General features: G+C 45.4%; 5 protein-coding genes, 2 long non-coding RNA genes and 1 other non-coding gene across 17 annotated transcripts; 3 read left to right on the top strand and 5 right to left on the bottom strand.

The window, feature by feature from the left end:
- The first annotated feature begins 529 nt into the window (after window positions 1–529).
- Window positions 530–6,922, top strand: MSTO1 (misato mitochondrial distribution and morphology regulator 1). 2 transcript variants are annotated; one of them, XM_077901025.1, is made up of 14 exons: window positions 530–676; window positions 757–892; window positions 1,071–1,140; window positions 1,230–1,308; window positions 1,561–1,615; window positions 1,697–1,835; window positions 1,994–2,111; window positions 2,186–2,320; window positions 2,430–2,582; window positions 2,857–2,988; window positions 3,061–3,245; window positions 3,475–3,579; window positions 3,661–3,777; window positions 4,020–6,922. In XM_077901025.1, the coding sequence occupies exons 1-14, from the start codon at window positions 593–595 to the stop codon at window positions 4,390–4,392; spliced, it is 1,881 nt and encodes a 626-aa protein (XP_077757151.1). In that variant the 5' UTR covers window positions 530–592; the 3' UTR covers window positions 4,393–6,922. The 2 variants fall into 2 exon arrangements, with proteins under 2 accessions (XP_077757151.1, XP_077757150.1); XM_077901024.1 differs by having other exon boundaries at window positions 3,661–3,773; window positions 4,044–4,343.
- GON4L (gon-4 like) lies at window positions 3,837–79,160 on the bottom strand. Of its 8 annotated transcripts, none has more exons than XM_077901017.1 (32): window positions 79,048–79,160; window positions 73,390–73,991; window positions 67,595–67,786; window positions 52,638–52,831; window positions 51,954–52,028; window positions 51,719–51,769; window positions 47,997–48,047; window positions 47,578–47,673; window positions 46,497–46,616; window positions 45,533–45,703; window positions 41,723–41,915; window positions 35,155–35,256; window positions 28,671–28,711; window positions 27,979–28,082; window positions 25,481–25,679; window positions 24,892–24,978; window positions 23,590–23,764; window positions 22,135–22,279; window positions 20,342–20,492; window positions 14,908–15,024; window positions 12,852–14,501; window positions 12,172–12,427; window positions 11,418–11,602; window positions 10,299–10,496; window positions 9,078–9,221; window positions 8,394–8,537; window positions 8,183–8,302; window positions 7,055–7,168; window positions 6,430–6,640; window positions 5,371–5,998; window positions 5,180–5,282; window positions 3,837–4,809 (listed from the first exon to the last, which is right to left on the bottom strand). In XM_077901017.1, the coding sequence occupies exons 2-32, from the start codon at window positions 73,901–73,903 to the stop codon at window positions 4,660–4,662; spliced, it is 6,681 nt and encodes a 2,226-aa protein (XP_077757143.1). In that variant the 5' UTR covers window positions 73,904–73,991; window positions 79,048–79,160; the 3' UTR covers window positions 3,837–4,659. The 8 variants fall into 8 exon arrangements, with proteins under 8 accessions (XP_077757143.1, XP_077757144.1, XP_077757140.1 ...); XM_077901018.1 differs by lacking the exon at window positions 79,048–79,160 and adding an exon at window positions 76,238–76,385 and having other exon boundaries at window positions 22,135–22,276; XM_077901014.1 differs by lacking the exon at window positions 79,048–79,160 and adding an exon at window positions 76,238–76,385.
- Window positions 61,205–65,908, bottom strand: LOC144315840 (uncharacterized). The gene is made up of 2 exons (XR_013381587.1): window positions 65,515–65,908; window positions 61,205–61,444 (listed from the first exon to the last, which is right to left on the bottom strand). It is a non-coding gene; the product is annotated as an uncharacterized LOC144315840 (long non-coding RNA).
- Window positions 78,049–96,737, top strand: SYT11 (synaptotagmin 11). Of its 2 annotated transcripts, none has more exons than XM_077901027.1 (4): window positions 78,049–78,355; window positions 84,394–85,220; window positions 92,995–93,115; window positions 93,605–96,737. In XM_077901027.1, exons 1-4 carry the CDS (start codon window positions 78,322–78,324, stop codon window positions 93,913–93,915), a joined length of 1,293 nt encoding a protein of 430 aa, XP_077757153.1. In that variant the 5' UTR covers window positions 78,049–78,321; the 3' UTR covers window positions 93,916–96,737. The 2 variants fall into 2 exon arrangements, with proteins under 2 accessions (XP_077757153.1, XP_077757152.1); XM_077901026.1 differs by having other exon boundaries at window positions 78,051–78,355; window positions 92,995–93,118.
- Window positions 96,738–103,380: 6,643 nt separating this feature from the next.
- On the bottom strand, window positions 103,381–112,087 carry RIT1 (Ras like without CAAX 1). Its single transcript, XM_077901028.1, has 7 exons — window positions 111,982–112,087; window positions 111,747–111,797; window positions 111,393–111,517; window positions 111,174–111,230; window positions 108,129–108,202; window positions 107,706–107,897; window positions 103,381–106,145 (listed from the first exon to the last, which is right to left on the bottom strand). Exons 3-7 carry the CDS (start codon window positions 111,496–111,498, stop codon window positions 105,915–105,917), a joined length of 660 nt encoding a protein of 219 aa, XP_077757154.1. The 5' UTR covers window positions 111,499–111,517; window positions 111,747–111,797; window positions 111,982–112,087; the 3' UTR covers window positions 103,381–105,914.
- Window positions 112,088–113,220: 1,133 nt separating this feature from the next.
- Window positions 113,221–131,567, bottom strand: KHDC4 (KH domain containing 4, pre-mRNA splicing factor). Its single transcript, XM_077901023.1, has 14 exons — window positions 131,446–131,567; window positions 130,753–130,969; window positions 126,850–126,978; window positions 126,422–126,501; window positions 125,201–125,253; window positions 124,765–124,928; window positions 123,510–123,721; window positions 122,267–122,327; window positions 119,799–119,856; window positions 119,322–119,575; window positions 117,392–117,571; window positions 116,413–116,525; window positions 115,551–115,642; window positions 113,221–114,493 (listed from the first exon to the last, which is right to left on the bottom strand). Exons 1-14 carry the CDS (start codon window positions 131,481–131,483, stop codon window positions 114,294–114,296), a joined length of 1,851 nt encoding a protein of 616 aa, XP_077757149.1. The 5' UTR covers window positions 131,484–131,567; the 3' UTR covers window positions 113,221–114,293.
- Window positions 115,712–116,562, top strand: LOC144315839 (uncharacterized). Its single transcript, XR_013381586.1, has 2 exons — window positions 115,712–116,045; window positions 116,183–116,562. It is a non-coding gene; the product is annotated as an uncharacterized LOC144315839 (long non-coding RNA).
- Window positions 124,031–124,159, bottom strand: LOC144316612 (small Cajal body-specific RNA 4). The gene has a single exon (XR_013382554.1).
- Window positions 131,568–141,719: the final 10,152 nt, after the last annotated feature.

Below are 141,719 nucleotides of genomic sequence, written 5' to 3' on the forward strand. Positions count from 1 at the left end.
GGACGTAGGCGCAGGTGCAGGAGCAGGAGCACGGGAAGGCTCGGGGAAGCACGCCGAAGCGACCCCGGCCCCCCATCAGCGGAGGCTTTGTCGGCGGGGCCCCAGCACAGCGAGGCCCCTGAAGAGGCTGGGGGTACGCGCTGGCCTGAGGAAGAGTTTCTCCGACAACCCAGCCAGGCCCGCCTACGACGCCTCGTTCCCGTACGGTGCCGGCCAGCCAGGCGGGCCCGCAGGTCGGGGCCAGGAGGGCTGTGACCCGCGTGGAACAGGGGCGCCTACTCTTCGGGCCAGGGGTGCGTCTCCGGAGGCGCGGTCGGCCAGCGGCAGCAGGTAGGGAGGAAGGAAACCGCGGCCACAAGCGGGGCAGCAACCGGGAGCGGAGAACTGCCTCTGCAGAGCCGCAGACCGCACCCACCCCCGACGCCCCGCCCCGCCCCGCCCCGCCCCCGACGCCCCGCCCCGCCCCCGACGCCCCGCCCCGCCCCGCCCCGCGACTTCCGACCCTCAGTCCCCGCCCACGCGGCTACGAGCCAATCGGCGCCGAGCGGCGAGCGCGCCGGCCGCGTCCGTGCGACCCAGCGGAGCGAGCGGCATGGCGGGCGGGGCGCGGGAGGTGCTCACGCTGCAGTTGGGCCACTTCGCAGGCTTCGTGGGAGCGCACTGGTGGAACCAGCAGGTGAGGCCTCCGGGCGGCCGCTCCCGCGGGCCCGAGCCCGCGAACTCGGCTAAGGCCAGCCTTGCCCTGTGCCACTCCAGGATGCGGCGCTGTGCGCTCCGACCGACGCCAAAGAGCCGCCGGGGGAGCTGAGTCCCGACGTCCTGTACCGGGCCGGCCGGACGCCGCACGGCCAGGAGACCTACACGCCCAGACTCATCCTCATGGATCTAAAGGGTAGGCAGAGCCACACTGGAGGCGGCGCGGCCAGGCCCTCCAGGCTGAGCGGGGCACCGAAGGCCGGCGCCCAGGGTTTCCTCCGCCTCCTGCTCAGTCGAGAACGCTTGGAAGAGCCCAGTGCCCGAGGAGGGTGCGGCCAGGCCCGACCTAACCCTGCCTGCCCCGTGTTGTGCAGGTAGTCTGAGCTCCCTCAAACAAGAAGGCGGCCTATACAGCGACAGACAGCTGGACGCGGCGATAGCATGGTATGTGCTGTTCAGGGGAGGGCGAGGTTCACAGGACGCCGCAGAATCGGGGACACAGTCGCTGTCAACCAACCCTCATTCTCTTTCAGGCAGGGAAAGCTCACCACACACAAAGAGGAACTCTGTCCCAAAAACCCCTACTACCTCCAGGACCTTCAGAGTGCAGAGGTGAGGGCCTCTGCCCTAAACTTCTGAACCCAGTGCTGTAACTAGAGTGCCCCACGGGGGCAGAGGAAAAAGGGGATTTTGATAATCTTAAAGAGCTTAGAATGGCATTTTGTGAAAATGCACTTTTTTCCTAAAATAGTGTGAGTACATGAACAAAAGGAAGTTGTACAGTGTGGCCAGCAAAATGAGGGAAATTAACATTTGCTTCTGGACTGGCTGCAACTAAATGCAGATTTTTCTCATCCCTCCCAGGGAGTGCTGAGTAGTGATGGTATCTGGAGGGTCAAATCCATTCCCAATGTCAAAGGTGAGACTTCACTAGGTGTCATGGGATGGGGAGCTGGACAGAACTAGCCCAGGAAGATACTTTCCTTTGCTTTTCCCTCAGGTGCCCCACCATTCACCACAGCTACAGCCCCCAAACCACATGTCCCCACAGAGGGAAGCATCAAAGTCTGGTCAGATTTCCTCAGCGTCCACCTTCATCCCCGGAGCATCTGTATGATTCAGAAATACAACCATGATGGGTATGGGAGCCCCAGAGGCTGTGAAGCAGGAAACTGGGTCCCTAGGGGTGTAGGATGAGGCTCTTGAGGCCATCTTCCCTGCACTCCCTGAAAATGGGATGGGGAAGGGGGGTGAGGGCAGGGTTCCCTCAAGTCTAGGTTGTGTTCATGCTTGGCAGGGAAGCAGGTCGCCTAGAGGCTTTTGGCCAAGGCGAGAGTATCCTGAAGGAACCCAGGTACTTGGAAGAGCTGGAAGACAGACTGCATTTTTACCTGGAGGAATGTGACTACCTGCAGGTAAGCAGTAGGCACAGTGGACACAGGCAGAAACCTCTTGCTGTCCTGTCCTCCATCACTCGTCTCCTTTTCAGGGCTTCCAGATCCTGTGTGACCTACACAATGGCTTCTCTGGGGTTGGCGCCAAGGCCACAGAGCTGCTACAAGACGAGTATTCGGGGCGGGGAATAATCACCTGGGGCCTGCTCCCTGGTCCGTACAGTCTTGGAGTGAGTAGAACCTGGGGGAAGGGCCGTCTCCAGGGGCAGGGAGGAACAAAAGAGAATGACAGCCCAGGGACAAAGTTCCTGAAAACAAATTAACCCTTCTCTTTCTCAGGAGCCCCAGAAAAACATCTATCGTCTGTTGAACACAGCCTTCGGCCTGGTGCACATGTCTGCTCACAGCTCTCTGGTCTGCCCCCTGTCCTTGGGTGGGAGCCTGGGGCTCCGGCCTGAACCACCTGTCACTTTTCCTCACCTACGTTATGATGTAAGGCTCGAGGCTCTTGTTCACACCGCAGGTAGAGACAGCACCCTCCCTGACCCCCGACCGGCCACTGCACCAGTTAGCAGCCCTAGTCTCAAGGCCTCAGTTTGGACTCCTCCACAATGCAGCACACTGTCCTCTGCATGTCCGGCCTCAGGCCAAACATAGCCTCGCTTTGTCCCAGGGCATCTGGACCTCTCTGCCGTGTTCATTCTGCTTCCACACTCTGCTTACCAGACCCGAAAGCTAAGTACCCTTGCTGGTATCTTCTTTATAGGCTGCTCTGCCCTTCCACTGTGGTGCCATCCTGGCTACAGCCCTGGACACACTCACGGTTCCTTACCGCCTACGGTCCTCACCAGTTTCCATGGTTCATCTGGCTGATACGCTAAACTTCTCTGGGAAAAAGGTGTGGAGCTTTGGGAAGGCCGGGCTGGAGTTGAGAAAGAGCTCAGTTACTTGATCTCTCCTTTACCTTTAGGTGGTGACAGCAGCAGCAACCATCCCCTTCCCCTTGGTCCCAGGCCAGTCCCTTCCTGATGCCCTGGTGCAGCTTGGAGGAGCTGCAGCATGGACCCCACTGTCTGCATGTGGGGATCCTTCTGGAACCTGCTGCTTTGCCCAGTCAGTGGTGCTGAGGGGTGTAGACAGAGCATACCACACCAGGTGAGGATGGGCGTTCTTAGGAGCCCTTGTCAGACTTGTGACTCAGATCCTTTCCCTCCTCACACCCCGGGACATCCTAGTAGCACTGCCTCTTCCTCGCTTTGCCCAACATTAAAAGAAAAAAGAGACCCTCAGCATCCCACTTGGGCTGACAGCCTGAGAAGGGAAGAACCCAATTCCATGTCCACACTGCCATGGACTTAAAGGCAGTTTTGGCTTTGTTCTGCAGTCAGCTCGTCCCGGGAACACCTCTGCCTTCGCCACTCCATGCCTGCACCGCCGGGGAGGATGTCCTGGCTCAGTATTTACAGCAGCAGCAGCCTCGGGTCAGGAGGTCAGTGTGATGCTGGCTCTCCCTGCCCACACCTTAGACTTTCCTCAACTTCTCACTCAGCTGCTACCCTCATCCCCACAGCTCTGCCCACCTGCTGCTGGCGCCCTGCCAGGTGACTCCTCCATACCCCTGCCTTTTCTCCCCAAGCCTCAGCCGGCACGGTTTGGTTCTGGATGGCCCACCATCTGGGGCAGGTAGGTGGGCGAAGGGAACAGACAGGTTTCACTCAGTGCCTGCTAGAAGAAAGCACTGAAATGCACAGGTAAACATCCCTTTATTCACCCGGTTGGCTCCTGAAGGTAGTGGCCCTCCTCCAGAGCACCAGCCTGCCAAGGGGCCAGCACAGAGTGTGCACTGAGCTCACACCCCAGCCAGGCCTGCGGTTTGCCCAGACCTCCCCTTCTGCACAGCAGAGCCTGAGTGAGGAAAACCACTGGCAGGCTCCCCTTTTTCTCCCTTCACAGCTGTGGAGAGCATCCCAGTACTTGGGGCCCTCTGTTCGTCATCCACCTTGAGTCGGACCCTGGGAGATTTGGCTCGAGACCTTGGCAAACTGGACGTGCGGCGCTGGGCCAGCTTCATGGATGCCGGACTCGAGCAGGGGGACCTGGAGGAGGCGCTGCAGGAGCTGGGCAATCTGGCCCAGTGCTACCAGGGTGCAGACAGCCTCGCAAACTAAGATATTCCCAGCAGAGGAAAGACCTGGTTTATAATAAACACTGTGGCTGCAGGAGCTCAGTGTTCTGGGCCCAGTTACACCAGCATGGGTGTGTGCTCCTTTACAAACACTGTGACCAGGTCACAGAACAATAAATATGCGCCATGGGACCAAGGGGAAAATGGTAGAAAAGGAGACAAGCCCTACTCTCCCCACTGCTGTGCACACGCAGCTTCTGGAGACCTGGAGCCACGTGTAAGCCCATGCTGCCATCCAGCCCCGGTCTGCCCGTGTCCTTGTCCTCAGCCCCTGCTCCTCCAGCTCTGCGTCCTGAGCTCAAGGGTGTCCCAGCAAAATACAAGTGCCCTCTTTTGGGGGGCCGGTGAGGGTAGTGAGTGCAAATGACACCCCTGTGCTCCCAGTCACCCATCCAACTCCTCCTCAGACAGAAGGTCTCCACGGTCAGACAGCTGGTCTGTGTTGCTCGTACTGGTGGCATCATCCTCCTCCTCGGAGCTGGCCTCGCAGGCCGTGTGGAAGAGCTGCATAAGTTCTCGGAAACGGTGAGAAACCTAGCACAACAACAGGACATTTTCACATGTATTAAGCGCTGCAGGCTGACACGAATACAGTCACATGTTCCACACAGTGAGGCGGTGAGGGCTGCATCCTCCTCCCAGATAAGGGAATTCAAGGCAAGAGGCTTAATGTTTGGCCCCAAATTATACCACTCCTAAAAACAAAACCAGAATGGAATCTGTTGGACATCTACCTCAAAATCCAATGCCCTTTCTCTTCTAGAAGCGCTACTAACCCTGAGGAGTCAAGCCCCTCTTCAGGGCCTCCGGGGCATGTCTCCTAGTTGGCCACCCTGTCCTCCATGCCAGGCCCTGTCCTAGATCCCCCTGGGGCTTGGAGCTCTAGCAGGGCTCTACCACTTACCTCAGTAGGGGTCTTATTTCCCAGCTGCTGGGAGATGCTGCTGAAAGTCTGTGGCTGTGCTCCTTTCTCCTGGCACATAGTGAGAATCACGCGGTCAGCTTCCCTGGAACCCATGTACCATGATTAGTCCCAGATAAGGAACAGGGATGTGTTCCACACAGTTTATACACATGTCATCCCTCCCCACCTACCTTGTCCACAGGACCACCTTTTCCCCAGTGGAGCTGACCTTGCTGTTGTTGGCACACACTGTAGCTTCTGTGGCCTTCAGGGGCTGTTCTCCCACAGGGCCCTTGCCCTGGATCTCACCATCTTTAGCCGAGCTTCCCCTAGAGGCTTTGCAAGAAGTCGCTGAAGTGTCAATTCCTGATGAAGATTCACAAACAGGGGCCCTCCTGTTCGCTGTCCTCACCCCAGCTCTGCCCAACAGCAAGCAACTCTCTGGAGCATCTGAGATCTCAGGCACCAGGCTTCTCCCTGAGTCTCTGGTCCTTGAAGAAACGGGGCTCAGGAAGGGAGCACAGGGCTCTGCAGTGCTGGGCCATCTCTCGGTTTCCGAGGCATCCCATGTTGGCATGGAAGCCTGTGGCTCGCCCAGTGCCTCCTGTTCCTTCCCTTCATTCTGAAGTCTGGGGGATGCCTGAGGGCAGGAGAGGACCTCAGGACCGGCCTGGTTTCGCCTAACGGTGCAGAGCACGCTTTCAGTACTGGAGGAGAGCTTAACACTCCCTGGTGAGCAGGGCAGTGGGCCAGCCAGGGCGGGCTGGGCTGTAGAAGTCACTTCTTGAGGGGACAGTGAAGTGCTCCCCATTGCCAATCCTGCTTGGGAAGAAAATAAAGATCTAAGGGTATGGACAGGGTCAAAACGTACCTAGGACTGCGAGTTACCACAGGGTTGTGCAAGGGTGCTGCAGTGACGAAGCCCTGGCCTCAAATCAAAGACTGAGGTGAGGGCAGGGGCTAAAGTCACTGATATAAGAGACACAAGGCCAGGTGGGCAGTGGGCAGGGTGCAGGTCCAGGGGGTCTGGAGGGCAGGGGGGAGAGCACATTTATCATGCTGGCACTGTAGCACTGCTAGTTCTGCCAGAGGACATTCAAGAGGATTCCCTATTGCTTGTTAGTAAAGGAAAGGGCAGTCCATCAACCAAAGACTTATTTATCCTGGCTCAGCGACATTCCTGCTGGAAGCATGTAAGAACAAGGCATAAATAGATGGACGGAGGCAAGGCTGGCAGGCAGCGCACTCACCTGGAACAGGTGTCTCTCCCTGTCCAGCACCTCTGCCAGGCCTGTCCTGGGACGTCTCCTTGCCTTCTCGATCCTCGGGGGTTTCCCCCTCCAGCAGATCCTTGCCTTGCCCAACTTCCTTAGCACCAGGCCCAGGGCTGGCCTCCCGGTGGGGACTGCTGCCCACCAGCTCATGGGGCTCCTTGCTCTTGTAGGATTTGCTGTCACAGACCTGCAGAGATGGCCTTCTTGGTAAAGGGTGTCCTGACTGCCTTTTTCTTAGGAGGCTGGCTGAGCAAAGGCAGAAGCCCTGCCATGATGTTTTGCAAGTCAACCAACAATGTTAAAGGGGTTTCCTTCTACACTCCTCTACCAAGGACTGTATTTTTGCTGCCAAACAAACCTACCCTAGAGAACCGGCATTACTTTAAGGGTGTTTTCTTGAAACAAGTTTATTTCATGAGAAAGAAATGAGAAAAAAAAATCTGAGAAATAAATATTTGAAGTCGTTTTTTTCCCATTTCAAAAACCTAACCCACAGGATTATCTTCAAAAAACAAAACCCATTACATACTTTTTAAAGATTCTATTTGTCCTGCATATGCGAATGCGCACGTGTGTACTGCCGATTACCACCCCTGCTCACCCTGCTGCCACAGTGGCTACAGCTTCTTCTCTTGCTCTTCTTCAGCCTGGAATCAGGGCCTCCTTCATGACAGGAACAGGCACAGTCCTTGGCACTGTCTGGCCACTCAGCCTCCTAGGAGATATCTGGGCTTGGTTAGCTGCCGAGCGTGTTTGGTACCAATAGAGGGAGCTGAGCTGCAGGCTGGCCCAGGCAGCCTGCACTGACCGTCACCCTTTCTCCTTCATGACACTCAGCGCTTCATATGGCTGGGGGAAACTCAATCACAGCCTGTTAGAAATCCCTGAAACAATGCTTCAACGACTCAAAGGACTGACCTATCCCAGTTGCCAAGATGTTTCAAGAAATACTGACATCAAATACAATCTAAGGCAGAGTCTTGGAGAGCTCCAGCACAGGCGTGCTCTCCTGACTCGCTGCCTTTGCTCCCGCGTCCCTGCACCTGGAGCTCTACCCCTCTGCCGACCCCCTTGTACATGTGGAGGCTTCCCCAGGACCTCTCTGTCAGTGACCCTAGACGCTGGTACGGTTATTACCCCGCTGACGATGACGAGGCTGAGACAGAGACTCAGTAAGTCACCAAGGTCATCCAGCTGCTAAGAAGCAGTTTTCCCCAAGGAAGAGGAAAGGACACACATTCTTAGCAGCAGAGGTTCTAGTTCGAACCCTAGCATTGCCACTTAAATATGAGACACTGGCAACAACTTCGCCTTGCACTTCCCTCTCCTCTCCTATAAAAGCCAAACACAAGCAATCTCTTCGTGGGCCTGCCATGAGAACTGAGGGAATGATCCAAGTTCAATACCTCCAAGAGGTACAGGCACCTGGTACCTGTTACCAGTACTGTTCAAGTGTGGACGCTTGGTTCTGTTATTTCTTCACATGAACGGAAGGGAAGGAGCCAAGACTCAAGGACAAGAGAAACAGTTCTGTGCTAGAGAGCAGAGGGGGACACCTCCTCCTCACAGGGTGGCCCCCTCCTCGCTCCCCCAACCCCCGTGGGCTTTGCAGCCTGACCCCTGGTCCCTGCTTCACCTCTGCCTCGGAGCCCAGAGGCCGCATACCACTTCCACTCAGGAACTCAAGGCCTGGTTCAAGACAAACAGAAAATGCTAAACAACCTGGTACCTTGTCATGATTTTGGACCCCAATCTCTTTACGTCTTTTGCTCTTTGAGGCCGTGGGTATCTTGGGGGGCTCCTCTTCCTCTTCCACATCGGGCAGTGCCACTTCTTCAAAGCCATCAAACTGGGGAGGAGTATCACTCAGCACAGACCCTGGACAGGCCTACACGTGGCCTTCCTGCTCCCCAGCCCCACTGCAGCCTCGAGGCCTGTACCTCATACTCCTTCTCCTCAGTCCAATTGATCTCTTCAAAGTCACCCATCCGGCTGGCTGCTGGGCGCAGATGATCAAAGAAGACAGAGAATTCATCCTGCAAGTGATCGTGGCCCTTGAGAAGCTGCCACATCTGTGTCTTGAGCTGGGGAGAGTGATCAGAGGAAAGATGAGGTCTCCAGGGCCTCTCCAGGCTGCCATCCCAAACCAATCCCAGACCCTTCCATGGTCTGCTCTCCTAGTCAACTGAGGGATGCAAAGAAGCCTCTCTGACAGATAAGAAATTTGTCGACTTTCCCTCTCCGCTCATGTGCCTACACCGGAGGGGCACTGAGAATAGGTTTGATCCCTGATGAGGACACCCTCTGTACCCTGCCCTCCTGAGCTCCAGCTCAGGCAGGAACCTGAGCAGAGTGAGGAGCCAAGTCCCTCCCAGGCCCCATCAAGTCCTCCCCTGAACTACCCAACCTGGGCACTAATGGCCTTTCTGAGCTGTGAAGATCAGTCAGTCTCTGCTTTCAGGGCACAAGCACAACCCGTTCCAGGGGTTGATGCTTCAGGAAAGCCTCAAAAATCCTCGCCTTCTCCATCCCTTCCACCCCATAAGCAAGAGAACATGGGGTCAGTCAGGGGTGTGCCTAAGGCATTGGTGCCAACTGAAAGGCAGCAGGATGGGAAGCAGCACCTCTGTGATCTCCTGGGGCAGGCAGTCCGCACAGCTCTGGAGGACCTTGATGATCTTCTGGTGGTGTGAGGGGTTCTCTGCAAAGCAAATCTCCAGCTGCCGAAGAAACTTGCGACTCTTCTCAAAAGCCTGCTGCTCCTCAAACTACCGCAGTGGAAAGAAGGCAAGAGGGTCATGTGCACAGCTAGAGGAACCTGGAGGGCTCATGCACAGGAGACAAGGGTGTTGGGCTGGGAAGGAAACTGACAGGGCTCAAGTTTATAACCATCAGACTATGTTTAGGACTCGGGCATCTATGCCCTCAGGCTGTAGGGACTACCAACCCATAACACCTAGGATGGGAACGACAGATTCCAGAGATGGGAGTATCTCATGGACTATGAAGTCAGACACTCCAAGCTTGTGGGACACTTCATAGTCAATAAAGAATGTTCACATGTATGCTGCTCCTCATGAGGAGAGAGCACCGCCAGGGTGTATGTCACCACCCCAGGACTGACCACATCACTGCCTCAAGACTAGCAAAATAATCCCCCCCTGCATTCCTGTGTCTGTCAATCATGACAAGAAACTCAGAACTATTGAGGTCTCCCTCACATGTAGACACTCTCTCAACGCTTCAAGTGTTACCATATATAGCGGCCATCCCAGACAACCACATAGAAAATAAAACTGCCAAGCCCCACCCCTGACCCATTCCACCTGCAGCTCTCTACTCTTTCATCATGTATTTTTCTAGAAAGCATCACCACTCAAAAGCATGATACATGTTTTACTTGTCATATCTACTATATAATCCTTACATACATTTATATATTTTACTGTTTATCACCTGACTTTCCCCAAGAGGATGGAAACTCCATGAAGGCAAGGATGTTGTACTTCTGTAATTACTGTATTCCTAGGACAGAGAATGCTACCTGACTCACACTAAGCACACAGTAAGTATCTGTGGGAATGAACACCTGCTCTACAACAGGGAGGAGCACAGGGCACAACATTTACCTACCGTCTTCACTGGCAACCAAAGGTACCACAGCCTTGTACATATAACGAAAAGGGAAGAGGAGGGGGTGGGAAGATCACCCCTTGAAAACAAGGGGGCTCTTATGACCCTGGGCTGGCACAGGGACAGACAGGGACAGCGATGGTCAATACTACTCTGTCCCATCTCCTGCCCCAGCAATGCCCCCAGGGTGCCATGTTCACGCATCCACTTACTAATCCACAGGCCAGAGCCTGCTCAGGCAACAGGAAAGCCGCGAAGTCCTTCAGCAGCTGAGGCCAGTCCTGGAGCAGGACCTGCAGGCTTTTGTAGAGATCCACAGCTGTCTGCCTCTGAGTACTGGACTCAAATTCATAGATGACCTGAAGGAAGTCCTCGTACTTCCCAGGGATGTGTTGCAGGGCTTCCCGTACCTACGCAGGAAGATGGCCTAGCATCAGTACTCCATCTGTGGGCCCCAACAAGAAAACAGCAGTACTAACCGAGAAGGAGTCACCATGCAGAGCTCCAAGAATCATCCTTCAGGGGCTACTCCTCTGGCAGCTCCTACAGTCCATTCATGGAAGACACAGAGCAATGAGCAAGGCACAGCTCCGTTTCCAGTGGTGGGCATCTGAAAAGCCTTGATTCTCCAGGGACCAGGGCCCTCCCCACAAAACCAAGCAAAACCAACCAAGCTTTTCTATAGCTCACAGCCCTAAACTAACCTCTCCATCCTGACTTCACCACACTTGAAGCAGACAAGGAGTGCTCTGTACATATAGCTCCACATGGTATCACGAGGGTAAACAATGCGTACATTAGGAATATTAGCAAAATGTCAGCAGATAAGAAAAAGGTATGACTATCACTGCAGATAGCCCACCTGGATGGAGAGGAACAGAGGAACCAGATGGTTCCATTCAAAAGAATAAGGCAGTGGCCCAAGACAACTGCCTAGCAAGGATGGGGTCACGTCTCTGAAGACCAAGGTGGTTCCCTGAGGTCCACTCTGGCCAGTGCACCAACATTCTCTCTTCTTAAGCTGAGGGCTTGGGAAAGGCCCTCATTAGCTAACCCACTGATGTCACCCCTCTCACTGACGATGGTGGAGTCCCAGTTTCCCACTTTCTGAACAATGGAGGGGTAATGCTCAGGGATTAACAAGCCGCGTACGGCTAAGCCTGTGTCCTGGAAGCACTCTCACGCAGATCTGATGGTAATTCCAGGAAGCAAAGGCAGAGGCCGAAGCTGCACAGCCCGAAAATCATACTTTGTTTTAAAAACTGGTCCCTGGAAGGAGAAGCAGCAGCATTTGGACTGACGGGCAGCAGGAGGAAGCAGCACCTGCCTACCCTGGTCAGATAAGCCTGAGCAAAGGCCAAATCCTTCTGCTCCCTGAGTGGGTCCCGCTCGAGAATGTCCTCGTCATATAACAGCAGCAGCTTGGATGTGTCCTTGCTGGCACGGGCCCGACTTCCCCGCTTGCCACGCGCTCGCTGACTGCCCCGGCCCTTCCCAGCAGCTCTGCCACTCTCTCCTGGGAAAACATGGGAAAAAGATTGTGGCTCTTGCCCCATAACCCCACTCCTCCCGCCTGCAACACACACCCACCCCACCAAAATACCACTCGTTGTCTCAGACTGCCTTACAAGAAAGGCTAGTGGGAACATGATACAAAGGCACGACTGCGTGTCAGGCCAGCCTGTGCAGAGCTGGCATAGCCACATTCCCCGGGACAGTAAGGGGCTCTCTGCTACCGCGTACGGAAAAAGGGGGTCTTGAGAGTGAGTCTGGTCTTATGCTGGGCTCTCAAGGGACTAGGCTGTGGTGAGAACAGTGAAAAAACGTAGCTCTTAGCCTCCCGAGTGACGGATGGAGGAGCAGCATACACACTTGAACAAACCTATACAAACCTAGCAGCTGCTAAGAGTTGTATCTGCAACCTCTGAGCATGCTTCTCTGAAAAGGCTCCAGACAAACATGCTCGGGGGAGGTCCAGAGGATGGCCTCTAATAACTCACACGTGGTTTTCAACGAGCCACTCGGCACAACATATGGAAAGGGGGCCAGCTGGGCCCCGGCCCTCACATCAGGCTTGCCACTCACCTGGCGGGGTACTGCTGGCCTCGGCTTCTGGAGCGGTCCTGGGCGAGGCGAAGGGGGCTGGCGGCTTCTCAGTGGGATCCCCAATGGCTTCATCTGCCATTTCGTCCTCCTTCTGCAGGCTTTCCATTCCCTCTGCCTCTTCTTCCTCTTCTTCCTCAGGCTCAGAGTTCTCTTCCTGAGAATTCTCCTCCTCAGACTCGCCCTCCTGGCCTGCACGCCTCTCAGAGGCCAACCAGGTCAGCTTCTCCATGGTTTCCTGCAAAGCCCAGGAGAGTGTCCCCAGGGTAGCACTGGCTCGCCGAGGCCACAGGTGCGGCCACCAGGGCCCAACACGGAGTCGAGACACAGGGAGAGCCGGACTGGCGGCCCAGTAGCAGGTAGGGGTTGGGAGATGCCTTTTGAAAGGTCACCTTCTACCCTGAAGATGGGTTCCTTGGCCCACATAGGATCTATGTGTTCAGGAATTTAAACTGTGCACGGTGATGCAATCTAACCTTTAAATGACTGAGTCAGACATAACACCTCAGTAAAAGCTTACCTGCTACCTCTTCTCACCTCAACCTCCCATCAAACTATGTCCCACAAACATACTCAGAAGCTAAACACACATGACAGGAGGACTATATGAGGCAAAGCGTGAGCAGCTTGCCATAGCGTTTGAGAAGGTTGGCAGCGCTCACCTGGAGCTCCGGGACAGACAGCACGGACTCCTCAGAGGCGGATGACAGCTCCTCCTCCTCATCTGCGGTAAGGTCATCAAAGTCCTCCTCCTCCTCCTCCTCCGGGCCAGCTGGGGTCTCCACCACCTGGCCGTCAGTGCTGCCACAAGCCTCAGACTGCCCTAGGGGGCTGCCGCATGTTACCTCATGGTCAGCACAGGAGGAAGCCATCTCCAGAGACCCTTTGCTCATGTCCCCTGAGTCTCCCTCATCCCGAGGCTCCCGGGCAGCTGAAGAAGCTCCAGCTGGCTCACTCCTCTCTTCCTCCTGCTGGACAGCCGGCTGTCCCCTCCGCTCCCTAGGACTGCTCAGCTCCTCACCTGGGAAGCCAGCATCCAAGCCCACAGCACATTCCTCTCTGATGTCCTCACAGCCGTCCTGCCCCGGGGACCCACTGGCATCATCCTCCCCAGGGTCCTTAGGTTCCATCTTGACCATTTCCTCCACGTCCCCCGGGGGCAGCGGTTGCAGAGCCTGCCTCTCGTCCTCTGCCTTCACAAGAGTCCAGCCACAGGCACTGTTCTCTGGTAGCTCTTCCTGGCACACACAATCTGCTGCCAGTGGCCCTGGGCTGTGCTCCTCTTTGGGGAAGACAGGAGCACAGAGAGGAGAGAATTCCTGGGGCTCTAATTTGGGTTCTAGGCCTTGAAAGGCATTTTTCCCTTCAGCCAGAGGGCCACCAATGTCTGCATTCACTTGGGCCTTATCTTCAGGGGTGGATGGGACAGGAAGACTCACGGAGTTGCTGGAAACAATGAATGGTGGGAGAGAGGAGGCCACAAGGGGCTGGTTCAACGGGCAGGGGAAGGACGTAGGGTTAACCAAGAGGGTGGTGATGGGAATGGTCTGAGAACTTGGGGCCACAGCTGCGTTGACAGGCTGGATCACATTGCAGCCACTGCCAAAGCTCACGACCTTGACTGTGGTGGCGGGTACGGTGAAGATGACGGGAACTGGGTGGATGAGGGAGGTTGGCTCCAGACAGAGGGAGGCCTTGGCCCCCTTCCTCTTTGAGGCTCTCGGCTTTACACATGGCCTTCGAAACTTAGAGGGTGCAAGTGAGGGCAGCATTACCTTGGGCACAGGGGCAGGGGTGAGCAGAGGCTGGGGCTCAGACAGAGGGAAGCTGGTCCTGGCCTCGTGGGGCGTGGGAGGTAGTGTTGCTGGAGACTCAAAACCATCCCCCGCAGGGGCCCCCAGGGGAGGGACACCTGGCACCGTCTGTAGGACAGTGGCTGGCTGGATCATGGGAGGAATCCGGACCACCATCTTGCTAGGGGGCGCTTCTGACTGGGCTGACCTTGTGGGAGCTTTCCCAGAGGTGGAGGAGCTGGGCTGGAGAGAGGGGCTGGGTCTAATTAGCAGGGGCTTCAGGACTGCCGGCCGCTTCTGTCTCCAGGCCTTCCTGGAAAAACAGTTGGCAACTGGCTTCAGTTTCAGGACCACACCCTTGGGCAACAGCAGTGGATACGGAGTGTCACTCCCCAATTCCGAGCGGCCTTTCCCCAGGCAGGGCTCTGAGCTGACCTCAGCGGCTCCAGTCACATTTCCTACCCCTCTGGCGCCGCCAGCTATGCGCCAAAGTTCCTCCTGGATGGATGGCAGACTGGCCTATTGAGAATAAGAACACACTGATCCAGCACATGTCAGCATCTGGCAGAAAGAACAAGGCTTCCTGGGTTTTTAGGGACCTTTCTAGGACAGTCTCAAAAAAATCTTTTCAAGAAGGATTTTTCTGCAGGATATCAAATTTCACCAAGACTACATTCCAATTATACACTCTAGAAACTCTTGTCTGAGTTTCCTTTAGGAAACTATCATTTTACTATTTTTTCTTTTCAAAGGCTACAGAGTCACCTGGGGGGAGGGCAAAGCAGGAGAGGAGGGGTGAATGAGGCAGCTCTCCTGAGACCCTGTCCTACAACTACATAGTGTAGGCAGAAAACAGTCCTTGACATCTCTGGCAGGGTTTCAGGGACATTCTGTGGCCTACACATGTCAAGGAGGAAGCCTGTACCTGTAACCAGAACGGAAGCCGGTGTTCTTCCCTCTCCACAGGTGGTTTCCACTGATGTGGTTGGATCTCTTCACAGCATTTCATCAGGACAGGCAGCTGCTTGGTCTTCTTATAAAACTGAGCAGGAAGAAATGACACACAATTCACATTCCCTCCAGAAACACTGCCCTCTGTCAGGCTGGGGAGTGAAGTGTGCAGAGATTTGAGACACCTCCCATACATACAAATACATGCTTAATGCTCTACATTTCAAATTATACTTAAAAAAAAACAAAAACAAATTACATTAATCTCAATTATTTTTTTCAAGATTACTTATTTATTTATTTGAGAGAGAAAGAGAGAGAATGAGCACGAGCAGGGGGTAGGGCAGAGGGAGGAGCAGACTCCTCACTAAGCAGGGAGCCCAATGCAGGACTTGATCCCAGAACCCTGGGACCATGACATGAGCCGAAGGCAGATGCTTTACTGAGGGAGCCACCCAGGAGCCCCAATCTCTAAATTCTTTTTTTTTTTTTTAAACAAACCTCCAAGGGCTTATTTTTTTAAGATTTTATTTATTTATTTATGAGAGACACAGAGAGAGAAACAGAGACATAGGCAGAGGGAGAAGCAGGCTCCCTGTGGGGAGCCCAATGTGGAATTTGATCCCAGGATTCTGGGATCACAACCTAAGCAAAAGGCAGACATGCTCAACCACTGAGCCACCCAGGTGCCTCCAACCTCTAAATTCTTTTTTTTTTTTTTAAGATTTTATTTATTTATTCATGAGAGACACAGAGAGAGGCAGAGACACAGGCAGAGGGAGAAGCAGGCTCCATACAGGGAGCCTGATGTGGGACTCGATCCCGGGACTCCAGGATCACGCCTTCAGCCGAAGGCAGGCACTAAACCACTGAGCCATTCAGGGATCCCCCAACCTCTAAATTCTAATGAAGATTTTGCAACACTCCATATCATCAGACATGGTTTCACAAAGAAAAGGAAGCAGATGGTCAGAGTGATTCTACGTCAACAAATCTGCTCCCACTCAAAAGCAGCCACCATCACACCTTAACCCTCATCCAGGACTCACAGAAGTTTCCTAGTAAGGAAGTAATGGTGCAAAGGACATCACAGGGGAAGGGAAAAAGAGAAGGGAGATTGACACAATTCTGTTTTAAGAGTAAATTAACAGGAGTCTAAACAGTGACAAGCATTCATCCAATCCACATTTGCTAAGCACCCGTTAGAGGCCGAGTAGACAAATAAAAGAAGACATTCCTGTTCCCAAGGAGCTTACAGACAAGGAGAAAGAGTCAAAAATTATATTCTCTGTACAAAAGTACAAAGATGCACATAAAAATGATAAAACTTGAACAATAAAAACATCTCTGGAGCAGCTGCAACTACAGATGACTCTTGACGGCACAGAGTTTGAGGAGGCAGGCAGGGGCAGAGCACACTTCTTGTTCTGAAACATGAGCATGTTTAAGGAACCACAAAGAGACTGGTCTGGCTACAACAAAGGAATGTGAAGAGACTTCTGGAGACAAGTCGGAGGCAAGGCAGGCTGGGCCTTCGTTGCCACATCGGCAGTGTGAACTCTACCCCGAAGTATTATCTAGAGGTGGCCACAGCAGCAACGTGAAGGAGCCAGAATTAGAGATACCAGTTAGAAAAGCAGGCCACAAATCCAGGCATAACAAAGGACAGCAGTAAGGCCACCGCATTAGCTGGGTAAAATGGAGGGTGTGGGACAGACCCACCTATGGCAGTGCTCAAGTTGGGAGACTAATGGTACCAGCCGGACAACGATGTCCCCCAGACACAGATGACAGCAGGGTAAGCTGGGGGAGGGGGGGGTGCTGGTAAGGGCGGCTGGTGGCAACAACTGGAAGGTGCAGAGGAAAACAGTTCAGACTGAGGAGTCAATGAGTCAACCCGGGTAAGAATGTCTGCCAACAATTGGCTACACAAAGCTGGCACTCGGGAGAAAAAGCCAGACCAAAGACACAGATGTGAAGACCACAAGGAGACAGAAAGAACATGCCAACACGCATGAATGTGGAAGAACCCACATGCTGCAAGTCTCCTGTGGAACACAGACATGCGGGTAGAGCAGGGCAAGGGGAACTCGTGCAGGAGCCACTGAGCTGGGAGCAGGAGATGGGAGTCAAGGACAGCACCAGCCGGACAATTACACAGGATAACAGCAGGAAAGCAGCCACTGGATTGCCAAGGGGGAAATAATTTGAGATCTCGGCAGGGATATATCCATGCTTTCAGAGATTAAAGAGTTAACTTATCGTTAAAAACAGATTAAACACATCCATTTGGCTTTGTTCCCTCTTAAAACCCCATGAAAACAGAAGGGAATTGTTTTAAGGTAAAAGCCTATAAGGAAAGAGAATGAAAGAAAAGGTAAAAGCAGTAAAAATTTCAAAACTAAAAATCAGATGGATGAGTGGAGACACACAGGGGAATGAAGAAAGCCAAATATCACATGGGGAGAAGTTAAGGACCAATATGACAATGTCGGAGACTGGCCACAGGGTGAGAGAGCAGAAACCTCTGGAGGTGGCGGTACAGCTAGAAGTGGAAATAGGAAAAGATGAGGACAGGCAGAAGCCGTTGAAGAGACACTGAGGCCCCTATCCCACCCTGTCGGCTGTAGCGGGGGAGGAGCTGGCCTGAGGCTGCTAGGCGACCTGTGTGATGGGTCACAGGAGACAAGCCCAGCCTTTGTCCTCTCCTGCTTCCCACACTCCCCCTGCCGTTTGCAATCAAAGAATAATCAACAGATATAAAAGAGCTATTGGAAATTAAAAATATAACTGGAGGGGTCCCTGGGGGGCTCAGTCAGTGAAGCATCTGCCTTCAGCTCAGGTCATGATCTCAGGGTCCTGGGAGCGAGTGCCAAATCAGGCTCCCTGTTCAGCGGGGAGTCTGCCTCTCCCTCTCCCTCTCCCTCTGCTGTGCTCTGTGTCAAATAAATAAATAAGTAAGTAAGTAAGTAAATAAATAAATAAATAAATAAATAAATAAATAAAATCTTTTTTTTTAAAAATCTATGTATCTATCTCTGGAGAAATGAAGAGCTAACTCAGCAGAAAGGCAGAAGAAGCTAAAGTAACAGACGAGAAGACAGAACAAAAGATCAAGTGTTGGGAAAAGAGAAAATCACTGGGAGGCCTAGAGGTACCAACGGGGAGAGCACATGGGGATGGGGGGTGCCGCCCAGGGCAGAGCATGGGGGGGTACCACCCAGGAGAGATGCCCAGTCTCTGCAAAATCAATGACACTGGACCCATGCTGAGGCATCCACAGTACCATAAAATCCCAAAACACTGGAGAAAAGGAAAAATCCTATATGCTGCTGGCACCACAGGAAGCACAGGCGTCACACAGGTTCAAGAGGCAAAATGGCATCAAATCTCTAAAGCGATAGCACAGCAACTAGAAGAAACTGGAACAAGGCCCTTAAAGCTTTCTAACACAAATGATTTCCAACCTCCCAATCCAGGCCCACTGAAAGTGGAAAGTAGAAAAAGGATATATTTTTAAACTTTTTAAAAAACTTTTTGTTTTAAATAAAGAGATTCCTAAGTTGCAAAAAGACAGAAAGGTCTTCCCCTCCTGTGGTATGACCTTGTGTCACATAGTAACAATGGTCACACACACGCAAACTAGCTTGCGGCATCTGGTGGAATCCACGCACTGTGAATACTGTGACTATGGCCAGTTTCAATCTAAATGCCTGTTTCTCAAGCCCTCCCCCAGAATGCCATGAGGATGTGCTCCACTAAAATAAGAAGGTAAAAGCAAGAAAGGTGCGGGTTCGGGGACTAGGAGGATGCACACATGTAAGAGGCAAAACTAGCCCCCCAAGATGACAGGGGAGAAAATCCCCAAGAAGCTGTTCATGCAGAAAGCCACGAGAGTAACATGTTTAGAGGGAGTACCATCAGAGGAGTTGGGGCAAGGCATCCTCAGGATGTTGAAAATGACAGAATATCGACATTGCTGACCAGAGACTCCATATACCGTGGTAAACTCCAGTGTTGAACAGGGACACACCTCACAAAACCAAGCCCCACCCCACCCACCCCCAAATGCAATTATCAACTCCACAAAACAGCATATGGGCAGAAAAGGCAAAGAAATCATGCTAGGCCACAGAGCTCAGCTGTGAGGGCAAAGACAAGCATGTCCCATGCTTACACTGTGAGCCCTGAACCCGATCTCTCCAAAACCATGACCCCGTGGGAGAATCAGGGGACAGAAGACACCTGTGATGATGGGAAAGCCTCTGTCACCATGTTACGCTTTAAAAAATGAGGCTTCAGGGATGCCTGGGTGGCTCAGCAGTTTGGGAAGCTGCCTTTGGCTCAAGTCGTGATCCCGGGATCTGGTATTGAGTCTTGCATCGGGCTCCTGGAAGGAGCCTGCTTCTCCCTCTGCCTGTGTCTCTACCTCTCTCTCTCTCTCTCTCTCTCTCTCTCTCTCTCTTTGTGTGTGTCTTTCATGAATAAATAAATAAATCTTTATAATAGTAATAATAATAATAATAATAATAATAATAATAATAATAAAAAAATGAGGCTTCGATCCAAAGCACCAAGGGGGGCAATAACAAGCAAGCCTCCCAGATACAGCCACAGACACGCCACTCCTCAAAAACCTAGTGGGAAACAGGGAGAAAAGTATTTTCATAATAAACCTCATGGAACTATCTGACTCTTTAAATCACTTAAACTCTTTACCTTTTATAAAGTATATACGTTTACCTTCGACAGACATACCTACAGGAAACAAGTAAAGAAAAAGATACAGGGATGCCTGGGTGGCTCAGTGGTTGAGTATCTGCCTTTGACTCAGGGCATGATTCCAGAGTTCCAAGATCAAGTCCCACATCAGGCTCCCTGAATGGAACCTGCTTCTCCTCCCTCTCCCCATGTCTCTGCCTCTCTCTCTGTGTCTCTCATGAATAAACTCTTAAAAAAAAAAAAAAAAAAAAGAGGACACAGCGGATTATTGTCTACTCTTCCAGAAGGCCAGCAGAAAAGAGAATGGGTGGCTCGAGAGAAAATCCCACTTTCAGAGCTGGGATAATTCTGGGGCACCTCAGAGGCTTGGTGGGCTAAGTGTCTGCCTTCAGCTCAGGTCCTGAGCCCCATGTTGGGGAGTCTGCTTCTCCCTGCCCCTGCCCCCCATACATGTTCTCTAGCTCTCTCTCAAATACATAAATAAATAATTTTTAAAAAAGAGTTGGAATAATTTTATTTTTAGGAGAAATACCTGTAGCAAACCAAGAAGATGATACTATAGAAGAAAATAAGGGTCAATGTCCCTGGAAAGGCCATAGAGGGCCCAATCTAACTAGGGTGGGAGGAGCTGGGGCCCCTCTGCTGAGGTTGAGACCAATGAGGCCAAGCATGCAGGAAGCACTTACTTTGATGATGTTGTCAGGTGCTCTGTTCATGTTGAGGTTCTTGATCCTCACTGTCAGTTGGTGGGCAGTCTTGCAGGTTAGGAGATACTTGCTGATCAGCAGCTTAGGAAACTTGGTCCCTTCAAAGTGCTTTAGCCCTAAAGCCAACAAACTGAGAAAGGGGTCATGACCTAAATCTCACCTCATTCTGTTCTACAGAACATTCTCTCTCCAGAGGAGCACACTGTGTACGACCGACCCACTCTTGCACACCTCATTCCTGTGCAAGCCAATGGCTGCCCAGCAGAGAACTGCAGGTGTGAATTGAGAGCTAGAAAGCACAACAACAAAGACACCACCAGGAGTTCCCACTCAAGTGGGAAGAGGAAAACTGGGTTTGAATCACTAATAAATGTCAGATCATGATGTGCTTCACACTAACGATACAAACAAAATTCAAATATGGAATGAGTAATGTGCACTGTGTGAGACGTATTAAATCAGAACCAACACCACCTCCCAACATAACCGTGCAAGTGTGGTTACCTACACAACTGCTGATGGCTGGGGGCCAACACACATCAAGAACCATGAAAATGTTCACGACCTTTACCAAATAATCTCACGCTTGGGAATTTACCCAAAGGGATAAACTCAAAAGACTTTCCTGCTCTATGCACAAAGATGCTTGTTGAAGCCCTACTAACAGCAGCAAAAAAAGAGAGGAGAAAAAATGAAACAGGCAGATAAAAGGGCTGCCCTATGGCTGCGGAACATCACCTGAGAAGACAAAACAGAAACAACGGGAAGGATCAAGTTCCAGCAGAAGCACAGAAAAACAATTTCAAGGTGTTAAGTCAAAAAAATAAAAAATATATATTTATATGAATAATCATTGGAGGCACTGGACTGGCTCAGTGGGTAGAGTGTATGACTCTTGATCGCAGGGTCATGAGTTCGAGCCACATGTTGGACACAGAGCTTACCCCCCCCCAAAAAAAAAGAAAGAAAGAAAGAAAGAAAAGGAAGGGAAAGGGGATCCCTGGGTGGCTCAGCTGTTTAGCACCTGCCTTTGACCCAGGGCATGGTCCTGGAGTCCTGGGATTAAGTCCTACATCAGGCTCCCTTCGTGGAGCCTGCTTCTCCCTCTGCCTGTGTCTCTGTCTCTGCCTCTCTCTCTCTATCTCTCTCTCCCTCTGCCTGTGTCTCTGCCTCTCTCTCTCCCTGTCTCTCATGAACAAATAAAATCTTTTTAAAATAAAAGGAAAGAAGTCATTATCATGGGTAGTTAAGATTATGGATAAAAATTATTTTCCTGGGGATCCCTGGGTGGCTCAGCGATTTAGCGCCTGCCATTGGCTCAGGTCCTGATCCTGGAGTCCCTGGGTCGAGTCCCACATTGGGCTCCCTGCATGGAGCCTGCTTCTCCCTCTGCCTGTGTCTCTGCCTCTCTGTCTGTGTCTCTCATGAATAAATAAATAAAATCTAAAAAAAAAAATTTTTTTTTAATTATTTTCCTTTCAAAAATTTTGTCTAACAGTACCATGAGATTGGTTTCTACAACAAATAAAAACAAAAAAACAAGTTAAATTGTTTAAAAAAAAAAAAAACATTGTTCTGCCAAAACAGCACCATCTGGCACTACTGGAGCAGACACACACCACAGAGCTGTGCCCAGCAATATGGCTTTGCTTCTGATCATGTGTCCATGTCCGGTGACAGGTGCCTTGTTTCCCCTAAGTGCCTCAAGAAAAAGAACTAAGTCTTTTCCTCAGGGCACTTGGTGCCTTTGCTCCCCCACAGTAAACCCTTACTTGTCCTCAGCCTTGGTGAAGAAAATCTTATCCTGGGGGTTCTTCGCCTTCAGAGAACACACTGGAAGTAGCTCTGGATACATGAAAACCTTGCTGGTGGCCAGGATCCAAGCCACTTGCTTTGGCAAACAGGGAAATTCATCTGCTGTGAGGAAAACTTTCTGTGGTAAATGAAATTCTAGAACAAAAGAGAGCTTCTGAATGCACATCTGCATTTAGGTAGAGCTGCCCCTACCTGGAGGTGTCCCCCAGCCCCTTCCCCGAGAAGATCCTAGCATCTTCCTCAGGCCAGCACATGGGTATGTACAAGGAGGTCCATTCGGCGCCACTGAACACACCGGCCCTGGCACTCCCTCTGGCCTCGGTGGAGTGCCCAGCACCTCAGCGGTGCACACTCCTGCCTCCTGCCAGCAATTCTGTCCCTCAGACTGTTAACTCCCACCCCCCTTCAGTCCTTCAAAGGGAACCTTCAACAATGCTTGTTTTCTTCTAGGATAAGATGCCAACTTCCTTCATCTCCCTCACAAATCTGGGATCCCTTATTTTATTTATTTGATTCTAACTTAACTTTCATTAAGTCCTCCCCAGATTCCTCCTGGAGTTGCGAACAAAAACCGTAAAAGGAACAAGACAACTCAGTCTCACTCATTTCTGCCTTGCTGCCTACGCCTCTCAATTCCAGGCACGTCTGCCTTTCTAGACATGGAAAGCTCGACTATATCCATAGTTCTTCCATAAATGGTATTTTTATATCTCCCGAAGAAAAACACAGGACACTGTGTCATTTATTACCATGGCAAGATGTTAAGTTTTCATTACCATCACAAGCTAAGAAAGTTGTTTGAGATCAGTGTCTAAGACATAAGGCACTTAAACTCAACTATATTCAATTTAATGGTTAGAATCAGGGATTTAAAAAAGAAATCCAAAGACAAACGCACATCCAGTGCAAACCACAACTCCTCTGCTAAACCAGGAAACTAATCAGAAGCAATTATTCAGTTTAAGGGAACAGCAAATGTTTTCTCAAAAAGTACTAAAAAAATGTAAGGTAGAAACCAAACCTGCACCAAACCTGCACAAGTCTTTAAAACACTGAACATGGCAAATGTACAACATCTCTAATTTGTGCCTAGTTCCCAAATCAACATTTCATTCAAAGTGGAGACCCAACTGCAACCATTAAGGGAAATAAAAGTATCTTAATGAGGCAGAGTAAAACCCTAAGCACGGGCCAACTTAAAACCACTTGACTTTTACCTTCAGCAGATCCCTTGGACCTCTCTCCTGGCACTTCCCACCCTCACATCTAGCTCTCTGCCCCCGCAGCGCCCTGTCTGGCGGCCAAGCCCTCATGGACGCCGAAACACTACCACGTCCTCAGAAGGAAGGTATGGGGTAAGACCCCCACCTCTCCATGCAAGGAAAAAGCAGAAGCAGGCGTGTGTCCCCTACCTGTCTTCTTGACGGTTTTACGAGGACTCCAGTCAATGACGCTGATGTGCGTGTTGAAGTCTTCGACGAGCTGCATCGCCCCCAGTAGGTTGCAAGGCTGGAACAAGGTCTGAAAGCCGGGGCTGGACTGATGATGGAGCGCCACAGAGCTCTGAGCGAAGGTGCCCAGCTCCTTCTGGGGAGACAGAGCACAAAGGGGACCTCAGCCCCAGACACTAAATACCAGCAGCCCCCACTTGCCTCTGAGGGAGAATCTGTCCTTCCTGCTAGAGGACAGAAACAGGTAACAATCATCAGAAAGTCCTTCATGGGCAGCCCGGGTGGCTTAGCGGTTTAGCGCCTGCCTTCGGTCCAGGGTATGGTCCTGGAGACCCGGGATCAAGTCCCATGTCAGGCTCCCTGCATGGAGCCTGCTTCTCCCTCTGCCTGTGTCTCTGCCTCTCTCTCTGTGTCTCTCATGAATAAACAAATGAAAGGTCTTTGAGGAAAAAAAAAAAGTCCCTCGTAATTAACATTATTCCATTAAGACTACTGTCTTGTTAACTCCTCAGATATTCAAGGATTGTGTTTATGAAACACTCATCTGCTCTTGCTTTATTCTTCAATTTTCAGATGGATGGTCTAGCTCCCCAGCTAGAATTAAGGTTTTGGAAAGTGAGAATTAAAATTTCTTGTCTTTTGGTTTCTTTGAATAACACTAGAAAATTTCAAAATTGAAAGCCCTTCCTCCAAAATACTTAAAAACTTCATAACCAAAATTAATTTTATACGTAAAATACTAACAGCCTACTGAATGGATAATGAATTCAATAAAAAGAATAGAAGTATCAAAAACCTAAGAAATCAGGGTAGACGTAGAGGAGGAAGAGGAGGGGTGCCTAGGGGGATCAGTTGGTGAAGCATCTGCCTTTGGCTCACGTCATAAACTCAGGGTCCTAGGATGGAGCCCTGTATCAGCTCCCTGCTCAGTGGGGAGTCTGCTTCTCTCTCTCTTGCTCTGCCTCTCCTCCCTGCTTGTGTGCTCTAATAAATAAAATCTTTAAAAAAAAAAAAAAAAAAGGATGAGGAAGAGGACCAATAAAAAAGTCAGAGGAATAGACTTAAGGAAACTGGATACACTTTTTGGTCTTGTACAGGGTCAGAGGCTGTTCTCTCAGCAAATGTAGGAAGCCATAGGAATAGCTGCCAGAACACACAGTAGAGAAATGTGGATGGTGCTGGGTGACCATCTAGGTAAAGTGACCCCCCCCCCAAGCTAATAGATACCAAAGTTTATAGAGTGAATGATACTTGGAAGCTTACAAGAAATATCCTGGTGGTACTGGCCTCTGAACTGAGGTTAGGGTTGGAGGAGGCAAGAAGGTGAATTTGCGTCAAGAGCTGAACGTGCTGGGGAGGGAAAGAAAATAACACGGTGACAGGTTACGATGTTGTCATTTCCCAGAAGACCTTACCAAGATGTCTGCAACGTTACCACACATTTTGCTTTCCAGAGAGACTATGAGATTGGCACTATATCTTGGTGTGAATTTCTCAGATCTGTTCCCCTTAAGCAAAAAGACAGAATTAGAGGAAGTTCAACATCAAACCAGAGGGACTGAATTTAGAACTCCAGCAAGTGAGGCCGTTACATTCAGAACACATCACAGAGGACTCTGCAATCTGTAACTTTGGAATATGAGGGTCATACATGCATTTGCATTCCTGCCTGAACCATAAGGATACCAACGTGATGCCCTTTCAAGGTCCTAAGTGATGTGAAGATCTCATGGTCCTATGACTTCAGTGGGCATCAAGATGCCTGTTTCTGATGTTTAGAGAACTGCTAGCTTCTGGTGTCCGTGTCAGGCTCAGGCCCAACCAGCACCGATGTTGCCAGGAGGAGACTCACCTGCTGCATCTGCTGCTGGAGGCGTCCCCTCTGTGCTGGGTCTAGAGTCAGCGTCTGATGGACTTTCTCACTCTGGGGCTTCACCTTCTCGACCTCCTGCTGTTGTCTGCCCGAAGACTTCTTCATCTTCAGTTGCTCGAGCTGTTCCTTCACTGTGCGGTGTTGCTCATTCAGCAAGTTGGCCAGTGGTTCCTCAAACCTATCCCAGGAGGGAAAGGAGTGTATGTGAGCATTTCCCTAGGCTTACAACACACTCAGCTCCTCCTAACAGTGGGCTGAGAGTCTGAATATTTCCACCTTCTATGAACCCCCCACACCCCATTTTTGTCAAATTAAACAAAACTCTAGGGGCAGAGAAATGTCTGGATAACAACAAAGCAGTCAAAGAGCCAACAAGAAGAACTCACCATCCTGGAGTCCTACTGACCCCCACATTAACCTGGGACATGTTCCCAACAGTCACACAGAATCTTCTCTATGTCCAGCATTTGTCCCCTAATGGACCCATGACCCCAGCCTCAGGTCCAGCTTCTGCCCTCCTGCCACTCCAATCCACTTAGGCTGCCCTGCCTTCCTGTCCTAAAAACTCAAAGACTTGGTGTGAAGCAGGAATAGGATACACTAGACCACAGGATAGCTGGGAAGGGCAGTGAGAAACTGTTTCAAGTGTTACCCCATTCCCACTATGAATACATAATCTTGTAACCCTCGCATGCCTCCTCTCACTTCTCTAACCCACCTGCCCACCCTTGTGTCCAGAGAGAGCCCAGCCAGGGCTGAAGTAAGCATCTACATACCCAGCTCGCAGGCTAGTTCTGGGATAGAGTGGGACACTCAAGGAGCTCAGCATGAGCTGATGGCTTATGCAATCAGGATGGGGCCACCTCAAGTAGGTACAACCAGCAGGATAACCTATTTCATGAAATCCTCTATACTGTAACAATAGTTAAATGATAACCTTTCTACAGCCTCCAGAGATAAAGATTCTATGTCCTTTTAACAGTATTTACTGCGAGTGTGGGCAACCACATGGTAAAAACCTAAAGACACGGACAGTCCTCTGTATAAGATTTACTGAGAACGGAAAACTCTTCATTATCTGTGTTCCTAGCAGAGCAACACAGGAACAGAAAAACAGACAAAGCAGAAGTAGCTTGCCCCTGGTTTTATGAAGTTTTATTTACTTGGTTGATAAGAGGGACACAGATGGCTCACTTTCCCCCATGATATCTTATTTAGTAAGAAACTAAACCAAGTTTGCATTTCCAGCTGCATGGGAAGCAGCAGCAGCCCAAGCAGATCAAGTGGGCAAGCGCCAGAGGCAGCTGATGCTAAACCAGGACTTTAAAGTAGTACTATAAATCCCAAATTCAAAGACTTCAGACTTCATTGACAGAGTTGATTAGTGGAACCAAAGTATGTTTATAGATCAAAGTAAGTGGGTCAAATAAAGATTCAGAAATCTTGAAAGTGTTTCCCCCAAAAAAAGTAAATACATGAGGTGACAGAGTATTAACTAACTCAATGGCGGGACCCTTTCACGATGTATACTTGCATCAAGTCACCATATAACACACTTTTGATATCTCACAACTTTGTCAATTATATCTCAAAAAAGCTTAAACAAAATAGAAAAAAGGTGAGGTTGAATCCTGAAATTCTATCGTTGTTACATTATGGTATTTATTATAATGGAATATGAACGATATTCCCAGCTTTTACGCAATGTTTGGAATACCTCATCTTTTCTACTTAATTGCATGTTCCTGGAAGGCCAGACTTTCAGGTGGCTCCCAAGCTCTCCAGTTCAGTCAGGCTATGAAAATACAGGACTAATGGAGGCTGTGGGTCTCTCAGCTTTGCTCTGCTCCACCCACAGCACCAAGCACACCCTGACTACTAGCTAGCCCATCACCTGACCATGTATGCTGCTATGCAGAATAGATAACAGTTCATTAAATTATACACACTTACCACACAAATAAGGAAAGAATTAAAGACCCCTCTTTCTGGGTGGAGCAACAAGTGCCAACTTTGTGAGAAGAGGGCGGTATTTCTATTTCAGACTACAGGGCATTACTGCAGATGTTTCATGGTCTGCTCAATTACTGCTAAGGGGACTAATAAACTTTTGTTAACATTGACTAGATGGTTAATGGCCAACAAAGAAAACAAAAGGGACATACAGGTTATTATGATAGGGGCTGTTTCTGTGGCTGGTCACAGAGTCCTCATGCCTCTCCAGCACCACTCACCTGGAGAAGCTGCTATGGATGCCAGCTACTGTTTTCTCTCCCTTCCCAAACAGACGCAGCCTGGTCTGTCGCTGCACTGCCCCACAACGAGGAGACTTATTCACAGGAGACCTATCAGCCCCACAGGGCTACGTATCCCTCCATCAGTAACAGCAAGTAGTCAGTGATGGGCCACTGTGAACAGAAGTGTCTGGACACACACTTTTATCCCATTCTGCATCTCAACGTCTTTGTCTAGCCTACCGTAGGGCTTGAGGGGTGTTGAAGCTAGGCCGGGGCTCAGCCACACGCTCCTCCTCCTCTGGGCCATCATCTTCCACGTTGGAGAGTCCCATCTCATCTTGGAACTGAGGGCACAAGGGAAGGAAGGTGTTCCTGGGGAAGAAGCGTGTGGAAGTGACCCCGCAGGGAGAAGGGAAAGCAAAGACTTCAGTCTACAGGCCGCTAGTACTGCTGGCGCACAGAAAGAGCTCCCTGACGACCTTTCTCACTTTGGGGTGCCTGCAGTCCTGCATATGGCTGACGATTATCCCAGGAACAAAGTCTCTCAATCAGCCACTTGCAATGGTAAAGACAGAGCACAGATAAGGATCAGAAATATTTTTCAAGAGACAAGTTTATGAGAAAGATAACTATATGTGCCCAGAATAATCCAAAAACTAATTTGCAATCTTTACGGATGCATGGAATGATGGCTGGGGAGGCCATCCAAAGTTTGAAAGGAAATTTTACTAAGAATAACCTACAAATGGACAATCAAAGTATATTAGTGAGCAAAATTCTCCTCCCACCACATTCACTCCCGAGGGGACTGAAAGGTAAAGTGGCATGGCCAAACCAGCCTTGTGGAGGGAAGGGCTTAGGACCCAAGGACAGAGCATGCTGGAGAATCCACCACCACCATCCCGAGCTCCCACTCCAGCAACCTTACTCACAGTTTCAAACAGCTCTTCCATCAGTTCATTCACCTCCTTCTCTGAAAAGAAGTGAAACAGTGTTGTTGGCACAGGTTAGTCTCATGTTCCAATAGGAGGGAATTCCAAAGAGACACTGTGTCTTGCTTTCAGCAAGACATTTGACAAAACTCCCATATCTGTCATTTGTTTGTTCAAACACATTTACTGACTCCCAGCTGTGCTTCAAGCCCTGTTCTAGATGCTAGGGGGCACATGACAGAAATAAGTCTCACAGAGCCCATGGGTGGCTCAGTCAAGCATCAGACTCTTAATTTCAGCTCAGGTCATGATCTCAGGGTTGTGAGACCGAGCCCCGCATTGTACTCCACAATGGCGTGGAATCTACTTGAGATTCTCTCTTTCCCTCTCCCTTTGGTCCTCTGCCTTCTTCCCTTCAGCAGAATCCCCACCATCCCCATCTCTACGGGGGAAAAAAAAAAAAAAAGAACAGTCTCACTCTCAAGAAGCTAAAGTTCCAATGGGAAGACATGTGGAAATGTGAGCAATTTCACAATAAGGGAAATTCACAGTTTGCTGACCTAGTCTACTGAACGGAACCACGAGAAAAGTCTCCAGGACCCTGTCTTTGGACTCGAACCGTAAAGCAATTCCATCAATGACCCAGAAGACTAAAAAGACACACTTACCAAGTCTGTAAATCATATAAAGTTGAAAGGGATTGCTAGACCAACTGATGACATTCAAAATTCCATGTTTTCTTAAAATTAATTGGATGAAACTTAATGGGACAAATTTAAAGTCTTACCCTTAGGATTCTTAAAAATCAGTTTCTTAAGTGCACAAAAATGTAAAATGGCTCCAAAAAATCTGAACAAGATCTGAATATTCTGGGCAGCCCACGTGGCTCAGCAGTTTAGCACTGCCTTCAGCCCAGGGCGTGATCCTGGAGAACCAGGATCGAGTCTCACATCAGACTCTCTGCATGGAGCCTACTTCTCCCTTTGCCACTGTCGCTGCTTCTCTGTGTGTCTCTCATGAATAAATAAAATCTTAAAAAAAAAAAGAAAAAGAAAAAGAAAAAAGATCTGAATATTCCAGCTGACCTCAAGTTCAGTATGACACAGCTACTCCAAAACAGCCAGGTATCCAGGAAAGCTAGCCTCTCATGGAATTAGTGCAGTTACAGACCACATCTAGAGGACCTAGACGTATCTGTGATCTTTCCTGCCAAAACCCTTCTTATGAGGGCATTATTTTTTTTTTAATTTTATTTATTTATGATAGTCACATAGAGAGAGAGAGAGAGAGAGGCAGAGACATAGGCAGAGGGAGAAGCAGGCTCCATGCACCGGGAGCCTGACGTGGGATTCGATCCGGGGTTTCCAGGATCGCGCGCTGGGCCAAAGGCAGGCGCCAAACCGCTGCGCCACCCAGGGATCCCTTATGAGGGCATTATAAAGCTAAAATCAAGGGATGCCTGGGTGGCTCAGTGGTTGAGCATCTGCCTTTGGTTCAGGGTATGATTCCGGGTCTAGGGATCGAGTCCCACATCGGGCTCCTATGGGGAGCCTACTTCTCCATCTGCCTATGTCTCTGCCTCTCTCTCTCTGTCTCTCATGAATAAATAAAATCTATGGGAAAAAAAGCTAAAATCAAAATGCTGGTCAATATGTGGAGCAAATGAAAGCATAACAAGAAGGTAAAATGGAAATCCACTTAGGAAAAAGGGTTGGCAATTTTTTTTTTTTTTTAAGATTTTTTTATTCATGAGACACACAGAGGGAGAGGCAGAGACACAGGCAGAGGGAGAAGCAGACTCCATGCAGGGAGCCCAATGTGGGACTCGATCCTCAGACCCAGGATCACTACCTGAGCCGAAGGCAGATGCTCAACCACTGAGCTACGCAGGCGTCCCAGTCTGGATAGCTGACCCAAGAAAAATGAAACATTTGTCTGGGAGAGGTTTGCACAAGTTGAGAGCAGCTTCATTTAAGATAGCCAAAATTTTAGACAAACTCAGGTGTCCATCATTATCTGGGAATATATTTTAAAAAGATGAAAAAACTGGTAAAGTCATACAATGGAATCCTATTCAGCAATGAAAGGGGAAAAAGTAGTGACACATGCAATACAGATGCATCTCAAAAACTTGATGCTGAAAGAAGCTTTACACAAGAGAGCACACCTTATATAATTTCTTTTACATGAAATGCTAAAACAGGCAAATCTAATGTTATAGAAAAAAAACGGGGCAGCCCCAGTGGCTCAGTGGTTTAGCGCCGCCTTCAGTCCGGGGCCTGATCCTGGAGACCCAGGATCGGATCCCACGTCGGGCACCCTGCATGGAGCCTGCTTCTTCTCCCTCTGCCTGTCTCTGCCTGCCTCTCTCTCTCTCTCTCTGTGTGTGTGTGTGTGTGTGTGTGTGTGTGTGTCTCTCATGAATAAATAAATAAAAATCTTTAAAACAAAAAAAGAAAAAAAGAAAGAAAAAAACAAAACAACGGTTGCCTCAGGGAGGATGGTGGGGAAAACGATCTGGAAGAAACCTAAGAGAGCTTTGTTGGGTGACAGTTCCCTTTTCCCATAGGGGTTTGGTCACACAGGTGTCAGGAAGTCAAAAGTCACTGAATGGTACACTGAAGACTTGTGTAATACACTGTGAACACATTTACCTAAAAAAGAAACTAGATAAATACTGAGCCCAAATGAATGATATGCATGCTGAAATGTTTAGGAGTGAAGTATGCTGGTTATCTACAACCCACTCTGAAATGCATGAGGAAAACCCACGTGGATTCACAGATGGGACACAGATGGACAGAGATTCACAGCTGCAGAATAAAGCAAATACATTAAAAGTCAATTACAGAAACTAGGTGGTAGATATATGGGTGTTCAATGTACAATTTTTTCAACTTTTCTATGTATTTTAGAGGTTTCATAAGAAATTGTAATGGGGGAAGCCCGGGTGGCTCAGCGGTTTAGCACCTGCCTTCAGCCCAGGGCATGATCCTGGAGACCCGGGATCGAGTCCCACATCGGGCTCCCTGCATGGAGCCTGCTTCTCCCTCTGCCTGTGTCTCTGCCTCTCTCTCTCTCTCTCTCTCTCTCTCTCTCTCTGTCTCTTATGAATAAATAAATAAAATCTTAAAAAAAAAAAAAAGAAATTGTAATGGGACTTCTTACAAAATAAGAAAATAAAGGCCAGGTGCACCTGGATGTCTCAGTCGGTTAGGTGAACAGCTCTTGATCTCAGCTCAGGTCTTAATCTCAGGCTTGTGAGTTCAAGCCTCACATTGGGTTCCATGCTGAGCGTGAAGCCTACCTAAAAATATATTTTTTTAAAATATATTTTTTAATAAAAAAAATAAATGCCAGAATCCAGAAGAGTGGCTTCGGTAGTGAAACATCTGGGAAGCACCGCATTTTGAGAACTGCAGAAACTTGGTATGTTTGGCACAACAGAGAAAAAAATTAGGAAAAGGAACATCTTTTACTATGCACACTCAGAAGTAAAATACATTATCTAGCAACAAAGGGCAAACAGGAATAGATCAGGTACACTTAGATTCAGTAAGGAAAATGTTAGTTGAGGGGATACTGAAGATAGAGACAAGCTGCCTTCAGAACTGATGAGCCCCCAACTCTGGAGGTTGCCCAGGCACAGACTAAAAGGCCACGTGAGAGAAGTTATAAACAAATTCTCAAGTGGGAGGAAAACCACCACAGGAACCAACCAAACTCTACGACTCTACATTTTTTTTTTTTGTTTTTAAAGATTTTATTTATTTATGAGAGGCACAGAGAGAGAGGCAGAGACATGGGCAGAGGGAGAAGCAGGCTCCCTGAGGGGAGCCCAATGTGGGACTTGATCCTGGGATCTCAGGATCACACCTTGAGCTGAAGGCAGACACTCAAGCACTGAGCCACCCAGGTGCCACGCGACTCCACGTTTTGATTTTTTAAGTTTTTGTCATCCATGTAAGGATAAGCTCTCTCATAGCGTTTGTAACATGATAATATCAGACGCAAGAGGACAAGGGGTAGGAACAAAACTGGAATTCCACCCCAGTTTTTTTTTTTAATTTATTTATTCATGAGAGACACACAGAGAGAGATAGAGACACAATCAGAGGGAGAAGCAGGTTCCCTGCAGGGAGCCTGATGTGGGACTCGATCCCGAGACTAGGATCATGCCATGAGCTGAAGGCAGACACTCAACCACTGAGCCACTCAGGCTTCCCTCCATCCCAGTTTTGTTTTGATTTTTCTTTTTTAAGATTTTATTTATTCATTCATGAGAGACACACAGAGAGAGAGAGGCAGAGACACAGGCAGAGGGAGAAGCAGGCTCCATTCAGGGAGCTCGACGTGGGACTCAATCCCTGGACCCCAGGATCACGCCCCGGGGTGAAGGCAGGTGCTAAACCGCTGAGCCACCCAGGGATTCCCTCCATCCCAGTTTTAATGTACAATCACAGAACCCTATGACAAGAAAGGATGGCTCGTCATTAGGGCATCCCAGAGAAGTCCACTATTTGATTGGCAAAATCCTGGCTTGAGGACTGAGAACAGCACAAACTCCCGGAGAAGTTCACGGGCTAGGGTAGAAGACGGATAGGACCTGAGCAACCACAAGAGAGGCAGTCACTAAAAAACACATGAACTGTGGTAGAATGTGAAGCAAGAAATTTGCTAACTGGGGAGGATCTTCCTGAGAAGTGATCTGTAAAGTGAAGAAAATGACTGACAAAAAAGAAAGGCAAGTGTACACCAGGCTAAGAGCCACGCAGAAATGAGATCTACTTCGCTGATCCGGCAGAGATGTCTCATTACCAACATACATGGATTAGATGCTTCTTCAAAGAACCTTCTCCTGGTTTCTGATACTAGACTTTCTTGGTTTTCCTCCTACTTTTCTAGACCTTCCTTCACAGTTTTCTCAAAGCCTTTTCGTCCTACACTCTGATTCCTTTTAACAGTTACTCTAAACTTAATTGTCCTAATATAGCAAGTAAGGGAATATCTTCATAAAGGAAATGGCATCCTAATGCCAAAAACAAGATGAAAAAGGAAATGAAGCAACAAACTAGAATATAAGTCTTAAAGGATCATGTTTACATAATTCTCTCTGCACAGAAAACAACACTATTTAAATTATAATAATTGTGTTTGAATGCTTGTAAAGCTTTCTCCATAACCTGATCAAGAGCTAACATCTCACTTACACCATGTTGTGCATGCTATTCCAAGTCAGGGTCACGTACACACTGCATAAAAATCAATACTTTCTGACATGTATGTTTTCTATCATTGGCAACATAACCAGTGAAGTAACTTTTTAAACAAATGACTCAAGCCAAGTCATTGAACTGTTTTCCATGCTTCCAATCTTGTTCTCTTTACCCATCATATTAATATATTAAATTGGTGTTAAATCAATTTTGTATTTCTAAAATCCACATCAGTGCCAATGGATTTTCGTCCTGAAACTCTGAGCTCTCTTTTTTGACACATCAAAACTCAAATTCAAGGTTCTCCAGGATTGGAACACTGCTTATGTTTTCTATACCACTCACTTACACCTCCATACCAAACTACTTACCATTTTCCAAATGCATTAGTGTTCTTTCACAAGTCCATGGTTTGTGGGTAGTCTTCTACCTATTTCCAATATCCATCCATCCCGATTCACCCACAATTTCTTTCTTTTTTAAAGATTTTATTTTTAAGTAAGCTCTACACTCAACGTGGGGCTCAAACCCACAGCCCCAAGGTCAGGAGTCACACAGTCTACCAACTAAGCCAGCCAGACACCCCTCACCTCAAAATCTTATTCCTCCTTCAAAACTGAAATAAAACATCTCATCATGTGAGTCCTCCCCCAGCCCACCTACCCTCCTAGGCACCATCCACTAGGAGATTACATTCTCTTTTAGGCCGCTAGGAACCTTATCTACAACCCCTCAGAGCACCTATCACTTTGTATTCTAACTTTTTCTGTTCGTATCCCCTACTTGAGTTGAGGTCTTATAGGATGGAAGCCATGCCTTACTCATTTTGGTATAGTAGGTACAACCCCAGCCGGGGGCAGCCCTGGTGGCTTAGCGGTTTAGTGTCGCTGTCAGCCCGGGATGTGATCCTGGAGACCTGGGATCGAGTCTCACATCGGGCTCCCTGCATAGAGCCTGCTTCTCCCTCTGCCTGTGTCTCTGCCTCTCTGGGTCTCTCATGAAAAAATAAAATCTGGGAAAAAAAAAAAAAAAAAAACCCAACCCAAGCCGGATACTGGACTCTGGGCAGGAATGTGGAATGTACCACTGAATGACTGACAGACTTCCTAAATACATATGTAAATTTAAAGAATTACAGAGATAAATGGGTAGAACAACTCAAATGTCTCCACTTGAAAAGGCTGCAAACTTCACCCTCAAATATCTGCAAAGTAAACAGAGGTGGCTGTGGCACAGTCCCAAGGAATACTCCTAGTAAACAGACTCACTGGTGATTCTCACTGCCCGGTCAGTGCGGAAGTCCTCTGTGTCTGGTTCATCAAGGTCTTCCAGGAAGTTATATTCTGGATCGTCATCATCATCAGCCTCATCTGGGAAAAAAATATTTCGGACACTTATTCTACACTCTAAAATCTTACATTTTCACTAGTGATTATACAAATCTGTTCCAATAATGCACATTTATTCTTAAGTTTTAAATAACTTCTCCCCCCATGTATTTGCACAGCTCCTTTCTGATAGCCGACACATCCCACCTAGTCTCTCCAATAAGCCAAGTTCTTTCCTTCCTTCTAAAAAGACTTAAATCTGCCAAAATGCAGCAAAAAGCCAGAAAACTGAACATATAACTTATTTCAGTAACCCCACTATGACTAGTGCATAAAAATAACACTTTTGTCAAACTATATACATAAAAGCACTGACAGTGGAAAAAAAAGGACCCTAATTCCCAACAATTAGGGAAAAACTATTATCTTGATGCCTTAGTATAAAACAGTACATATGTGTAAACATTCATGAACGTCCAATACATGCATGACAAAGTACAACACAATATAACACACAATAATCCTCAGTATGAAAAGTTACATCCCTACAATAAGACTCAGAAATAACTAAAAATATACAAAATAAACATTCATTATGTTAGGGCACAGAAGAAATAGGGATGTTCCTCTAAGGTTGATGCTATGATTCCTAGATTAAAAACTGAAGAAGTCCCTGAATTACAGAATCGTTACATAATAAGGTGATTTATATTATAAAGTTCCAGGAAAACTTTAGGTAAGTGATGTCTGGAAGAACATTCAGTGCTGATGGAAATGTCCTGCGCATGCCTGGCACAGTAACAGTGGCTCCTGGCAATAGGCGACACCTGAGAACTTGAAATGTCCCTAGTACAAGAGGGATGCCTGGGTGGTTCAGTCAGTGAAGCGTCTGCCTTCAGCTCAGGTCATGATCTCAGTGTCCTGGGACTAGGCCCCACAATGGGCTCCCCTGCTCATGCTCTCTCTCAAATAAAATCTTTTAAAAAAAAGAAAAAAAGTCTGCCAAACAGGAGTAACTCAATTCTTTACTACTATGTAGCCATTAAACGGGAAAAGTAGTCTCTGTGTATTACAATGGAAAACTGTCTGATTTATATTGTTGCTGTTGTTGTTGTTTTAAAGATTTTATTTATTTATTCATGAGAGACAGAGAGAAAGAGAGAGAGGCAGAGACACAGGCAGAGGGAGAAGCAGGCCCCATGCAGGGAGCCCAATACAGGACTCGATCCCAGGTCCCCAGGACCACGCCCTGGGCTGAAGGCAGGCGCTAAACCTCTGAGCCACCCAGGTTGAATTATATTGTTAAGTGAAAGAAGCAAGTTGCAGATGCAAAGTAATATGTATACTATGATTCCTTTCATGGAAAAAAATTGTTGAGGTGAATATGTGCTTGACTGAATACACAGCAAATAACCAGAAAGCATTAAGATGAATATTCCCCTCTATGTACCCTTCCACCACAGTATTTTCATTTTTTTGTAATAAATGAGTATCTTTCATTAAAAATAAAAATATATACAATTTTGATTCATAATCACTGGGAAATCCACACCGATTAGCCTCAACCTAACCTGAAGTTTTTCACTCCACATTTATACTCATGTCATAATATATTAATTTGCATTATTTATAATATACCTAATTTTTTAAAAAGATTTTACTTACTTATTCATGAGAGACATAAAGGAAAGAGGCAGAGACACAGGCAGAGGGAGAAGCAGGCTCCCTGCGGGGAGCCCAATGCAGGACTCAATCCTAGGACCACAGGATCACACCCTGAGCCAAAGGCAGATGCTCAACTGCTGAGCCACCCAGGCATCCCTATAATGTATCTATTTAAATGTCAAGTCTTTGTGATCCATTTGTGTGTTAATGTTCCCAATAAAAATTCTTTAAATCCTTACGAATGGAATCCTGTCTTCCCAATCTCTATAGTCCTTTCTATGGAATCCTGTCTTCCCAATCTCTATAGTCCTTTCTACGTAAGCATCTTCAAGGCAGGCTCTATACAAACATGCCAAACAATGAAAGCCCTGGGAAGAACTCTGACATGTGGGTTGTGCACACAGGTGTGGAAAGCCCTATCTGTGTGCATGCAAGGACTGAGACAGATGGCTTCTGCCCACAGCACGCCAGTGGGCCAGCCCATATTCTCAGAACACCCGTTTGCCACACACATTGGAAAGTCATTAGCAAAGTTTCCTCTGAGTTCTTAGCTTTTAGCTCCTTAGTTGTGGAACCTGCCCTCTTATTCTTGACTGACTGATGAAGTCAACATCCACCTAGCTGATGCCGATTTGCTGTGCCCCTCCAGTGTAGCCTCTCAATTACTTCTGACAAATGAGATTCTCATTTTTAATACTACGCAAATCAGATGGCAGTAGGAATAGGCAAGAATAGCCACGCAATGTTAAAAACAGAGCAGCGTACAGCTGGAGTGTGGTTCTGGGATCTGTCCAGCACCAGTCCTATTTGTCAGCACTCTAAGTTAAGCCAGTGGATCAGTATCTCCCAGACTAGCAGTTTCCAATCCTTTATGATGTATAAGAATTAGATCCCAAGGCCACATCCTCTGGAGATTTGGACTCAGTCAGTAAGAGGTGAGGCCCTGGAATCTCTATCGTTAACTAACACAAGCCAGCACACACACCAGTCCTTTCGGGTTCTGGGATGAAACCAGGAGCAGCACTGCCCTGGGCTCCCAAACACTTGATACCTGAGACCCTGCCTGGCCTTTCTTCCTGGACAGCCACCGTCTCAGCTCTTGCAGCCATGCTGATGGAAATCAGGGAAAATCAGGGCACAAGTTGCCAACAAAGATAAAGCCACAAGGACCTGCCTTAGTTCCTGTCAATATTTTGTCTTAGCCTAGGCCTAAAGACAAAAAGAGGCAGAGCTTGTTTATTTATTATTTAACAAATGCTTTTTATCCCTGAGACTTCCTTCACTGGGATACATTCCTAGAACATTAAAGCAGGCTCAAATTCTAGCAGCATAACAAACTGATTCTTATAATAAAGCTAAGTTTTTTAAAAGATTTTACTTATTTATTTATGAGAAACATAGAGGAGAGAGGTAGAAACACAGGCAGAGGGAGAAACAGGCTCCCCACAGGGAGCCCAGTGCAAGACTCGATCCTAGGACTACAGGATCATGCCCTGAGCCAAAGGCAGATGCTCAACTGCTGAGCCACCCAGGCATCCCTATTTTGTTGCCACAACAAAATTCTCAGAGAGATCTGTGAAATGGATAGAACTACATTTGTCCCTGTTCATGCCCTTCTGCAGAGATTCTGAGCCTTGGTATCATGGAACTTGAGATGGGTTGGTAGAAAAAGGTAGTGTCGGGCAGCCCGGGTGGCTCAGCGGTTTAGCACTGCCTTCAGCCCAGGGCCTGATCCTGGAGACCCGGGATCGAGTCCCTCATCGGGCTCCCTGCATAGAGCCTGCTTCTCCCTCTGCCTGTGTCTCTGCCTCTCTGCCTGCCTGCCTCTCTGTGTGTGTGTGTCTCTCATGAATAAATAAAATCTTAAAAAAAAAAAGAAAATATTTGAAAAAGGTAGTGTCAATGAATAAACATCAAGAGATTTATAGATCCCAAAAAACTTTCCTTTTTTTTTTTTTCCCAAAAAAATTCCCATACAAAAAATCTGTGATCCCTCTGGATCATGAAACTGTCATTGTGGGTAGGAGCTTTCATAATTATCTTTATACAATATTTGATTTCTTCCCCCCAAGCCTGTATTGTTTCTATAGTTACAATGCAGAGACTAGATGGCTTGTAGGAGGACATGTCCCAAAACATCCGTAATATACATAATCACCTATCACCTCCCTCATCTACCTCCTCTCCTCGCTGGTGCTGGCATTATTGTCAAACACCGGGATCCCTGGGTGGCTCAGCGGTTTAGTGCCTGCCTTTGGCCCAGGGTGTGGTCCTGGAGTCCTGGGATCGAGCCCCACATCGGGCTCCCTACATGGAGCCTGCTTCTCCCTCTACCTGTGTCTCTGCCTCTCTCTGTGTATCTCATGAATAAATAAATAAAATATTTTAAAAAAAATTATTGTCAAACACCCTTCAAAGGCCCAGCTCAATTAACCTCTCTTTCATGGAGCTGTCTCTGAGCTATCCTAAATAAGAATGCTTTCTCCCTCTTAGAAAACCTTGGAAGAGCATTTATGCCACTTTTATGACATAGCTAAGTTTATTCAAGTTCATTCATCCGAAATGTACTGTGCATCTAACAATGGACTTCCTGCACATTTTAATCTTTAATGTAATGATTATGCCCCCCCTCCTTTTTTTAAGGCTTTATTTATTTATTCAACAGATAGAGAGCACACACATGCAGAAGCAGGAGGAGCAGCAGGCAGAGGGAGAGAGAGAAGCAGACTCCCCGCTGAGCAGGGAGCCCGCCACAGGACTAGTCCCAGGACCCTGGGATCACAATCTAAGCCAAAGGCAGATGCTTCACCAACTGAACCATCCAAGGGCCCCAGGATTACACTCCTTTCTCTCTCATGATTCTAGCACAATGTCTCATAAAAGGAGAACACTTGACAAATATTTACCAAGTGATGTATCACATAATTAATAGCTCCATAAGGTCTATTCAAGGACTTACTCTCTTTCATTCACTTATGCTGACTTACTCCTAGCCTTACCTACACAAATATTTATTCAATCTATCTCCATCAAAACTATATGTTCTCTTATTTATCTTAATGCATTACTCTTGGGATGCCTGGGTGGCTCAGCAGTTTGGCGCCTGCCTTTGGCCCAGGGTGTGATCCTGGAATCCCAGGATCGAGTCCCACGTAGGGCTCCCTGCATGGAGCCTGCTACTCCTCTGCCTATGTCTCTGCCTCTCTCTCTCTCTCTGTGTCTCTCATGAATAAATAAAATCTTTAAAATATATATTTTTTAAAAAAATTACTCTTTTCAACATGCAAATCCTATGTAACTGTTTGTAGAAAACAGAGAAAAGAATAAAGATGTTCTCTGTAGGTTGTCTGTAATTAGACTTTTTTAAAAAATGTGAATCTTCCACAGCACAACTAGAGAATATTCTGGTCACTCTCTACTGAAAAGTCAAAAAAGAAACAAGAAGAACAAAATTTCCCTGGTTTTACCAAAAGAATGTGCCAACATCTGGAATCACTATAAACTAAGACAATCTCTAACATCTTCTAAATCTACCAAAGTTTTATTGCACAAAACGTGAACAATGATGCCCGATTTCCACTACAGTACAAAAAAATCCCCAAAGACAATTTCTATAACATTTCTTTCACTAGATTAAAGTAGTTTCAGTTATTTTTTTTTTTAAGATTTTATTTATTCATGAGAGACACAGAGAGAGAGGCAAGCATATAGGCAGAGAGAGAAGCAGGCTCCTCACAGGGAATCCCATGCAGGACTCGATCCCGGACTGGGATCATGCCCTGAGCCGAAGGCTGACACTCAACTGGTGAGCGACCCAGGCATCCCATCAGTTACATTCTAAAACAAACAAAGGATTGCAGTAGGGATTCTTACACCACGGATGACTGTAGTCAATACTGTTTTTGTCCAAGAAATGCTCCTTCCCCACTTCCGGAAATACTATCACATCTTCTGGACAACTGCCTGCTCCAAGCACTCTATTCCCATGGGTGCTGCCAATCACAGGACTCCATGCTGAGTCCCCTATCAATACCATGCTGCACCAAGAGTGGGCCTGTGACCACACCAAGCCAATCTGAGTTGTTCCTCTGGAGTTTTCAAACTGGAGCCCATAGGGAAGAGTCCTTCCAATGTGAAGACAAAGCAAGACGTAAACGGTGTGCTCATGACCACAGGAAAAAAAGGTCTGAGAATGGACCTGAGGGACAAAAAGGGGCAGAAACACCAGCTCCAGGGATGGAAGGAGGCCCTGTGACGGTAGGTTTTCCCGCCCTCCTCAAAGGCCAGGTCATTCGACTTTAGTTCAGTATGGTGGCAGCTAATGCTCCTTCACATGCATTATGAGGATCCCTAACTAACATGGGTCTTTGAGTGAGTCAGTGCACTCTCATGAAATCGTGTATGAAATTATGTCTGAAAAAAATAAAAAAATAAAAAAAAAAAAAAGAAATTATGTCTGCACTTATGTTTCAGGGATGACTCTTCGCATTCAAAAGATTCCCCAAAGGATTTATAACCAGCACACTGTAACACAGTGAATGGTACCGTGATAGCGCTGTATGCTGAAGATGGTAGCTACACTTGTGGTGAGCACAGCATCACATGTAGTCTTGATAAGTCACTACGTTGTGCACCAGAAACTAATGGAACGTGTGTAACCCATACTCAAAGATTCTTAGCTCAAAAAAGAAGGGGACTTAACTACCAATTTAAAGCAAATTCTGAGTTAAATACAATTAAACTCAGTTAAACCAAAACATCCCCTTCCTTTAAGCTTCTAATGAAAATTCTACCACAGAGATAGTGGACAGAGTAGGTAAAAAAGGCAAACAAACTCACTTACCCTCATTTCCCACATCATCGTTCATGAGTCCTCCCAGCCAAACCTTCCAGTCCTCATCATCTGCTGTATTGGGGTCATACATGTCTGGAGTGATGTCTGGAGCCCGGAGCTCTGCCTCTAGCTGCCCTAGGGGAACATCTTTCAGAGGCATCTTAGAGCGGGTTCGGAATGCGATGAGGCTATCATCCATGGGCTTGCAAACAAAGAAGGGATAACACATGTCACTCAAGGCTTGGTGCTTCCTAATTCTCCAAACCTCCTCAGACTTCTTGTACCTGCACACTTCTCTTCTTGGCTTAAATCACAAGGTCTCTTCTCTAAACAATTTGGGTCTCTTATACTCTGAGAAACTTTAAGTGGTATCAGTTTTAAAAACCAACATTTCAAAAACATTTATAATAGCTTTACTAATATAAAATTCATCCTTTTGAAATGTGTAACAGTGCCTTTTATCATATTCACAGAGCTGTGGGCCTTCATCAGTAACTAATTTCAGAACATTTTCTTCACCTCTAGCAGAAGTCTCAATCCTACTAGCAGTCGCTTCCCAGTCCCTGACAACCACTAATCTACTATCTCTACGGATTTGCTTATGCTGGACATGTTATATGAATGGAACCCTACAGTACGTGGCCTTTTGTCTCTGGCTTTGTACTCACCATGATGTTTTCAAAGTTCATCCATGTCGTAGTGTGTGTCAGTAACTCACTCCTTCTCACTGAATAAAATCCCATCTACACTTTGGCGTGTCCATTTATCAGGTGATGGAAATCTACGTTGTTTTCACTTCAGGAAACTTTATTTTAAGTAATGCCACAATGACCATTTGTGTACTCTTTTCTACTAGGATATATGTGTTAAATTCTTCTGGAGTAGACTTTTCTGAGCCACAGGGTAACTATGTTTAATTTTTGAGGAACCACTAAACCATTTTCCAAAGTGGCTACACCATTTCACATTCCCACCAGCACTGTGTGAGGGTTCTATATTACCACATTTCCCTGCCAACACTTGTTATTTTCCATCCTTTTTATTATAGCCAGCCTAGTGGGTCTGAAATGGTATCTTGTACTTTTCATTTGCAATTTCCTAACAACTAATGATGTTGAGCATCTTTTCACATGCTTACTAGCCATGTGTGTCTTCTTCAGAAAACTATTCATATCCTTTACCCATTTTTGACCTCGGTTGTCATTTCATTGTTGAGTTATAGGAGTTCATTATATATTATGGATACAAGGCCCATTATGCCTATGTTTTCCTCTATTACTTTTATAATTTTAGCTCTCATATTTAGGTCAGTGACTTACTTTGCATTAAGTTTTGTATTTGGTATGAGGTAAGGGTACTTTACCTTTACCAAAAGTACTTTATATACTTTTGGATCTGGAGCTCCAGTGGTCCCAGCACCATCTGCTCAAAAGACTACTCTGGCACCATTACTGGTTTTGGCATACTTGTCAAAAATCAGTTGACCATAAATGTAAGGATTTCTGGGCTCTCGATTCAGTTCCACTGATCCACAGAACTATTTTTATGCCAGTACCAACCTGCATTGATTAATTTCATATGATTACTTTAACTTTGTAATAAACTGTGAAATCAGGAAGTGCAGACCTCCAACTTGTTTTTTGAAGATCGGTTTATTTATTTTGGATCCCCTGCATTTCCATGTGAATTTCAGGATAAGTCTATCAACTTCTGCCAAAAAAATTAAAAAGCAGCTGGGTTTTGGATAGGGATGGTACTGACGCTGTAGGTCACTTCAGGAAGTCCTCCCTGGATGACTGCACCCATGTACTGACAGACTTCTCGGTTTCCTCCCTTGCTCTCCTACAGACTGTTGCCCACACCTTAACCAAAGGGAAATGTTTAACATGAATCAGAAAATATCACACAAAGCTCTTCAAATGTGAAAATAAAATCTAAACTCCTTATCATGTTCCCAAGACCCCCCCAATACTTAGCTCTTGCCCAGCTGTCTCACCTCACCCCTACTTTTCTCTTTCATCATCCACAGGCTTCAGCTTGTTTCTGTCCCTTATACACATCAAAGCGCTGAATGTGCAGTTTCCTCTGCCCAGGACACTTTTCCCCAGATCTTTTAGATGCATGGCTCCTTATAATTCAGATCTCAATTCAAATGTCACCTCCTCAAGGAGACCTTTTTTTTTTTTTTTAAGATTTTATTAAAAAAAAAAAAAAAAAGATTTTATTTTTAAATAATCTCTACATCCAACATGGGGCCTGAACTCACAACCCCAAGATCAAGAGTCAGGTGCTCCACTGACTGAGCCAACCAGATGCCCAAAGAGGTCCCTTCTGGTCATCCTGTGGAAGCACTCTGATAGGCATTACCTGATTTCTCTGCTTTTATTAAGTTTATAGCACCTACCACAACTTGAAATCAACTGTTTATGGTATCTCTCTGTCAAATAATCTATAACCTCCAAGAGGAAAGAACTTTCTGTCTTGTACACTGTTATTCCCCAACTTCCATCATTTGGGACTTGTATGAATAAATGGTTACACAAAATACTATCACCCCCCCAACACTATTTACTCACCCCAAAGCAGAGTGATTAGACTAAATGACCCTTGGATGGGGTCATTGGAAGGGTGTTCTATTCGATGTTCTCTTTTTAAAGTTTTGGACATATTTTTCATTAACCTACAAGACTAGTGGAAAAAAATAGAAACATTCAAAAGAACTGACTAAATGGTGAAATTTAGAAAGTCATCAATGGACAGTGACCAGTGTCACGACTGTTTCCAGCAAGAATAAGCAATGGATGCTAGAATTAGTGGCCAAAAAGATGGCTGGCCTCAAAGCATATCCCCTAAGATATGTATAAATTAATTTAACAATGAAAAAATAACTTTATAATAAGGAAATAAAGCAGACATCACCATAACCATGGGATCCCTAGTCACCCAAGAGATGTCACAAGCCTTCTGATGTGACACACTGGGGAGAGCAAATCGATTCTGTGGTATTTGGGCCAAAAGTGCATGACCTGAATCTAATTATGAGAAAATATCAGAAAAATCTGAATCGAGGAACATTCTATAAAACTAATAGTCTATACAGGTCAAAAATGTCAAGGTTATGAATAACAAATACTGAGAAACTGTTCCAGATTAAAGGATGCTACAAGGGACACCCAGCTAGCTCACTCAGTAGAGCATGGGATTCTTGATCTTGGGGTTGTGAGTTTGAGCCCCACGTTGGGTGCAGAGAGTACTTTAACAAAAAATAAACATGCTAGGAGATAAGACACTACATGTGGTCCTGGACTGGGTCTGGCATCAGGGGGAAATGTTTCTTTTTCTAGAAAGGGCCCTATTAAGACAACTGGTAAAATCTAAAAAAGAATTTTTCCAATATTACTTCTCTTCGTAACTGAATGTCTTCAGTTTTAGAAATAAACATGACTGTGTTTAAGGGTAAATGAGCAGCATCACGACTGCAACATACTATAAAGTGGTTCAGGTAAACAAGTATGTGTACAGAGCGAAAAAGCAGGCGGGAACATGAAGCAATTCTGCTAAAGATTACAATCTGGGTAATGCGCTGGAAAGCTGTTCCCGTGTTCTACCTTTTAAAATGCTCTCCATGACATACCTTAGTCCTTCCCCAGGAGCTGCAATTCTCAAAACAAAACATGAACCAAACAGACTATCAAAGACCTGCATTTTCATGACTCTTACTCAGTCACCAGAATTTCTGTCTTCCTGTCTCCCTCCCTAACCTGAGCGGCAACATTACTCCATTTGACTTCGTCAATGATTCAGAGTTAGGCTGTTTACCTGGAAAGAGTCCATGCATATGGGACTGGAGGCCAGCTCCTCATCTACTGCATGCAACTTCTCCATGAAAGTACTGTCCCTGGTCTGCTTGGGCTTCGGGGGGGGCGGGGGCCCCATGGGCACGACCTCAGCACTGATGTGCCTGACGGCAGGGGCGGGGACCTTCTCTGCCTGATTAAAAGAGACAACTGTGTTAAAAAATGAAAAGGAGGGAGGGAGGAGAGGAGAAAAAGAAGGAAGAAGAAGAAAGAATAAAAAAGGAGCAGGGGGAGGGGGTACATCTTGCCCATACTGGTGCTACTCCTCTTCCCATCCAGAAAGAACTCCATAAAAACAAAAGCACTGTCATATATTAATATAATTAGGTTCCATTGTATTTCCAATGTAGCCAACAGGATGCTACTTAGTTTACCAAAAGTGGGAAATCTAATAAAAATGGCTTCAGGACAGTATTAGAAAGAAGACAAAGGTGGAAAAGAAACTGCTCATCACTTACATTTGGCCCTCAATGAAAACTCAGAAAAGCGCTCTCCGAGTTCCAGTTTCCCTCTCAACTGTTCACTGACTTAAAGGACTTTGTTTTGTTTTCACGTTTGGTTGGTTGGTTGATTTATTGAGAGAGAACATGAGCGAGCACACAGACAAGCAGGGGGATGGAGAGAGAGAGAGAATCTCAAGCAGATCAGTGCTGAGCACAGAACCTGACACCACCTCAATCTCACAACCCTGAGTCACAACCTGAGCTGAAACCAAGAGTCAGATGCTTTACCGTCTGTGCCACCCAGGCACCCCAACTTAAAAGACTCTGAAACCTGAAAACTTCTAATCAGACAAAAGGATGAGGAAGGAAATGACACAAATAGTGATCTTGAAGCACTTTGGTAAAGGTGACAGCTTGGCATCATCGCCTACGGCCAGTTTTCTGCAGTCCCCTTTCCCTCATCTCTTCATGACGCAGACTCACCTCTGACAGCATGCTCCCCTCCTCATCGGTCTCAGTCATCTCAGAAGATTGCCTCAACCTGGACTTCTTTGCCCCCCGTGGAGACGAAGCGGTACTCTCAACATCACTTTCCAACAAACTCTAAAAAACAAATCCGGTTCACATCTCTATTTCTGCCCCTGCCTCATCCCACTGAGTCTGAAGTATCTCAAGAAAATGAACCAGTTTAGTCAAAGTAAGAGAAAATAAGGCTTAAACAGAAGTTTAATATTCTGAAGGTAGGCACACATATCGGACTGCGATCCTCATCCGAAGTATAAGACAATGGCTTAAAATTCCTTTACAAACAAGTCAAATACACTAAGAAACAGAATATCACCCAGAATGAAATGAACACAGTGCAGCCGTAAGCAACAGTATTGACGAACCAGAAAGGATTAATAATGGAATAAAGAAAACAAAAGCCAGACACTATGGGATGTCTGGGTGGCTCAGCAGTTAAGCATCTGCCTTCAGCTCAGGGCGTGATCCTGGAGTCCCAGGATCGAGTACCATGTCGGGCTCCCTACATGGAACCTGCTTCTCCCTCTGCCTATGTCCCTGCCTTTCTCTCTCTGTGTCTCTCATGAATAAATAAATAAAATCTTAAAAAAAAAAAAAAAGCCAGACACTAGAACACATACACAGTCCACAATATAAGGTTCAGAAACAGTACAAAACAGGACTAGAGTGTGTCATGTGCATACATAGGAGAGAAAACTATAAAGAAAAGAGCACAAGGAGTGCATTGGCAATGCTAGATTTAAGGACTTTGGAGAATGCTTCATGACCTCTGGCCTTATAATTATTTAAGCTGTATTTTTAAGTTTTTATTCTGTGTACATTTTATATGTTACGTATGTGTTCTATTTCATAATATAAAACATGAAAACATGAAGGGAGTAAAGAAAACAGCTCACAGTCCTGGATTTATGCAAAGAAATTAGCAGAAAGAAGAACTGTGTCTCCATAGTCTCTACAGAACAGGTAACAATATTCAGGAAGCTTTACTGAGCCCAACTGTTTCTACATTAGCAACTACCACTCACAAGGGAGCACTGACCTCTTCAGCCGTCTCATCTTCCTCTTCATCATCTGGCTGGTACTCTTCATCTGAGGAGTCATCTTCTTCAAGGTGGATATCCACAAATTGAGGAGGCTATGTAAGTACAATCACAGAAAGAAATGAATAGGAAACACAAATCATATGTATTTGGAAAGTAAGAGGAAAAAAGCAGAGCAGGAAAAAATAAATCCTAAAGAGCACAATGAGCAGCTAAAGCAAATAACAAGAGGCAGGGGTTAAAGAGATCTCTAGCATGAGAACCAAACCTAAGAGGAATAGGAAGGAATAAAACAAAGATCAATTTAAAACAAGAAGATAGAGCCCACTAAAATTAACAAATAAGAAAGAAGTACTTAGGCTTCAAAACTGATGAAGGCTTTCTAGAAAAGAATAAGAATTACCTCTTCCAAGTTTACCTTAATTTCATTGGCCTTCTTAATTGGTGAAATATTCCATGTTGGAATTACCTACCAATAAAGAATATAAATTATGTTCTCTTAACTGAAATAGATGAGTTTTCATTTTTACTTCCTCTTCATCATCATAAACAGCCACATACCTAAAATGCATCTGCAGTGATGGAGGGGTATTATCTCTGAGGGTACACTCTCAAATATTTGACAGACTTGCCAGAAGAGGAAAGAAGAATCTATTTCCGTCATTAGCATTTCTGTCTTTTTTTTTTTTTTATAAGAAATCTTGTCTTTTTTTTTTTTTTTAATTTTTATTTATTTATTTATGATAGTCACAGAGAGAGAAAGAGAGAGAGGCAGAGACATAGGCAGAAGAAGCAGACTCCATGCACCGGAAGCCCGATGTGGGATTCGAACCTGGGTCTCCAGGATCGCGCCCTGGGCCAAAGGCAGGTGCCAAACCGCTGCGCCACCCAGGGATCCCAGCATTTCTGTCTTAAAGCTAGTTAAGACTCTAGATACTAGAGAAAGTTCTCTGTCTTTCCTATCTTTTTTAAATAAACTCTACTCCCAACATGGAGCTCAAACTCACAATCCCAAGATCAAGAGTCACATGCTCTACCGATTGAGCCAGCCAGGCTATCTTGCCTACTTTATATTACAACTTGCGTTCACATGGAACAATGAATTTGAAAACTATTCGTAGGGACACCTGGGAGGCTCAGAGGTTGAGCGTCTGCCTTTGGCTCAGGACGTTGATCCTGGAGTTCCCAGATTGAGTCCCGTATGGGGCTCCCTGTGTGGAGCCTGCTTCGCCTCCCTCTGCCTATGTCTCTGCCTCTCTCTGTGTATCTTATGAATAAATAAAATCTTTAAAAAAAATTATTTGTAAACTATAATAGTACACATACGTAAGATATCATAGGTAATAGTAACTTTTGGGCGTCAATATTTTTTAATTACACAAATCCACTGTGAGTATGCATCCTGACAGCCAACCATGACCAGTTTTTATGGAAGGACAACTTATTTTCAAACAGTATCGGAAAAAAAACAAGAGACAGATATACAGATAAAAAGAAAATATGGCAAAATTTTATAGTTGTTAAATCTAGATGGAATATTGATTCACTATAAAATTATGTCAACTTCGGATGCCTGGGTGGCTCAGCGGTTTAGCGCCTGCCTTTGGCCCAGGGCATGATCCTGGAGTCCCGGGATCGAGTAACGTGTCGGCCTCCTGGCATGGGGCCTGTTTCTCCCTCTGCCTGTGTCTCTGCCTCTCTCTCTATCATGAATAAATAAATAAAATCTTTAAAAAAAAAATTATGTCCACTTCTTATATGTTTTAAAATAACAGAGTTGGGGGTGCTAGAGGGCTCAGTTGGCAAAGGGTCTGCTTTTGGCTCAGGTCATGATCTCAGGGTCCTGATTGAGCCCTACATCAGGCCCCCTGCTCAGGGAGAAGTCTGCTTCTCCCTCTGCCCCTGCCCCTCCACTCTACTCATGTGTGTTCTCTCTCTTCTCTCTCTCTGAAATAAATATTTTAAAAATAAAAGATAAAATAAAATAAAATAAAATAAAATAAAATAAAATAAAATAAAATAAAATAAAATAAAATAAAATAAAATAAAATAAATAAAATAAAATAGTCACAGGGAAAAGTTTTTTAGAGAATTTTTTTAAGGCTCTTGCATGCTGCGGACAAAAAAATGTCCCTGGAATATGTAATTTCTTAACCATTTAATGTGACCCAATGAATCACGTTATGAATAAAATCCGACAGGCCACTGGGTTCCAGCTCTACAAGGAGTCTTAGACTCTTCACATGTCCTTGGCCCTGCCATGTTCTAGCCACTCATATCACTCTGTTGAGCCAGGCCCAATACAGGGTAAAGGGAATGATGTGATACAGGTTCACACCCTTCCCATATTTGTGTCTGAACCAATTACGCCTCCTACTGTCAAATCCACGAGGAAAGTGAAGAGCATGGGGAAGTGTGCTAAAGTCACCATATTGAGTATTAATCTTGGAATTTGTTTTTTAAAGATTTTATTCATGAGAGACACAGAGAGGCAGAGACACAGGCAGAAGGAAAAGCAGGCTCCATGCAGGGAGCCTGACGTGGGACTCGATCCTGGGACTCCAAGATCATGCCCTGGGCCAAAGGCAGATGCCCAACTGCTGAGCCACCCAGGCATCCCTGACCTCGGAATTTAATCCCTGCTCTACCCCATAAACTATAGTCTTGGGTTGTCCAAATTCTCTGCATTTATTCATGGTTGGTAAACACAATCCAGAGCCTGATTTGGATCTCTTTGTTTCCAAATCAAATATGGAACTAATGTTAATTATACTCTGTATGTCAGGTAGACTTCATAGAACTTCCAACTCATTGATGGCTGCTTTCATCATAGCTAGCATATATGTTCACTTGTGATCATTATTTCCTGGAGAAATGAAATTTCACTTTATGCAACCAGGGTTAGCCCATTAGACAAAATAATATGAAGGGCTGTCAAAAAAAAAAAAAAAAAAGCCAGTGCAATTCTAGGCTGCAATGAAAGAAATATGGTATCTGGAACACTGAAGGGATAAGGTAACTTTAATCCATATAGTTAGACCACATCTAGAGTAGGAGTTCCACACAAGGTATATTTCTAAAATGATATGGACTAACCAGGCACATTCAGAAAAGGATCAGACTAGTGAAGTCTTGTCACATGAAACTGATAAAAAACTGGGGGACATTTAGCAACAAAAGAATATTACAAAAAGACATACTAGTTTTCTTCTATTAGAGGAAAGGTCATGTGGAAGAGGAACAGACTTATTTCTTCTACAGAGCTACAAAGAATAGAACTGGGGATCCCTGGGTGGCGCAGTGGTTTGGCACCTGCCTTTGGCCCAGGGCACGATCCTGGAGACCCGGGATCGAATCCCACGTCAGGCTCCCAGTGCATGGAGCCTGCTTCTCCCTCTGCCTGTGTCTCTGCCTCTCTCTCTCTCTCTCTCTGTGTGACTATCATAAATAAATAAAAATTAAAAAAAAAAAAAAAAGAATAGAACTGGACAAAAGGACAAAAACACAATATGCACTTTGGATCCATTAGGCAAATCTTCCTCACCGTCAGATAAAATGGACTACCTCAGGACTGCTGCCTGCCTGTTACAGAGGATGAGCACAAACTAGACAAATGGGTCTTTGCATCTGTGCCAGAAAACTCCAGAAGCCTTCTAGCAGCTTCCTTCAGTGAGTGCAAAACAACCAAATGCTGTTTCTAATAATGCATATTCCCAGGCCCTATTCCAGGTCTGAGGTAAACTATGGAACACACATTCTCAATAAGCACTCTTGAGGGACTCCACTCAGGGTGATCTGATACAAGTGCTCCCTAGAACACAGGTTGAAAAATACTACTCTAAACCCTTTGCTGCATATAACCTGAATAGAAAAGCTGACTTTGCTTAGTACTTTCGACCATTCTAAATGGTTATCTACCTAGTACTTCCAAAAGAGCAATACTTCCACATCAACTAAAATAAACTATGATCATGATTCTGTATGTTGTCTCTATTTATCTTTTACAGATATGTCTCTGAAGGAGGCAAATCCAGACCATGATAAATCTTTCCTATATTAGTTTCCCTGCAAATAACCTAGAATTAGACCATATTTACCTAACTAAAAAAAAAAAAACAAAAAAAAAAACAGAACACCCACCACTCCTTTTTCCACCACTTCTTTCAGTTTAGAGCGTGTCATTTTGGGCTCCTGAGGCAGGGAAAATGAGAAGAAAACAGTCAATAAAAATCATCATGTGAATCCTGGGTTTTGAGATGCTAACTCTATCCCCAATATCCAGCTATTTACAAACTCCCAAGTGACCTCCTGCACTTAGCCCATTTACGGATAGCTCTGCTCTAACAGCATTAAAAAGTAACAATCAACTACTCACAAACATTGGCATATCTTCCGTCTCACTGATGGCTGCTTTCATCATAGCTACCACATGCTCATTTGTGATTACTTCCTGGAAAGATGAAATTTCACTTTATGCAATGAAGACATGTTACCTAGATAACACCCACTTCTCTGTAAGTCTGCCAGATGTGCAGTGGAGAGACAGGTGCTTCTGGTTGAGATAAGCCTGCTCTGGACAGAAGCACACAGTTTCAAAGGGTCACAGAGCAGGAACGCATCATCCCACAGCTACCAGGAACAGGAAAGAGTCTGAGTAAGTGACTCTAGCTTCTGAGAAACAGTAACAAGCAAGGAAGTTTTTATAAACGGCTGTGTTGACACAGCACCAGCACACATGCAGCGTACACTGCCACCGGGCATCTTTTCACACCTATCAGCCCACAGGTAAGTCCACTGCAAGCATTATCTTCAAATCTGCTAAACAAGACGTAAAGATATCAAGTCAGTGGAGGAAGAAAGGAATAGTTCACCTCCCCAGTTATTTCTCAATGTGTGTTCAGATTTCAAACGTGTGCTGAGTGCAGGGGGAAAGCCGCCTTGAAATGTAAAATGCTGCAGCAGGTGCAACTCACAAAGTCAAGAATCCCCATTCTACCAACCCAGATTTCCCCAGCGTGTGAGCTTTCTAGCCACACAACCAGGCCACTGCCCTACTCACGTGGAGGATGTTGCGCACATTGACAGCGGTCAGGTTGTGCTGCTTGGCGCCATCCTCAAGCGTGCGGTCCAGCGCGTCATCCAGCTTCAGGTCACAGGTGCACGTGCCTCCCTCAGGTCCCCGTGCGTCTCGCTTCCTCTTGCTGCCCTTTCTCTTCCTTCGCCTTCTCTCACTTTCTTCGCCGCTTTGTTCTTCTGCAAATAAACGGAGAACATCACCAGAATCTCCAAAACCACTACTCCCAGAACTTACCCCAATGGGCCAACAGTAAAGAGGAGAAGAGGCTGCCAGCAGGCTGGTCTTGGAAATCAGAGCAGCCACACGGTGGCCACAGTGTGGGTGCTTGGTGCCAAAAACCCCACACCCGCTGCACACTGGTACAGGTCAGCCAGTCCTCTACACTGATGCATACTTACTCCTAACAACCCAAAGAGGCAGGGACTATTACTTTTCTCATTGCAGATGGAGAAACTTAGGAAGAGAGATTAAGAAACTTTCCCAAGACCCTTGTTCTCTAGCCCTGGCATCCACAGTCCTAATCACTACTCCATATTGCCCAGATAATACACCAGAAATCCTGGGTCTGTGCTTCGGTTCTGGGTGACCTCAGCAAGAGGCTCATTTCTTTCTTTTGCAAATACAAGTATCTGCCTATCAGGTATGCCATGTAGATGAAGTGAAATAACATACACCAAATGTGCTTTATGCCAATAAAACATTATACAATGTAATTCGGCATTATTATTCTATTCAGTCTAGAAAAGAGAAAAACAAGGAGCAATGGATAAAAAATTCACTCTGAACCATATCAAAAAAGGGGAGGGGGAACAAAGTTATCTCTACTCTACCAGAAGAGAGTATATATATAATCAGACAAAGGGAAAAACTTCTTGATTCTTCGAATCTGTTAAGTCTTGAAATAGATTATCATGTGATACCAAAATGAGGTTCTCATCCCTCTGATGCTTTCTGCCTGCTACCCTCTGAAAACAAGGATTAGAGAGGATTATCATGATGACCTTCTCTCTGTCTAAAAAGATTTTGTGACCTTCAAGCCATATTGTGGCAATATCTACACAGTGAAAAGTTATTAGTGACTTTATAAACAATTGCTTCTGCACTTGTGAACACACATGAAGAATTTGATAAATGTACGACTTTCAAGCCAATAACTATTCTTAAAAAATTAGACGTGCAGAGACAAATAATCACATTACTCATGTCAACATTAATTATTTTTGCAAAAAGATGGAAAACTCCTAAGTGTCCAGTATTACAGGAATGGTAAAAATGAACACCAGATTATTCATACACTGAGCCATTAAATTAGAAATGGTCTTTTCAGGGGGATCTGGCCAGTTCAATCATAAAGCATGTGACTCTTCATCTCAGGGCTGTGAGTTCAAGCTCCATATCAGGTGAAGAAATTACTTAAATAAACTTTTACTTTATAAACTTTTTTTTTTAACTTTATAAATAGTCTTTTTACACAGTGGTGGAAAGAGTAAGTGTCTACCAAGAGCTCTTAATGATACGGAAAACTTTCTGATAATGACCTTGAAGAAGAAAAGGAAAAGACAGAATTCAAATATGCGCATCTTAGAACCCTGTCCCCTAAATCAGATGCACTGCTTCAAAGTGCACCCCACAAGATACCTGCAAAAAAAAAAAAAAAAAAAAAAAAAAACTCCCCAAAGTACCTAAAGAATGATAAAGCTCTTTACTACTTTTTTGGTTATTTTTTGAGAAAGCAGCAGAAGGGGAATTACACAGAATATACAACAAAACCCACCTAAAGACGCTTGTATATATATCTTTTCCCTAAGTCTCTCTTCTCATCTCAATGGTTCTCTATAAATTCTCAAATAGCTCTCTCCCCACACTCTTCCTGGAGTGAAGAACAAGCCCCTCTCTCTTTGCTCCTCCCTTCCCTCTTGCATCCTCTTTCAAGCACACCAATCCAGCCAGGGCTTGGCTTCTGTCATACACCCTTCCCTCCTCATCTTCCCTGAGCTGCACAGAAAAAATGCTCTGGTGGTGGCAGAAGAAGGATTTCTGAAACCAGAGAAGATTTTTTTTTTTTTTTTTAAGATTTTATTTATTTATTCATGAGAGACACACAGGGGCGGGGTGCACAGACACAGGCAGAGGGAAAAGCAGGGGACTTGATCCCGGGTCTCCAGGATGACGCCCTGGGCCGAAGGCGGTGCTAAACCGCTGAGCCACCTGGGCTGCCCGAGAGGTTTTAATTCAGCTTTATACCTATATCGTAGCATGTTATTAGTAACACTGTCAACTGTAAAACTAATCTAGGGGGGAAAGTTTTAAAGAGATGATGGAAGTTCAAACTGTTAATACTGTATCAGAAACAATAAAGTTTGTTAACTAAGACGTGACCAAAAAATTAAATATTCTTTATAAAATTTAGATTTATAAAGTGTAACCAAAATTCACAGAAAAGAAGGCCAAAGAAGGATGTGTACAAAAAAAGCAGCTAAACTTCCTAAAATTTTACACAGTTATTTGATGAGGAATCAAACTATTCTTTCAAACAGAGTATCTTGGGAATACCTGGGTGGTTCAGCAGTTGAGCGTCTACCCTCAGCTCAGGGCACGATCCCGGAAAGGAATTTCGGGATGGAGTCCCACAATGGGACTCCTGCTTCTCCCTCTGCCGGTGTCTCTGCCTCTCTCTGTGTATCTCATGAATAAATAAATTCTTTAAAATAAATAAATAAATAAAACAGAGCTTCTAAAACTGACTTTGACAAAGAGCCAGTTTGCTTTTGACCAATCCACTGCAGACAAATATTTTTATAAAATAAAATAAAGAATGTAGCCATCAGGGCAGCCCGGGTGGCTCAGCAGTTTATCACTGCCTTCAGCCCAGGGTGTGATCCTGGAGACCTGGGAACAAGTCCCACGTCAGGCTCCCTGCATGGAGCCTGCTTCTCCCTCTGCCTGTGTCTCTGCCTCTTTCTCTTCTGGCTCTCATGAATAAATAAATAAAATCTTAAAAAAAAAAGAATGTAGCCATCAGGGATGCCAGCGGTTGAGTGTCTGCCTCCGGCTCAGGGTGTGATCCCGGAGTTCTGGGATCGAGTCCCACATCGGACTCCCTGCAGTGAGCCCAGGTTTCTGCCTCTCTGTGTCTCTCATGAATAAATAAATCTTAAAAAAAAAAAAAAAAAAAAAGAATGTAGCCATCATATCAAAAGTTATAAAATTTCTAAGCTTTTACTCTCGGTTTCCTTAACTTATTTTGTTTCAAACCAGTTCTCAAACTGGCACTGGTTCTCAGACCACACTTTCAGTAGCAAGACTGAAAAACACTTAGCCCCACTAAAAGTACTATAAAAGATGAAATATAGGGATGCTTGGGTGGCTCAGCAGTTTAGCGTCTGACTTTGACTCAGGTCGTGGTCCTGGAGTCCCCAGATCAAGTCCCGCATCTGGCTCCTGCATGGAGCCTGCTTCTCCCTCTGCCTGCGTCTCTGCCTGTCTGTGTCTTTCATGAACAAATAAAATCTTTAAAAAAAAAAAAAAGATGAAATATAAAAATTATTTAAGTGACTTATGAAAAAAGCTTATCATAACTTTTTTTTAAAGATTTCATTTATTCATGGGACAAAGAGAGAGAGGCAGAGACACAAGCAGAGGGAGAAGCAGGCTCTCTGCAGTAGGGAGCCTGATGCAGAACTTGATCCCAAGACCCCAGGATCATGACCTGAGCCAAAGGCAGATGCTCAACCACTGCGCCACCCAGGTGCCCCCAGCTTATCATAAAATTTAAACATAAATATTTTCCGTGAAAAAACCATTACAGTTAGCATAATTCCATTTAGAATACTTATAAACATGCAAAGTGGGGTTAAACCATCCCAGTGTCTAAATTACATCACACCTATTTCTCCTCTGATTTTTTTTAAAGATTTTTTACTTATTTATTTATTCATAGAGACACACACAGAGAGAGATAGAAGAGTTAGAGACACAGGCAGAGGGAGAAGCAGGCTCCATGCAGGGAGCCTGACGTGGGACTCGATCCCAGGTTGCCAGGATCACACCCCGGGCTGCAGGCGGCGCTAAACTGCTGCACCACCAGGGCTGCCCCGATTTCTGATTTTATTTATTTTATTTTATTTTTTTATTTATTTATTCATAGAGACAGAGAGAGAGAGGCAGAAGCAGGCACCATGCAGAGAGCCCGACGCAGGACCCAATCCAGGGTCTCCAGGATCATGCCCTAGGCCGCACGCAGCACTAAACCACTGCGCCACTGGGGCTCCCCCATTTCTGGTTTTAATGCTAAATTTTTATTAGGGAATATATGTCTGAAAGAAAATCTAATAAATTCAAATTCCAACACATTACACAAACAATCCAAAAAAGAACTGATAATTCAACTACTTGTTATACTGTTTTAGAACTAATCCTTTATCTTTTAAAATACTGGGATACCACCAACTCTATGAATTGTAAACAGCTGAAATTTAGACGTTAATAAAAGGAAGCCACTCTATAAAGATCAGGCCAGAAAAGATACAGAAGAAAATCTAATTTTCCTTTCATGCAAAAGATAGAAGGTGGCTAAAAACGACATATTCCCTGAAAAGCAGATTTAATGATGTAACCAATTAACTAAAAATATAATGCACCGTAAATTTACTGTAAAGTGGATAAAGTAAGTAAAAACAGTGGGTTCTACAATATCTGAATCACCAATGTTGCTCTGATATATGAAAACAGTTGCTTAATAGCCCTTCAAAAACACACCTAGGAAAAAAACAAAAAAACAAAAAAACAAAAAAACACACCTAGGATCTCTGGTTCTGGTCACGACAATGTATTTAACAGATGAAACCTTCCTACCAAAAACAACTGTAAAACTATATACACTTGGACAACATAGGTTTGAACTGTGCAGATCCACTTATTTGTGGATTTTTTTTTTTTTTTTTCAATAAATACACTACAGGGCAGCCCGGGTAGCTCAGAGGTTTAGCGCCACCTTCAGCCCATGGTGTGATCCTGGAGACCTGGGAACAAGTCCCACATTGGGCTCCCTGCATGGAGCCTGCTTCTCCCTCTGCCTGTGTCTGTGCCTCTCTCTCTCTGTCTCTCATAAATAAATAAATAAATAAATAAATAAATAAATAAATAAATAAATAAATAAAGTACAGTTCTGTAAATGTGTTTTCTCTTCCATGATTTTCATAACATTTTCTTTTTTTCCAGCTTACTTTACAGTAAGGATACAGCATATACTATATATAATATACAAAATATGTGTTCACCAACTATTTATGTCATTGGTAAAGCTTCTGGTCAACAGTAGGCTATGTTTTAGGTGAGTCAAAAGTCATATGTGGATGTTCTTCAATTGTATGTGGGTACAAGAACCCAATCCCCACACTGCTCAAGGGTCAACTGTACATAAAAGTGGAATAAAATATATACAGCAGTCTGAAGATGCTGAAGAACCCTCATGAAAAGGATTGAAATAGTTGCAATCATTTAGAGAAGGGAAGCACAGAAGGAGGACCCAAGCTGAAAACAGTGGTCATGCTAGGTTAAGAAGCCAGAAATGTGGGGCTGCCAAAGCAGCTGAGATCGAAGGAAAACACTCTACAGAGGAGGAGTGCCTGGGTAGCTCAGTAGGTTAGGCAACCAACTCTTGATTTCAGCTCAGGTCATGATCTCTGGGTTGTGGGATCAAGCCCCCCAGCTGGCTCCATGCTTGGCGAGGAGTCTTCTTGAGATTCTCTCCCTCTGCCACTTCCCCTGCCCCCACTCATATTCAAGAGCACACACTCTCACTTCTAAATAAATAAATAAATCTTTAAAAAAGAAAAACTCAACAGAGGAAAACAAAGGAAAACTGAGCCCCCCAAAAAAGTTTCTCTTCAATTTCCTCTGAAGACCCTAGTGGACCCATAGGCTATGCATGCACAGGATGGACCCCAAGAAACACAGCAGGAGACAGGCTAGGAGGCAAAAGAACAAAGGTAGAAGTTTCTCACTCCTTAGCCCTGGAGAGAAAGGTTGTAGTTCAAACTGTGAAAAGGAGTCTTCAGAAATGCTTCAGCTTTCTTAGTACTGTTGAAATCTCAGAAGAGCCACCCACCAGGGATACAGACCACAATCTAAGAGGAAGTAGTAAGTGGAAACATACTAGACTTAATGCAGCATAAAACTAACTCCTGGAAGAATTTAGGTGACCCTCCAAAATTATCTACCTGCCAGAATATAAAATAACCCTCCTTGGAGGAAGATAACAATACCAAAGCCCCCAGAATTTTCTATCCACAATGTCCAACAGACAATCAAAAATTAAACAATGCTTGGGCAACCTGAGTGGCTCAGCTGTTTAAGTGCCTGCCTTCCGCCCAGGGCGTAATCCTGGAGACCCAGGATCGAGTCCCACATCAGACTCCCTGCATAGAGCCTGTTCCTCCCTCTGCATGTGTCTCTGCCTCTCTGTGTGCGTGTCTGTCATGAATAAATAATTAATTAAACAATGCTAAAAACAGAACCAAAATACGACAGGGAAGTGGCAGGAGAGGACAATAAAAAGAAATCTACAGTTAAATCAGATACTTTTTTTTTTTTTTTTTTTTTTTTATGATAGTCACAGACAGAGAGAGAGAGGCAGAGACACAGGCAGAGGGAGAAGCAGGCTCCATGCACCAGGAGCCCGATGTGGGATTTGATCCCGGGTCTCCAGGATCGCGCCCTGGGCCAAAGGCAGGCGCCAAACCGCTGCGCCACCCAGGGATCCCTAAATCAGATACTTAAAAACGGTTCTAAAATAATTATGACCAGGGTCCCTGGGTGGCGCAGCGGTTTGGCGCCTGCCTTTGGCCCAGGGCGCGATCCTGGAGACCCGGGATCAAATCCCACATCGGGCTCCTGGTGCATGGAGCCTGCTTCTCCCTCTGCCTGTGTCTCTGCCTCTCTCTCTCTGTCTGTGACTATCATAAATAAATAAAAATTAAAAAATAAAAATAAAAATAAAATAATTATGATCAATATATTCAAGACAATAAAGGAGGGATGCCTGGATGGCTCAATGGTTGAGTGTGTCTGCCTTTGGCTCAGGTCATGATCCTGAGATCCTAGAATCGAGTCCCACATCAGGCCCCCTGCAGGGAACCTGCTTTTCCCTCTACCTATGTTTCTGCCTCACTCTGTGTGTCTCTCATGAATAAATAAAATCTTAAAAAAAAAAAAAGGAAAAGGAAAAGATACAGAATTTCATCAAAGACATGGAATCCATGCTGCTAAACTGTCATTAAAAATTTAACAAGGAAAAAAAAAATTAACAGGGGCACCTGGGTGGCTCAGTCAGTATAGCATGTAACTCTTGATTTTGGGGTTGTGATTTCAAACCCCACACTAGGTACAGAGCTCACTTAAAAAAAAAAAAAGTTTTAAAAAATAAACAAGAATATATCAAGTCCTAGACTGCTTAAAAGCAAAACAAAACAAAGTTTCACATTGCTAATCTATATGGCAACATGTAAAAAAAAAAAAAAAATAACTAAAGAGTAATAGAAAAGAAAAATAGGGATCCCTGGGTGGCGCAGCGGTTTGGCGCCTGCCTTTGGCCCAGGGCGCGATCCTGGAGACCGGGGATCGAATCCCACGTCGGGCTCCCGGTGCATGGAGCCTGCTTCTCCCTCTGCCTATGTCTCTGCCTCTCTCTCTCTCTGTGACTATCATAAATAAATAAAAATTAAAAAAAAAAAGGAAAGAAAAGAAAAATAAAAGTACCTAATCAAAAGAAAGAAAGGAAAAACAAAACAAAACAAAAAAACAAGAAAATAAAAAAACTCAATTATATCAGAAATTGCATTAAATAAAAATAAAAAACTGAGGTGCCTGGGTGGCTCAGTCAGTTAAGCACCTGACTTTGGCTCAGGTCATAATCTTGGGGTCCTGAGACAGAGCCCTTCATCAGGCTCCCTGATCAGTGGGGAGATTGCTCCCCCCCTCCCTTTCTCACTCTGTCTCACTCAAATAAATAAATAAAATATTTTAAAATAAGTAAATAAATATTAATGAAATAGATGTTCTAATTAAAAGACAAAGATGTGGGGCACCTGGGTGGCTCAGTCAGATTAAGTGTTTGCCTTTGGCTCAGGTAATGATCTCGGCGTCCTGAGATTGAGCCCCACATCGGGCTCTGTGCTCAGTGGGAAGTCTGTTTCTCCCTCTCCCTCTGCCCCCTGCTCATGCTCTCTGCCACTCTATCTCAAATAAATAAAATCTTAAAAAAAAAAAAAAAGGCAAATACGTTCAGAGTAGTTTTTTTTTTTAAAGTATGCTATTATATAAGAAACTCTTTATTCACTTTATTATTTTTTCAAAGATTTATTTATTCATGAGAGACACAGAGAGAAGCAAACACATAGGCAGAGGGAGAAGCAGGCTTCCCCCAGGAAGTCTGATACAGGATTCGATCCCAGGACCCTGGGATCACACCCTGAGCCAAAGGCAGATGCTAATCACTAAGCCACCCAAACGTCCCATAAAAGAAACATTTTAAAAACAAACAAAAAAAGTTGAAAGCAAAAGAATATAAATATTTATAACATGTATACACAAATATCTGTTACAAAGTAAACCTTAGGCCAGAATATAAAGATAAAAAGAAACATTTCATACTAAGTGAATCAATTCAAAAGGAAAATAGGGGCTTCTGGGTGGCTTAGTTAAGCATCCAACTCTTCATTTCAGCCCAGGTCTTGATCTCAGGGTCATAAGTTCAAGCCTTGCACTGGGCTCCATGCTGGGCATGGAGTCTACCAAAAAAAGGAAAAAAAAAAAAAAGTTAAATATATAAATAAATAAGAAAACAATTCTAAATCTGTATACATCTGATAATAGACTTAAATATACAAAAGCTGACAGGAAAATAAAAAAATAAAAAAAAAAAAGGATACAGCCAAAGTCAAATCTGGATATTTCAACAAATGTCAGTAACAAATGTAACAGTAGATCAAGAAATCAATACAGACATAAAAGATCTTAACAACATAATTAACAAACTTGACCTTACAAACATATAAAGAACATCGGGATCCCTGGGTGGCGCAGCGGTTTGGCGCCTGCCTTTGGCCCAGGGCGCGATCCTGGAGACCCGGGATCGAATCCCACATCGGGCTCCCAGTGCATGGAGCCTGCTTCTCCCTCTGCCTGTGTCTCTCTGCCTCTCTCTCTCTCTGTAACTATCATGAATAAATAAATAAAATCTTTAAAAAAAAAAAAAAAAAAAAAGAACATTATACTTGATCTAAATGGCATATTTAGGGCAGCCCGGGTGGCTCAGCGGTTTAATGCCGCCTTCGGCCCAGGGCGTGATCCTGAAGACCCGGGATCAAGTTCCACGTTGGGCTCCCAGCATAGAGCCTGCTTCTCCCTCTGCCTGTGTCTCTGCCTCTCTCTCTCTCTCATGAATAAATAAAATATTTAAAAGTAAATAAATGGGGATCCCTGGGTGGTGCAGCGGTTTGGCGCCTGCCTTTGGCCCAGGGCGCGATCCTGGAGACCCGGGATCGAATCCCACATCGGGCTCCCGGTGCATGGAGCCTGCTTCTTCCTCTGCCTGTGTCTCTGCCTCTCTCTCTCTCTCTCTCTGTGACTATCATAAATAAATAAATTTTAAAAAAAAGTAAATAAATGAATGAATGAATGAATGACACATTTAGAACACCTACAAAATACATTATTTTTTAAGGGCACATGAAACAGACCATATGCTAACCAAGTCACAATTTGTAAAGGTCAGGAATCAAACAGAATATACTCTCTGACCATAGTGGAATTTTTTAAGATTTTATTTACTTATTCATAGAGATGCGGAGAGAGAGAGAGAGAGAGGCAGAGACACAGGAGAAGCAGGCTTCATGCAGGGAGCCTGACGTGGGACTCGATCCAGGGTCTCCAGGATCACGCCCTGGGCTGCAGGCGGCGCTAAACCGCTGCGCCACTGGGGCTGCCCGACCACAGTGGAATTAAACTAGAAATAAATAGGGGGGCAGCCAGGGTGGCTTAGCGGTTTGGTGCCACCTTCAGCCCAGGGCCTGATCCTGGGGACCCGGGATGAAGTCCCACGTCAGACTCCCTGCATGGAGCCTGCTTCTCCCTCGGCCTATGTCTCTGCCTGCCTCTCTCTCTCTGTCTCTCATGAATAAATAAAATCTTAAAAAAAAAATTTAAATTAAAATTAAAAAAAAAAAAAGAAAAGAAAGAAATAGGGGCCTGGCTCAGGTCATGATCTCAGGGTCATTCTTCTCTCCTTCTCCCTCTGCTCCTCCCCTGCTCTCCCTCTTAAAAAAAAAAAACAATAGGGATGCCTGGGTGGCTCATTGCTTGAGCTTCTGCCTTTGGCTCAGGTCATGATTTCAGGAACCTGGGATTGAGTCCAGCATCAGGTACCTGCAGGGAGCCTGCTTCTCCCTCTGCCTATGTCTCTGCCTCTCTCTCTCTCTCTCTCTGTCTCTCATGAATAAATAAATTATTTTAAGAAAAATTTAATTTTAAAAAAGGACAAAGGCAAAGACTCAGACTAGTTGATTTTTTTTTAAGATTTTATTTATTTATTCATGAAAGACACAGAAAGTAAGGCTGAGCCACCCAGGGGTCCCTAGACTATCTGATCTTGACACTTACTGTGAAGCTGGATTAAAGGATTAAACCTGCCTGGTATCTGCAAAAGTTCAGACACAGATCAATGGACAGAACCGACTCCAGAAAAGACCCACACTAATATGGCCAGCGAGTTTTTCACACTGGTACAAAGGTAATTTAATGGAGAAAGGAATCTTTTCCAAAAAAAGGGCTGAAAAAAACATCCACATGCAAAAAAGAATCTCAAATATGTCTCACACAGGATACAAAAAACTAAATCAAAATGGAGGGCAGCCCAGGTGGCTCAGCGGTTTAGCACCACCTTCAGCCCAGGGTGTGATCCTGGAGACCTGGGATCCAGTCCCATGTCAGGCTCCCCGCATGGAGCCTGCTTCTCCCTCTGCCTGTGTCTCTGCACCCCGTCATGAATAAATAAAATATTTTAAAAATAAATAAATCAATCAAAATGGATCATATATCTAAATGGAATATGTAACTTGCACAAAAGAAACTTTGTGACCAGGGACTCCTGTGTGGCTCAGAGGTTGAGCGTCTGCCTTCAGCTCAGGATGTGATCCCGGAGTTCCGGGATTGAGTCCCACATGGGGCTCTGCGTAGAGCCTGCTTCTCCTCCCTCTGCCTATGTCTCTGCCCCTCTCTGTGTCTCTCATGAATAAAAAAATAAAAATCTTAAAAAAAAAAGAAAGAAACTTTGTGACCTTGGATTGGGCAGAGTTTCTTTTTTTTTTTTCAAAAGTAAACTCGACACCCAACGTGGGGCTCATAACCCCAAGTCATAACCCCAAGATCAAGAGTCACAGGCTCCACCAAATGAGCCAGCCAAGCAACTCAGGATTAGGCAGTGTTCCTTGAAATGATACCAAAACCATACTCCATAAAAGTGAAACTTGAAGTATCTTCCCACAGCCAACACTAAAACATTCTGAGCAAAATATAACAATATCACATTGTAACTCAAATAGTAAATATCCATGAGTCCATACTCACATAAAAATGAATAAATAAATAAAAGGAGGGAAAAGGGACAGCTCTTCTTTATAGAAAATCCCAATTAGGGCGCCTGGGTGGCTCAGCAGTTGAGCGTCTGCCTTTGGCTCAGGACTTGATCGAGTCCCACATCGTGCTCCCCACCGGGAGCCTACTTCTCCCTCTACCTATGTCTGTGCCTCTCTCTGTGTGTCTCTCATGAATCAATAAAATCTGAAAGAAGCAAGAAAAGAAAGAAAAAAGAAGAAAAGAAAAGAAAAGAAAAGAAAAGAAAAGAAAAGAAAAGAAAAGAAAAGAAAAGAAAAGAAAAAAGAAAAGAATTACCATATGAACAACACAGTAATAATTGTTACAGGCAATCTACCAATGGATGCTAAAATTAGTGGGCAAAAAAAAGTAAAATAAAATAAGTGAGCAAAAGTTTGAGGAGAAACAGGATATATGCCTAGTTTTAAAGTATCTTCTGCAAGGAGTGCCTGGATGTCCCAGTTGGTTAAGCATCTGATTCTTGATTTTAGGGGTCTTGGGAAAGAGGGTCTTGGGATAGTGCCCTGCATCTGGCTCTGTGCTCAGCTGGGCGTATGCCTGGGATTCTTTCTCTCTCCCTCTCTAAAATAAATAAATAAAATCTTAAAAAAAAAAAAAAAAAAAAAAAAGTATCTCTTGCAAGACATGTACCAATTACAAAAGGAATAAATGCATACAACAGAACAATGAACAAACATTTCATCAAAAAAGATCTATAAACGGCCAATAAACACATGAAAATATGCTCTACATAATTATTCCTTAGGGAAAGCAAGTTAAAACCACAAGGAAATACACCTCCTAGAATGGATACAATTTAAAAGTCTGATAGATCCTGGCAAGAATGTAGCTCATTTGTAAATCTCACACGTGGTGGGAGTGTAAAATGATACAGCCACTTTGGAAAATAGGTCAGCAATTTCTTATAAAGTTAAACATATATAATACCATAGGCCCCAGAAACATTACTTCTAGTGATTTACCCAAGAAAAATAAAAACTTATGTCTATCAAAGACCTATATCTGAATGTTTATAGCAGCTTCAGGCAAAAGCTGGGAACCACCCAAATGTCCATCAACTAGTGAACAAATTAATTGTGGTACATCTATGGGATAGAATACTACTCAGCAATGAAAAGAACAAACATGAACGAATCTCAGAAGCATTGTACTAGGCAGAAGATACCAGATGTGACAGGATCCATACCACAGAAGCATAATACTGCAGGAAACACAGAACTGCAAGGATACAAGCGGGCAGCTAAGACTGGGCTGAGAATGAAGGCCTGCAACAGGGATGAGAGAGCTTTCAGAGTTAGGGAAATGCCCCACATGCTGATGGTGTTGGCAGTTACATAATTATGCACATGTTTCAAACTCATTGGATAAATTTTATTGTATGCAAATTATATCTCAATAAATCCAACAGTAAGAATCAACATTAATCTCCACATTAATAGAATAAAGAAGAAGGGGATCCCTGGGTGGCTCAGGGGTTTAGTGCCTGCCTTTGGCCCAGGGCCCGATCCTGGAGTCCCGGGATCGAGTCCCGCGTCGGGCTCCTGGCATGGAGCCTGCTTCTCCCTCCTCCTGTGTCTCTGCCTCTCTCTCTCTCTATGTCTATCATAAATAAATAAATAAATCTTTTTTTTTTTTTTTTTTTTTTTTTTTATGATAGTCACACAGAGAGAGAGAGAGAGGCAGAGACACAGGCAGAGGGAGAAGCAGGCTCCATGCACCAGGACCCTGACGTGGGATTCGATCCCGGGTCTCCAGGATCGCGCCCTGGGCCAAAGGCAGGCGCCAAACCGCTGTGCCACCCGGGGATCCCATAAATAAATAAATCTTAAAGAAAAAAAAAAAAGAATAAAGAAGAAAAACCGTATGATCATCTTAATACAGAAAAGCACTGACACAATTCAATATGATAAAACTCTCATAAAATTAGGAAAAGAATCTCCCTAATCAGATACAATATATCTATAAAAAGTCAGTGTGCCTGGGTGGCTCAGTCAGTTAAGCATCTACCTTCAGCTGAGGTCATGATCGAGTCCCATGCTGAGCAGGGAGCCTGCATCTCCCTCTCTCTGTCCCCTGCTCTCTTTCTGTCAAACAAATAAATGAAAATTTTAAAAAATTTAAAAAAAAAAAATACTGTATCCACAAGAAGTCTACAACTCTCTCATGCATAAATGAGGAATACGGGGACACCCGGCTGGCTCAGTTAAGCGTCCAACTCTTGATTTTAGCTCAGGTTGTGATCTCAGGGTCATAAGACTGAGTTCTGCGTAGGATCTGTGCTCAACAGGGAGTGTGCTTGAGGTCCTCCCACTCCCTCTGCCCCTCCCCACTTCTAAAAACAAAACAAAGCCCCCAAACAGGAATATGGACTACCTTCCCCCAAATAAGGTAGGGTGCGATGTTCACGATCATCATTAGTATTTGCAATAAGAAAAAGAATTCACAAGGGGCACCTGGGTGGCTCAGTTGGTTAAGCATTTGCCTTGAGCTCAGCTCATGGCCCTGGGATCCTACCATTAAGCCCCATGTTGGACTCCCTGCTCGGGAGGGAGTCTGCTTCTCCCGTGGCCCCACACCTCACTCATGCACACTATCTCTCTTCCCACTATAAAATAAATAATATTTAAAAAACAAGAAAAGAAATCACAGGTGCTCACTATAAAACTGTTAAGCTGAATAAAGTCCTTATTCACTTGTCTATATGTGTTATAATTCACAAAAAATACAGTATTTCAAAAAAATTTCAGAGGCCTAATCCTGTGACCCAGCAATTCCACCCAACAAAAATCAAATGGAGATGTTCACACAAAGATCTGTAGTAGAATGTTTACAACAGCACCATTCAGAGTAGCCTGCAACCAGAAACTATCCTAACGCCCATTAAGAGTTGAATGGATACAGAAAATCTAGAATACTCAAACAATACTACACAGCAATGAAAATGAACAATCTACAAGTACATGCAACAACATGGGCCAAAATGCACTCATAAAAACATAGGATTCTACTCATAGTACAAAACAGGTGAACCAAATTGTTCTGCCAGAAGTCAGAATTAACAGTCCCCAACAGGTGAGATGCTGGTAATAACTGAAAGGGTACAGGTAATGCTCTGTTGATATGGTTCCTGGCTGCATGAGTTATTTGTCTCCAAAAATTCAGGATATCTTACGATACATGGAGCTTTCTGCATATTATACTTTATATTATGCTTCAATAAAGACTTTTTTGGAGTTTAATTACAAAAGAAGAAAAAGAAAGCCTACCCATCGGAATGAAGAGTCCACCATCCTCTGTCTCATCCTCAGCTTGCGAAGCCAGAGTCCCAAGTGGCTTTTCTTGAGGACAGGCACATACATCTGGCTGAGGGGACTTCCCAGGCTGGGCTCCTGGTTTTGCAGAGTGGCTGCCTAATGGCAGCAAAGGCATCGCCCCTCCAGAATGCAACTGAGGTTTTCCTGGAAAAATCACAAGTATTGCTCTATACTTTGCCCATTATCCATCATACTAAGTTGTAGAAATCAGCATTTTGTTGTAAAGTCATTTATAGCTGGGTAACTTCACTAATGATACATACACTATATAGGCATTCTCCTCTCCCTTTTAAAGATAGGGTCCTAAGAAATAAAAGCTCAGATCCAAGCTCACCTGTTATGTCAGGGAGGTGAACCACATAATGACTACAACATATTTCTTTTATTTTTTTTTCCTTTTAATTTTAAGTAGGCTCCAAGCTCATCGTGGGGCTTGAACTCATGACCCTGAGATTAGGAGTTACAGCCAGCCAGGCACCCCAAGGTCTTTCTACTTAAAATATGCTTTGAGTTATACATTTCTTTTTCCTTTGGAGAAATCAAAACCATAATTGTAGGGTGGGGGCTGTTATATTCCTGATGACAAAGGTACATTTTATAAGGATAATCATTAACACCACATTTAATCCATTATCAATGTCCTGAACTTTCTGACTCTAAATTATGCAGAAATTGGAGTAAAAGTCACCATAAAATTATCAATGACAACCTTCCCCTTGGGATGCCTGGGTGGCTCAGCGGTTGAGCGGCTGCCTTAGACTCAGGTTGTGATCCTGGGGTCTGGGATCAAGTCCCCCATGGGGCTCCTATGGAGAGCCTGCTTCTCCCTCTGCCTATGTCTCTCTCTCTCTCTCTCTCTCTCTCTCTCTCGGTCTCTCATGAATAAATTAATAAATCTTAAAAAAAAAAAAAAAAAAGACAACCTTCTCCTTTACCTCAACTCCTCATGAGTGCTACCTTTCTTCTGGGGAAGACGGAATATTTACAAAGCAAATAAGCACTCGTGCTGTAGCAAAAGTAAACAATAAACATGACAGGTTGTCATGCAGACAGAACAGCCACAGAAGACACACAGGGAGTGCTAACCAGTGACTACTTACTCCCAGATAAGAACCTGGGGGAAGGGGACAGAGGGAAAGGGCACCTAACTTTTCACTGTGGACTGTCAGCATTTATGAATTGTTTCCATGTTTGTGTATTACACATTCAGAACATTTTCAAAAAGAGATCAAGTTATCACTGAGCTCCACACAAAGCAGCCTTCATCCTGTGACCTGATATCTCATCGACGTTGGCACTTCCAAGTGGTGTAAACATGGTTTTATTTTTTGTTTTGTTTTGTTTTTGGCGACTCCGCCAGGTCTCGGTAAACATGGTTTTAAATTGGACCATCCAGGGCAGCCCAGGTGGCTCAGTGGTTTAGCGCCACCTTCAGCCCAGGGCATCATCCTGGAGACCCCGGATCAGAGACCCGGGATCAAGTCCCATGTCAGGCTCCCTGCATGGAGCCTGCTTCTCCCTCTGCCTGTGTGTGTGTGTCTCTGTCTCTCATAAATAAATAAATAAAATCTAAATAAATAAATAAATAAATAAATAGACCATCCTCTCCTCCAACAAAGAAAAAGAAAAGCTTTAATTTTAAATAAAGCATGAATTAATCCTTAATTGCATTTACTCTCAATCTTCTATCCTTCACTTCCAGAACCCATGATCACTCCATAATGTCAAAACATCCCAGGGCTTTGGCTTTCATAGGGACTAGACAAAGAGTCCAATACCAAATCCATCAAATCCAAGGTTGCTCTCAGCCAAATGTCTTAGAAAAGAGAACTTCAATAAACAGCACGGTGTTCTCTTTTAATCAACAATCTTGAGCAAGTTTTAGAATTAACAATGCTGACATTTTCACAATTGAACCAACATAAAAGACTTTTTAATCAAACATATCAGAAGTTCACTTTATAATGTAGTTCCCATCAATGATACTTCTACCACCTAAAACGCATTTGGAATTCCTCTAACACTGTCCCTACAGCTTACCAGCCATAGAGAAAATGTCCTTTTTTTTTTTTTAAGTTTTATATATTTAAGTAATCTCTACACCCAATGTGGGGCTCAAACTCACAACTCTGAGATCAAGAGTCACATCCTCTTCTGACTGAACCAGCCAGGTGCCCCAAAAATGTTCCCTTTTCTATGACCACATCATATTGCTTCTCAATTTCCCGTCTCAGAGAACCCTGCAGGAACCCCACTCTTCTTTTCCTCTATCTCTGTGCTAGATGCTCAAAGCCCCTAGAAAGGGAAGCTGAGAAGGGTAAGAGGGACAGAAAAGGGAAAGCCTTACACAGCGCACATCTATAACTTGTTTACTGCCAGCTTAAAAACTGTGAATTAATAATATGAAAATAATCAGCTGAGAACTGTACAAGTCAACTAATTATAAGCCAAAATCTGCCTAAGTTAATCATTTTAGAAGGTAAAGAAAAAAAAAGTATAAGTAGGAATTAGGGTATGTGAATCAATCTCAAAGAACAATTAAAATTCTGGAAAAAAAAAAAAAGAGGGAAGGGGGAAATACACACCAACACAAGGAAGGTTTAATTACCAGCACCTGGGGCACCTGGGTGGTTCAGTCGGTGAAGCATCTGCCTTCCGCTTGCATCATGATCCCAGAGTTCTGGGATCAAGTTCCGTGTTGGGCTCCCTGCTTAGCAAGGAGTCTGCTTCTCCCTCTGCCCTTCCCCTCCCTATCTATTCTTTCTCTCTCTCTCTCTCTCATAAATAAAATCTTTAAAAAATATAATAATCACTAGCACCTGCAGTCTAGAAACATGATCTCACAATATACCAACTATAACAAAATGCTGATATAGTAGCCCTCTGCTTACCCTCGGGACATATGTTCCAAAAGTCCCAGTGTTGCCTGAAACCTCCTATAGAACTGAACCCTATAATACTGTATTTTTTTCCTATACATATTTATGATAGTTTAATTTATAAGTTAAGCAGTAAGATTAACAAATAATAAAACAGAACAATCATAATAATACTCTAACAAGAGTTATACAAACGTGGTCTCTTTTTCTCTAAATAGCTTACTATCCTGTACTCACCCTCCTTCCTGTGAGGATGTGAGATGATGGAATGCCTATGTGGGGAAGTGAAGTGAGGGGAGTGATAAAGGCATAGTGACACAGTGTTAGGCTACTACTATCCTTATAATGAGAAGTCTGGAGGATCACCCACTTCCAGACCACGGCTGACCTCAGATAATTAAAACCACGGATATGGGGAAACTACTACATTTCAAAATAACTCAGATTTTTGGGGGGTCTTTTCTACATAATCATAATACTACATGTTACTTAAAAGAAAGCAAAACAACCAAAAAAATACACTTTTTTTCTTTTTTTTTTTTTTTTTTTTTTTAAGATTTCCCTTTTAGGGGCACCTGAGTGGCTCAGTGGTTGAGTGTCTGTCTGCCTTTGGCTCAAGTCATGATCCCGGAGTCCTGGGATGGCATCCCACATTGGGCTCCCGGTAGGGAGCCTGCTTCTCCCTCCTCCTGTGTCTCTGCCCCTCTCTCTCTCTCTCTGTCTATCATAAATAAATAAATAAATAAATCTTAAAAAAAAAAAAAAGGAAGTGGCCAGGGAGACAGCTGGCTCACCGAAATGTCCTCTCCAAGCTCCTTGTGTTTGACGTGGAGGTGGGGGACCTGCAGGGGACACGGATTCCAGTGCTAGCAGGGCAGGAATGGGTGATTCACTAGGGGTTCAGGGTCACTCATCTGTTGGGGAGTGCAGCCTAGAGCTGTTGCTCTAGGGAGCCTGACATGGGACTTGATCCCAGGACTCCAGGATTGCGCCCTGGGCCAAAGGCAGGCGCTAAACCACTGAGCCACCCAGGGATCCCCTCCCTGGCCACTTCCATTCTCCCGCTGCCATCATCCTTGCTCCTAAGGGCCACAATCTGATCTCCTTGTCCCCCCTCATGCACCTCCAACCTGCAAGCCCATCAGGCCCCACCATCCTTCTCACTCCTTTGGCACAAACATTTTTTTTTAAATTTTTTATTTCAATTCAATTTGCCAACATGGCATGAACTTTTAAGGGATGTGCCTTGTTTTCATAGCTCTCCTCCTTTGACCTCTCCTGTCACCTCTTCTGTTTTCCCCTCCCTATCTCTTCCTCAGCCTCAGGCCATCCACTTTTTCCATGTTCCTTTCTACAAAGAAGCAGCACAATGCACACTCTGACCGTCTCTACTCCTACCTCTACCAAACTTCGATCTCAGACTTCGATTTTACTGTGAAGGCCCCCACTTCACACCTCACACCCTTTTCAACCCCTCCAAGGCCTGCGCTACGAATGCATGCTTTACCATTCCTAGGCCAGGTATCTGACATGGCATCAGTCTCCAAGCAAGATTAGTCCTTCCCTCGGAATGTCTCTAAGATACACCCTCTTTTCTCTCCTTGCTGCCAACATCCCAGTCAAGGTTGTTGACTGTCAGGTCTCAGGGGCAGCACGGCCAGGACCCATGTGGTATGCACCTGCACTCACCCCGGGAAGCCCTGCTGCTTGCCCATGTGTTTCCAGAATGTGCCACCCCACTTCTACTCCTTCCCCAGTCTATGGAATCCTACCAATCCATCAAACCCCAATTTCAAAATTCCTAATTCCCTGTACCACAAACTCCCGCACTTACATATCACCTCCAACTGCTCCAAATGAACTATGTGTTTATGTCTTGTCTTCCCAACTAGACTACAAGCTTGCTGAGGTGAGATCTATGCCTTTTGCTTCTTTTATTTATTAGTTGGTTATCACCTATGGGAAAAGCTCAAACACTTGACCATGAAAAACAAAGCCCTTTGCAATCTAAACATAACTTACCACTCTGAAGTCATCTCTCACTTCCTCCAACCTGTCACTATCCTCTTCTGCCTCTGTGCCTGCTCCTCTTGGCCTCCCATACCCAAGTGTCAAACTACCACCCAGCCCTCCAGTCCTAAGGGTTATGGTGTCTCTGTAGAGTCCCACCCAATGTCCCAGGCAGCAGTCTGTCCCTCTACACTGCTGCCCCTCCTCCACAAGCCCCATTTCATGGATCCCCACCAAATCACAAAACGCCATAGAGTTCCCCTCCTGACATGAAGGGAGGAGAGAAAAGGATACAGAAGAGAATCTCAAGAATGGGAGGGAGAAGTCTCCACTCAATTGTAAAGTCCTAAGGGTCAGAACTGCATTTTTTTAAGATTTTATTTGTTCATGAAAGACAAAGACAGAGAGAAAGGCAGAGACATAGGCAGAGAGAGAAGCAGGCTCCATGCAGGGAGCTCCATGTGGGACTCAATCCTGGGACCCCAGGATCACGCCCTGGGCTAAAGGCAGGAGCTCAACCACTGAGTCACATGGATGTCCCTGCATTTCTGATTCCATACTGAATCAGTATCCCCCTTTCAGAGATACTGCTTTGTAAAAGAACTGCAGAGGGGACACCTGGGTGGCTCAGCAGTTCAGTGCGTGATTCCAGGGTCCTGGAATCGAGTCCCACATGGGGCTCCCTGTAGGAGCCTGCTTCTCCCCCTGCCTATGTCTCTGCTTCTCTCTTTCATGAATAAATAAGATCTTTGAATGAATGAATGAATGAATGAATAAATAAATAAAGGAACTGCAAAGAGTGCAGTGGCAAACTGATACACCAAGGAAAACATGGCCTAACAACCCTTTGTATCATACCTCCTTCTTCCTTGACTTCTTCACCAGGCTCTCCTGAAAAAGGCTCCTTTGTAATAGGATGATCACCTCTGTCTTCTTGAGAAACAGGTCCAGGCCTCAGCATAATCTTCTTCCCTCTCCTTGCACCAGGGGCCTGGACTTTCCCTTTACCGACGTGTGCATGAAGGAGCTGGGAAGATTCCAAGGAAGGGAGGGTGATTCCCTGAGAGATGGCCGCATCAACAGCTTCTAGAACTGGTGCACTCGTGTCCTGGGTGAGTATCCTAGAGCTTAAAGAGCTCAAAGAAGGATCCTCCACACAAAGCTGATTGCTGGCATCCTGTAATGACTCAACCTGGAGGCCAGCCACTCTGCCATGGCTTGGACCCCCAGAGAGTGATGCTGACCCCAAGTCCTTCACCTGGTCAGACGATGGCTTAATAGCTGACTCCAGGTCAAGGTCCTCTTCCTCCTGGTTGCCCTGGTCCTGTGAGGACTCTGTCACTGTGGTCCTCCTCTTCTTACAGGGCAACATTGTACAAGTCCCACTCTTGGGACGCCTGGTGGCTCAATGGTTGAGCATCTGCCTTTCGCTTGCATACAAGTCCCACTCCTGTTCCATCCTGAAGGGAGAAAAGCAAGTTCTCATCACCCTCATGTTCATTCAGATTAACAGCATTTCTTCAAGTATCTTTCCACTTACTCATGTTCAGTCATGGGCACAGTACTTTACACCAAATACACAACCTCCCATCTCCCATTAGGTGGGAGGTGAGAGAAAGTGGTTAGTGTCACACCCAAACCCTAAGTCCACTATCTGGTTGGTACAGTATCTTGGCTGAGTGGCTTAACCTCTCTGATCTTGAGTTTCCTCCACTTGAAAGGATACTAACTGTGCTTACCTCATAAAGAGTTGTTATAAGAATTAAATATGATTGGTAAATGTTAGTTATCATTACTACCAACAGGGAAGTAGAAAAGCATGATGCCAACAGTAAACTGTGGAGTCAAACTTTCTGATTCGTTTCCCAAGTTAGCTTCTCTCCAGCTTTGTGACCCTGCGTAAGTTACGTACCCTGAACTTCACTTTTCTCAGCTACAAAATGAAATAGGGGGGGCGTCCGGGTGGCTCAGTCAGTCAAGTGTCTGCCTTCAGCTCGGGTCATAATCCCAGGGTCCTGCTCAGGGGGAAGTCTGTTTCTCCCTCTGCTTCTGCCCCTCCCCTGGCTTATATTCTCTAGAGCACGAGCACTCTATCAAATAAATACTATCTATTTTAAATTGTTTTTAAAAATAAGATAAAAATAGCATCAATGTCATTAGATAGCAATTTATTAGATCAATAATATTTGCTACTGTTTCCATAAACAGGTAGCTCAGTTAACAAAAGCAATCCAAAAGGAAAGTGTGGTTGTTTAAAAAGGTTAAGCTACATTAACAAAAAATTTGTGTTGAAAATAAGAGATTCTTACTATACTCTATGTTGTTACTTCTTGACTCTTGGCTTCAATTCCAGCTATCATAATTTATTTTTTTAAGATTTTATTTATTTATTAATGAGAGACACAGAGAGGCAGACATAGGCAGAGGGAGAAGCTTCCTGTGGAGAGCACAATGCAGGATTCAATCCCAGGACCCCAGAATCACAATCTGAGCCCAAGGCGGACGCTCAACCACTGAGCCACCCAGGTGCCCCTCAGCTATCACAATTTAAGGGCAACACTAACTTAAGCTGAAGGATATCTTTTATGTTCTTATAGATCCTGTTAGCAAACCTCTTTTACAGTATTTATTGCTTTTCTCACACCCTTGTCTATCTCCTTCCCCCAAAACTATGTGCTTTCTGTGGGAAAGGACTTTTCCAACCAGCACCCCTAGTACTTGGCAAGATCTGCCTATGCTATACTCAATGAATGCTCCTGAAGAAACGCATACGTGAGAGAGGGCATGAACTTCCCACTCCACGCTTAATCTATGGAGCATTTGGGCCATGAGTTAGGCATCGTATGGAAACTGATTGCATCTTTCTGCCCAAAAAACTTCACTCTCAATAAAATAGGTCCAAGAATAAAATAAACTGCTTTGTTTAACACTGAGTTCTTCCTCACTGACGATGCCCATCTAAAGCTGGGTCCAGACGACTAAGATAGTTCCTTCTGGGAGACCTTTAAACCTAATTCAGGGCACCGAGCTGGTTCTAGTCACAAGAGCGCAGGTACAACTCCTGATCTCGGAGCTGTGAGCTCCAGGCCCACGGTGGGGGCAGCGATAGACAGATTAGATTAGACAGATATATAGATAGATAATTTTTAAAGATTCTTAAAATAAAGCTCCCTAATTCAGTTTCTCCAAGCAGCAGGGGAGAACTCCGCCCAGCCCCCCATATCAGCCTGCGTCCAGATCTCAGTTGTTAAAGCTCAATACACACGTGAAGGTTCTGCCGATCCCGGTGAGGGAGGGTGGGAGAGGGGAGAGGTGGGGAGCGAGCAGCTTGAACGGGTCCTACGTTTCATAGATGAATGACAGATTCAGAAAAGAAAAAAGAAGGACAGGAGGCAGCAGCGTGCAGAGAAGGGTTCCCGGCACTTCAGACGCAGCAGCCCTCCTAAGGCCCCCGCCCTGGGAGCTGGAGTCCCACCAGCTGGGGGATGAATGCGACCCCGGGCAGCTCCAGCGCGGGCCCCTCCCGGGCACAGGTTCCAAGAGCGGGTCCTCACTGCGCTTCCCACCGCGGCTCCGAGCAGCGGCCCAGGTCCCCACGCCCAGCCCGGCACCGTCACACACCCCATGCTGACCCGACCCCTCTGCCCGGAAGCCCAGTTCCCACCTGCCTCTTCCCGCCCCACCGCACGCGCCCTGCCACCCTCACCAGCCGGCCAGCTCCCGCGGAAATCCAGCTCCGCCAGCGCCGGAAGTCGGCCAACGGCAGCGCCGGACGTGCGCGCCCCCGAGCGGCGGTGCGCGGCGCCAAGCCGCCAGGGAGCATGCGCCAAGCCCCCAGGCCCATGTTAGGTGAGGGCGGACTGAAGCCGGCGCGTCCGACGTTTGCGAAAGACTTTAAAAGCGAGATTCCTTCTCGCTTTCTCTGTACGCGCAGCGATCCTACTCAAAATAAGGCTGGACTTTGCGACTCGGTGGTGTGCTTTGACAACTCTTCGTTCCCGCCGCGAAATACCTGGAACGCGGAACCGAGGAAGTGGCGAATTCATAAAATTGCAGGAAAAAGACCCCCGGGCTTGTACCAATAGTGCGGGTTCCCCAATAAAATGGGGGCAGGCTTGGACTCAGCCCGCAGTGATCGCTCCGGTCTGCATAATGCTCTTAATTCCATAAAATGCTTTCAAGTAAGTTATCTTAGGTGACCTGATCCTCGCAGTAGCCCCGGGGGATAGTGGCTATTACACCCTCCCCCGCGTACGGAACACACTCCTGGCTCGGCGGGGTAGGTGATTGCACACATGCAGCTGTGGAGGGACCTCAGGTGCCCTAACACGGCTCAGCTGGTCAGGTTCTTAAACACACACAGCTGTCCAAGGACCTCAGGTGTCCTAACTCTGGCTCGGCTGGGTAGGTGGTTCCACGCACACAGTTGTCGAGGGACCTCAGGTGTCCTAACTCCGGCTTGGCTGGGCAGGTGATTGCATACACACACCTGTTGAGGGACCGCAGGTGCCCTAACTCCAGCTCCTGACATGCCAGGTCCAGCGCTTGGAAAGGCGCCCGGGATGGAGTGCTGTTTATTAATCCAACACACGGGGTTTGAATGAATGCATGATTCCTAGACCCACGTTCTCTCCACTTTTCTGGAAGGACAGAATGTCGAAGCTGAAACAATACACCCAACCATCTCCGTTTGCAGGTACACCACCAACAGCTACTCATGCGTTTAAATAATTTGACCTGATCCTGTCTGTAAACAGGATGAAAGCGTCCATAGCCAAAGAGAAGAGGGAAATTGCGGTAATCGTGCAGACGACTGCCAGGAGTCTACAACCTGAATCACCCTGCCTCTCCCAATGCCAAGGAAGTCTCTAGAAGCTTGGAGTTTCCTCTGTATCCTGCTCTTCAACCTGCAGGATATACAGTTCTGTCGGTTTCCTTGCTGGCTCTGCCCTTGTGTCTCCTTCTCTGACCCCCTATAAGCCCTTGGAAGTTTTTGTAAGAGGAATACCCAACACGGGTTAACTCTGACACACCTCATTAGTCTTTTTTAAAAAACAGCTTTCATTTACACCACAAAATCCATCCGTAGATGGATTGCAGAATTGTTCTACAAGTATCCCCAGTAAGTTTCCAGAGTTGTGCAACCATCACCTGGTTTAGTCTTTAATCAGAGCTTCTGAAGTTTAAGAAAGTTTCCATAATAACATTTAGTAGTTTCAGAAATGCACAATAATGGCAAATGATACTGAAATGCAGACAGTATACAATTTTCTTTTTCCAAAATACTAGGTTCCGTCACCCTGAACATTCTGCTGCTGTATTAAGCCCCGGGAACCGGAACCACAGGATCTATAGAACTGCATAGGGAAAGACACCTACAGCTCTCAGACCACCCCACCCATCCGCGGTCCGCCGGTGGGCGGGGTCTCCCTCTCCAGAAATCTCGGCGGTCCCCTCGCCGGGAACTTCCGGAGCGGGGCCTGGCTCCCGGAACTCTTCGGGCGGAGGCGGAGTCTCCTGCCGAGGGCCGCTCGGAAGAGGGCGGGGCCTACCCGCATCAGGACCAGTCTGGCTGCACCTGCATCCTTCCGCTCAGAGCATCCCCGGAGCATCTTAGGAGGCGGCCGCAGCTGGCAGTCAGGGGCCCGACCGTCGCAGGAGGTGTCCGCCAGACACCTTCCCCCTCCCCTGAGCTGGCCCTCTACAGCGGCGGCCTCGGTGCTGACCGGGCGCCCCCAGACTCGTCTGATCCCTGAAAAAGCATACATAGCAATAGCCTCTGATTACGACATGGCTGAGATCACCAATATCCGACCTAGCTTTGGTAAGTAGAGTGCGGACAACTAAAGCCTGGGGCCGTGGGCACCGCCGCACAGCCAGGGGCGCCCAGTGCCGGGAGGGAGCGAAGCCCACCCCAGGGCCTTCAGGGTCGGACCCGCTAGGATTGGGCCTGCGACGGCGAGCGGCGCCAGAACTTGAGCTGCGGGTGCAGGGGCCAGCCAATCCGGGGGTCCCCGGGGGTCGCCGGGGGTCGCGGGTCGCGCGGAAACCTGTGTGGCCCGAGTCGGCGCTCTGCAGGGGAGGAAGGGAGGAGGATGAGGACCTCTCCCCCTCGGGGCGCTCAGGGCGGTGCCCCCTGCTCCCCCTCCCATTCCTCGGGCTGCGGGGGAGGGCAGCGGCGGGGGATGGGCGCCAAGATGGCATCTGGGGGGCTGGGGGGCCGGGGGCCAGCGGCCCGCTGCGGGGAGCCGAGGCTGCGGGGGCGCCAGGAGCTGCTGCCCAGCGGGCGGGCGGGGCGCGGGGCGCGGGGCGCGGGGCTGGCGGCCGCCCAGAGCCCCCAAGTGCGGTTCTGCACCGTAATGGTGGGTCCGTCCGATGCTACCAAATGGCGCTTGGCGCTGCCGAGCTAGGGATGACGTGATGTCTATTCTGGGCCTCCTGGCAGCGCCCAGGCCCCTCTTCCCGGGCCTTTGTTCCCTGTTTCCCTGGCCTGGCCTTTCCGAAAGGGGGACTCACCGCGCCGGTGCTGGCGAGGGCGCGGACCAGGCCGGGGGGAGGGGCGGGAGGCCGGGCCGGAGGGAGGCCGCTTTGTGTACCCTGCAAGGCATTACGTCACCGCGGAGCGGCTGGTCCCCGACCCGGGCCTCTGGGCTGTGATCCCGGCTGTGCTCCCAGGAGCAGAGTGCCCGGTGGAAAATATGGAGGAAGACGCGAGAGAAAAGCTGAAAAAGCAAGTTTTTTCCTCTTTGGGGCTTCCTCCAAAATGTGCTAGGGTTGCAAACTTCCTGGGCTATGTTTTCCTGGTTCAAAAATAAAGGAGTTACCCTGTTTCTCCCTCCTTTTCACCTCAGCTTGGATGAGAGCCCCAGGTTCCTTCAAATCCCCTAAAAGAGCACATCCTTCAGGCAATCCAGAAGGTTTGAGCATCCAGACAACAATTTTTAGGGCGGGGCCACAATCCAACTAGGAAATGGCTTTTCTCCTTCCCCAGTAAGAGGTTGGTGGAAATGAGCAGAACCCCATGAGCTCTCCCACCTCAAAATCAGGAAGAAGATATCAGATCAGGGGAAGTATCCAAAAAACAGATCACACCCATTAGCTACTGGTTCTTACTGATTCCCCAAGGCTAAATCTTAGTGGTATCTCTTTCTTCCACTTCACCTTCTGCATCTCTACCTTTGAGTCCTACATTTCCAAAACTAATGTCCCTTTTGTGGTCACATGAGCACTCCATGATTTTCTTCCTGTTCTTTCTCTTTTGTCTTATGCCTTCTATCCAACATATTCTTTTCTCTAATTGCAGTCCCAGATTCCTTGGAAAGTTAGAAGGTGTGGAGCATGATATAGTAGTTTCCTTTAGAGGGAATATTAATGGAAAAGAGAAAAATTATTTCAGCATTTTACCTACTCCATTTTATTTAATCCTTACAATATCCTCCAGTGTAGGCATTATTATATATATTTGCCAGATGAGGAAACAGGTTCAGTGAGACAAAATAATGAATCAAGTCAAACAAACAGCAAGGGTAGCACAAAGACTTAAACCAAAGTCCAGCTTATGCCAAACTCCATTGTCATTTCACTGTGTCACTCTGGCCCACTTGACAGGAAAGGCTATAGTAGAGGGAGTGTCAATAGCAGGTCTAGTCAAAGGCTGAGAGACCTAGGCACAGCCTAGATATGTCTTACAGATCTTTAGACGTATACAGGGGTACTACATAGAGAGCTGCCATTTCTGATTTTCTCACATTTCATAGAGTACTTCATTTCAAAGGCTTTAGCTCTTTGGAGGTACACCAAGCCAACACTCAATTATCCATGACCTTGGAGGACAAAAGGAGCAAGCAGCACAGTCACTGCAATTTATGACTACTTTAAAGCACTCACTTTAGCCATCAGTTCCACTTCCTTTTCCCACCAAGCTTTTGATGAAAGCAAAATAGAGGGTTCTGAGTTTCAGCATCTCTGATTTTTCTAGTTCATTGTCTTGGGTGTGAGGGAGAGAGGCAGGGGTTAACAGATACCGAAATGAAGAAAGAGGGGGGAACCCTGGGTGGCGCAGCGGTTTGGCGCCTGCCTTTGGCCCAGGGCGCGATCCTGGAGACCCGGGATCGAGTCCCACGTCGGGCTCCCGGTGCATGGAGCCTGCTTCTCCCTCTGCCTGTGTCTCTGCCACCCCCCCCCTCTCTCTGTATGACTATCATAAATAAATAAAAATTAAAAAAAAAAAAAGGAAAGAGGGGCAAAAGTGGGAAAACAGGTGGAGGAGAGAGAGCCTGGATCGTCCACAGATGGCTTCATAGGTTTGTCTTCCTTATCTGTCCTCCTGAAACGTGAGAATCCCTCCTCTTCTTTTCCCATCCCGCCTCCATTTTCTTTTTTTCTTTTTTCTTTTTTAAAGATGTTATTTATTCATGAGAGACAGAGAGAGAGAGAGAGAGAGAGAGAGGCAGAGACACAGGCAGGGGGAGATCAGGCTCCATGCAGGGAGCCTGATGTGGGACTTGATTCTGGGTCTCCAGGATCAGGCCCTGGGTTGAAAGCGGCACTAAACCGCTGAGCCACCTGGGCTGCCCCAGACTCCATTTTCTAACAGCATGTGTGGAGGCATCCTAAACCCTAGAGTGGGCTCTCTGAAGACCACAGAATAAATCTATGATAGAGCCAAAAGGATCACTCAGATGTCTCCCAGCCTGGGCCATTAGATCTCTCTTACAAACTATTCTCAAAAATGCACCTGTCTTGTTGGTTCCTTGCTTTCCTCTTCTCATGGAGGCAATCTGTGTTCACTGTCATTAATCAGTAGCAAGCAATTTTCAGGAAAGTCCCTGATTGATGAGCAGAGAGCCACTTTTTCAGACTGTGCCCATTTTCATTGACCATTGAGTCCAATCAGTTTTTCAAATATTTACTGAGCTCTTATTAGATGCAAAGACTCAGGGACTCAGAGATGGACAGGATGTTATTTCCACCAGGTTTTTTTTTATTTTTTTATTTTTTTAATTTTTTTCCACCAGTTTTCAAGGAGCTTCCTACCTAGGAGCTTCCTACCAAGGCCGCTCCCATTTTGTGAAGCCTGTCCCTAGCAACTCTTATTTCACTTAATATCTGAGAAACACTATAGTTATTTAGTATGGCCATGGACATAGTTGCCTTCATTTATTTTGTTAATGGCTTTACTCTTTCCCTGTACTGTATTACTTAAGAATGTAACCCCTTCTTTTCTTGCCTCATCCCAACTTTCATAGAATCATGAAATATTGGACAAAGAACTTCAGAGACATTTAGTCCAATCCCTACCCAAGAGAGGCATTTTAGAATATGCCTGACCAAGGGTGAGCCAACCTCTGAAAGTTTTCAGTTGGAGATTCATTGCCTCATGAAGCAATCTGAGCCATTGTGAGGCAGTTCTAATAATAATTTGACTCTCTTCATTGAGTCAGAATCTTTCTTCCTGTAGCCTGTATGCACTGGTGCTAGAACCTGCCCTCCAATGTAAATCTCAAACCAGACCTCTTCCATCAAAATGCCTTAAATAATTGAAGAAAGTTATTATTCCAAACCCCTCAGCTCCAATTCCTTCAACTTTTCCTCATTTGATATGGTTTCCAGGTATTTTATTATTCCGATTATCCATAATATAGAGACACTCTGGTGTCAGGCAGGCAGGCTACTATGTAGCCTTAGGCAAATCTGAGTCCCCAGGTCCCTCAGTTATAAAGTGGGCATATTTGTGGTACCTATTCAGTGAGTTCTTTGATTCAGAGAGAGCTCTGGCACAATGTCTGCCAGGGACACAATAAATATACACGAAACAATAGCAGTTTTTATTCTTGTCAGTGCTAGATGGAACACTCTACATATGTTATGACCAGTGCAGATTAAATCTTACTACCCCCACCACCGTCATCTGGACATCATATTCATAGTATGGCGTGGCATTAGACTAATTATACTTCAGATTTGTGGTTACCTAAACAACTACATTTTTCTTTTTTCTTTTTAGAGAGAGAGAGGAAAGCATGCACACATCCACATAGCAGGGAGAGGGCGAGGGAGGTGAATCTTAAGCAGGCTCACGCCCAGTGCAGAGCCCAACACAGGTCTCGATCCCACAACCCTGAGATCATGTCCTGAGCCAAAATCAGGAGTCATGCTCTCAACCAACTAAGCCACCCAGGTGTCCCACAACTAGATTATTTTTGCTTAGACTTGTCAAGTATTGTGCATCAATAGATTTTGAAGGCCAATATAGAATTTTATATTTACCCTTGATATATATAATCATATTGACTGATGTTCTTTTTCCAATGTTTGGAGGCTATTTTGAATTCACTGATTCATTTGTTCACTGAATACTTACTATGTGCCACATGGTTCTAGGATGTGGGGATATAGCAGTGAACAAAACCATCACTATTCTTGTTAATCTTCTCTAGTAAGGAAGGACAGGTAAATATATGTCAGGAGTAATAAATGCTATGAAGAAGAATAAAGCAGAGTGAGGGGGTATTGTCTCACTAGGGGCAGCTAGGAGATGCTTTTCTGACAAGGGAAGGTTTGACCAGAGGCCTTCAATGAGTGAGGAAGTGAGCCAGGCAGATACCCGGTGGAAGGATGTTTCAGAAAGATTCTGGAATGTGCTGAAGTCATGTTCATTTCCTTAGTTCTCCCTGCCCTACCTAAGTCTTCCTCTACAAAGTAATGTGGAAAACTAGAGGCCTTACTAACACGTTCAAGGCCTAAACCCAATTTGGCCTCAGTGTACCCCAAACTCGTTAGGGGCCCAATTTGTGTAGGAAAGGATAGGGTAAAGGATGGGAAGGAAACAGTCTTTCTCTATAGTTATTTATTCATTCAGCAAATACGTACCAAGTACCAGCTCTGCATTTTTAATGCTGGGGATACAGAAGTGAACAAAACAGGAAAAATCCCAGTCCTTGTGAAACTTACTCACTAGTGAAGATATATAGTAAAATTTATAGTAAAATTATATATTTGTGTGTGCACCTATATATATGTTGTGTGTGCACACATGCATCTGTGTCACTGTATGTGAGAGAAAAAGATAAGACATAAGGAGAAAGTTACCCAGGGCTGGGACATGTAGGCCTTGGTGGCAAGGAGGTTGAGCCTTACTAGGAAGGTGATATTTGAGCAAAGAGCTGACATTTTCCATAGTCCCTATTTCTTCCTATTTAAAAATACAAGTACTTGAAAAAAAATGTGTTTTTTTCAAGTAAAATAAGACAAAGTACAAGTATTTGGAACTGGGAGCTAAAATTTGCAACATAGTTTAAAAATACTCAGATCCAGATTTCTTTTTACCACCCTTAAACACTGTACCCAGACCACCCAGAGTCAGCCCTACATCCTCTACTCCAGCTGCCATTCTGTCACCACAAGCCCACTGCAAACCCTGTACTGGATGCTGTAGAATATTCTCCTGAAACCAGACACGGCCTGTGCCCTTGTGCATTGTGTAACGGTTGAGGTAAAAGGTGACTTTATCACACAGGACAGCTTTATGTGAAACACAAATCAATAAGAGTGAACCAAGTCCTTGAGTGCTGAGAGACAGCCAAGAAAAGACCAGGGAGTTGAGTGGGGCACTGTAAAGAAGGCTTCTTGGAGAAGGGAAAGATTTCATCCAGGTCTGAGGGAAAGGAACAGCTCCAGATTGGTCAGAGAGGATGGCTCAGGGCATCTCCTAGAGAGGGGAGGGTAAGCCTGGATGAGCATGTTCTGCGGTGCAGGCTAGCTTGCGGATGACGTTGGCTCTGCAGAGGCTGTAAGTAGAGGAGCTCTGGACGGGGGGTTGAGGTCTACCTGCCTTGATGCATCTCTGGTCTCCACCTTCAGATGTGTCACCAGTGGTGGCTGGCCTTGTTGGGGCATCTGTGCTGGTGGTGTGCGTGTCGGTGACCGTCTTTGTGTGGACATGCTGCCACCAGCGGGCAGAGAAGAAGCACAAGACCCCACCATACAAGTTTATCCATATGCTCAAAGGCATCAGCATATATCCAGAGACCCTCAGCAACAAGAAGAAAATCATCAAAGTGCGGAGAGACAAAGATGGCGGTGGGAGGGAAGGTGGGCGCGGGAATGTGCTGGTGGATGCAGCAGAGGCTGGCCTGCTGGGCCCAGACAAAGGTCCTGGAGGACCTAGCTCTGGATCTTGTATAGACCAGTTACCCATCAAGGTGGACTATGGGGAAGAACTGAGGAGCCCCATTGCGAGCCTTACCCCTGGGGAGAGCAAGACCACTTCTCCGTCATCTCCAGAGGAGGATGTCATGCTCGGCTCTCTCACCTTCTCAGTGGACTACAACTTCCCGAAAAAAGCCCTGGTGGTGACAATCCAGGAGGCCCATGGGCTGCCAGTGATGGATGAGCAGACCCAGGGCTCTGACCCCTACATCAAAATGACCATCCTTCCCGACAAGCGGCACCGGGTGAAGACTAGAGTGCTACGGAAGACCCTGGACCCTGTGTTCGACGAGACCTTCACCTTCTATGGCATCCCCTACAGCCAGCTGCAGGACCTGGTGCTGCACTTCCTTGTTCTCAGCTTCGACCGCTTCTCCCGGGACGATGTCATCGGGGAGGTGATGGTGCCGTTGGCTGGCGTGGATCCCAGCACAGGCAAGGCACAGCTGACCAGGGACATCACCAAAAGGAACATCCAGGTGAGGAGGGAGAGTATGTCGGGGAGAGCTGGTAGGTAGGGGGAGGCAAGATCTCAGGGAACAAGGGGAAGGGCAAGGGGGTGTATAGATGGCCAGGGGGAGCAATAGGTAGGACACTTGTGGCTTTGAGAATCAGCAGTGGCCAGGATGCCTAGGTGGCTCAGTGATTGGGCATCTGTCTTTGGCTCAGGGCCTGATCCAAGATCTGAGATTAAGTCCTGCATTGGGCTCCCTGCAGGGAGCCTGCTTCTCTGTCTGTGTCTCTGATTCTCTCTGTGTGTGTCTCTCATGAATAAATGAATAAATCTTTAAAAAAAAAAAAATTCAGCAGTGGCCAAAGTGAGACAGAGGGGCCATCCGGCTAGGTCTCCTCCAAAAGGAACTGCATGAGGAGAGAAGGACAGGGAGCTTCTGAAGTCTCCCCTTGTGGTTGGTATCCTGATGCTGAGTCCAGCTTACTAGGAGTGGGTTCCCCCCGACCAGTCCTAGTCCCTCGTGATGTCAAGGACATGGGGGCCAGCTTCCTCTCCAAAGCCAGATGTGATCTTCCTCCAGGGGACCATGATGGGACTAAAGTAATTCTGCCCTCAGCCTCCCTGTCCAGCCCAACCTCAGGTGGGGCTTCTCGTGGCCTCTCCACCAACTCGGGCCAGTGAGTTGACCTCTGAGCCCCTCCCCCCAGCCCGAGCCCTGCCTCACATGTTCCTCCTCTGCACCCCAGGGCGCACAGGCTAGAAGGGAACTGAGAACCCGCATTCCTGTCTTCTCCCCACTGGGCTGGCAGTGGCTCATGAGTCATAATTTCAGGGGTGCAAGAAATGTGTCCCACCCCCCTCATTCATGCATTTTATACATACCTGGGGGCACCGCGGTCATCTGCAGAGCACCCTGGCTGCCCTGGTAACACCCACTGCAGCTCACTGCTTCCCAGCCCAGGGTCCCTGCAAGTAAGCTTGTTTCCCTGTCTGTAACGTGGAGCTGCTAACACTAGCCTCCTCGCAGGGCTTGGGGATCAGAAGAGGTAATATGTCTGGCATGTAGTTGCCCCTGAGAACCTCACTTCCCTGGGGGAGGGAGACCATCTTGGCAACCATCAGATTGTGAGGGTGGCAGGTGTCTTGATAGAGGTTTTTGGCGTTTTAAATGTAGACTTTCGTTCCTGTTTCAAGGTACAGTGTAAGTAGTTAATAACAAGGGCTGTGAAGTCGAAGCTGAGTTTGAATCCAAATCTCGCCAGCTTACTGAGCTTCGCTTAGCAACTCTGATCTCAGGTTCCCACAGGAGTGATGCAAGAGGATTCATTTGCACAGCCCCTAGTGCCACTATTTCTACTATTAGTAAGGTCTGATCCCGGGGAGATGCATGTGGTTCTCAGACCTTTATGTTTTGTTTTGAGAAAGTAAAGGACGGCAAGGGAGCCTGAGTCACTGCAGGAGGAAGGAGGTTCTGAAGGGGTGTCAGAGCCGCTGAAAACAACCGTACATCTTGCAGAAAAAGCCGAGGCCTAGAGGCCAGACTTATCTCCGGATGCCTTTTCCACTCTGCACTCAATGGGGAGGCAGGGCACTCAGGGTTGGACCAGAAAGGCTTCCAGGCCAGTAGGGCCATGTGTGCAGTGAGCTCCAGGCACAAGTTTTACTCTCTAAAAGGGAGCGTTGTGGGGGAAGCAGAAGGCACTGCGTCTTGGATTGTGTCACAGGCACCTGTCCCACTGGAGCCAGCCCAGCCATGCCACCGCCCAGAGAACTGCAGCTGTTGTGTGGCACACCCAGCTCTACTGTGGAGAGGCCAGGGAAGCCCAAATGTTTTAAGAGTATTAGAGGGGTTTTGTCAGCATCCAATGCCAAGACACAAAGAAACATTCTAGAGCCCAGGACAGCAGGGGCTCTTGTGTCCTCTGAGGTTGGAGTCAGAAACATGGATAAAAACTAGTTTTCATCCCCTCCATCCCCTTCCCCTGAACTGCCCTCTCTTTTCCTCAGGTTTCTTCCAAGCCCTCCCTGCTCCCTGACCCCTCTTTACAGTATCCCTAGTGCTCCACTGCCTGCCTTCATCCAGCTGCCCCAGCTCCCTGCCCTGTGGCCCCAGCCTTGGTCGAGCCATCCACTGGCTGGACTGCCCCAGACAGCTCATGTTCCTGAAGCCCAAGGCCGAAAGCAGGCGATGGCTCTGTGCCAAGCTGCAGCTGGGAAGAGACGGGCCAGGAAAGGGATTGATTCGGGCTGGGAACAAAACAGCCTCAAATCCAGGACACTGGCCAGGGAGCACAGACAATGGCATTTGCTAAACTGCCAGGGGCTGTTGGCAAAAGCCAAGTTTCTTTCCACTTTATTAACTCCCTTTAGGAGGGACAAGCCAGGGCTAGGATCCTGAACAACACATCGCCTTGGAGAGGCCCAGACAGGACACACAGAGCCCGTGCACCCCTGTGCCAGAGCCTCCCAGCCCCCTGGGCCTCCTGAGCATGTTTCCCCAGCGTGCGTGTGTGGGCAGGGCTGCACTCCATCCTTAGCCATGGCTGTCACTTGGCCAGCGCCAGTCCCTGTGACTCCCTGCAGTGCAGCCTCCACATATCTACCCTGAGCCTCTCGGCTATGATCTCCCCTTGGCTGACCAGTCAGAGCTGCTCTAAACTGTTCCACACTCTGTAGAGAGCTTTTTCTGGTCTGTGGAGGCATCCCCTTCTAATATGGGACCAGAGGCCTGGGTGAGGACCCATGAGAATTCCACTTCTCTAGATAACATCCCTCCCCCATCAACTGCATCTCCCCTCCTCTAGCAGAGAAAGTCACCTCTTGTGCTTTCCATTGCCCAGTGCAATCTGGTTGAAGAAGCCCAGGACTGGTCAGCCTCTCTGACTCTTCCATTTCACTCCTTTCTCTGGGCCAGCAACCGCCACCTCTTTAAGGTTTCATCTAGGCTGGGCCGTGAAGGCTGATGGAATCATAGAGAGCACTCTCAGCTCTTATGAATACACAGAACAATGTAAGAAGCATTAAAAATTAACCCTTGATTATTAGTGGAAGATCACAATATAAATTCTATAATTCCCCAAATCTCTGAGTTAGACTCTAGAACTAGCTTTTTTTTTTTTTTAAAGATTTTATTTATTCATTCATAGAGACACAGAGAGAGAGAGAGAGGCAGAGACACAGGCAGAGGGAGAAGCAGGCTCCATGCAGGGAGCCCGACGTGGAACTCGATCCCGGGTCTCCAGGATCACGCCCTGGGCTGCAGGCAGCGCCAAACCACTGTGCCACTGGGGCTGCCCACTTTTTTTTTTTTTTTTTTAAGTGGCAGGTTTTTTTCTAATATTTTGTTCAGATAGACATTTTTTTTAAGTAAGCTATCCACCCAACGTGGAGCTTGAACTCACAACCCTAAGGTCAGGAATCATCTGCTCTTCTGATTGAGCGAGCCAGGCGTAGATAAAAATATCTATGAGCCTGGGATAAAAATTGAACTGAATTTACATTTCCATAATAAATCCCCTGCACAGGGAAGGGAGACAGTCCAGAGAGGGCTCCAGGAGAAAGAACAGACAGTGGGAAGAGAAGTACTTTATGAGTGGATTCCCCTGAATTTCTTCAGGTCACTTCCTGTCCTTCCTGGGCCCCATCTGCTATGGACGGCTGGGGACAATGGTCATGGGAAGCACATAAGTCTTAAAATCTCAGATTTATGAGGAACCTAGAGGTCATGCAATTGAGCCAAAAGGGACTGGAAAGAGAAAGAGAAGCACCACGAAGAGAGTAGCTGTGCTTCCATTTCGGGGAGATGAGGGATGTATTTGAAGAGTAAGGTTTTATTCCTCTGGTTTTCCCATGGCTGTGATTTGAGTGCAGATGGCCCATGGGACTTCTGGTCCCTGTAAAAGTGCATTGAGGTTAAGCGGGTACACCTAGTGTGAACACTGTGTGGCCAGTCACTCTGGAAGGGGCTCTGCTCATTCCAGGGAATAGACTGTCACCTGAGCCTTTCTGTCACCTGCATGTCTTCCTAAGGCCACTGTGCCTGCTCATCTTTTCCACTGAGAGAGACAGGAGCCCACTCTGAGAGCAAAGCCTTCCAGCTGTTTCAGGCACGGAGAAGGCCTTTCCTCTGCTTGGGCTTCCACTTGCCTGCCCCCAATAGGGTTTTTGCCTCACTAGGCCAGGGGGCTGGGAAATGGAGCTTGCTCCCAGCCCTTTACAAAGAGCCCTTGAGAAAGAGCCCTTGACAATGCTACTTGCAGTGGGAATTGGGTGGAAAGAGAAGGGGAGGGGGAGGGGAGGTGAAATCTGGTCTTCGGTGCAGAATAAGAGTGGCATGTGGTTGGTGGGAAGGGCATCCTGCCCATGTAAAATGGCCAAAGGAGAACAATTGCCTGAGGGGTGATTTTAGGGGAGAAAATTATTTAAAAAGGTAACCAGAAGTTATCCAAAACTCGGGAAGGGGCTTGGGGATTCAGATTGGGAAGATTTTGTTATATTAAGTGACTTACAAAACACAGTTTTAACAAAATAATTAGGAAATCCAAGCTATAATTTTGTAGTCAATGTTTTTTTTTTTTTTTTACAAATAAAAATCTTTTTTTGTTTTGTGTTTAATGATCAAGGTTTATTTTTTATTTCTTTGTATTCTTTCTTTCTTTCAAGTAGGCTCCACATCCAACATGGGGCTTGAACTCACAACCCAGGATCAAGAGTTGCATGTTCCACCTATTAAGCCAGCCAGGTGCCTCAAAAAACTCTTTGGTTTTTCTTTCTTTTTTTTTTTTTTTTTAAGATTTATTTATTTATCTATTCATGAGAAACACAGAGAGAGAGAGTGAGAGAGAGAGAGAGAGAGAGAGAGAGGCAGAAACACAGGTAGAGGGAGAAGCAGGCTCCAGGCAAGGAGCCCGATGTGGGACTCGATCCCTGGTCTCCGGGATCACACCCTGGGCCGCAGGCGGCACTAAACCGCTGCGCCACTGGGGCTGCCCAACTCTTTGTTTTTCAAATCAAATTACCCTTCTTCTGTATATAAAGTTCAAATTATACTTAAAGATTGTATATATTCATATTTAATATTTGGAATGTAGTATTTGGACATCAAATCTAGTTAATATTTCCTTATTCATGGACATGGAGGGGAGTGGTGGCCCCAATCATCCAGAAGTACTTTCAGGATCATTGCTGTACCCCGGAGCTCTCTGTGATGGTGGAAACATTCTCTGTCTGCACTAGGACATTTGAAATATGACTAGTGTGACTGAGGAACAAAAATTTTAGTTTTATTTAATTTTAATGAATTTAAACGGACACATAGAGCTAATAGCTAGAGTGTTGGGTAGCTCAGTTCTGAATGTTCTTCTGGATGGCATTTAGTTTTTGTTTTCACATGGGATTACTCTCCTGATGCCATTTGGCTGTAGCTAATAGTGAAAATGAGGTTACGTTCTCGATTGGGTTCCAACTCATGTCAAAGAGAAGCAGCCCAGAAGGGCAAGCAGCCTGTGATTCTAAACTGGCTGAGGGTACTTCCCATGGATATAATCAAGACCTGACAAGATGTATGTTATGGGTAAGGAAAAAATGTGGGGCTTCCATCTAGCAGAGAAAAGTCATGAAAATCTTTTTTGAAGCCTGTTCTCTTTGGGACTTCAGTTTCAAAAGCTAAAGGCTGAGTTTATAATTTTAGTCATTTTATGCCCAATGAGAGATATTTCCCTATGTTCCTGGTATGAAACAGAGCCTCAGGAATGTTTTTAAACCATGTGAAACATTATTACAGTTTCATTCCTTGAGATGAGTTAGGCTTATAATCAAAGCACAGACCTGGAGGTTTCTTTCCTTGTTTTTCACTGATGAGCTAACCGGATGATTTCCTTCTCTTGCACGGGCTTCCCTGAGCAAGTGGTACAGGGAGCCTGTGTGCTTCCAGAGAGCAGGCTCTCTCCTTGTCCCCATCTCTAGCCGCCACTGCTGATGGAACACCGGGCCCGGTGGGCGCACAGTAGGCCATTTGGGGGAGTACGAGGCAGACGGAAGGCTGGTGGTGGGTAGAGTCTGGCTTTGCTTAGAATTCCTGAAGTAGGTGACATTTTTCTGGTGCTTTGAAGAATACAAGGAGTGAGAGTTGGTAGTGAGGGGAGTTTTGTCCCAACCTTCCTTCCTTTGTCCAATATTCCTTGAACCCCACTTCCTTTTAGTTTCCGTCTCACAGCTTCATCCCTACCTTATAAACCAGAAACACATTAAATTTAAAAAGAAAAAATTTTTTAAATGAGAAAACAAAAGAAACAAATAAATGAAACAAAAAATAAGCTAGAAACACACGAACTTGCCCCCCATTCCAGTGAGTTCTTCCTGGAACGCGGCCTGCCCCACACCCACCACTGCTGAGGGGGTCCAGGCTTTGGTGTCCCCTCCACAGCCCAATGCAGCAGCCTCTGGGCTCCTCTCCCCTCCAGTTTATTCTCCGGCTTCCACTAGAACAATACTAGTCTTCGTAAAACAGTAACAGAGCAATGACTGTGTCCCTCCCGTGCTGGGTGCTGGCAGCCATCCTAGGCCTGTGAGCGGCTGGCTGAGCTGTTTCCTAGAGCCCCCCCCTTCTCATCCCCCACCAACACCCCAAGGGCAGCACCTCCCCTCCACCATTCTCTGAACACAGTGGGCCTTCCCTCTACATTGCCTGGAAGATTCCTACTTATCTTCATAAACTCAGCCCCAAGGTCAGTGGACACATTCTGCCCCTGGTTCCCAGCAGCACTTACACAGGCTCCTTCCTGCTCCAATGAGGGCATGTTTGTTTATCTCAGTCTCTTCTGGGCATGGTAAGCTCCTTGGAAGTGACAACTGGGTCCAGGCCGGCTCAGTCAGTGGAACACATGACTCTTGATCTCAGGGTTATGAGTTCAAGCTCCACATGGGGTGTAGAGATTACTTAAAGGGGAGCGGGGAGAGAACAAATGGGAAAAAATGAAAAAGAAAGGAACCAGGTCCTATCAGCTTGGGACCCCCAGCACCTAGCATGCAGTAAATATCAAACATTGCTTAAAATGTCCTTGGAGGTTGGGAGGGTTTTTTCAATTCCCAAGCACAGCCTAGAATACAATTCAAAGAGGCAAATGGAAATCTGTGGGCAGAGGGGAGGAAGCCAGTGTGGCTGGAGAGGATACTCCCAGGTGCATCCACGGAGGCAGGTGGGGCAGGTGTGGGCACTCACCTTGTAACATGGAGGAACAGTCGCTAGGACATTCAGGAACCTGCCCAAAGCCAGGGGCTGAGTAGGTGGCAAAGTGAATGCTCAGTCCCAAGTTTCCTGCCTTCCACCATCCAGTCTCTAAAGCTTTTATCGCAAGAACCAAATGAGGCAACAGGTGAGCATGCCCTTCTCTAGGCCCAAGCACAGGTCAAAGTTTACTGGTTTTAATTTAGTCCTCTGGATGATACTATGAGGTTGGTATCGTTTTTACATCCATCCTTCAGATGAGGAAACTGGAGCATAGAGCCGTCAAGTTCTTGTCCCAGGTGACACAGGCAGAGAGTGGCAACAGGACTGGAATCCAGAGCCCTCCAGCCTGGGTCTGTGGAATACCAGGCGAGGTGGCCTCTCCATGCAGATGGTCTCATTTAATATTAGGATTATAATGAGAACATGTCAGGTTCCCTTCCCTGTTAAATGAGGGGGGAGCACACTCTCAAGTTGCTGGATGCTTCTGCAGGCCCCCTCCCTGGCTCTGCACACTTCCGGTTCCCTCCCTACTCCCCAGTCCTGGACATTTATCAGATCTTTCCTCTTCCAGAAGTGCATTAGCAGAGGGGAGCTCCAGGTGTCTCTGTCTTACCAGCCCGTGGCACAGAGACTGACCGTGGTGGTCCTCAAAGCCCGACACCTGCCGAAAATGGACATCACTGGCCTCTCAGGTAGCAGCTATTTACCTCAACCCGCCTGTGGCCCCAACACCCCTGCACCCTTCAGGCCCCACTCCCTTCCCCGTGATTACCTGGGCTCTAGATGTCCTTGGCGCAGGAGGTGCCCTCCAAGCCCTGGGTGAGGGGTCCCATCAGATGTACACCAGGCACTGAGCTAGCTCCAGGGGAGACCTCTGAAAAGCCCCGCAGGCATTCCTTATCCCTGCGCCCTAGACGCGGCTTCCTGGGCTCATGGGCTGTCCCCACTCATGATGAGGAAGTTGTCCTCCAGTGGTCCTGATGGCCCCCCTCAGCCCCTTGCCTGGGCAGGCAGATGAACTGAAGTCAGAGTGTGTTGGAGGCACATCAGTGGAGAGTGAGTGAGTGAGTGGCCACCACTCAAGGAGCCGCAGAGCCCCCTTCCGACACAGAGCCACCCTTTAGAGGAGGACTGTGTCATGGGCCTGTCCCCCTTTCTCCTTGTCTCTCTGGCCGCCCCAGATCCTTATGTCAAGGTGAACGTCTACTACGGCAGAAAGCGCATTGCCAAGAAGAAAACCCATGTGAAGAAGTGCACTTTGAACCCAGTCTTCAATGAGTCTTTCGTCTATGACATCCCGCCAGACCTCCTGCCCGACGTGAGCATCGAGTTTCTGGTCATCGACTTCGATCGCACCACCAAGAATGAAGCAGTGGGGAGGCTGATCCTGGGCGCACACAGCGTCACCAGCAGCGGCGCCGAGCACTGGCGGGAGGTCTGCGAGAGCCCCCGCAAGCCCGTGGCCAAGTGGCACAGTCTGAGCGAGTACTGATCCTGCCCGTCCTCCCGGAGCCGAGCCCGAGGCAGACAAGGCAGGCGGAGGGAGAGATGCCGGAGAGGAGTGGACTCAAAACCTCATTTTAGTTGTAGAAGATTTCTTACAAAACAAACCCCACAAAGAACACCCCACGTGACCACAGCTGCAGATCAGTTCTTAGGGAGGATGATTTTTCTCCTTTGCAAGGCACTAGAAATCCTTTTTTTTTTTTCAATGGGGAAAAAGAGAGGGAAAGGCCTCACGAGTCTATATATAACAATGTAACCTTATACTTGCATGTCTAATACAAACTGAAGAAATTAGCCTAACTGCCAATATCAAGTTACAGATTTTGAACCATGAAAATTGTGTTTTGTGCCGAATTGTATTTGCTGATCACCTGAAATTGGCCTCTTTTTACTAGGCTTCTCTAGAGAGTGACTCTCTCACCCCCTCTCCCCCCAGAAGGATATTTTACTCACATGAAAGCTCATGGTGTCCTCATCCCTGTCTTGTCTCCCTCACGCCTCAGACAGCTCCTGGAGCTCAGGGTCCAGAGGTCAGTCGTGAGCCAAGAAACGAGGGTGGGGTGGATAAGACAGGGTGTGCAGGGGAAATAGGATGTGGGATGTGGAGTTTTTGCTGCCACACTGCTGCTGGGAGGCCTCGGGGGTGGCCTAGGGTTAACTCGAGATGAAGCATATGACCACAGCGGACTTCAAGGTAGAATTTGGGTTTACGAAACTAGAGATCCTCTCTGGAGCGAGCTTCGGAGCCTTCAAAACTAGCTGGGGTGGCTCCAGTGGGCTCAAGCGGCAGGTCCCAGATGCCATTTGTGGGTGCAGGCAGGACAGTGTCCGCCACCCCCTCTCAGCGCCACCAGGAAGTGACAGCCATTTGTTGGTTTGAAGGATGAAATTGGCATTTTCCCAGAAATGCTGACCAATGAGAAGCTTTAGAGTTTTCTCAGGTAGCTTAGATGAAATTGGTTTTGCTTCACAAGGAAAATGGCCATCAGAAATTATTCTTTATCCTTAAATTTTTCCATTACGGCTCTTAAAACTGAGGAAGTGAGTGAAATGAGTAAATGTGAGTTAATGAGCAACTGAGGTAACCTGGATTCTTTTATACCATCCTGCCCCTCCTCACAGAGTGCTTAGTTCTTGGATTTTGAGTTGAGTCAAGGGAAGGGATGGGGAAGCACAGAGCTGCATCCCTCTCCTGCCAGCCGGCAGCTGAGGTTGCCAGGGAGCCAGTGTCTTGCCAGGATTAGAACTTAGGTCTCCAGCCTCCTGGCCAGCCATGGCTCTAGCGTCGAGACCTGTCACAGGGCAGAGGCTGGTGGGCCGTCAGTGAGCTTGCACAGGAAGATCTTTCCCCTGGCCTGCAGAACAGCTCAGATGGGCAGCAGCTGGAATCAGCCTGAAAGAGCAGGTCCACACCCAACGAGAGAGCATCCCTTCTGACTCACTTCTGAGGAGGCTGGGAGTTCACAGACAGGGTGGCACTGCTGCCTGGGTCATTCCCTTAGCTCTTGTGGATTTGAAACCAGTCTGCTCCCCTGAATCCTTTTGTTGTTCTTTTTAAAACCTGGATTCCTGAAAGTGCTGAGCAGGCACGAAGCCCACTGTTCTTGTACCCTCCAGCTCCCCATCCCCCGATCTGACTCACATCCCATCAGTGTGCTCACACCACTGGCTCAATCTTATACTCCATGGAATGTAAATACTGTATCATACGTAGAAGAAAATAATTTTTGTTTTCTAAAAATGCATTTTGAGATAGTTTAATGTAAATCTGACAGGAGCATTCTGAAGACCCATTAGGAAAAAAACTTAAATGCTTCCTCTTCATCGCCTTAATGTCTGAAGATCAGAAATCGCTGAGCAACTCACTTTTGTTTCCTTCCCAGAAGCCATGCAAAGCCACAGGTGGAGAGAGTCTGGCCTTGGCCTCGCTCAGTGAGCCTCTGCAGCTCCTCCTGCCTACTTCTGGGAAGGCAGCCTCACCCCACCCCTCTCTCCCCATCTCCTGTAGCTTTCTTCCCCCGTTTCTTTGGGTCTGTGGAGCAGTGGGTGGCAAGGTGACAGGGTGGGAAGTTCAGGAGCCAAGAGGCAGACAGCACAGGGCTCCTCCCTCCTACCTCACGCCTGATCCATCACGCCCTCGGCTTGGCTGTCCTAAAGTTTCTTAGCTGCCTCTGGCTTTCAAACGTGTCCCTCCCAGAGGAGCAGCGCCTCCTCCAAAGAGTCAGTTGAAAGACAAGAGAGTCACACTCTCACTTTTGCACAAGGCACTCATGGTCAGGAAGGGTTTAGGGGACGGTCACTTCGTATTTTCCAAGAGTCAGGCCTTCTCTGCTGATACCTTGATTCCTTTGGGAAGACAAGAGTTTTTCTTAATAACACAAGTCCCTTTATGAGTTATTCTTTCAGTTCTCAGTGGAGTACAGCCAAGATGTAGGTGTTTATGAACATGCTCTAGAGAAGTAAGCAGATAGAACTGGTTTGTGGGACAGGAGCGGCTTGCTCAGGAAGAGGGAATGGTGCAAGTCTTTTATTGGAAGGCTTTTATTATGGCCGTGATAGTGACATTGCCCTCACCATGATCCTTCTCCAATGTGGTCGTCTTTCTTTACCTTGTGTCTTCTCTTGTAAAAAATGAAACTCAAAATAAATGTGTCAAATTTAAAAAAAAAACTGGAAAAGCAAACGAATTGTGTGAAACTGCATAATGCTGTAATGCTAACCTACAATATGTAATGCTATCTTGTATGTGGAGTTTGTTAATGTACCACACAAGTGCAAAATAAAGACTGACTCACATTAAACACACAAGGGCATGAGTGTGGTCTTCTTGGGAGCTCGGTGACGCTGAATGATTCCAACAGGATGTCCTAGAGCACGTACTCCAGTGTGACTCTCCACACCACCTGAAAATTCAGATCCCAGGGGTGCCTGGACTGCTCAGTTGGGGGAGCCTGCGACTCTTGGTCTCAGGGTGAGTTCAAGCCCCACATGGGGTGTAGAGATTACTGGAAAAAAAGAAAAAAATGCAGATTCCAGCTTCCAGACCTAGAGTCCTTTCTCTAGTCCTGTTTCCCTCTCAAAATGTCCTAAGACTCTAACCACCAGGAGAGAGAGGATGGCTTCAGTGCCTGTCCCTGTAATTGGAAATATTTATACCTCAAAGCAATGCCACTAGGGCTGATTCTGTCTTCCATTCATTCCTCAACAGAAATTTGTCCCCGAGTGCATACCATGTGCCAGATGCTGAGGGTATGATACACGGATCCTGTGGCACTCAGCAGAGGACCAGCTACAATCAGATAATCCTGCTAGTAAATATGGAATGACAGAGAAATGCTCTGAAAGAGAAGTGCAGGCTAATGCACCCTTGAGGTTCTGAGGACCCCCTGCACACCCTGAAGTCTGGAATGAAGCACTTTTCCTACCTTCTCTCCTGGGGAAACTGCCTTCCCTGCATGCACAAGCCGGAAGCAGGAAAGGAAGCCTCTACTCTTTTAAAGTTTCAATGAAGGAACTAAAAAACTGGGACACCTGGGTGGCTCAGTGGTTGGGCTTCTGCCTTCGGCTCAGGTTGTGATCCCAGAGTCCTGGGATCAAGTCCCACATTGGGCTCCCTGCATGGAGCCTGCTTTTCCCTCTGCTTGTCTCTGCTTCTCTGTCTCTCATGAATTAGTAAAATCTTAAAAAAAAAAAAAAAAAAAAAAAAAAAGGAACTAAAAACTTTAAATGACAATAATCGTATTATACAAAAATTGATAGAGAAAAGGGGAAAAAAATTAGTCAAGATTCTAGAACTTTCCCAACTTTCTGACTTTTGGTCTTATTTCCTGTACATTTTTTCCATGATGTGTCAATCAGGGTCACTGTAGAAAACATGTAAAATAAAGTACAAGTTCATAGAAACTGGAAAACACGTCTATCTAGGGCAAGCATCACTAATTTCAGCATATCTTCCCATCCATGAACCAGTTGACAATGCAATCACAGCACATACATAATTTTGCATGTTGCTTTTTCTCTAGGTGGTAAGTCTGAAAAAAAAAAACACAATAATATAACAATAATGATGGTAAGAATATCTTGGCACTCAGGATGCTTTTGTCCACGATTAATAGGTAACCCAATTCCAATTAGCTTAAACATGAACAACACACACCGGTTCCCCCACCTGCAAGTCCACAGGTGGAGCCAGCTCTGGGCGCGACTCTGGCAAAAGGTCACTAATACCTCGAGGGCCACAGTGACACTCAATGTCCCCTTAACCCTAAAGATTTTGTTTGTAGGACCACTTTCAGGGGAAAAGAGATTGCTTCATGGCCACTCCCAGAAAAAGAAGGTAAAGCATCCCCAGAAACCTTTAGCTTTTCTCTCCTCTCATCTCACTGGTCCCACATCGGCCACATGGTCACTGCAGAGCCAATCAGGCAAGGAAGATGGGAGTGTCTTTAGGACTGCCCTGGAACCTAGTGCGGGGGAAATGGTGGATTCTTGGATAAAATGTCATTTCCTTTGGAAGAAGGAATGGGTGCTGGTGGGTGGCAAATGAGGACCACCACATTGTTCCTGTATTTCAGCTCCTCTGTCCAAAGCATTTTGTCCTGTGATCTTTTTTTAAGACTTTCTTTATTCATGAGAGACACAGAGAGAGGCAGCGACATAGAGGAAAAAGCAGGCTCCCATGGGGAACCTGATGCAGGACTCGATCCCAGGACCCCAGGATCACGACCTGAGCCGAAGGCAGATGCTCAACCACTGAGCCACCCAGGCATCCCTCCTGTGATCTTATAACAAACTCTAAGAGATCGAGCCGTTGACCTCATCCATGTCCCATACCTCGTGGTTTGTTTGCCAAGACAAACAGCCTAGTGTTGGGGTCCTCTTTATGTGATTCAAGAGCAACATTAGGTTAGCCACAGAGTATAATTTTTCAGAAAGCTGAGAACATCTTTTTCTTTTCTTTTCTTTTCTTTTTTTTTTTAACATTTAAGTCCTCTCCTTGTCCAGTGTGGGGTTGGAACTCACAACTCTGAAACTGGACATTTCCATGACTAACATTGACACACCAGATCAGTCTCCAGTCAGGCATTTTTCCAAGTGGACATGGAATTGTTCACAGCCCCTTACCCTTCCCACTGTCCAGCACTCAGTCCATATCTGTCACAGGAGATGGCATGCATCAGAATCAGTGCCTGGGATGCCCGGCTGGCTCAGGAGGCACACCACTCTTGATCTCAGGGTTGAGTTTCAGACCCCATGTTGAGTATGGAGACTACTTAAAAAAAAAAAAATCGGAGGTCCCTAAAAAACAGACCTGAGCCACCAAGAGGTGTGTTCTTGTCATTCATGCAGCTGAATTCCCAACATCCAACACCATGTCTGGCATCTAGCAGGCGCTCAATACAGGTTTGGGAATGAAGGAGGACAGGCAGGGACAAAATATTGTCTAGGAGCAGACCCAAAGCAAACACAAAAAATCCGTGCCTCTTCCTACTTATTGCTGAGTTAGAGTTTCCAAAGAAGTTTGGTCTAGTGTGGAACCTTGTTTTTTTTGTTTGTTTGTTTGTTTTAAAAGATTTTATTTATTCATAGAGACAGAGGGAGAGAGGAGCAGAGACACAGGCAGAGGGAGAAGCAGGCTCCATACAGGAAGCCCGACGTGGGACTCGATCCCGGGTCTCCAGGATCACACCTGGCTGCAAGCGGCGCTAAACCACTGCGCCACCAGGGCTGCCCTGGAACCTTGTTTTTGTTAGTTTTTTGGGTGGTAGCAGTCGTGGGTGTGTATCTGCTGCAACCAGACCCACATGTGCTCTAGAGAGTGTCAGCAGATCTGATGGTGGGAGTGGCCACAGCATTTGGGTGGCACTGACTACACCAGATATGCAGGTATGCCTTCCTGGCCGGCACAGATTTTACACTGGACTGCACTGTTTCTGAGCACATACTTGGCATCATCAACCACTGGTGTGCAAGGAAACTCATGAAAACATCTGATGGGAGGTGGGGGGGTAGTTCTGAAGCTAGAGATTTTCTCCTGGCTCAGAGCAAACTGCAATAAAACTAGCAATAACCAGCTCTGGGAAGGGCAGGAAATGACACATCCCCACCCCAGCAGCTTTTGTTCAAAAAACTGGGTGACTTAATGATGTGATCGTGTATGCTAAGTTTTTTTAAGCAAGGACTATTAGACAAAGCTAAAAACATTTCAGTAATTTTGTCTCAAGGCCAACAGATATTTAAAAGTAGATTGTAAATTTCAGCATACCCCAAACATTCAGACTCAACGATCCTTTGTTCTGTCCAGGGGTTTCCTTCTAACAAAGCAAGAGTTTTATTTCTTTGCTGGGAGCCACAGACCCTTGTTTCCTCCCACAGCTTCTTACTGCTTAGTCCCAGCACTTCCTACCCCACCCCATCCCGCTCCCACAGCCGCTGACATCTTCCGCACCCAGTGACAGCCACCCATCACTGCTCCACACAGTCCTCCAATGCCCACCCATAGCCCTCCAACAACATCTGGCTCAGTGACTTCTACTCATTAGAATCATCTGTGATTTGATATAGATTCCTGGATCCTACCAGAATCTATCAAATCAGAATCTCCAGAGGTTAAGCTGAGAAAATGATGAACAGAACAGCTCTTGGCTGTTTCTGACCCAGAGCAGACGTGTACTGGGGAGCCATGCACACTTCAGACTGGCCCTCACGGTTTCGCACATACTCGGCCCTGCCCTGTGTATGTCCTGAAGTGTACTCTAACCCCAGCATGCTTCTCAACGCTCATCCCACCTATATCACTAATAGTCTTGACTCTCCTACTCTCCAATCCTGCACTGGAGTTGTCCTACATACAGGACTCTTGACTTTTTTGTTGTTCCAAGTCATGAGATTCTTTTTGAAAATCTTCATGGCCTAATTCTACTTACCCATTTAATCCAAATCTTTCTATGTTTTCTTAACATGGTTTTAGTTTGCTTATGAATTGCCCTGCCTTCCCAATCCACTGTATGCCCCTGGAAGCAGAAACCACATGCTAGGAGTCTTTGGCTATGGTCACTCACTCGTTAGCCTCAGGAAGCTAGCCCTCCCCAAGCTCCAACCATCTGGACAGTGAAGGGAAATAGGTTTGCAAGGCTCTCAGTAAGGGATGACTCACTTATACTGTTTGGCTGCATTTTCCTAAAGTCTAAAATCCATCCTACCCTCCAGGCCATGCTTGGTCCTATGCACCAGACAAGCAGCAAGCCAACTCTAGTCATCAAAGGACAACATTGCTTTCTGCAGACAGGAGCTAAGGTGGCTCTCACTTTCTTCATGGATGTGGGTGCAGTCTGGCCACACGGGAAGGGCACTGAGCCATAGGTAACCAGCAAACCCAGGAAGAACAGCAAGACCCGGTTCCAACTTTCCCTGAAAAGCACTTGTCAGAAATTGAGTAAAATACAAATACACTCGCTATTTTCCTCAATATTCTAATTTAGACTATACCTAATTATTTAACACAATTCTTAGTAGGAAGAAGAGAAAGACAAATTTAATTTGTGCAGCAAGAGAATTTAGAGATGTTTGAGGGCAAGGATGCCTGGGTGGCTCAGCAGTTGAGTGTCTGCCTTTGGCTTGGGGCATGATCCTGGGGTCCTGGGATTGGGTCCTGTGTCGGGCTCCTTGCTGGGAGCCTGCTTCTCCCTCTACCTATATCTCTGCCTCTGTGTCTCTCATTAATAAAATCTTTAAAAAAAGAGAGAGAGAGAGAGAGAGATGTTTGAGGACAAGATCTCCTTCATCAAAGAACTCAGGTCTCCAACTACTTCCCTGTGTCGCTAAGGCCACAAGTCTCAGTTCCAGCTGAGCTAATGAATGCATGAAGATAGTTTTTTTTTTTTTTAAGAAATTTTATTTATTTATGAGAGACACACACAGAGAGAGGCAGAAACACAGGCAGAGGGAGAAGCAGGCTCCATGCAGGGAGCCTAATGTGGGACTTGATCCCGGGACTCCAAGATCACGCCCTGGGCCAGAGGCAGGCGCTAAACTGCTGAGCCACCCAGGGATCCCATGAAGATAGTTTGAACACAAACTTTAAAGATTTATTTTATCTTAGAGAGAGAGTACGTGCACATGATAGCATATGAGTGCTTGAGCAGGGTGCAGGGGCAGAGGGAGAGGGAGAGGGAGGATCCCAAGCAAACTCCCTGCTGAGATCATGACCAGAACCAAAATCAAGAGTCAAATGCTTAACTGAGTCACCCAGGAGCCCCTGAATACAAATCCAGGATGACTGGTATGCCTGGGTGGCTCAGTGGTTGAGCGTCTGCCTGCCTTTGGCTTGGGTTGTGATCCTGGGGTCCTGGGATTGAGTCCCACATTGGGCTCGCCACAGGGAGCCTGCTTCTCCCTCTGCCTATGTCTCTGCCTCTATGTGCCTCTCCTGAATAAATAAAATCTTTAAAAAAAACCAAAAACATAAACAAATCCAGGATGACTGCAAATCCGTTTTCAGTACTGAACCATCTCTTAAAGCTAAGTGCTTGTCAAAGTTAACACGGACTCCTAAAAAGGAAGACTGAATTTGTCACCCTTCTCAGGTAGTTTGGAAGTCTGGAAAAGCAGCAACACTACCAATTATTTGTTTCAGGAGATTCCTAAATGCATAGAACTGTTTTTTTTTTTTAATTTTTTTTTTTAAGATCTATTTATTTATTCATTCAGAGAGAGCAAGAGAGAGGCAGAGACACAGGCAGAGGGAGAAGCAGGCTCCATGCAGGAAGTCCAATGTGGGACTCGATCCCGGGTCTCTAGGATCACACCCCGGGCTGCAGGCGGCGCTAAACCGCTGTGCCACCGGGGCTGCCCCATATAACTGTTTTTTAATGAAAATAAGTAATAAGCACTAGAAATGAGGAGGAATGGGCAGTCCCAGTGGCTTAGCAGTTTAGCGCCACCATCAGCCCAAGGTGTGATTCTGGAGACCTGGGATGGAGTCCCACATCGGGCTTCCTGCATGGAGCCTGCTTCTCCCTCTGCCTGTGTCTGCCTCTCTCTGTCTCTCATGAATAAATAAAATCTTTAAAAAAAATTTTTAAAAATGAGGAACTTCAGAAATCACCTCTCTTTGACCTCCTCAACTTGCCTCCTCTTCCATTTCTGTGCCCCCCACTGGACCCAGCCTTATAGGGTCTTTCCTTCTCTGAATTCCTTAACACTCCCAGTTTGAAGCAGAGAAATCTACTACCCTATGATCAACCTCTAGTTGCATATGCTGATTTTATCAAAGCTCAAGAACAGGGATACTTTCTATTCCTTCAAATCCTTTGGTCTTACATGGTGCTTTAGTGCACAGATGTGGCCCATGAATACTCTGATGGGAGTCCCAGTGGGTCACCTGACAGGGACTAGGTGAACAAAGGGAATGCTGCTCCGCCACGACCCGTTTCACATTTTTGAATCAGCATTTTCCAGAACATAAAATCTTATTGTATTTAAGTGTTCTTAAAATGACCTTTGTGCAACAATTCCAAGCATTTCCACCCACACACAGGTTAAGGAGAAACCCAACAATTTGTTTAAAAGTTCTGTATTGTGTCATATAAACTGTCTTCATATACAAGTGCATTAAGTGAAAGACTGCTCTCTTCCTTCTCCCGCCCCCAAACATCACAGTAGACCAATTCTTGCTAATATAGGAGAAGAATTAAACATATCCCCTCCTGAGTTCTAAACAGCTCATTCTAGACACTAGTTTCTAATTTTTTTAACTTAACAATCTGGCACAGGCATGAATAGTTCCAGTGCTTAAACTTGTCCCTGAATGTTTCTCTCTTCAAAGTTCCAGGCAGTAATTGATTTGAATGCCCTCAAATTGGATAAACCTGACTATTCGGAGCTTATAAATTACATACTCATCATCACTAAGAATAGAAGAACTGTTACCTACACATATTACACTCCCTCGAACTATGTAGCACCATGAATACAATTCTCAATACTAATGGGCTAATTAATCCAATGACCAAAAATATGACAGGGACAGTCTTAAAAACACAAATTTGCTATTTTTCTTATATGCAGTATAAATTCCCTTCTTATGACTTTTTCTTTCTGGCAAAGTTCTCTGCTGCCCTGAATGTCCTGAATAATTATACAGCTGTCAAGTTCTTGCTTGACAGCTAGTAATTCCCTAGGTCATTAGTATTGAGAAGCTAAGGCATTACACGTAAAAGGCTCTAAGCTAATTTAAATGTGGTGAAATACTGTTAAATTAGAATTGCACTCCATTTCTCTTCTATCATCATGCTTCTCTAAAGTGCTATGGTTCCTATCAGATTTCTGTCCTGCAATTGATTCAAATTCTGGGTCTTTCACTTTTGGAATGGCTTGAGTACCATAAAACATGATTTATTTGGTTTCAAAGGGGACCATGGCTTAGCTAAGAAAGCTGCAACCATCACCTTTCTTTAAACCTAGAGCAGATGCCACATTGAGTATGAGGACAAAACACAGCCACCCTGTCCCTCTGCCAGTAATGAAAGTGGCAAACAGCAAGTTAAGGTGCGCATTTTTTACAAGGTCCTGCAGTCACGTCCTTCAGGGTTTAAGATAGTCACAAACTCTGCAGCCGTGACATTTAATGTTCAATCTGCGCTACATTATTCTTAGCACTTTTACACTTCTCCACACACAGTAAGTTCATGTATCCAAATACTCTGATTCTAAAAAGAGAACTCACCACTTACACTTAAAGCTGTTCCTTCCCAGGACATTAGCTTCCCAGTTATGCACAATATCAGGGTGGTGTTCTCTTAGGCTAAGTTTTGCCAAGGCTCAGACAGCCCTGTGTGGTGAACTCACCAAGGTCCCTCTGAAGAAATCTTCAATGAGAAACTCAACACACAGGAATTCTAAAGCTTCACGCCTGGCTCATTGGCACAGAGAGGCCCCAGGTTTTCTCTGAGCACAGAGTCTAGTGATTGTCTGTGCTGAGGAGGCACATACATGATTTTACTCTAACTCCTGATGTCTCTCCTATATGGTAGTTAGCCTGATGAAGGACCTAAAAACATTTTGCCAGGCCTTGCTCTTCTAGAACACAGGAAAGCACCTCATGTAAAGGTACTAGTGTGCACATCTCTGGGGAAGAAAATACACGTGCACAGGGCAATGGCTGGCCCAACCAAGGGTCTAAACAAGAGTTTAGTAATTCAGTAATGGTTTCCAAAGCATATACCTTGGAAGCTAAGGAAAGGCTAAATCCTGAAAGTGAGAACAAAGTAACTTCCTAGAAGAAACTTTCATACATGTCACTCGCTTCTGCCTGTCCTCACCTAGCCCAGTGCATTTGGGTCAAATGTGCAGGTCTTTGGAAAGCCAGGCTGGCCTGAGAACACGGTTCCAATACCGCTTCTCCCCAATGGAAGTCCCACCCACCCTCCTCCATGGCCTGGCTTCCCCAGTCTCATCAGTCCCTAATCTGCAGCAGGCTACTAACTGACCTGCACCACTGATCTTACTACATGGTTTTCACTGTCCAAGAAGCACCTGTGAATAGAAGAGAGCGAGGCCCTTCCCTGGGAAGATCTCAGGGAATCCAAGCTGAAAAGGACATGGGAGTCATGCACAGCAGGAAATTTCCTCGTGTGAGCTTATCAAACACACATGGTAAATATATATTCCCCCAGGGTATATAAACAATTGACAATAATTAATTATTATCAGGAACAGAACCCAAAACATTGGTAGATCAAATTCTAATGTGACAATTTACAAGTAAACAGTGCTCAACTGGGTTAATAGGTCAGAATTAGCTAAAGGACAGTACTCTAAACAGCACGTCATTGAAAACGCCCCCTGGGTATATCCCCTTCATCAGTTACATTTAAAGGAACAGTCATCACAGGAGAAAGAGCAAGCACAGTGCTCACTAGAACAAGTCACCGGGTGGCTCTGCGTAAGTCCTGCAGTTCACAGGTGAACCCACACACCTTCCCTTCAAGTTACGGAATCCTTCTTCTTCCGGAATGGTGATTTTAGCCGCTTCCATACACTGGTTTTGGGTTTAGACTTTTTCTCCATGGCCAGCACCGCCTCTTTTTCTTTTCTACGTATCTCTCGTACAAGGGCATGGAATACATCATCAATATAGTAGCGGTATGCAGCAGACGTCTCAAAAAAGGGACAGCTGAATTCTCGGGCCAAAGCCAGTCCTTCTTCCTTGGTGACCTTTAAAAATGTAAACATGAGAAAACAGAGTGGTAACCACAGAAAATAGTCACAGCTGCCCCACACAGTGAAAAGTGAAGAGGCTATCTTAACAGAAATAAGAGTTCCTCAACTCTGGAGACGTCCAGAGTTCAGTTGGGAGACTGAATCCTAAGATCCTCTGCCTTTCTATAAAGTGATTCTATTTCTTTTTTTAAGATTTTATTTATTCATGAGAGACACACAGAGAGGGGCAGACACATAGGCAGAGGGAGTAGCAGGCTCCCTGTGGGGAGCCCGATGTGGAGCCCGATCGCAGGGCTTCGGGATTACAACCTGAGCCAAAGGCAGACACGACACTCAACCACCAAGCCAAGGCACCTCGTGATTCTATTTCTAATCCATTTTTTTCTATCCATTTTAAAGATAACTCTTTGAAATAGGACAAGTCAGACAGCAAATATGTAATTTTAATTTTCCTAAAGTATAAAAAAAATCCAAAACTGATATATCCAATTAGGGATGATCATAATTTCTCCTAGGACCGAATATTTAGACTTTCTCTAACTTTTTGCTACCATGGCAGCCTGGCAACGAATGTTTTACATATAAATTCCTGGATAGATTTTTCAAACAGCATTAAGTGAGAAGCACTGTGAACTTATCTACTGTCAAACTACTTCCAAAAAGTCTATACCACTCTGCTGCTTCCACCAGTGGTCACCATGTGCCTGTCCACTATTCCTTCAACTCTACACCAAACAGTGAGATTTTAAACACTGTTTCCAGTTTTAAGAGTACAGCTTACTCTAGAATCCTCCATAATTTCTCTTATTCTCCCCTTGCAGGTCTCCTTCATGATCCTCACCATCAGGAAGATTATCTTTTATTTTCTTTAATATTTTATTTATTTATTCATGAGAGATACAAAGAAAGAGGCAGAAACATAGGCAGAGGGAGAAGCAGGCTCCCTCACAGGGAGCCTGATGGGGAACTCGATCCCAGACCCCTGGATCACGCCCTGAGCCAAAGGCAGACACTCAACTGCTGAGCCACCCAGGCGTCCTAGGAAGATTATCTTGAAGTCTAACCTAGATTTGTCCTACTACAACACAGACTGATTATTTTCCAAGGTTTAAGAAATTGAACATTCTATGATCTTCCACTTAGTAAGTATGTACTCTAGGGGCTTAGCCGGTTAAGCGCCTACCTTCAGCTCAGGTCATGATCTCAGGGTCTTGAGATGGAGCCCCACATCAGGCTCTCTACTCGGCAGGAAGCCTACTTCTCCCTTTCCCTCTGCTGTTCCCCTTGCTCTGTCTCTCTCTCTCTCTCTCTCAAATAAATAAAATTTTTAATAAATAAGTAAGCACTCTATTTGTTTTCTAATTCTCATCCTGTGGTGTAAACTGATTTCTAAAATCCAGATTTTATCCAAATTAATTGCAAATTAGTATAGAGAAATTTCTAAAGTCAGAGAGAATTTAAAATTCTTATTCTAAAGCAAAAGAATCTATATACAGCAAAACAACCACAACCGATCTCCTGAGACCATGGACTGCATTTCTGCTCTCTCCTTACCTGCCTTAGCTGCTTTAGGTCAGACTTGTTTCCCACCAGAACCACAGGTGTATCATCAGTGCGTCGAACTCGGTAAATAAGCTGCTTAAATTCCCGAACTTCATGGAAACTTCGACGGTCAGTGATAGAATAACAGATGATAAACCCTTCTCCTGCCCTCATATACTGATCCCGCATGGCTGTAAACTCTGCCTACAAGGAAACAGGATCATTACTGATGCAACCTAGAGCTACATACACATTTGCTATTATTTCAGATTAAAGAAGAGATATGTATCAATTACCTGCTATCCTGAGTCAGAGGGCATGAAAAATTAAGAGAAATGAACTGGTGATCTTCTCTGCATAAGTCTTTCCCTCCCCTCTACTAGAGTGAAAACACCTTTATACACAGCATTCTAACAGCATTCTAAGATTTAATACCTGTCCAGCCGTATCCAAAATATCCAGGTTGGCAGGCTCATCATCAATACGGATCCGGATTTTATAAGCATCTTCTACAGGAGGGAAGAAAAGTGTACCATAAACCCATAAACACAGGAATATGCAGTCTTATTTTTTTCTTTATTGGGTAATCTCTAAGCTCAACATGGGCTTGAATTCATGACCCCGAGATCAAGAGTTGAGTGCTCTACCAACTGAGCCTGCTGGGTACCCTGTAACTTTATTTTTAAAATCATCTTATGGAGAGGTAGATTACACACAGTTTAAGTGCCCGGATTTTCTCAGGAAGCATGCTCAATCCATTGAGGTACCTAAACTGGGTCTTCAATTCAGGTGTTTTGTGTTTTTTCACCTAAGTGACGACAGAAGCTTATTCATTGTTTATAAGACTCTACCTACAATTCTAAACTAAAAAAGGATTCTGTCTTTTTAAAAAATATTAGGCTCTGGGACACCTGGATGGCTCATTTGGTTAAGCATCTGACTCTTGATTTTGGCTCAGATCATGATCTCAGCGTTTTGAGATTGAGCCCCACACTGGGCTCTGCACTGGCATGGAACCTGCTTAAGATTCTCTCTTCCTCTCCCCACTCCCAAAAATTTGGGCTCAAAAAGTAACTTTACCATTTGTTAAATAGTTATTAGATACCAAGCATTATACTAAGTAATCTATCTACCTTAACTCATTCAACAGTGGCAATATTCCAATAGTGACAAATATATCAATCCACAGTATTAGCTCCACCATACAGATAAAGAAAATTAAACTCTAGATCATTAAATATCATTCCCATATTACATAGTTGATTACACTGCCAGAATGAAAACCAAGGGCTGCTCAACTCAAAAGCCTTATGTACTTAACCAAATTCTATGGTTCCTCATTTTAATACTGCACAGCAAAGAAAAATCATTTACTTTTTTCTAAACAATACATATTGTTATAAATTCTTCTTTATGAAAGTAAATTTATGTGTATTATCATAATAATCTTGGAAAACACAAGGAAGTTTAAAAAAAGAAAACCCACTCAGTATTTCCATCATTCAAACAATTGCTGCTTACATTGAAGTGTATTTCAATATTCTTAACCTCCTGCTCCTGACTCTTCTTCAAAGAGCCCACTAAACCAATGTTTTTCAAACTATAGGTCATGATCCATTAGGATTAGTGCGCTGTGAATAAACTTAATGGATTGGGACCAGCATTAAAACAAATAAAAATTTACAAGAAAAAAAATACAAGAGCATAGAACATGTAATGACATATAGTTTCCTGATATCAGTTACACATATATATATATGTATCCATATGTACATATACCCATAGACACACATACTTGCATATATATTGGCTACAATGTAGAGTTTTTCCTCTTAAGAGTTAGCAAAGTTTGAAACAAAACCCCCTTAAGAAAAGACCCTAAATTATAAACTTGATGAGAGCAATCTTTACATCTTTCCAACTCCCAGGGCCTAGTACAGGTCCTTGTCTCAAATGGGAACTGAAGACACATGTTTACTGTTGAATCAGATAATACTGTCAGGAGAACAGCTGATTGGGGGGTGGGAATCAACGAATTTAAAAAATTAGCTCTTTTATAGAACAAACATGAGTTTTACTTTAAAGAAAGGAAAAAATATTTGTGGAGTTCTAAGTAAATTATCCAGAGTCCTAAACTGAGTTTTAGAATTCCCTTGTGTAGGGATGCCTGGGTGGCTCAGCAGTTGAGCGGCTGCCTTTGGCTCAGGGCGAGGTCCTGGAGTCCCGGGGTTGAGTCTCACATCGGGCTCCCCGCATAGAGCCTGCTTCTCCCTCTGCCTGTGTGTCTGCCTCTCTCGGTGTTTCTCACGAATAAATAAATAAAATCTTAAAAAAAAAAAAAAAAAGAATTCCCTATGTAGTTTGAATCTCTGAACAATGCTGTACTTTAAGACCAGCAATGCTTCTATTTTCCTCAAGCCACAGAAGCATCTACTATATAAAATGACTACATCCAAAGCTGGCTTGGCACAGAACTCTCACTGGCTTTGTGGAAACAGTGCAGCAGAGGCCTGGCCCAATGGAAATCCTTCCTAAAGACCCAAGATCGTGACACATGGTCACATTCTGAAACTACTAGTAACATGGCAGGCCTTCTGTGCCTTCTCCTTCCCTTCCCACCATTTTTATTTTATCCTGGGACATAAACCCTTAGAATGGAGCATGCTTCCTTCCTTATGGCTCAGGAATGACGGCAATGTTTTTAGTCTTCGTAGAGAACAGCGACTCTTTTTAATAGGGCAAAACAAATTTCTTTTTACTCTAACAGTGTTTTGCCAAAAACACAGCACTAAGTGCTACAAGACATGAAATAAGACCTTACTATGTAATAAACTTGAAGAATAAGGAAGTGGATGAGTCCAGGCTGCAGGTCTAAGTTGTCCCCATTCAGCAGGCTGGCTGGACTTGTTTTTCTGCTTCCTTTTGTGGAAGTTCAAACCAGCTGACTCATAGTTAACAGGGCCAGAGACCCTTAGAAAAGTGACAGCAAAAGCCTTGTTATGTGCCCTTTAAGCTTTCCCTTTCACCTGGCAATGCAGCCTGGCAACCACGAAATGGTAACGGACAAAAGTGTGGCAGGAATGTTCAACAAAAGACAGCAGATGCTTTAAGGACACACTGACTTAAGTGAGAAAAATATCTGCTCACCAAGTATTATGAAATTCTCGTTTAAAAATCTCATAAGGAGGGCAACCCTGGTGGCTCTGCGGTTTAGCGCCGCCTTCAGCCCAAGGTGTGTGATCCTGAAGACCCGGGATTGAGTCCCACACAGGGCTCCCTGCACGGAGCCTGCTTCTCCCTCTGCCTGTATCTCTGCCTCTCTGTGTTTCTCATGAATAAATAAATAATTTTTTTTTTTAATCTCGTAAGGAAACCAAAAAAGGCTCCAAAGCTAAGTAGTTAAAAACTGTTTCAAAAATTGACACTAAGACAGGCAGGCCTATACAGTTCTTTGGAAACTTCGGTGGTTATATGACTTACCGATGGTGGGGTCGTGGTCTTCTGGAAATCGGTGGCTGATGAACTGCATGGTCATGGCTTCAAAACAAGAAACGAAAGTTAGAGTCCGCAGAAACGTGATCCACGTTTGAAAGAACTGCGGCGTCAACACCGGAGACCACAGGGCCTGCCTCCCATCTGGTTCCGGTGGGGAGGTGGGAGCGAGCACTTCTGGTCAAGTGGAAGCACTAGGGCACCTACCACTTTTCCCCACGCCGCCGGCACCCAGCATCACCAGCTTGTACTCTCGGGAGAGGCTGGCGGGGCTGCCACAGCCGCTGCCCGCCGGGCGCGGCCCCGGGTCCATGATGCCTCGGGACGTGCACCTGGAGAGCGAGAAGGACGCTCTGTACCCCGGCCGCCTCCCGTACCCCCCACCCCTCCCCGCGCGGCACTTCCGGGCCCCTTCCGCAGTCCGCGGCCCCCGCCCCGGCGCCTGGCCCCGGGCCCCTCCACCCTCCAGTCCCCGGCCCGACGTCCCCCAGCAGCTCCCTGTCCCGGCCCGACGCCCGCGACCCCTGCCCTCGGCCCCCGACCCCCGGCCCGGCACCTCACCTTCCCCGGGACAGCCCGGCCGGCGACACCGCACAGCGTTCCCAAGTAGTGCTGTTACAAGAAGAAAAACAAAAGCGGCCAAACAGCTTTAGGGTTCCTGAGACCAAGGCGTCAGCGCGGAAACCAGGGGCCGGGCCCTCAGGTCCCCAGCCCCTCCGCGCGCCCTCGCCCCCGCCCCTGCGGCGCCCAGACCCCAAGCTCGCCCTCCCACCCCGCGTGAGGTTCCAGCGCTGACCTGTGACCCCTCCCGTGGCAGGGGAAGATGGCGCCACCAAGGGGGGGCGGGGGCTCGTGACGCGCTCCTGGCCCCGCCCCGAGTTCGGCTTGCAAGTGTGCGCACGCGCGCGCGACGGAGGGTTCGGCCGTGGTGAGGGGACCGACACAGGGCGCCTCTTTCCGAAGATGTGTGCTGTTTGTAACACGAAATGGGCACCCACCAAATTCTCCCTCAAATAGCGCAGAGGTCAAAATTCCGCTTCAGCACAAAGCCAACCTCCCCGAAGGTGCATCTACACGCCAGGGTCAGGTGCGGGGAAGCGGAGTCTCTAGCAGGTACAGGTGCGGGGGAGCGGCAAACATTCAGCTGAGATTGACCACAAGTCTGGACTCCACATTTACGGATTAGACTCGAAAAGTGTTTTGCTTTTTAAAAAGCTTTCACAGGGGCTTTGATTAAATGCAGCAATAATTGAAGGCATCATCCGTACCTTCACCTTTATTCAAGGAGCGCACAAAGGTACAGGGAGGAAGCTGGCTCTAGGAACAAATTCCTACTCCGGGAACCTGAGTGGTTCAGCAGTTGAGCGTCTGCCTTTGGCTCAGGGCATGATCCTGGTGCAGGGATGGAGTCCCTCCCAAGGCTCCCTCTGAGGAGCCTGCTTCTCTCTCTGCCTATGTCTCTGCCTGTGTCTCTCATGAATAAATAAAAATCTTTAAAAATTTCTACTCAGCCTTCCTCTTAAGAAAGCTTTCCCAAAAATAGGGATCCCTGGGTGGCGCAGTGGTTTAGCGCCTGCCTTTGGCCCAGGGCGCGATCCTGGAGACCCGGGATCGAATCCCACGTCAGGCTCCCGGTGCATGGAGCCTGCTTCTCCCTCTGCCTGTGTCTCTGCCTCTCTCTCTCTCTCTCTGTGACTATCATAAATAAATAAAAATTAAAAAAAAAAAAAAAGAAAGCTTTCCCAAAAATAATGTGAATTGTGTATTTCCTTTAAAAATGTATTTCATTTCCTGTGTTCAGTAAATCAGAGTCACAGTACCAAAATGGAGGTAGTCTACCATTAATTATCCTCCATATTTTCATCTGGATTTTGAAGGGTTTACTGTGGTTAAGTCATAAACTCTTGGAACTATATGCAGACTTCTGGGCCCATGAAATATTTTTCTGGTGGGTTTCAGTTTGTTAGGCTATCAGAAATTTATAAATTTTAGTGCACAGATGGGTCATGGGAGAGAAAAAAGAAACCACAAACAGAATATTTATACATTTATTTATAATGAAATTATGGTCTAAATATTTACAACATATAGGAAACCAGAGAGTATGTTTATACAAAGCCAGCCTGCAAAGTATTCAAATGTGCAAAAATGACAGTTCAGTATCTCAAACTACTCTTGGTTCAGCAGACTAGCTCCTTCTTTCACACATCAATATTTGATACAAAAAAGTTCTTTTGGCAAAACCTGTAATGCCAAGAAAAAGGACAAGTTGCAGTCACTAAGTCCACCATCCATCCTATTGTGAGCAGTCAAATCTCTCTAGTTTAGCTGCAATCAGTTCTCAGAGAGACGGACCACTGTGTTTCATTTCTGTGATGAGTTCTGACCAGCTTTTGCTCAAGCAGTTTTCTCGGACCCAGCTGAAGACATGGAGCTTATTAAAAGGGCAATAAAAACTGCAATGGCTTTCTGGGACAAGAGTGCCTGAAGATGCCAGCTTTGGATCATCCCAGTAAAAAGATAAGGGAAAAAAAAAAAAAGCCAACCCTTCACTTTTCTACTCAGGATCCAGCTATATCCAATAGTTTTAAATTAGTGAAACTGCATTTTCCAAAACAGAAAAGAATGCAAACATGAAAATAAGGATGAACTATTCTTAGATTTAAAGGTGCTGCAAGGGAAAGATGGTCTTAAAATCGTCTCCCCACTGATAGTAAGGCTTCATTTGTAACCAGTAGTAAAATACAAATAAAACTTTTTTGTCAGAACAGGGGCCATTCATTCATGTGGAAAAGGCTGGACCAGTTAAATGTATACTGGAATAACCCTGTTGGGATGCTCTGTTGGACAAGCACATTTCACCAACTGTTAAAAAGCTTCTGAGACAAATTTGTGATTCTAAGTAAATTTTAACAGATACTATGCCACTGCAGAAACAAAGGTGTTTTAAAAAGAATGAAACCCCTTTAAGAAAGGGAACACTGCATCTCTAACTTCTGCAAAGGTCCATGATGGTTCCCAGTACAGGCCCCAGAGTCTTATTAAATCAAATGCATGCATTATTGCTAAAGAGAGTCACCAAGGGTCAAAGCTCTGTTCCACTGTTTCTTAAGGGGCCATCCAGAATGGCATCTGTTGTTTAGCTCGTGGCTGTGATGAAGGGTACTGATACCCCAAACTCCAGCCCTGTGGAAAACTACTTGCATTTTTATGACCCCCATGCTCCTCCTCTTCATCAGATGAATCTGCAGCATAAGCCACCAACCCGAATCCCTTCTCTGCAGTTTTCATCTTCTTGACTGGATAATCTAGAATAGAGAAAAACAACCCCAACCCCATCCCCCAAGACAAAAAAAAAAAAAAAGATAATACCATAAATTCGTTAATAAAAAAAAGATGTTAATTATAAGTGGTTAGTTGGACACCATTTTGAGGTCACAGGGTCAATGGTCACCCAAAAACGTTGAGGATCACACGAAAAACAGCACCAGCATCAGCAAATGTGAATCCACCAGAACCATGTAAGAAAACAGAGAAAGAAAAAAAGAAACACACACACACACACAAAAAAAAAAAAAAAAAAAAAAGAAAAAAAAGAAAAAAAAGAAAAAAGGAAAGTTAGCAAGTGAGTCTTTGGAGGCTGATATTTCACCTTTAAAGAGTTAAAAGAAAAGAAGTTAAGAAAAGAATAAAAAATGTATTTTCTTCTGTTCATTTTTATGACTACAGGCAAAGAACACAAGTGACCCCATATTCCTCTACAGATCTAGAGTTCTGGGATACTAAGAGGCAACATTTTTTTTTAATAGCCACTGGCTGACTATTCACAACCAAAAGAGCTATGAGGAGAGATATATAGCTCAGCTCCCAATACAAAGAAAAATCAATCTTTTTTAAAAAGTAGGCTTTATACCCAAATTGGGGCTCGAACTCATAACCCCGAGATCAAGAGTCACACACTCCACTGACTGAACCAGCCAGGTGCCCTGAAATAGCAATCCTTAAGTCTTTATCAGATTATTTCCGGATATTCAGACAACAAAGGCAACAAAATTTGAAATGACCTACCAATCATTAGAGCTTTAATGATGCTAGTATAAAATATAAGTTGACTTTTTCTAGACACACGTCAGTTGAAAAAAGGCTAACCATATGCCATCCTTCTAAGTAAAACAAAAAAACAAAAAACAAAAAAAAAGAAAAGAAAAGAAAAACAAAACAAAACAAACACCTCATCAGCCTGGAGATTTTAGAAGTTGGATTAAACACCTGATTGAATGCCACCTGAATGAACATCAGGTCAGAAAACTAGTAACTTAGGACCAGTCTTAGCTTCCTGCGTGTCCCCAGCTACACCTCACTCACCGTGGCTCCCTGCTCCGGCCCCAGACCCATTCCTGTCATCAGACTCTGCTTTCATTCCAGTCACTGGGAAGGCTGGTGGAGGCATCAACTGCCTGTGAGAAGAAAAACCATGACAACCTTTCAGATAGATTCTATCAATTGTACTTTCTTCCAAAGGTCACCAAACAACCGTTCACCTCCACCCTTTCCACCTGACCCCACCCTGAGAGCTATTATCAAGTTTTAAGATATCAAGTTTTTAGCCAGGCCAGGTCAAAAGCAGCAGCACTGCTGTGGGAAGCCAGTCCCGTCCTTGGAAGGCTCAACGAACCATATAAGAGGGTGGCTGTCTCAAGCCCCAGATGGCAACTGGACTCCCACATTCAAGTACCTCAGTCCATAATATCCTAGGATTCTAAGTAGCAAACATATTGCCTATGCTTAGGAAAATGGCTAAGATGCAGATAGTAGAGGAAGATGCCTGATGACCAAGAATGAAATGACTCAAAGCCCAAGGTAACCACCCCTGACACTGTGAAAGGGGAGGCATAATCTCCTTAGTGCAGCAGTTATTAAAAAAACACACAGGAGTTTTTGAGCCAAAGGATTTCATTACATTTTGATTGACTTATCGATCAGTTATTATTTTTTAGGGAGGTTCCACATCCAGCATGGAGCCCAACTCCAGGAGTGAAGTCATGACACTGAGATCAAGACCTGAGCTGAGATCAAGTTGGAAGGATGCTCAATTGACTGAGCTACCCAGGCACCCCTTCATTAGTTTTAGAACATGGAAGCTCACAGCAATGATCGTTATTCACACTAATGGTGAAAACCAATGACATGGGATGACATTCACGTAATTATGCTCCAACTAACTTACCTGTCCCTCTCTCGCTCTTTGCCTGAGGAACCTGCCGGCTTCGATCCTGCACCTTCAATCTCATTCTGACTGGAGAAGCCTGTACCTAAATTAGTCATATGAATGGGTCCATGCTATGAGCAGAAAAATACAGCGGCATTAGCAAATCTACACCTGCTGCATTGACTTTAGCTCCTTAATGTATCTCTCAAGTGCCTCGTCTTTCTGGTCAGTTGCAGTATGCTCACTACATAGCACTCTGGGATTTGGGACATAACCACAGCTGAAGGAGATGTAATCTCTTTCTGTAGGACCTGGTCATGCTACATGTATCTGTTTTCAACTACCCTTTTATAAACTATAAAAATGCTTCAGAGTTTGATTCAAAGGACGCTAAAGGGCTCTGGCAAAAAGTAAAGGTGCTTTTCCTGATAAATAAAATGGCACCAAAACCACACACTTAAATAGTATTTTTAAAAATTCTTTACTTGAATGACTACTTAGAACATGTATGCACCGAATCACATTTCTGCCCACTATTTTTTGTGGATGGTGGGGACTCAAAAAAGTAATCACTGTCTTTTACAGGGAAAAAAAGTAAACTGAGGGCCAAGGTTTAAAAACAAACCCTATGCTGACAGTAATGATACCTTTTGGTGAGATGTGTAGGGAAATGAGAACTATGTGAGGTTTCCAAGAATACCATATGAATGTGGTAGCGTGGAATTCTACAGAACTCCTTCCAGGGGCCAGTCATAGACCTCTATGTGCCTCCCTCTACATGGAGCTTTGTATTTTCTTATCATACTGATCCCAAAGACCAACCCGCCCAAAGGGAGTTACTCTTGTTTTAAATCCTCCAAGGGAAAAAACCCTAAATGGATTCCAGAAAACAGAAATCTAGTACTGGGAGGATGGTTGACATAGATGTGAATTTTTCTTTCTTTAAAGGGAAAGTATAGTAGAATAAGATGAGGAAAGAAAGGGTATTTTATTTAACCTGGTATCCAAGAAGTCCAGATTCTCGTTCATCTGGCAGCTCCTCTGTGAATCGCCTCTTCTGTGCCTGGGGTTGAGCTGGGAGTGGGGGCTGGGGTGGGGGCGGGGGCTGGGGCTGGGGGCCGGCAGGCAAGGCAGTTTTGACAGGAGCAGCAGGAATAAAAGGCCCACTCATCGGACTCTGGGACCAAAAAAAACCAAAGGGGAAAAAAGGTGTGAGAATACCCAGTCACTTACTAAAGAAAACAATGATCACAAAAGACTTTTATAATCCACATGTCCCAGAAATTCTGTATCTCTCTGGTCCTTAGCTTTCCTCTTGGATCATCTGGTGCCATGAGAGCCTCACCTTCCCACCTTCATGGTGGGGAATGCTAAACTGAGAAGGTTTACAGTGTTTTCGATTCTCAGGAGAAACCTGGTGTGCACCCGGGGCCATTAGGTGCACACCATATAAAATATAAACATATAAAAATTCTAGCCACTTACTTAATTTAAAAGTTAACAAGCAAGAACATTCTCTAATTTAGACCCCTCTAATCAAAGTGATTCGCTCCTTCTAGATTATAAAGGCTACTAATGCTTATGGCAAAGCCAAGTTCACCTGCCTCTTCTAAGGATAAACTGTTACAGCAAGAGGGAGTCTGTCTGGTGTTTAGAGACTGTACCAGAAAGGAAAAAGGACTGATCCACTATGTATCAGAAAAAACAAGCACTTCCCAAAGGACAGCTCTTATTATTAGACAAATGGCTAGTATGTGTGGACTACTTGGGTCTTCCCACCTAACCCTTGCAATCTCTGAGATAGAATCATTATGCTCGTTTTCTATAAGGAAACCAAAGGCTGGATAGGTCACGTGGTATCCCAGGATTGCACAGCTCAATCACAGGAAAGCATGAGGAACCCTGGCAGCATATGTCTAAAGCTCAACCCTAAGGGGCCTGCTCCGCCATACTCCTTTCTGGTCACAAAGCAATGTGGCTCAAAGCTGGTGAACTATAGCTCAGCCAAACACAGAAGGTGAGTAATTAGGACTAAGAGTCATGAGCAGGATTTAGTGAAGTCTGTTGTTTCAAACCATATAGCCCCTCCAGCGTTCACAGCCCGCCAGCCAGGAGGCTGGGTAGTGGTTCAGGGCTGCATGCTCCTCTGCCACAGCAACACTATGAGGCCCACAGAGAAAGGCCTACCATCAATCCATCACCTGTGCTTGCTACCTTCTTTCCCTGTCTCAGAGAAGAGGAGTACATGATTCATCTAGATGAGCTAGCTACCTACCCTTTCCTAAAATTCTAGTTTCTCACATAGTTTGAAAAATATACATTTAATAAGCCTTAAGTTGGCAAAGTTCCAGGATCTCTCAGCTCAAGAACCCCTGAATATGTTGTGTTTCTTCTGAAGATCACTAACTCAGGTCCAATCATGGAGAGGCTAGTAGGCTGGCCCCTTTCTTCTTGAGGTGGGTGCAGGTAGGCGATACCCACAGCACAACAAACCATGATTGTGGCTCATTACCCACTTCTGTATATCCAGTGTTTCTGGAGCACAGCCATGTGAGTTCATTTGGTATGGTCTTTGACTACATCCGTGCCCCAGGAATGGAGCGCAGCAGGTGTGCCAGAGCCTGCATGACCCGTAAGCTTCACCTGTTGGCCACCTAGCACTCCAGAGGAAGCTTGCTGACTCCTCTTCCAAACAACTATTTGGCAGTAAGACTCATGAAATGAAACTATACATTTCAGGGTGAAAAACACATGTGTACACGCTGTCCTAAAGCATTTAGGTAGCTTAGTGGCCATGACACAGGAGCAACAGGAGAGAAACACCTCCCATCACCCAGTAATTCTGCATGATTTCTTTCTGAATACCACCACCACCTCCACCTCTCTCCCCTGGCCACTTTCTCCATAGTCACAGCCTACCATCCTACCTGTCCAGTGCCAGCAGGAGGCTGCACTTGTGTGATCGGGTATTGTGTTGGCACAGGTGGAACTCCAGTAGGTAATGCTGGCAAGACTCCAGGTGCCAATGAAACAGCTGGTGGCACTATGCTTGGCACTCCATAGGGAGGCTGAAGTGGCTGCTGAGGAGGGGGAACAACAGGGTAACCAGACTGATAGCCATTGGATGGATAATATGGTGGCTGAGGAGGGACACTACTTATAGCAGAGGGTTGTGTATAGCCTGAGGGGGAAGAAAAAAAGTGTTTAATCAGCTGCAGCAGAACGAGACATTTTAGCTGAATATTAACTTCATCTCTAGGGAAGAAAACTACTTTCCAAATTATCGTAAGCTGAAGGGGACATTATCAGTGCCCTGGCACAGTCTACCCTTAAATATCCTATTTTATACACAAATATCACTAACAAACTATTTCTCTTTCTTAAACACTTTAAGACATACACACCTGGTAAAGGTACAGCAGTATTAATCTGATTCACAAATCTAGAGTACTCAGCATGAACCTGCAAAAGAAGGGAAAACAAATTCATATGGGACAATCCCCCAATTCACGGAGTATTTACAAGGGTCAGATTATACAATTCTAGGACCAAAGTAGCGAGGAAGTAAAAGTATTTCCACCAATTAAAAAAAAAATTGTCAAAAAAAATTGTCATTGATATTTCCATCAAATTTAAGCTTGTTTAATTTAAATTTTTTTTTTAATTTATTTATTTACTTATGATAGTCACAGAGAGAGAGAGAGGCAGAGACACAGGCAGAGGGAGAAGCAGGCTCCATGCACCGGGAGCCCGACGTGGGATTCGATCCTGGGTCTCCAGGATCGCGCCCTGGGCCAAAGGCAGGCACTAAACCGCTGCGCCACCCAGGGATCCCTAATTTAAATTTTAATAAGGTATGGGGCACCTGATTGGCTTAGTCAGTAGAACATATATATATGACTCTTGAGCTCGGGGTTGTGAGTTCGAATTCCACACTGGGTATAGGATCATTTAAGAATAAAAATGTTAAAAAATCAATCAAAGGGCGCCTGAGTGACATGGTCGGTTGAGTGTCGAACTCTTGGTTTCAACTCGGGTTGAGGTCTCAGGGTCATGGGATCAAGCCCCACCTAAGGCTCTGCACTCAGTGCAGTCAGCTTGAGACATTCTCTCCTTCTGTCTCTACCCACCCCCCCTTGCTCTCTCTCTCAAAAACAAATAAGTCTTAAAAAAATCATTTTTAATAAGGCATACCCTATGAATAGTAAGCCAGGATGTGGGCACCAGGAGCATGGACATCAGATGCTTCCAAAATCTCCAGATTAGACCCAATTCTGAGGTATAAAATCATTCAGAGCCAGAAAGAAGTTAGGAAATTTCTAAGTTGTCAGTATAACTACCGAGACTTCATTCATTCTTTTACTGGACTTGTCCTCAAGGAGCTTATGGCTCAACACAAGGTTAATACGTCGTCACGCACCGCCCCCCCACTGCCCAGTTCTTCATTATGAACATCTCACTGAGTCAGTAACTTCAAGTGGCAACAAACACAGGAGACAGTCAGGGAAGTTATCTGGCACAAGGGGTGGTAAATTAGGTTACCTCACAAAAGCAAAGACTATGGCTTTCCAAAAGGGGACCCTTAAATGCCAAATGACACAAGGCTGAATAAACACAACCCCTAAACCTGACTATCTTCAGGGGCTACACCAACAACCCTACTGGTTTAACTTTTGGTTACTAGATTACAGAATAAAAATAATACACAATCAAATAAGCAATTAGCTTACTGCTGTTAGCCAAAACATTATTATAGCTCTATTCTTAATTTCGCTATACTTACTATTAAAAAGAATTCGGAATACAAAAATAAACAAAATAAAAAGAATCTGGAATGCGCACTGGTCAACAACTTGGCCAGGCCTGAAAGTATTATTTAAATAACTGACAACACTGGGGCACCTGGGTGGCTCAGTCAACTAAGCATCTGCTATTCAGCTCAGATCATGATCCCAGGGTCCTGGGACCAAGCTCCCCATTAGGCTCCCTGCTCAGTGAGGAGTCTGCTTTTCCTTCTCCCTCTCCTCCCTGCTTATTTTCTCTCTCAAATGAATAAGTCAAATCTTTTAAAAAATAAATGACAATATTGAGATTTCATACTGATGTACTACACATTTCAAAATTCTATACCAAAATAGTTGCTAAAGAAGAAAAGCATGCCAGCTATGACCCTGCTTAGGGAAGCTTGTCTTCCTTATGGAGAATGTTGAGTTGCTAGAATGGTGTAGTGGTTCCAAAATTCATGTCTGCCCAGAACCTTGGAATATGATCTTGTTTGGAAACCAGGTCTTTGCAGATACAGGTTAACATGAGTTTATACTGGGTTATGGTGGGCCCAAATTCGAAGGACTGCTACTTTAGAAGAAACAGAGAGGGATCCCTGGGTGGCGCAGCAGTTTGGCGCCTGCCTTTGGCCCAGGGCGCGATCCTGGAGACCCGGGATCGAATCCCACATCAGGCTCCCGGTGCATGGAGCCTGCTTCTCCTTCTGCCTGTGTCTCTGCCTCTTTCTCTCTCTCTGTGAGTATCATAAAAAAAAAAAAAAAGAAAGAAACAGAGAGACAGAGACACAGGAGTAGGCCAGGGATTGGAACTCTGCTGACATGGGGAAAGAATGCAAAGGACAGCAGGCTGGGAGAGGCATGGAACATTCTCCTTCACAGTATTCGTTTAGAAGGATCCAACTCTGCCCACATCATTATTTTGAGTGTCTGGCTTCCTGAACAATGAAAGAATAAATTTGTTAAGTCATCTAGTTTGTGGAAATTTGCTATGACAGCCCTAGGAAACTAATACAGGTAGGAAAATAGCTAAGACACAGCCCAAGACAGCAGGAGCTCTTCTGAATATTAGATACACAAATATAACTCACTGTTTGCAAGAGATTCTCACAGAGTTTCTTGGCAGCAGCCAGGCCTTCTGGTTTGGGATGACTGCAAAGAAATAGGAACCAAAAACTCAAAGAGGAGAAAAGTAAAGGATACAGATTTTTGCTTTCACTTTGTATGCTGTTTACAAATTTAATATATTCAAAATACCAACAAAAAAACTTCAAAAAAAAATCACAAAAAAATGTCACAGTAACCCTTTAAGATATAACTTGTATCATTAAGACAAATACTTTATTGCTTGGTCGATCTATGTACCTATCTATTTATGAGAAACGCAGAGAGAGAGAGACAGAGACATAGAAAGAGGGAAAAGCAGGCTCACTGTGGGGAGCCTGATGCAAGACTCGATCCCCAGACCCCAGGATCATGTCCTGAGCTGAAGGCAGACACTCAACCACTGAGCCATCCAGGTGCCCCTATTGCTCTCTTTAAAACATAAATATAAAGACATTTAAAAGTCACTAAAATAACTGTAAAATGCATTAATAGTGTCATAGGTCAAAATGAAGATACCTTTAGGCTCATCACAGCTCATTTTACAGTGAGAGATTTAAAACCCAAGAACCTGAATACTAAAAAAGACAAAGACAATTCTACCTAATTCAATAGTTTTTATTAATTATAAAGTGATTATCGTTAGTAATGACCTACATTGCTCATGTTACTAGTTATTATACCTATTTTCTTACTCCTTTTGAAGCCCTCCAGCCTGATCAGTTTTTTTTTAAAGGCATTATTATTTTTTTTAAATTTTTATTTATTTGGGATCCCTGGGTGGCGCAGCGGTTTGGCGCCTGCCTTTGGCCCAGGGCGCGGTCCTGGAGACCTGGGATCGAATCCCACGTCGGGCTCCCGGTGCATGGAGCCTGCTTCTCCCTCTGCCTGTGTCTCTGCCTCTCTCTCTCTCTCACTGTGTGCCTATCATAAATAAATAAAAGTTTAAAAAAAAAAAAAAATAAATAAATAAATAAATAAATAAATTTTTATTTATTTATGATAGTCACAGAGAGAAAGAGAGAGAGAGGCAGAGACATAGGCAGAGGGAAAAGCAGGCTCCATGCACCGGGAGCCCGACGTGGGATTTGATCCCGGGTCTCCAGGATCGCGCCCTGGGCCAAAGGCAGGCGCCAAACCGCTGCGCCACCCAGGGATCCCAGCCTGATCAGTTAACAAGCATTCAAATGCTTGTCATCTCCAACCCCAACCCCATCCATGTGTACGTACCTAATGTAAATATACATGGGTTCAAAAGCTTCTCGGCCAGATGCTGGCTCAATGCAACCTGAGCCTTTGCCTCTTAGGAAGACTTTGGCACCCGTTTCAATCTGAATGTGCTGCAAATAGGAGCAGCCCGGACCTTCTACTTTCTCCTTGACATTAAAGGTGGGCACAGCATGCTCTAGACCCACAAATAATTTATCCTGAACATAATGCATCTGTAGAAGAATAGAATAACTCAGATTAAACACATAATTAAATCCTAGTCTTGAAAATCATTTTGCAAGACTTTAATCCTCCAGATACTTTCAAGCACTGCCAGAATAAGGACCCCCCTATAATTTCCACCATGAGCTCATAAAAATAAACTCTATAAAATAATTTAATTTAAAGCACTACATATGCCATGTACCCACCTAGAACATTCCTTCATCAGGTGAAAAGCAAAGACATACTACTAAGCACACCCATGGCCCATGACTGCATATATCAGAACCTATAGCACTGTCTTCTGTGAAACTAGAGTAGCATGTTGGGTCGTACAGTCAGCCCTGTGCTGTTCTCCACCGAGGGCTGCTCTCTCCCACCCTGTTTTCTAGGAGGATTGTATCAGCAGAGTCTTACTTCACCAGACTCCGCCTTCTTAGTCCTCCAGCTGCCATCACACTTACAAATACACAACCAAACTACAAACTCCAAACATAAGGTGTGTAAACAGTCTGGTCTATCAACACCCTTCCTGGAATACATCAAAGTAAAGAGATGTGTAATCAGATGTTCACTGCATCTTGGAAGTTTTTTTTTTTTTTAAGATTTTTTTATTTATTTATTCATAGAGACGCAGGCAGAGGGAGAAGCAGGCTCCTCTGCCTGTGTCTCTGCCTCTCTCTCTCTCTCTCTCTCTCTCTGTCTCTCATGAATAAATAAAATCTTAAAAAAAAAAAAAAAAAGATTATTTATTCATGAGATACAAACTGAGAGAGAGAGGCAGAGGGAGAAGCAGGCTCCCCGTAGGGAGGCCAATGCAGGACTTGATCCCAGATCCCGGGATCACGACCTGAGCCTAAGGCAGGTGCCCAACTGCAGAGCCACCCAGGCGTCCCGCATCTCGGAAGCTTAGATGGTCCATTAGTAGGACAGTATCCGCAGGTAAGTCTCAAGTTGGGATTTCAGGATTTTTCTTTGCGCTTTCCATATCATTTGGTACATATCACTTTCACAGAAATGACAAAGCTGTTCATGATCTCTCCACGAAACATACCCCTGACTGGAAGGGAGGCTTCTGGTTAACAGCTGGAGACAACTGTGCAATGGGTGCTGGCTGGTGATACACAGTGACTGTCGCACCATTGAAAGTTGGACTCGTCCCTGTGGCAGCTTTGACCACACCATTGGTGATAATTTCTTTGATTCGGTTTACCGCTCCTATGGAAAAACCGTGAGATACTGTACCAAAGGAATGGACTGACGAGTACCCAATGACAAAGTGCAGCCAATGCCCAATTATCCCCGTATTAATCCATTTTAAAGGAAGCCAAAATATGTGGTCCTCAGCCTCTCTTTACCCCCAGCACACTCATGAGCAATTCATACACAAGAGTTACCACAGCCACCAGGAACATTCTGCCAACTTATTACATACAACCCTGTTCTTTGTCCTTCACAAAAAGTGGGATGTGAGCCAAACCATTACTTACTGTCCACTAACTCCCGTGTCTGGCCCTGAACATGAAGGTATAATGGACGATCCCTATAAAGAGAAATATAGAATAATAATCCCAAACTGGTCACAACCAAAGGAACCAAATGAGTCACCAAATCAAATCTGTAATGTTTATGTTTCCAAATAAGTAAAAGAGACTACATAGAAAAAAACAGCTGTTGCAAATTTCTAAGAACATGATTTTAGAGCTGGGGAATAAATAAACTTTCCTGAAAAAATAAAATAAAATAAACTTTCCTGGTTGCTTCAAGTTAACTGGCCCACAAGGGATCAAATCTGTTCTTATGGGCTCATGAATACTGGCATCTTGTCAACTGACATAACCTGGTATTTGAGAACAAAATCTCTTTTTGTTGGTTGTCTAACAGGTTATGGGCAAATGTGCTGTTGGCTATCCAAATTAATGGGGCAAAAGTGATGGTAGCCTGTAGATCCATATCTGAGACCCACAACCAAGGGGACTCCACTTTCTAAAAGTAAAGTGGCCTTAGATTCTGATTTTGATTATAACAGAGTTCATCAATAACCATAAAATTAATAAAAGGCTGTAAGTAAAAAAAGCTGTATTTAAAGATGGAAAAGTCCAAAACAGCAATCAGCATGCACACACTAGTTGAAATATACTTTTGGTTTCAGATGAGGAGTAAGTTTTGCCTACTGATTATATTTAATTTAAGCCAAGTTTTGCACTGCTTAAGTACCTGCCCTCAAAACTAAGTAGTGGAAGGGCCACAACTATAGGGAGACAAAATCTTTCAGTGGAAAACCTTTTAGCCTACAGCCACCATAGAGGCAGAGAGTTGCTTGATGAAAGGAGGTTTTTAAAAGGGAAATTACAACAAATACAGACCCTTTTGTTGGGGAAAATGTTCCCAAACAAAAGTTTGGAAGCATATATACATTAAATGTAGCAATTATCTTATTTTACACTTTCCCATAATTTGTTTCCTCCAATAAAATGTTACCTGTGAAATAAAAAAAATCCAAAGACCAACAAGAAGGAAAACAGCTGCCAACACTCCTTACACATATTGGAAATGTATGTCCCAAACTCTAGTACGTGACATGTGTATATATATATATATACCAAGCTACTAAGCAAATATTTGCACATATTTCCTGCAAATGAAAAATATGAAACTAACGTGAGCCATATGTCCAACCTTTCCCCAAAGCAGAGGATGTGTATACACACCCTGGTCCCACTTTGGCCTTCTCCTCCGAGGTCATGAATCTCCCTCGAGTTGACACTGCAGCCCCACTAAGCCGACTGATCTAAAAAGGAAACAATCTATTAAAAAGATGATGTGGCAATTGATCGACTTCAATGACTGGCAGAAAGATGGATTTCTCCCCATTCATTCACTATATCAATACAAAAGAATGAGTTCTCACCTATATTAATATCAATTCCATTGTTTCCTGCTCAAGCTGACCAGGAATCCACCCATATCTGTTTACCTTTACCAAGAAGTTCCTCATAGTTAATTCAACCCAATCCTGACTTTGGAGATTATGACCCACATTCAGTCATAAACATCTGGCTCCTGTCTGTAGTTAGAGGTCTTGTTTTCTTGACTGTGCCCACCTACCACCTTCCCCAGAGGCCCAACATCTGCGCACCTCATCCTGAGTCTGTCCTCGAGTCAGCAGATTCCTGCACGTGAGAGGCACATCATTGATCTCGACTTCAGCTACCACCAGGTCATCCTTGCTTTTACTGCTAGTTAGGCCTTTGCCAGCAGCCTGAAGCTACAAGAGAAATTAGAATGAAGAGTTTGTAAGATCAAATAGTATGTTTCTGCTGCTCAATTTACAAGTGCCCCTCCCTACGTTCCAGCACCACGTTACTGTTCCCTTTACCTGCCTACAAACACACTTGGAAATATTCCTAGGTCATTCTTCAAAAATGAAAGAACAAGCAAACAAAACTTCACTCAACGGACACCAAGTATTGTCAATTCACTTGAAAGCAATCATCAGATTTCTCTGTAACCTTGGCCATGGTGCGTTTCTACGACCGAATAATCCCAGAAACCTTATGGACGAGAAGCTGCAATCTCCACAAGGAAAAATAAATGAACAGGTTATGGTGCATTACAGCTCAACTAGCTAGCCATACGTGCAGTAAAATACAGGGCAGAGTCCAGTGTACAACGCAGAGTCCAGCAACCCATGCACTTCATTTGTATAACTGGACGCTGCCTTTGTGACAACGCTGCAGCCACCAACATATCACATTTAACTAGTTCTATCCTTGCAATGATCTGGAAAACCCGTAAAGTTTATCTGACAACCCATTACTCTCTATTAAAGAAGAACTAAGAAAATAGATGAAAAGCCAAGCAAAATCCTAAAATCTGACCTGGTTTCTGTCAATTTATTATTTTTAAAGATTTTATTCATTCATGAGAGACACAGAGAGATGCAGAGACATAGGCAAAGGAAGAAGCAGGCTCCCTGCAGGGAGCCTGATATAGGACTCAATCCCAGGACCCTGGGATCATGACCTAAGCCAAAGGCAGACACAACCACTGAGCCACCCAGATGCCCCTGGTTTCTCTCAACTTATTATTATTTATTTCTCTCAATTTAAACTATAGGCTACTCCAGACAGCAGATGAGTTATCTGAAAAAAATCTTCATCTCAAGATGGCCTTCCCCAACCCTTTGTTACCTGGGACCAACGCTCAGCAAATCTGCTCAAAGAAGATAAACAGTTTATGTGTTAGATACATTTTTAAAAAAAGATTTATTTATTCGAGAGAGAAAGAGAGAGAATCTTAAGCAGACTCCACATCCAGCGAGGAGCCCAACACAGGGCTCGATCTCATGACCCTGAGCCAAAATTAAGAGTCGGATGCTTAACCAATTGAGCCACCCAGGCGCCTCGATATTTTTAAAATGTGGACACAAACTAGACTCAATATCTCACGTTTGTTTAGGCCCTGCTCAGTACTGGCCACCACCAAAGGTACAGATCAGTGCTATCCCACAGGACATCCTGTGATGACACAGGTGTTCTCTACCTGGCCATCCAGCATGGCCACTGTCAGCCTCATGTCCAAATGCTGTGATAAGAATTAAAATTTAATTCAAATTTTATTTTTTTATTTTTTAAAGATTTATTTATTTATGATAGACACAGAGAGAGAGAGAGAGAGAGAGGCAGAGGAGGCAGAGACACAGGCAGAGGGAGAAGCAGGCTCCATGCAGAGAGCCCAATGCGGAACTCGATCCCGGGACTCCAAGATCACGCCCTGGGCGAAAGGCAGACACTAAACCACTGAGCCACCCAGAAATCCCCCTCAATTGCTTTTTAGAAGTGGGGAAAAAAGGAATAAAGGATTAACATCAGCGTTAAAAATTTTAACACTCAAGAAAATAAAATAAAAAATAAAGAAAAATAATTTTAATACTGAAGGAGCATTCCATCTTTGTCAGTGTGCTTTTAATATTTCCTTGCAGAGGGCAGCCCGGGTGGCTCAGCGTCTTAGCGACCAGGGGCTGATCCTGGAGACCCTGGATCGAGCCCTGCATCGGGCTCCCTGCGTGGAGCCTGCTTCTTCCTCTGCCTGTGTCTCTGCCTCTCTCTGTGTGTCTCTCATGACTAAATAAATAAAACCTTAAAAGAAATAAAAATTTCCTTTCAGAACTTAAAAATGGACAATTGACTCAATCTTTACAATTAAAAATACAACGAATAGGGCAGCCCTGGTGGCTTAGTGGTTTAGTGCCACCTTCAGCCCAGGACGTGATCCTGGAGACCCAGGATGGAGTCCCAAGTCAGGCTCCCTGCATAGAGCCTGCTGCTTCTTCTGTCTGTGTCTCTGCCTCTCTCTCTCTCATGAATAAATAAATAAAATCTTAAAAAAAAAAAAAAATACGATGAATAATGAACTTCCAACTCACTAAAAATTCCCATCAATTCTGCAGAACTTGAGTAAACATCCAAACAGATAATAGCCATTCTGTTGATGTTATAAACTGGACGGCTAACAAAAAACTCTATCATCTTTCCCTCTCAACTCTGAGGTATTATAGACAAATAAAAACTGTATATATTTAAGATGAACCGGATGATCTGATACATGTATACACTGGAAATAATCACCACAAACATGCTATTAACACATCCACCACTCACCCAAAATGCATTTTTATTTTTTAATTTTTTAAGATTTATTTATTTATTTACTTATTTATGATATACATAGAGAGAGAGAGAGAGGCAGAGACACAGGCAGAGGGAGAAGCAGGCTCCATGCCAGGAGCCCGATGTGGGACTCGATCCCGGGACTCCAGCATCGCGCCCTAGGCCAAAGGCCGGCATCAAACCGCTGAGCCACCCAGGGAACCCCCAAAATGCATTTTTAAACACAGAACCCATCTATTTGCTTCAACTTTTAATTGAAGTCAAAGAACTTTTTTTTTCAAATGTGTATTATAATGAGCTAAGCTGCCTTAGAACTGAACTCTCCAAATCTAGAGACATTCTTTCTTTCTTTTTTTTTTTTTAAAGATTTTATTTACTCATTCATGAGAGACACAGAAAGAGAGAGGCAGAGACACAGGCAGAGACAGAAGCAGGCTCCATACAGGGAGCCTGACCTGGGACTTGATCCCGGGTCTCTAGGATAATGCCTTGGGCTGAAGGCAGGGCTAAACCGCTGAGCCACTAGGGTTGCCCAAGAGACACTTTCAAACAAAAGCTAGACACCCAATTGTCTGACTCTGAAGTCAGATGTCTGCCTTGACAGATCTTATACAATGTACATTCACGAATCTTATTTTCCTCCTCTGTAAACTGGCGACAGTAATCCATTCCATCAAATTGCTGCAAGGGATTTTTTTAAGCGCAAAGCATGCAGTCTAGCAGTACAAACAGCCACTATACTCATCATCCTGTAAAAGTTGGTCTTCCATTGCAAGATAAAGACTTCAAAGTTCAGATCTATTCTAGTTGTGAAATTTTAATTATACCAGAAATTCTTTAAAATGACCAAATAATTTCAGTTTGTGTGAAAACAGCAAAACCACCAACATATAAATTATCCATTTCATTTCACATTGAACTACACTGTAGGCAGTTATTAAAAATCTATAGATTCTAACTAGAAAGGACGTTGTACGTATGTATTTACGTTTTAGTACAGCTGACTAGAGACATTTTAAAGTCACTTGATTTACCTGAACATCTCTTTGGATTTCAGGGAAAAAGGCTAAGTATTGAAAAATTTCGCATCATTGCTTTAAATGATTACATAGATAGAAGTTAAGCTGAACTACGTGAGCGAAGACAAAGTGAACTATTTGGTCCATAAATGTAATCAAACCAACCAAACTTGCCTCATGAAAACAAATGACATAATATCACATGATGCATTCCAAAACTAAGTGATCTTTAAATTACTGTAACCTTGTTTTCTCCTCAACACAAATAATTGTTTAATTACAGAATTACTAAGTAGCCTTTAATTACAAAATTAAAGTTACAATTAACAGAGTCCCTTCAACTTCAAATACCTTTTCAGCAACATTCTGAGTTGGTTTCAGCTTCCCTTTGGCCATGAGCATGGCATTGATTTTGGCAGCCACAGCAGCAGCAGCGTCCAAGGCTCCAGAGGGAGCAGCCGCGGAGCCCCCAGGGCTTCCCCCACTGCTGGGCACCTCCGCACCTGGGGCTGCCGGCGGGAGGAACAGAAGGGGGGCTGGAGCTGGCTGGTCCCATTTGCTGCGGCGTCTACAAGAAAGGAAGAGGAAAACGTGAGGCTTCGAAGCTTTTCTATCATTCTTCCCTTACCACGCTCTGGCACCCCGCTTCCCCGCTACCACGTTCTCTTTACACCCTCGAGTCTCTATCAATATTAAAATTACCATCCCCCCCCCCCCCCGAACAGACACAATTGCTGCAGTATCTCCTTACTTCCTTCCTCCCTCTCAAAACGCTCCAGTCAGTCCCACATACCCTCGTTCTCATCTTCTCTTGGCCGGTGCTCCCGAAAGCCTCGGCCTTCCTCCTCCTCCCCCCCTTCCCTGCCGGCCTTTTTCGGGCGCCCCAAGGCCTGCTTACCATCTTCCTCCCCCTAAGCCCAGCCCTCTGACACGTACGCGTACCACCTCAGCGCCCCCCCACTTCCCGCAGGCAGCTCCCTTTGGCCCCTCCGCCTCTCCTCCGCCCCGTGCGGGCTGCGATGCCCTCGCCCACGAAAGCTTTACCCGCCAGCCCCGGGATGCGTCGCGCTCCCCGCGGACATGGCGACCGGCTCTGCTCAACCACCCGCCAACTACCCCACTACCACCCTCCCGTCACTTCCGCCCCCAACGCCCTCACGCACAGCCCCTTCCGGTCGTGTAGAAAAGCTGTTCCGGTGGAAGCGTCGGTTCCAATTGGACTCTTGTGGATTTCGAGGCGTCTGGCGTTATCGGAGACAGGTAGGGTGTGACCTTCCTGCTTGCGCCCTGCCCTGGAGAAAGATGGCGGCTGAAGCGCGCATCGGGGCGGAATTGGGAAGAGGAGGTTCATGTTTGTTGTGGGCAGGTTGGTAGTCTACAGGACAATACGCATGAGTCAGGGAATTAAACAAGTGTTTCCCTCAGTCCAGCCGCGTCCTCTGGCCAAGGAGAGAGGACGCCGAAGCCCGCAACTTTGGCCCGCTTCATGTTTCAGTTACCTGTTTAGGAAAAGGCAAATGGTTCATCCCAAAGGTCATGTGGAGAATTCTCCGGTGGTTTTACGTCTGTGTGCCAACCATTGATTTCAAAGCGGGGCTTCGGGGGCGCGCCGCGAGGGGGCGCCGGCGCCCGGGCGGGAGAGCGGAGGTGAGGGGCGGGTGAGGGGCTCGGAGTGGGCCGTGACCGCTGACTGACCCCGTTGGCGGGTCTTGGAGCTGTGAGGAGACTCTCTTCAGTGGATAGCCCGCAGCGCTGTTTTTCTAGTGAGTTCACATGCTGGTAGGATTAATAGACTGCAGATTAACTTGAAATCCAAACTCGTGTTTTCCCTTCAGCGTTTAATAAATTACCCTTTGGTACAAACACCATCTTTATCATTTATGAAATTTTATATATACGATAATATGTTTTTTCAGTCTTTTGCGTGGATTTGTTCTTTTGCTACGGCATCTATTGAATACTTCTATATTTAATATCTGTTAGGGCAAGCCAATTCTCATTGCCTTCTATATTTCCTTGCCTTTTCCTGACAGGTGTATTTTTCTAAAGAATGTCAGATTAAGAGATCCCTGGGTGGCTCAGAGATTCAGCGCCTGCCTTCGCCCCGGAGCATGATCCTGGAGTCCCAGGATCGAGTCCCACCTCGGGCTCCTTGCATGGAGCCTGCTTCTCCCTCTGCCTGTGTCTCTGCCCCCCCCCCCCCCCCGCCCTCCTCTCTGTGTGTCTCTCGTGAATGGATAAATAAAATCTTAAAAAAATAAAAATTAAAAAAAAGAAGAATTTCAGATTAAACAGCATTGTTTTCTTTTTGCCCCTTGCCCCCAAATACAATGTTGTTGGGAGTCTGAAAATACATTGTTGGGGGGAGGGTGCCTGGATGGCTCAGTTGGTAGCAGATGTGACTCTTGATCTCAGCTCAGGTCTTGATCTCCGGGGTCATGGCTTAAATCCCCAGGCTGGCCTCCATACTGGGCATGAAGCTTACTTCAAAAAAAGAAAAGGAGGGGCGCCTGGGTGTCTCAATCAATCATTAGGTGTCTGCCTTCAGCTGCCTTCAACTCCTCCTCTCCCTCTGCTCCTCCCCTCACTTGTGCTCTCTCTCTCTGCCAGATAAATGAATAAGGTCTTTTTTTAAAATTACATTATTTTTTCCTTTTTTTAAATGATATTTATAAACTATATTACTTTTTATAAAAGAGTACTGGGGCACCTGGCTGGCTATTGTTAAAGCTGGCAACTCTTTCTTTTTAATTTTAATTTATTTATTCATGAGAGACACAGAGAGAGAGGCAAAGACACAGGCAGAAGGAGAAGCAATCTCCATGCAGGAAGCCTGAAGTGGAACTCGACCCCAGGACTTGATCCCGGGACTCCAGGATCACACCCTGGGCCAAAGGCAGGCGCTAAACCCCTGAGCCACCCAGGGATCCCCAAAGTAGGCAACTCTTGATCTCAGTATTAGTCACAGCCCAAGTTGGACGTGGAGCCTACTTAAAAAAATAAGTAAAAATAAAAGGGTACTTGAAGTGTTCCATTCACAGTTGTGCAGGCATCAGCATTATCTAATTCTAGATCATTTTTGTCACCCCAAAAGAAACCCTACACCCATTATCAAACATTTCCCATTTTCCCCTGCTACCAGCAACCACTAAATTACTTTCTAACTTTATGGATTTGCCCATTATGGACATTTCACATAAATGGAACCATAGAATATGTGATCTTTTGTGTCTGACTTCTTTCACTTAGCATGGTGTTTTCAAGGTTCATGCATGTTGTACTGTGTGTCAGTGCTTCATTCCTTGTTACAGCCAAATAATATTCCATTCTATGGATAGACCACAATTCACTTATCCATTCATTTGTTTATAGGTAGTCACTATTTCTTAAAAAAAAAAAAAAAAAGTTTTACTTATGAGAGAGAGAGAGAGTGGGGAGGAGGGGCAGAGGGAGAGGGAGAAAGAATCTCAAGCAGACTCCATGCTGAATGCAGAGCCCAACTTGGGGCAACACAGGGCTCAATCCCAGGACCCTGAGATCATGACCTGAGCCAAAATCAAGAATCAGACTCCTAACTAAGTCACCCAGGTGCTCTGATATTCACCATTTCTGTCTTTCCTTTGGAAAAATTCCTACTCAAATCCTTTGCCCTTTTATTAAAAAAAAAAAAAAAAAAAAAAAGGATTTTATTGTTTATTCATGAGAGACACAGAGAGAGGCAGAGACATAGGCAAGCAGAGGGAGAAGCAGGCTCCCTTCAGAGAGACCGATGTGGGACTCAATCCCCAGATCTGGGATCATGACCTGACCTGAAGGCAGATGCCTAACTGCTAAGCCACCCAGGCGTCCCAAATCCTTTGCCCTTTTAAAATTTGGGTTATTTTCTTTTTATTGTTGAGTTGTAAGGGTTTGTTATTTATTCTGGACACAAGTACTTAAGATACGTGATTTGTAAGCCTTTTCTTGTGTTCTATGGGTTGTCTTTTCACTTTCTTCCTAGTATCCTTTGAAAGAAACATTTTTTAAATTTTGATAAAAAATAAAATTTTGATGAAGTATTTTATTTTTTTAAACTGGTTTTTTTTTTTTTTTTTTTTTTTTTTTTTAGATTTTATTAATTCATGAGAGACACAGAGAAAGAAAGAGAGAGAGGCAGAGACACAGGCAGAGGGAGAAGCAGGCTCCGTGTAGGGAGCACAACAGGGGACTCAATCCTGGGTCTCCAGGATCACACCCTGGGCTGAAGGTGGCGCTAAACCCTGAGCCACCTAGCCTGCCCAAGTATTTTTTTATTTTTTTAATTTTTTTAATTTTTTATTTTTTTTAGTATTTTATTTTTAAACTTGTGGGAACTGATAAGTTCACTGTGATGACTGTCCCGCTCAGGAATGCTGTGTGACATCTCATTGGACTCTTGTACTAGGCCTCCAGTAAATCTTTTATTGTTTTGCATCTGGGCTTTTGTTTCTTACTTTGTAAGTATATTCATAGGTACTTTTAAGTTTCTAAGTGCCATTTTGAAAAGACATTTAAATTGTATTTAAACAAATTGTTGGGACGCCTGGGTGGCTCAGCTGTTGGGTGCCTGCCTTGGGCTTGGGGCATGATCCTGGGATTTGGGATCTACTCCCGCATCAGGCTCCTTGTGGGGAGTCGGTTTCTCCCTCTGCCTATGTCTCCGCCTCTCTCCCTCTGGGTCTGTGTCTCTCATCATGAAGAAATAAATAAATCTTCAATAAATAAATAAATAAACAAATTGTTGTTATGAAAGAAAGTTACTGGGATGCCTGGGTGGCTCAGTGGTTGAGTGTCTGCCTTTGGCTCATGCTGTGATCCTGGAGTCCAGGGATTGAGTCCCGCATCAGGCTCCCTGCATAGAGCCTGCTTCTCTCTCTATGTCTCTGTGTGTCTTTCATGAATAAATAATAAAACCTTTTAAAAAAAATTTTTTTTAAAGATTTATTTATTTGATAGAGACAGAGAGAGAGAGGCAGAGACACAGGAGGAGGGAGAAACAGGCTCCATGCCGGGAGCCCGACGTGGGACTCAATCTCGGGACTCCAGGATCGCGCCCTGGGCCAAAGGCTGGCGCCAAACCGCTGAGCCACCCAGGGATCCCCTTAAAAATTTTTAAAAGTTACTGAGTTTTATATAACCAGCCACCTTTCTAACTCTAAATAGTCCTAATAATTTTGTAGCCAAATCTCTTGGATTTATAAAATGGTGTGGAGAAGAGCACATGCTATCTGTGTTCAAACCACAAAATCACTGTTGACTTACTTGGGTGAACTCGGGTCAAATTCTGGGCCTCAGTTTCCTTATCTTTTTTTGTTTGTTTTAGATTTTACTATTAAGTAAACCCCTACACTTAATGTGGGGCTCAAACATCCCTGAGATCAGGAGTCACATGTTCCCCTCCCCCCACCACTGAGCTGGCCAGGTGCCCCCTCACTTTCCTTATCTTTAAGAGAGAGTTGTGTGGGTGATACAATCAACATAAAAGGTTCTTCAATAGGCAGCCTGGGTGGCTCAGCAGTTTAGCACTGCCTTGGGCCTGGGGCATGATCCTGGGGACCCGGGATCAGTCCCTTGGGCTCCCTGTGGGGAGCCTGGTTCTCCCTCTGCCTGTGTCTCTGTCTCTCTCTCTCTCTCTCTGTGTCTTTCATGAATAAATTAAAAACATCTTTTAAAAAAAAAAGGTGGGGGTCCCTGGATAGCTCAGCGGTTTAGCACCTGCCTTTGGCCCAGGGCGCGATCCTGGAGTCCCGGGATCGGGTCCCACGTCGGGCTCCCGGCATGGAGCCTGCTTCTCCCTCTTCCTGTGTCTCTGCCTCTCTCTCTCTCTCTCTCTCTCTCTCTCTATGTCTATAATGAATAAATAAATAAATCTTTAAAAAAGAAATTTTAATTTTTTTTTTTTTTTTTTTTTTAATGATAGTCACAGAGAGAGAGAGAGGCAGAGACACAGGCAGAGGAAGAAGCAGGCTCCATGCACCGGAAGCCCGATGTGGGATTCGATCCCGGGTCTCCAGGATCACGCCCTGGGCCAAAGGCAGGCGCCAAACCGCTGCACCACCCAGGGATCCCAAAAAAGAAATTTTAAAAAAAAGGTTCTTCGAATACTAAAGGTATGACAAGTATTTCTAATATTTTGTAGATACAAAATAGAATTTATAGGGTGCCTGGATGGTTCAGTCAATTAAACCTCTGTCTCTTGATTTCGGCTCAAGTCATGGTCTCCAGTCATGGGATCAAGCCCCGCATTGGGTTCTTCATTCATGGGGGCATCTGCTTGGGATTCTCCTTCTCCCTCTGTCCTTCCCTTCCACTCATGCTAGCCCTCTCTAAATGGATAAATAAAATCTTTAAAGAAAAAAAAAAAGTGTCACTTTGTTATATTGCAGACTGAAAAAAATCTCTAAAGTGGGAGAGGTTAGTCCAAGGTCATTTTTCGTTCCTGTTTATCGCATAGTCAAAAAATTGGGATATGGGGCAGCCCCGGTGGTGCAGCGGTTTAGCACCGCCTGCAGCCCAGGGCATGATCCTGGAGACCCTGGATCGAGTCCCACATCGGGCTCTCTGTATGATGCCTGCTTCTCCCTCTGCCTGTGTCTCTGCCTCTCTCTCTGTCTCTATGAATAAATAAATAAAATCTTTAAAAAAAATTGGGATATGGATCTCAGTGACTGCACCTCCTAGGCCATCTACTACCAACTCTCAAGTGGCAACAGCTGGGGGAAGATATAAAACTCAGAACCTGTCAGCATCCTCTCCTATGGAGAGGATGTGTCCTATGTGTCCTATGTCAGCACACTCTCCTATGTGTCTCTCATGAATAAATAGATCCTAAAAAAAAAAAAAAGGATATTGGGTCAAGGTTAGAGGAGTAACAGGATGCTTACATAGTCTCAGAGCAGTGTTTTGGTGGCATTGGTATATAAAATTCATGTTCCTGTCTAGGTGTACTGCTGTGTGTCCCATACCTGCCTCCAAGATACCTTCTCCAAATCTGTGTAGATTAGCCCAAACTTGGAAAGTGCCAGAACTGAGTCTTGCTGCTTGGGCCCTATACACCCCTACAGTAGTGGGACTTGTGACAGGACAGAGAAAAGACACAGCAAGCCTCCCAAGGTCTCCCTTTGGGGTGTCACCTTCTGCCTCAAGCACTTATTGAATAATTTTTCCAAAGGGATTTCCTATGAAGAATTCTTATATCACTTCTAAAAGGAGCTTTGTAATTTTTGTCACCTTATGAGGGAAATCCATCAAGAAAGAGAAGAATAGAACAGCTGTTCTAAAAGTAGTGGCATGGGGGTACCTGGGTGGCGCAGTTGGTGAAACATCTGCCTTCAACTCTGGTCATGATCCTGGGGTCCTGGGATCAAGCCCCACATCGACCCCCTGCTCAGTGGGGAGGCTTCTGCCCCTCCCCACACTCATATGCATATGTGTGAGCCGAGCTCTCAAATAATTTTTTTAGAAAGGTGGCATGTACAGCCCCTGTTCTGTCCTGTGGGAGGCCTGCCTCTGCTCTGTGCTGTGTCCTCGTAGCCTGGAACTTTCCTGGTGTAGCCTAGCCTACTGCCCAGTCCCAGTCTGCCCCTGTTGCTTTAGGTAGCCTCAGTGAGCTTTGGCTCTGTGCACCACTGGACAAGAAGTGATCACAGACCTTGGTGGGACTGTGGGGCAGGCAGAGTGGGTGAGCCACTTGCAACTGAGAAGTCCACACTCATCACGCAAAACCAGGAGACAGAATCCAGCTCTGGAGGTCCCATTAGCAAGATGGGAGGTTACTAAAGTGTGCTGATTGTTGTTTAGAGCCTTAGGACAAGCATAATCCCAAAAGAGGTCAATATGCTGTTCTGGGTTTCTCTGCTGAAAAGACTTAGGGGGAAAGTGCAGTTATGTAATCCTGCTAGAGAAAGCTCTTTATTTCTGTAGTCTAAAACGACTTGAGGCCAGGTCGAGGAAGAGTAATCCTTTTCTTGTCAAAATTTAGGCCATACTGCATTCTTTGCCATGCTAGATTTTTGTGATACAGCTAATGCACTGATTGGCCACGGCTCTTGACCGTTGAGCATGGATTTCTGGGAGAGCGGAAGAGGTAGGGAGCCCCTACCATCTTGGCTGCTCAAAAACACTTCTCAGTGCAACACTCCCCCGCCAAATCATGACTTCTCATAGGGTTATAATGAGTAGGCTCAGAGGCGATATGTAAAATATAACAGTTCTTAAATGCAGTTTCTCATCAGAGCTGTGAGGAGAAGAGCAAGGGGGTGGGCAAAATTCAGGTATGTGTTCCTGCCAGGCAACAAATTCTCGCAGGACTAAATGTCCTAGAGAAATAACACCTGTCAGGAAAAAAAGCTATGGCTTTAACACCGCAGCATCAAAATCACCATTTGGCAACTATTACAGTAATGATTGATTCAGACAAGAATCATCAATGGATGCTAAAGATAGTGGGTCAGTGGACACCTGGGTGGCTCAGTGGTTGAGTGTCTGCCTTCAGCTCAGGTCATGATCCTGGGGTCCTGGGATCGAGTCCCGCATTGGGCTCCCCAGAGGGAGCCTGCTTCTCCCTCTGTCCATGTCTCTGCCTCTCTTTCTATGTGTCTCTCATGAATAAATAGATCCTAAAAAAAAAATAAAAAAAAAATAAAGGCTATTGGGTCAAGGTTAGAGGAGTAACAGGATGCTTACATAGTCTCAGAGCAGCTCCTCACAAGATATTTAGTTGCAAAAGGGAGAATGGTACAGTAAAGAAACCTCACAGATGCCACCTTAATGATGGAAGTTAACGTTACCAGTAATAGATGTCATGCGCCAAGTGATATATTACTCTTAAGTGAACATGGTGCCAAAAATATTATAACCCAAGTCTTTTTTTTTTTTTTTTTCTGGAAAAACCCCATATCTTTAATTTTTCTCCTTGCCTGGCGCGGCCCAGACCCGAGACACCTGAGCTTCGCGATACAAACCAAGTCTAATCATAAGGAAATAGTAGACAAACCCAAGTTGAGGAATGTTATACAAAATAGCTGATCTAAAAAAAAACAAAAACAAAAACAAAATAGCTGATCTTTAGGGTGCCACTGGGTGGCACAGTCGTTTAAACTGCTGACTCTTGGTTTCAGCTCAGGTCATGATCTCTCAGGGTCGTGAGATTGAGCCCCACTCTGGACTCCAAGTTCAGTGGTGAGTCTGCTTTGGATTCTCTTTTTCCCTCTCTTTCTGCCCCTACCCCCTCCAAAATAAATCAATCTTTTTTTTTTTAAGCAACTAATGTCTACTCTTTAAAGATATGTAACATTTTAAAATGTCATAAAAAAGAAAAAATTAAAAAAATAAAAATATCATGAAAGACAAAACTAGAGGAACTGTTCATCCCCAAGGAGACTGAAGAGATGCCAACTGAATGTCACACATCTGAGATTTCTTTTGCTACAAAAGACACTACAAGGGACATTTGGCAACATCTGAATGAGGTTTCTAGATTAGATAATATTATTGTAGCGTGTTAATTTACTGATTTTGATCATTGTACTGTGGTTATGTAAGAATATTCTTTTTGGAGATCCCTGGGTGGCTCAATGGTTTAGTGCCTGCCTTACGCCCAGGGCGTGATCCTGGAGTCCCGGAATCGAGTCCCACATCGGGCTCCCTGCATGGAGCCTGCTTCTCCCTTTGCCTTTGTCTCTGCCTCTCTCTCTCTCTTTCTCTCTCTCTCTGTCTGTGTGTGTGTGTCTCTCATGAATAAATAAATAAAATCTTTAAAAAAAATTTTTTTTTCCAAAGAATAGTCTTGGTTTTAAGAAACACACTGAATAATTTAGAAGTAAAAGAACATCATGCAGGGTACCTGGGTGGTTCAGTCAGTGTAATATCTGCCTTCAGCTCAGGTCATGATCTCAGGGTCCTGGGATAGAGTACCAAGTCTGGGGAGGTGGGGGGTGGGGGGGGTCTCTGCTCAGCGGGGAGTCTGTTTCTCCCTCTCCTTCTGTGTGCTCACTCTCTCAAATAAGTAAATCTTTTATTTTTTTATTTTGTTTTTAAAGATTTCATTTATTCATGAGAGACACAGAGAGAGAGAGAGAGGCAGAGACACAGGCAGAGGGAGAAGCAGATTCCATGCAGGGAGCCTGACATGGGACTCAATCTGGGTCTCCAGGATTAGGCTCTGGGCTGAAGGCAGCACTAAACCACTGAGCTACCAGGGTGGCCCATAAATAAATCTTTTAAAGAAGAACATCATGTCTGCAACTTTCAGCCTTCAGGGAAAAAAATATGTGCTTATATACAGAGAGAAAAGGACAAAGCAAATGTGAAAACAATGTTAACATTTGGGAAATCTGGGTAAAGGGGATACAGAGATTCTCTGTGGTATTTCTAAGTCTGAAATAATGTCAAAAGAAAAAATACTAAAAGTGAAAAAAAGAAAGACTGTAACAGTGGGATGCCTAGGTAGCTCAGCAGTTGAGCATCTGCCTTTGGCTCAGGGCATGACCCGGGGTCTGGGATCAAGTCCCACATTGGGCTTCTTGTGGAGATTGCTTCTCCCTCTGCCTATGTCTCTGCCTCTCTCTCTCAATCTGTGTGTGTGTGTCTCATGAATAAATAAATAAAATCTTAAAAAAAGACTATACAACAGTAAAAAAAAATAGGAACATATGAGGAATCCAATCAGCTTTATCAGAAGAACGCACAACTCTTGATCTCGGGGTCGTGAGCTCAAGCCCCACACTGGGTGTAGTGATTACTTAAAAACAAAATCTGTATTAAAAAAAAGAAAAACGGGATCCCTGGGTGGCTCAGTGGTTTAGCACCTGCCTTTGGCCCAGGGCGCAATCCTGGAGTCCTGGGATCGAGTCCCACGTTGGGCTCCCAGCATGGAGCCTGCTTCTCCCTCTGCCTGTGTCTGCCTCTCTCCCTCTCTCTATGTCTACCATGAGTAAATAAATAAATAAATCTCTAAAAAAATAAAAAGAAAAAAAGAAAAACATACAACAATTGTGCCCTTAAAAAGTACAAAGGAGGGATCCCTGGGTGGCGCAGCGGTTTGGCGCCTGCCTTTGGCCCAGGGCGCGATCCTGGAGACCCGGGATCGAATCCCACATCGGGCTCCCGGTGCATGGAGCCTGCTTCTCCCTCTGCCTGTGTCTCTGCCTCTCTCTCTCTCTCTCTCTGTGACTATCATAAATAAAAAAAAAAAAAAAAAAAAAAAGTACAAAGGAGCGGCAACCACTAAAGTTCTGTGGGGGGGGAATCCCTGGGTGGCTTAGCGGTTTAATGCCTGCCTTCCGTCCAGGGCATGATCC

The sequence above is a fragment of the Canis aureus genome, chromosome 6, assembly GCF_053574225.1.
Source record: "Canis aureus isolate CA01 chromosome 6, VMU_Caureus_v.1.0, whole genome shotgun sequence".
NCBI classification, from domain to species: domain Eukaryota; kingdom Metazoa; phylum Chordata; class Mammalia; order Carnivora; family Canidae; genus Canis; species Canis aureus.

Coding starts and splice junctions, on each gene's coding strand:
- RIT1 (XM_077901028.1), bottom strand. CDS start 111,498: ATGGACCCGGGGCCGCGCCCGGCGGGCAGCGGCTGTGGCAGCCCCGCC. Junction 111,231..111,392: donor CGGCGGCGTGGGGAAAAGTG/GTAGGTGCCCTA, acceptor CTTGTTTTGAAG/CCATGACCATGCAGTTCATC. Junction 107,898..108,128: donor TTTTGGATACGGCTGGACAG/GTATTAAATCTT, acceptor GTTTCCTTGTAG/GCAGAGTTTACAGCCATGCG.
- SYT11 (XM_077901026.1), top strand. CDS start 78,322: ATGGCTGAGATCACCAATATCCGACCTAGCTTTG. Junction 78,356..84,393: donor CAATATCCGACCTAGCTTTG/GTAAGTAGAGTG, acceptor CTCCACCTTCAG/ATGTGTCACCAGTGGTGGCT. Junction 85,221..92,994: donor TCACCAAAAGGAACATCCAG/GTGAGGAGGGAG, acceptor TTCCTCTTCCAG/AAGTGCATTAGCAGAGGGGA.
- MSTO1 (XM_077901025.1), top strand. CDS start 593: ATGGCGGGCGGGGCGCGGGAGGTGCTCACGCTGCAGTTGGGCCACTTC. Junction 677..756: donor CGCACTGGTGGAACCAGCAG/GTGAGGCCTCCG, acceptor GTGCCACTCCAG/GATGCGGCGCTGTGCGCTCC. Junction 893..1,070: donor CATCCTCATGGATCTAAAGG/GTAGGCAGAGCC, acceptor CGTGTTGTGCAG/GTAGTCTGAGCTCCCTCAAA.
- KHDC4 (XM_077901023.1), bottom strand. CDS start 131,483: ATGTCCGCGGGGAGCGCGACGCATCCCGGGGCTGGCGG. Junction 124,929..125,200: donor GACACGGGAGTTAGTGGACA/GTAAGTAATGGT, acceptor GTTTTTCCATAG/GAGCGGTAAACCGAATCAAA. Junction 116,526..117,391: donor CTGGACTTCTTGGATACCAG/GTTAAATAAAAT, acceptor TTCTGCTCATAG/CATGGACCCATTCATATGAC.
- GON4L (XM_077901017.1), bottom strand. CDS start 73,903: ATGTTGCCCTGTAAGAAGAGGAGGACCACAGTGACAGAGTCCTCACAG. Junction 28,712..35,154: donor CCGGGCAGTGAGAATCACCA/GTGAGTCTGTTT, acceptor ACTTCTTTTCAG/AGAAGGAGGTGAATGAACTG. Junction 24,979..25,480: donor TCCAGCAGCAGATGCAGCAG/GTGAGTCTCCTC, acceptor TTCCCTCCCCAG/CACGTTCAGCTCTTGACGCA.